The following is a 144179-nucleotide window of genomic DNA, read 5'->3' as shown; positions in this document are numbered from 1 at the left end:
CTCAGAGCTCTCCTGTCCCTCACACATCAGGCCCCACATGGTCATACAGCTCCGGGCCCTTCTGTCCTCCCAGCTTAGGGCCCAAATTATCACACAGCTCAAAGCCCCCCCCCCATTGCTTCTCTCTCCCTCACCCGTGGCCCTCCATCCTAGTTGAGCTGCTGCTTGTCCTGCTCTGCCTGTTCCCAGGCCTGAGCCTCCCAAAGCCAACTGATAGAGACCTGCACCCCATTCTGGCCTGCATCCCTGCATCATGTCCCTAGCCCCACACAGGTCCCGGGAAGCTGCGTGCCTAGTCCCTGAGGCCGGTGTCCAGGGCACACAGTGCCAGCACCCTGGCTGAGGCAGCTGGGCCACTCTGAAGAACAGTAGGTTCCTGCCAGCTCTGCCCCCTCACCCAGCTGCCCCCGACTCTGACCCAGAGCTTCCTGGGTCACCCTAGCAGCTGGCTGACCTATGCCCTGGGCTCTTCGGAGAGCACAGGGCCCCTCCCAGTGCTCAGCTGGACCTAAAGTGGATAGGCCCTGCCAATGGAGAGACCTACTGTGCCCTCAGCACAAAAAGACCTCACATGTGAGGGGGATCCTGTGTCCAAGGGCCTGAGTGGAGGCATGTGAATGAGTGAGGGAATGAGTCTATGAGTAGGGTGTGAGGGTGTGAGGGAGCATGTCCTGAGTTGGGTCTGACAGTGGGTGTGTGGGAGCATATCTGTGAGTAGGGTGTGTGTGAGTGTGAGGGAGTATGTCTGTGAGTAGGTTGTGAATGTGGGTATGTGGGAGCATGTGGGTGAGTAGGGTGAGAGTGTGAGGGAGCATGTCTGTGAGTATGTGTGAGTGTGGGTGTGTGGGAGCATGTCTGTGAGTAGATGTGAGTGTGGGTGTGGGGGAGCATGTCTGTGAGTAGGGTGTGATGGAGTTGATGGAGCATGCCTGTGAGTAGGGTGTGAGGATGTGTAGGAGCATGTTTGTAAGTAGAGCGTGTGTGAGAGGTAACATGTCTGTGAGTAGGTGTGAGTATGAGTGAGTGTGAGGGAGCATATCAATGAGTAAGGTGTGAAGGTTTGTGGAGCATGTCTGTGAGTAGGTGTGAGTGTGGCATGTGGGAGCATGTCTGTGAGTAGGGTGCGAGTATGAGGGAGGGAGCATGTCTATGAGTAAGGTGTGAGGGTGTAAGGGAGCATGTCCTTGAGTTGGGTCTGAGGGTGGGTGTGTGGGAGCATATCTGTGAGTAGGGTGTGTGTGTGTGTGAGTGTGAGGGAGCATGACTGTGAGTAGGGTGAATGTGGGTACATGGGAGCATGTCTATGAGTAGGGTGTGGAGGTGAGGGAACATGTCTGTGAGTAGGGTGTGTGAGTGTGAGAGAGCATGTCTATGAGGAGGGTGTGAGTGTGAAGGAGCATGTCTGTGAGTATGTGTGAGTGTGGGTGTGTGAGAGCCTTTCTGTGAGTAGGTATGAGTGAAGGTGTGTGGGAGCATGTCTGTGAGTAGGGCATGAGTATGAGTGTGAGAGAGCAAGTCTTTGAGTAGGGTGTGAGTGAGGGATCATGTCTGTGAGTATGTGTGAGTGTGGGTGTGTCGGAGCATGTCTGTGAGTTAGGGTGTGAGTGTGGGTGTGTAGGATCATGTTGTGAGTGTTGTGTGAGGGTGTCCCAGCACATTCTGTTAGCGAGGGTATTTTTTTTAATTCCATATTTATATTCTATTCTGTTTGGTGGGAAAGGCAATACAATAAACTCATGATTTTAAAAGGAAATTATATAATGCAATGCTTTTATTTTAAAAAACACTCAATGAAATTTTACTATTTTTCCCTTTACTCTAACTTTATAAATTCAAATCTGTGAAACACTTCTTCTGGTTTATTTTCTGTACACTTCTGAGCGACCCTAAACAACCTCTGCTAACAGCCAAAATTTCCTTCCCTGTCAAAGCAAATAGTCAATATGCAGCTGGAGACTGAATGACTGTGACCCCAGCAGCAGAATGACAAATCTAGTTTTTGGAGAATGGGCAAACTGACAGAAAGGAATCGCTCACATCTGTCCACTGAAAACAGACTACCATTACATACCATCACCAAACTGTTCAGGGTTAATAATCAAAACAGATTCTAATCTCAATGAGAAAGAAATATTGCCCAAAGTATTGTTCAAGTGTTCTGTCTGAAAAAAAAATAGAACCAAAAAAAGGCAGAGTATCTTCACTTTGGTTCACTCTTTGTTTGTGCAGTGTGTCACAGACCAGGTTTCTCAGTCTCTGACTTGTGCATTCAAGCATACATGTAATAAATAGAAAAGGGGAAAATATTGCAAGATCGTTTTACATGTACAATCATATCATTGATGGAGGTAAAAACTACTGTACATTTCACATATTTTACTTTAATTTATTTCATTGTTTTGGGGATCACCCTCAGCAGTATTCATAGCTTACCTCTCACTCAGTGCTCAGGGATCACTCCTGGCAGTGCTCAGGGCACCATATGTAGTGCCAGAGATCAAACCTGGGGTGATCATGACAAAGGCCACCACCCAATTCTCATTTCTATCTCTGATCCAATTTCCCCCACTTTTGGGTGAGGGATAGTGAGGGTATTTCTTATAGAATGTGAGAGTGTTGGTCATGGTCTGAGTGTGGGTGTGAGAGTGAGTAACGGGTGTGTGGGAGCATGTATGTGAGTGAGCAGTATGGGTACACAGTGGGTTTGTGGAGCATGATCACAAGCTCTGGGCCTCCTGTCCTTCATATCTCAGGGTCAGCCTGCCCCTCACAGCTCAGGGCCCTACTTGGTCATATAGTTCTGGGCTCTTCATTCTCTACTGCTCAGGCCGCACATGATCACAAGCCCTGGGCCCTCCTGTCCCTCACAGCTCAGGGCTCAGCCTGCCCCTCACAACTTCTGTCTGTGAGTAGGGCATGGTCACACCGCTCAGGGTCAGCCTGTCCATCACAGCTCGCGCCTCTCATGAACACACAGCTCGGGGCCCCCGCCCCACTGCTCCCCTCTCCCTCACCCGTGGCCCTCAGTCCTAGTCGAGCTGCTGCTCATCCCGCTCTGCCTGTGTCCAGGCCTGAGCCCCCATGCGCCCACTGATGGGGACCTGCACCCCGCGCTGGCCTGCGTCCCTGCGCATGTCCCCAGCCCCACACGGTGCCCGGGAAGCTGCGTGCCAAGTCCCTGAGGTTGGTGTCAAAGGCACACAGTGCCAGCGCCCTGGCCGAGGCAGCTGGGCCACTCTGAAGACCAGTATGTTCCCTCCGGCTCTGCCCCCTCACTCAGCAGCCCCCGACTCCAACCCAGAGATTCCTGGGCCCCCCCAGCTCTGGCTGACCTCTGCCCCGGGCTCCTCAGTGAGCACAGGGACACTCCCAGCTCTCAGCTTGACGCCAAGTAGATAGGCCCTGCCAAAGGGCAGTGGGCACGGACCTAGGCAGAGGCCTACTATGCCCTCAGCCCAAACATAGCCCACATGTGAGGGGGATCCTGAGTCCAAGGGCCTGAGTGGAGGATGTGAGTGAGTGTTAGGGAGCATGTCTGTGAGTAGGATGTGAGTATGGGTGCGAGTGAGCATGTCTCTGAGTAGGATATGAGTGTGAGTGTGAGGGAGCATGTCTGTGAGTAGTGTGTGAGGGTGTATGGGAGCATGTCTGTGAGTAGGTATGAATGTGGGTATGAGGGAGCATGTCCTTGAGTTGGGTGTGAGGGTGGATGTGTGGGAGCATATCTGTGAGTAGGGTGTTGTGTGAGTGTGAGGGAACATGTCTGTGAGTAGGGTGAATGTGGGTACATGGGAGCATGTCTATGAGTAGGGTGTTGTGTGAGTGTGAGGGAACATGTCTGTGAGTAGGGTGTGTGTGTGTGTGTGTGTGAGAGCATGTCTGTGAGTAGGGTGTGAGTGTGGGTATGAGGGAGCATGTCTGTGAGTAGGGTGTAAGAGCGTGTGGGAGCATGTCAGTGAGTAGGGTGTGAATGTGGGTATATGGGAGCCTTTCTGTGAGTAGGTGTGAGTGAAGGTGTGTGGGAGCATGTCTGTGAGTTAGGGTGTGAGTATGTGTGAGTGTGGGTGTGTGGGAGCCTGTCTGTGAGTAGGGTGTGAGCGTGAGTGTGTGGGAGCCTGTCTGTGAGTAGGGCATGAGTATGAGTGTGAGAGAGCAATTCTTTGAGTAGGGTGTGAGTAAGGGATCATGTCCGTGAGTATGTGTGAGTGTGGGTGTGTCGGAGCATGTCTGTGTTAGGGTGTGAGTGTGGGTGTGTGGGATCATGTTGTGAGTGTTGTGTGAGGGTGTCCCAGCACATTCTGTTAGCGAGGGTATTTTTTTTAATTTCATATTTATATTCTATTCTGTTTGGTGGGAAAGGCAATACAATAAACTCATGATTTTAAAAGGAAATTATATAATGCAATACTTTTATTTTAAAAAACACTCAATGAAATTTTACTGTTTTTCTGTTTACTCTAAGTTTATAAATTCACATCTGTGAAAACATTTCTCTGGTTTATTTTCTGTACACTTCTGAGTGACCCTAAACAACCTCTACTAACAGCCAAAATTTCCTTCCCTGTCAAAGCACAGTGTCAATCTGCAGCTAATAACTGAATGACTGTGACCCCAGCAGCAGAATGACAAATCTAGTTTTTGGAGAATGGGCAAACTGACAGAAAGGAATCGCTCACATCTGTCCACTGAAAACAAACTATCATTACATATCATCACCAAGTCGATGATATGTAATGATACATATCATCAGAATTAATAATTAAAACAGATTCTAATCTCAATGAGAAAGAAATATTGCCCAAAGTATTGTTCAAATGTTCTGTCTGAGAAAAATAGATCCAAAAAAGGCAGAGCGTCTACATTTTGGTTCACTCTTTGTGCAGTGTGTCACAGACCAGGTTTCTCAGTCTCCAACTTGAGCATTCAAGCAAACATGTATAAATAGAAAAGGGGAAAATACTGCTAGATCGTTTTACATGTATAATCATATCATTGATGGAGGTAAAAACTACTGTACATTTCACATATTTTACTTTAATTTATTTCATTGTTTTGGGGATCACCCTCAGCAGTATTCATAGCTTACCTCTCACTCAGTGCTCAGGGATCACTCCTGGCAGTGCTCAGGGCACCATATGTAGTGCCAGAGATCAAACCTGGGGTGATCATGACAAAGGCCACCACCCAACTCTCATTTCTATCTCTGATCCAATTCCCCCCACTTTTGGGGGGGTAGCGAGGGTATTTTTTATACCATGTGAGAGTGGTTGTCATGGTCTGAGTGTGGGTGTGAGAGTGAGTAGTGGGTGTGTGGGAGCTTGTCTGTGAGTGAGCAGTATGGGTACACAGTGGGTTGTTGGAGCATGTTGTGAGTGTGTGAATAAGATTTGAGTGTGATTGAGGTTATATGGGAACATGTTTATGTGAGTGTGAGGGTATTGAGTATGGGTGTGAGTGTGGGCTTGAGTGTGAATGGAGGTGTGAGTGTGTGTCTGTTGTCAGTGAGCTGTTAGTGTGGATGGTAGTGTGGGTGGGCGCACTCTGTGAGGGGTTGAGTAAGCGTTTGTGTGACTGTGGGTGTGAGTGTGGGTTAGAGGAGAATGTCTCTGAGTCTGAGAGTGAGGGTACATAAGAACATGTCTCTGAGAGTGGGCATTGTGAGTGTGGGCACTAGTCTGGGAGTGTGAGACTTGTGGTGTGCGAGCTTCTCTGTGAGTAGGAGTGGGTGGTGTGAGTGTAAATGTGTGTGTGTGGGAGCCTGTCTGTGGGCATTGTGCTGTGCACATGGGGTGAGTGTGAGAATGTTTGAGTTTGGGGCCAGAAGGAGAGTCATGAGAGTAGAGTGAGTAGGGCACTGGCCTTGCACACGGCGACTTGGGTTTGATTTCCCACACCCTATCTGGTCCCCCAAGCACCGCCAGAAGTGAGCCCAGAGTACAAAGCTAGGAGTAAGCCTTGAGCAGAGCCGGACTGGCCCCAAAACAAAAACAGGAAGGAAAGACAGCACGGAGACAGGTCAAGCTGGACAATGAGCACACGTGAGTGAATGTGTAGCCATGACAACAAGTGTGATAATGAGTTTGTGAGTGGGAGTACGTGTGTGAGAGCATACATGAGTGTGGGTCTTTGAGTGTCACAGATATGAAGGTGTGTCACTGGTGAGAATGAGTGTGAGTATATGAGTGGTTGAACATAAGCTTTGTGGGTGAAACAAGTGAAGGTGTATGAGTGTGGTGGGAGAGTGAGCGGGTTCGAGGATGGGTGTAGGGGAAGGGGGAGCTGTGTGCACTGCAGACACTGAGTGAGTTGGAATGTGGGAGTGTTCGGGTGCTTGGGCAGTGTGGAAGGAGACAAACTTGGGTGTCAGTGTGTGTGTGTGTGTGTGTGTGTGTGTGTGTGTGTGTGTGACCACGAGCACATTCAGGACGATAAGAACTGTTGAGCACAGGGGTGAGGCAAGCTGCCTATGACCTTGTGAGAGTCAGTGAGAAGCATACGGACACATGTGGGCGAGTGTAAGCGTCAACATGTGCTGGGGGCTTTCAGTGTGTGAGCAGAGGAGGACCACATCGAGCTCCTCTGTGAGTGTGAGTGAGTGTGTGTGTGTGTGTGTGTGTGTCTGAGCAGAGGAGGAGTGCACCGAGCTCCTCTGTGAGTGTGTGTGTGTCTGAGCAGAGGAGGAGTGCACCGAGCTCCTCTGTGAGTGTGTGTGTGTGCGTCTGAGCAGAGAGGAGTGCACCGAGCTCCTCTGTGAGTGTGTGCGTGCGTGTGTGTGTGTATCTGCACAGGCTTCTCTGCCTGCGGGTGCCTGCAGACCTATACAGATGCATCAGGAAGTAGGTTCAAGAGTCCTGGGACCACAAATGAGTGCAGTCAATTCTCTCTGTCGCTCTCCCAACTCCTTTCTCTCAGCAGGACACTCTCCATGTCCATCCACTTATAAGTGAATGTCATGACTCCGTTGCTCCTAGCAGCTGAGTAGCATTCCACTGTGCAGATGTGCCATCGTTTCTTTACCCACTCTTCTGTTCTTGGCACTCAGGTTGTTCCCAGATTCTGGCTACTGTGAATAGTGCTGCAATGAATGTAAGAATGCAGATGGTGTTTCTGCTGTGCATTTGGGCCAGGTGGAGGGATGGGTGTTGGGACACTGTATGACTGAAACCTAATCATCAACAGCTTTGTAAGGGTCTATCTCACAGCAATTCAGTTTAAAAATATATCATTGGATCATTGTCATCCCGTTGCTCATCGATTTGCTCGAGCGGGCACCAGTAATGTCTCCATGGTGAGACTTGTTGTTGTTGTTTTTGGCATATCAAATACGCCACGGGTAGCTTGTCAGGCCCTGCAGTGCGGGCAAGATACTCTTGGTAGCTTGCCGGGCTCTCCGAGAGGGATGGAGGAATCCGGAAAAAAAAAAAGTCTGGGGCTATCCACGAACACACAACACACACTGAGTCCACAGCACACATGAGCACACAACACATACTGAGTCCACAGCACACATGAGAACACAACACACACTGAGTCCTCAACACACTGAACCCATAGCACACATTGAGTTCCCAACACACTCTGTCCTCCACGCCTTCCGACCCCACGCCCTCTGACCCCCACACTCTCTGCGACCCCCATGCTCTCTGCAACCCCCATGCTTTCCGACTCTCTCACACTTTCCCACACTCTCCAACCCCCACACTCTCTGACTCCCACACCCTCCGACCCCCACACTCTCTGAGCCAGCAGCACCCCCACCCCACGCTGTGTGCCCCTCACTCGCTGCACCCCTTCTCCTTGCCCTGTCTTCCCACCTTCCAGCACACCCACTCACACTTGCCCCCTCACAGGACGCAGTGGGATCTGCTCGGGGCATCAGGGTGGGCTGGCTAGGGGGAGTCCAAGGCACTGTGGAGTCTGGGTGCCCAGGCAGGGGTGAGAGGCCAGAGAGAAGGAGGCCAGGCTATCGCCTGCCCAGGTCCCCTACAAGGGGCAGTGAGAAGCCACCTGTGTGAGCCGCGCACATGCTGTGTCCGCACTGTCTGTGCGTGCCCTGGGCCATGTGTGTGAGTGTGTGAGACTGCTTCCAAGTGTGCGAGTGTGCTCTGTGAGTCCTTTGTTGGGTTTATTGTCACCATGTATGTGCCTGTGAACGCATGTGACGGTGTCCATGTGTGCTGGGGTATTCTAGGCTGTGTAACCGGTCCATGGATATGTGTATGTGAGTGCATGTATGCTGCATGTTTGTGGCCTGCCCCATGTGTGTCCGTGCTGTGAACGTCCATGTTTGTCATTTACGCCTTATGCATGTGTGTGACTGAGTGCCCATGTGTGCTGAGTTGTCCTGTGTAGCATGTGTCCATGTGTAAGCAGCTGCCCCATGAGTGCCTGTCCATGTGTGCAAGGTGTGCCCATGTGTGTCCGTGTGTATATGGTTGTGTGTGTGTTTGTGTGTGCTGGCTGTGTCCATGTGTTTGTGTATGTGTGCTAGCTGTGTCCTATGCAGTGTGTGTCCATGGGTGCTGGCTGTGTCCACATGTGTGTGTCTATGTGTGCTGGCTATGTCCACATGTGTGTGCGTCCATGTGTGCTGGCTGTGTCCAAATGTGTGTGTGTCCATGTGTGCTGGCTGTGTCCTATGCAGTGTGTGTCCGTGTGTGTTAGCTGTGTCCACATGTGTGTCTGTGTGTACTGGCTGTGCCCGCATGTGTGTCCATGTGTGCTTGCTATGTCCACATGTGTCTGTGTCCATGTGTACTGGCTGTGTCCACGTGTGTGTCCGTGTGTACTGGCTGTGTCCTATGCAGTGTGTGTCCGTGTGTGCTGGCTGTGTCCTATGCAGTGTGTGTCCGTGTGTGCTGGCTGTGTCCACATGTTTGTGTGTGTCTACTGGCTGTGCCCACATGTGTGTGTGTCTGTGTGTGTGCACATAGGGCCCTGAGAGCCCCCCCAGCCAGGGCCCGTCTGGGCTCACTCTCAGCCAGGGTCTGGCAGGGTCTCTCTGTGACCAGCTCCCACACACTCAGCAGTGTTCTGACTGCCCATGACTGGCCACAAGGACACACACATTGTGGTCCACTGGGCCCCCACTGGCCTTCCCCAGCTCCCCTCCCCCACCCAGCACCAAAACAGCCTCCCCAGGCACAAGCACTTGAAAATAGTCTGAAAACAACAAGGACAGGAACCCGGGCCAGGTGTGGGCCTGCGGGAAGTCCCACTGACGCATGAGACTGAAACAAGCCAGCCGGAACCTCAGGATTTGCATTGGGGTGCGGGGCACTGCGCCAGCTGCCAGGGTGATTCCTGACCATCCCCCAGCCACCATCATGGCCAAGCTGGGCTTTGGCTAGGCCCAGAGTGACCAGGACAGAGGGGACATCTGGAGAACTGCCCAGTGGAGGGCCCCAAAAGAGACGGTCAGGCTCATCTGTGTGGCAAGGCTGGACCCTGCAGAATGGGCTTTGCAGGCCGCTGGCACCCACCATGGATCCCACTCAGCCTTGGCTCCAACTTCTGTCCCTCAGGGCCCAGACAGCTGAGACTAGCTGGAGGCCACACACCTGCCTAAGGCACTCTGGCCTGCCCCACACAGCCCTCAGGGAGCCCTGTCTGATGTCTTGAGTGGGTCATTGAGACCCCCCACACCCACCCCACACTTGACTTATGTCTGGGTCTCTCGCCCTGAGACCGAGCCCTAGACATCCACCCTGGACAGGGCACAGCCTAGCCTGGAGGTCTCTTCTTGGCCAGGCCCCCTCCTCCAGGGAAGGCTTCAATTGGTGAGAGATGTCCCCAGTGAGACTCCAGGATGAGCGAAGGTGATAAGGTTAAGAGAGTCCCCTGATACAGACTCCCACAAATATGGCCATGCATATCCTGACACATAGAAACACAGTCAGCTACATCAACAGACACATTCAGCTACACCAACAGACTACAGTCAGTTACACCAACAGACACATACAGTCAGTTATACCAACAGATACAGACATATATAGCCAGCTACACCATCAGATATACTCAGATACACCAACAGACACAGATGCACACAGTGAGCTACACCAACAGACACATACAGTTACACCAACAGACTACAGTCAGTTACACCAACAGACGCATACAGTCAGTTATACCAACAGATACAGACATATATAGCCAGCTACACCATCAGATATACTCAGATACACCAACAGACACAGATGCACACAGTGAGCTACACCAACAGACACATACAGTTACACCAACAGACTACAGTCAGTTACACCAACAGATACATACAGTCAGTTATACCAACAGACACACACAGTCAGTTACACCAACAGACAAATACAGTCAGTTATTCCAACAGACACATACAGTCAGTTATACCAACAGATACAGACATATATAGCCAGCTACGTCATCAGATATACTCAGACACAGATGCACACAATGAGCTACACCAACAGACACAGTTACATACAGTCAGCTACACAAACAGATATAGACATACATAGTCATCTATACCAACAAACACAAACAGCTACACTGACAGATATAGATATGTAATCAACTATACCAACAGACACACAGTCAGCTAGAACAACAAACACAGATACACACAGTCAGATATACCAACAGACACACAATCAGCTATACCAAAAGACACAAACACACAGCTATATCAGCAGAGAGACAGTCAGCTAAAAGAGCCATAGACATGTAGTCAACTATACCAGTAGACATGCAACTCCACCAATGGATTCACACAATCAGCTATTCCGATAGACAGATACAAATTAGAGTCAGTTACACCAAGATACAGATAGAGAAAAACATGATCAATTACACCAACGGAGAGTCACACACACAGTCAGCTACATCAATATACATAGTAACACACAGACATATATGGTCAGCTACAACAACAAACACAGTCAAACACAGACACACACAGTTAACTATACCAACAGAGATAGTCACACACAAATATACATGGTAAAAAATACCAACAGACACAGTTATACACAGACATACACAACTAACTATACCAACAGACACACAGTTACACCAACAGAGGCAGTCATACATGGACACATATGGTCAACTACACCAACAGACATGGAAAGTTATACACAGACCTACATGATCAGCTATACCAACAGACACAGTCACACACAGACATGCACGGTCAGTTACACCAACAGACACAGTCATATACAGACACACATGGTCAGCTATACCAAAAGACACAGTGACACACAGACACACTATCAGCTGTATAGCTATACCAACATACACAGTCTATACCAACAGAGACAGACACAAAGTCAGCTACACCAATCGAAAGAGATAGGCACAAATCACAGTCAGCTATACCAAGAGATAAACAGACTAATACAATCAACAATACAAACTTAGAGTCACAACAGACACACACACAGTCAGCTAGGTCAACAGTGAGTCACAGTCAGCTACCAATAGACTCACAGAGTCATACACAGATACACATGGTCAGCTATACCTACAGACAGAGTCACAGACACACACAGTCAACTATACCTACAAACACACAGTCAGCTACACCAGCAGACACAGTCAGTTAGACCATTAGATACAGACACACATAGTCAGCTAGACCAACTGAGAGACAGGCACAGATCACAGTCAGTTATACCAAGAGACAGACACAGACTAACAGAATCATCTAAACAGTCACACACAACACACACTGTAAGCTACACTAATAGACACAAAAAAACAGACACCCAGTCATCTACATCAACAAATACAGAGTCAGAGACATAGATACACAAATAGACACACAGACACACAAATATACATACGCAGACATTCCAAAAGATATACACAAAGACACACAGTGAGATGCACCATCAGACACAGACACACAAATATACATACTGGATATCTGAGTCACACACACATAGAAATAAGACATACACTGTCAGATTCACAAACAAACACAAAGAAACATTAGGAGAGACAAGTATACATATACATGAACAATATGAGAGACACACACATGTCTTCCCAGCAAGGGGCCATGAGACCCCCAGCACATACCCCACTGCACAAAACAAACATGGACAAATAGACCCAAAGCCACTGGAGCAATGCAGGGCTCAAGTACAGACACAGCAGGCATGCGCACATGCATGCACACACTAGCATTCACAATGACCCACACCCAGGCACACTCACATTGAAGCCCTGAGGCTCTGTGACAGGCTGCAGGGTGGAGCAGCCCTGATGGGCTATGTTGATCACCCTGCAGCCCCTGTCTATCCCTGGGCTGTAAAGGTCTGGGATGGATGGTGGCCCCCACCACAGGCTGCTTCCCAGCCCCGTGCCCTGGCTCCCCTCAGGCCGGGGCGCAGCACACATCCCAGTGACCCAGGTGGAGAACAATCTGCCTGAGCCTGCAGCCTGACCATACTGAGATGCCAGGGCAGAGCTGAGCCATGGCTCCTGGCGCTGCCACCCAGCTGGCCTCGGGGCAGTGGCCCAGGGCAGAAAATCCCCTTCTGTGGCCCTGCAACATTGGCCCTCGATGCATCCACATGGAGGAAGGTGCACTGGCGCCAGGCTGCTCCTGGCCCAGCTGGACACGTCCCTGCCAGCCTCTGACACAGCACAGGGCAAAAGGAGGTGTTCCCAGAGGGAGAGAAAGAGAAAAGTCATGTCAAGGGGAAGGGTGATCTCCTCTGAGAAAGAGAAAGAAAGCAGGAGTGTCCAGGGGGAAAGGGTGTTTATTTTTCCTCAGAGAATAAGACAAGTGAGGCCAGAGGGAAATGGTGGTTTTCTCTGAGAGAAAGAAGACAGGCACATCCAGAATAGAGGGTGGTCTTATCCCACAGAGAGAAGGAAGATACGAGGGTACAGGAGGAAAGGGTGGCTTTCTCTCAGAGAGTGAAGAGAGACTGGCATAACCAGGGAGGAAAGGTGGTTTTCTCTCAGACAGGAAAGGAAGACAGGCACGTATGTCAAAGGGAAAAAGGTGATTTGCTCTAGATAGAGAAGAGATATATGCCTGTCAAGGGAGAATGAGTGGTTTACTCTCAGACAGGGAAGGGAGACAGGCATGTCCAGAGGTGAAGCATGGTTGTCTCTTATACAGGAAAGGGAGACAGGCATGGCAAGGGAAAATGGGTGCTTTTCTCCCAGACAGGGAAGGGAAACTGGCATGTCAAAGGGGAAAGGGTGGTTTTTCCTCTTAGAGAGAAGGATACAGGTATGTCAAGAGGGGAAGAGTGTTTTTCTCTCGTGCATGGAAGGGAGAAACACATGTCAAGGGAGAATGGGTGATTTTTTTTATCAGACATGGAAGAGAGATAGGCACATAAGGAGGAAAGAGTTGTTTTCTCTTAGAAAGAGTAAGGAAGACAGGCCTGTCAAGGGGAAGGGTGGTTTTCTCTCAGAGAGAAGGGAAACAGGCATATCCAGAGGGGAAGTGTGTTTTTCTCTCAGGCATGGAAAGGAGAAAGATAGATTAAGGTAGAATGGTTGGTTTTTCTCTCACACATGGAAGGGAGACAGGCACATCAAGAGGGAAAGGGTTGTTTTCTCTCAGACTTAGAAGGGTGAGAGGCATGTCATGGGAGAATGGGTGGTTTTCTCTGTGTGTTTTTTATTTGGCGTGGAAGAAAGAGACAGAAGAAACAGAAGTGTCCAAGGATAAAAACTTTGCTTTTCTCTGAGAGACAGTGAGAGATGGGAGACAGGAGTATCCAAGGAAAAAGGGTGACTTTTTCTCAGAGAGGGAGAAGAGAAACAGGCATGTCCACAGGGGAAGGGTGCTTTTCTCTCAGGCATGGAAGGGAGAAAGACATGTCCAGAGGGGAAGAGTGGTTTTCTCTCAGGCATGGAAGGAAGAAAGACATGTCAAGGGAGAATGGGTGATTTTTTCTTCAGACAGGGAAGGGAGACAGGCACATTAAAGAATAAAGGGTGGTTTTCTCTCAGAGAGTAAGGGAGACAGGCCTTTCAAGGGGAATGGGTGGTTTTCTCTCAAATAAGGGAAACTGAGGGGAAGAGTGTTTTTTCTGAGAGAAAAAGACAAGCACATCCAGAATAGATGGTGGTTTTCTCCCACAGAGAAAAGGAAGACACGAGGGTACAGGAGGAAAGGGTGACTTTCTCTCAGAGACTGAAGAGAAACTGGCATGACCAAGGAGGAAGGGTGGTTTTTCCTCAGACAGGGAAGGGAGACAGGCATGCATGTCAAAGGGAAAAAGGTGGTTTGCTCTAGACAGAGAAGAGAGATATGCCTGTCAAGGGAGAATGGGTGGTTTACTCTCAGACAGGGGAGGGAGACAGGCATGTCAAGGGAAAATGGGTGCTTTTCTCCCAGACAGGGAAGGGAAATGGGCATGTCAAGTGGAAAGGGTGGTTTTTCTCTCAGAGAAAAGGGAGACAGCTATGTCAAGAGGAGAAGGGTGTTTTTCTCTCAGGGATGGAAGGGAGAGAGACAAGTCAAGGGAGAATGGGTCATTTTTTTTCTCAGACATGAAAGAGAGACAGGCACATCAAGTAGTTTACTCTCAGAGAGAGTAAAGGAAGGCCTATCAAGGGGAAGGGTGGTTTTTTCTCAGACAGAGAAAGAAAACAGGCATGACCAGAGGGGGAGGGTGGTTTTCTCTCAGGCATGGGAGGGAGAGAGGCATGTCCTGAGAGAATGGGTGGTTTTCCCTGTGTGTTTTTTGCTAGGCATGGAATAAAGAGACAGAAGGAAACAGAAGTGTCCAAGGGTAAAAACTTTGCTTTTCTCTAAGAGACAGAAAGAAATGGGAGACAGGAGTGTCCAGGAGGAAGGGTGATTTTTCTCTGAGGGAGGGAGAAAAGAAACAGGCATATTCAGAGGGGAAGGGTGTTTTCTCTCAGGCATGGAAGGGAGAAAGACATGTCAAGGGAAAATGGGTGATTTTTTTTTTCTCAGACAGGTAAGAGAGACAGACCTGTCAAGGGGAATGGGTGGTTTTCTCTCAGTCAGAGAAGGGAGACAGGCATGTCCAGAGGTGAAGGGTGATTTTCTCTCAGCATGGAAGGGAGAAAGACATGTAAGGGAGAATGGGTGGTTTTCTCTTAGACAGGGAAGAGAGACAGACACATCAAGGGGGAAAGGTGGTTTTCTCTCAGACAGAGAAGAGAGAGGCATTTCATGGGAGAATGGGTGGGTTTCTCTGTATGTTTTTCTCTCAGGCATGGAAGAAAGAGACAGAGAAAAACAGGAGTGTCTAAGGGAAAAATCTTTGGTTTTCTCTGAGAGACAAAGAGAGAGATGGGAAACAGTAGTGTCCAAGGGAAAGGGTGATTTTATCTCATAGAGAGAAGGGAAACAGGTATGTCAAGATAGAATGGGTGGTTTTCTCTCAGACAGAGATTGGAGACAGGCACAGCAAGGGAGAATGGGTGGTTTTCTCTCAGGAGAAGGGAGGCATGTCCAGAGGGGAAGGGTGGTTTTCTCTCAGACATAGAAGGGAGACAGGAATGAATAGAGTAGAAGGGTGTTTTTCTCTCAGGTAGGGAAGGGAGAAGGATATGATAAGGGGGAATGAGAGGTTTTCTCTCAGACAGGAAAGAAGACAGGTACGCCAAGAAGGAAAGGGTGGTTTTCTCTGAGAGAGAAAAAAGACAGGGAAATCCAGAAGAGAGGGTGATTTTCTCCCACAGAAAGAAGGAAGATAGTATGGTCCAGGAAGAAATGGTGGTTTTCTCTCAGACAGGAAAGGGAGATAGATAAGTCAAGGGATAAAAGGGTGGTTTTCTCTCAGAGAGAGTGAAGTAAGACAGGCATGTCAAGGGGAATGGGTGGTTTTCTCTGACAGAAAAGGGAGACAGGCATGTCTACAGTGGAAGGTGTTTTTCTCTCAGGCTCAGAAGGAAGAAAGACATGTCAAAGGTGTAAGGGTGGTTTTCTCTCAGTCAGGGAAGGGAGACAGGCATGTCAATGGGGAAAAGGTGGTTTTCCCTCAGCAATTATGAAGTGAGACAGGCATGTCAAGGGGAATGGGTGGTTCTCTCTCAGAGAGAGAAGGGAGACCGGCTTATCCAGAATGGAAGGGTGGTTTTCTCTCAGGCATGTCCAGAGGGGAAGAGTGGTTTTCTCTCAGACATGGAAGAAAGAGACAGAAGGAAAACAGGAGTGTCCAAGGGAAAAAATTGGTTTTCTCTGAAAGACAGAGATAGAGAGATTGGAAACAGGAGTGTCTAGGGGGAAAGGGTAATTTTCTCTAAGAGAGAGAAGGGAAACAAGTACGTCAAGAGAGAATGGATGGTTTTCTCTCAGACAGAGAATGGAGATAGGTACGGCTTGAGAGAATGGGCAGTTTTCTTTCAGGAGAAGGGAGACAGGCATGTCCAGAGGGGAAGAGTGGTTTTCTCTCAAAGAAGGGATACAGACATATCTAGAGGACAAGGGTGTTTTTCTCTCAGGTAGGGAAAAGAGACAGGCACATCAAGAGGGACAGGGTGGTTTTCTCAGTAGAGAGAAAGAAGACAGTCATGTCCAGAAGAGTGGGTGGTTTTCTCTCACAGAAAGAAGGAAGACAGTAAGGTCCAGAAGGAAATGGTGGTTTTCTCTCAAAGACAGTGAAGGGAGACAGGGATGATCAGAGGGGAAGGGTAGTTTTCTCTCAGACAAGGAGGGAGACAGACACATCAGGGGGAAAAGTATGGTTTTCTCTCAGAGAGAGTGAAGGAAGACAGGCATGATCATAAGATAAGGGCAGTTTTTTCTCACACAGGGAAAGGAGACAGACGCATCAAGGGAGAATAGGTGGTTTTATCTCAGACAGAGAAGGGAGACAGGCATGTCCAGTGTGGAAGGATGGGTTTCTCTCAGACAGAGAAGGCAGACAGGAATACCAAGGGAGAATTATTGTTTTTTTTCCATAGAGGGTAGGAGACAGGCATGTCAAGGGAGAAGGTTTGGTTTCCTCAGAGAGAGAGAGAGAGAGAGAGAGAGAGAGAGAGAAGATAGGCACATCCAGACAAAATGGTGGTTTCTGCCACAGAGAGAAGGAAGACAAGAGGTTTGGGAGGAAAGGGTGGTTTTCTGTCAGGGAGTGAAGGGAGATAGGTATGTCAAAGGAAAATAGTTGGTTTTCTCTCATACAGAGAAGGGAGATAGTCATGTCAAGGGGAAATGAGTGGTTTTCTCTGAGAGAAGGTTGACAGGCTCATCCAGCAAGAAAGGGTGGTTTATTCCTTGTGTGAAAGAGAAAGAAGGAAAACAGGAGTGTTTTGGGAAAGAGTTGTTTTCTCTGAGAGACAGGGAGAGGCAGAGAGAGAGACAGGCATGTCCAGAGGATAGGGGTTTTTTCTCTCAGAGAGAAAAAAGAAACACAGACATGTCCACCAGAAGGAAAGGGTTATTCTCTCTCAGACAGAAAAGGGAGACAGGCATTTCAATGGGTAAAGGGTGGTTTTCTCTGAGAAAGAGAGAGAGAGAGAGAGAGAGAGAGAGAGAGAGAGAGAGAAGGCAGGTAGGCACTTCCAGAGGGAATAGGTTGTTTTCTCTCAGAGAAGAGAGACAGGTATGTTCAGGGAGGAAGGTTGGTTTTCTCAATGAGAGAAGGGAGACAGGAATGTCTAGTGGAAAAGGTGGTTTTCTTGAGGAATGTCTAGTGGAAAGGGTGGTTTTCTTGAGGATAAGCTTGTCCATGGGAAAAGGGTGGTTTTCTCTGAGAGAAAATGAGAGAGAGAGAGAGAGAGAGAGAGAGAGAGAGAGGAGACAGACACATGCAGAGACAATGGGTAATTTTCTCTGAGAGAAAGGAGACAGGAGCGTCCAGGGAAAGGGGCAGTTTTCTCTCACAGAGAGAATAGGGAGGTGGGGAAATTGGTGATTTTCTCTAGGGAGATTAGGGAGACAGGCACGTCCAGGGGATTGAGTGGCTTTCTCTTCAAAAGAGCGAGATGGATACAGGCATGTCCAGGGGTGAATTGTGGTTTTCTTTCATAGAGAGAGAAGAGAGACAGCATGTCCCGGCAGAAAACGGTGGTTTTCTCTCTGGGAGAAGGATGATAGGGGTGTCCAGGAGGAAAAGGTAGTTTTCTCTGAGAGAGAGAAGGGAGACAGACGTGTCCAAGGGAAAGCAGTGGCCCAGCCACACAGGGCATTGAAAGGAAGGGATGAGGAGCTTGGGGGCCACAGGCTCGGACAGGAACAAGACCCCCTCCCCTGCCCGGCTGCCCCAGGTGTGCTTGGAAGTGGCGGTCACAGTGCTGGCTTCGCACTAGCTCTTGAGGGTCTGACTGGAAGGGGTCACCCCTGGGTGGGGGTCCTCGGGCACAGACACCACATCTACTGCAGCTGGGTGGGGACAGGACTGAAGACAAACTGTTGGGCAGAGACACCAGAGCAGCCCCACTGGCGCCACCTCCGGCCTTCCTGGGGCTCCTTCAGGGTGGGGGGTAGACAGGTATAGGGCAGAGGGGAGATGGAGTGTGCTGGAGGCAGCTACCTGTGGGCACTGATGTTTTTTTGTTTTGTTTTGTTCATTGAATTACTGTGAGACACAGTTACAAAGCTTTCATGATTGAGTTTCAGTCATTCAATGATCGAACGTTCATCCCTCCACCAGTGCACATTCTCCACCACCAGTGTCCCCAGTATCCCCCCCTTTCCCATCCTCCCCCTGCCTCCATGGCAGACAGTCTCTGCCATACTCTCTCTTTTTAGGCATTATGGTTTGCAATACAGATCCTGAGAGGCTGTCACCTTTGGTCCTTTATCTATATCTACTTTCGAGCGCTGCACCCACAGGCCCGGTCCCCCCTGCAGAGACCCAGGTCCAGTGTGCCCCAGTATCCCCTCGGCTGAGTGGTCCCTCAGCACAGCCAAACCACCAGGGCCCAGGCCGACTGCGTGACCCGAAACAGCCCTGGGCTAGTGACCCGCGGTGACAGTCTAGGTGGCCTCTCCACAGATTCACCCAGCCAGTTCCACCAATCCACACTCCCCGCACTGCACATCATGTTCGCACGCTCTCACAAAGAAACAAAACACACACAGAGAAACACACACAGTCATTCTCACACACTTACACAAAGAAGCACACTCACACACTCAGCCTTACACACATATGACGAAGAAACACTCAGAAACACACTCACACTCTCACTCACACAAAAGCACGCCCGGCCTCTACTGCCCCCGTTTGGAGGAGGTGAAATTGCAGCCCTCGGGTACGGGAGCCTCTTCCGGGAACGGAGCTCCTGGAGGGCAGGCGAGGAGGCAGCAGGACAGTGGGTCTAGTGACCAGGCTGGTGACAGGGACGGTGACTGAGAACTACAAAATGAGAGTTGGATGACCTGGGAAGATGACTTAGCCTGGGAGACCAGGACCTCAGGTGAATGACACATGGTGACAGCCTGTGGTGACCATCTGGGCGACTCCTATTCAGGCTCACACTGGCTCACCTCCAGCAAGCCCAGCATCCCTGAGTCAGACCAGAGGATTCTCACAACACACAAAGAAAAACGCTCACTGCACACGCAGAACACACACAAGCGTACTCACTGTCGCTGACACAGAAACACACTCCCTGTCCCTCGCACACAAAAACACACTCCCCCTCACACACACAGAAACACACTCCTCTTCACACACACACAGAGAAAAACACAGTCACTCACACACAGAAAATTGCTCACAGTCACTCACACAAAAACATACTCCCGGGGCTGGAGCAATAGCACAGCGGGTAGGGCATTTGCCTTGTATGCGGCCAACCCAGGTTCGATTCCCAGCATCCCATATGGTCCTCTGAGCACTGCCGGGGTAATTCCTGAGTGAAGATCCAGGAGTAACCCTTGTGTATTGCCAGGTGTTACCCACCCCCAAAAAAGACACTCCCCATCACTCACACACAGAAACACACTCACAGTTACTGTATCACTGTATCACTGTCACAAACAGAAAAAAACCCACTGTCATTCACATAGAAATACACACACAGAAACAAACTCACTGACAGAATTAGAGAAATACTCGCTGTCACTCGCAGGCAAATGCACCCTGTGGAGTCTGCTGCCCCGTGTGGCCCAAGGCGGTATCGCAGGGGCTGCAGGGGCTGATTCCCAGCCCACAGAGGCAGAGGGATGGTGGGGCAGAGGGACAGTCACTGGCACAGGTGAAAGACATAGGGGAGAGTGGTAGGAATGAGGGGCCAGAGGAGGGTCAGGGCCAGGTACAGGCCGGCCATGCAGCCCCTGCAATAGGATCAGGGGACCTGGTGGGTGACTCGGGCTGACAGTCTGGGTGGCCCCATCAGACTCCCACTGTCCAGTTCCATAGCCCAGACACTGCGCTGACCCTCAGCAATCGCTACACTACACCCACGGAGAATGATGCAACACTCACATACACTCACAATAACACGCAAAATCATACACACATGGAGGTTCATGCCCTCCCTCTCCCTCTCCCTCTCCCTCTCCCTCTCCCTCTCCCTCTCCCTCTCCCTCTCCCTCTCTGAGCAAGAACCTTAGCATTCACACTCACTGTGACACTCTCTCTCTCTCTCTCTCTCTCTCTCTCTCTCTCTCTCTCTCTCTCTCTCTCTCACACACACACACACACACACACACACACACACACACACACACAAACCATGGACACTGCTACCCCCGTGTGGTCCTAGGCGGCACTGCACTTCCTGGGCTGCAGGAGCCTCTTCCCAAATTGGGCTAAGAGGGGGCTGGATGCAGGGAAAAAGGGGGCGCAGCTGGGCATCGGGCAGTTGAGTGACGTGGAGGGGGAAGGGGTATGAGGAGCAAACAGTAGAACGGAGACTAGCATGAGGCAGGCACCGCTACTCCCAGAAACGGGACCTGCTTAGTGGTCTGTGCTGATGGCCTGAGGTGAGAGTCTGGCGGTCCCCAGGTGACTCATTCTGGACCAGTTCCGCATCCCAGACTCTGAGCAAGAACCTCAGCATCCACACTGATGTTCACACAAGACACACACCCCAAAAAACTTTCTGTGAGCTCTGACGCCCCCGTGTGGCCAGGGTTGGCATTACAGACTGCAGGAGCCTCTTCTGAGCCTGGGGTGGGGCTGGGTAGGGCCCAGGCAGGGCAGGCAGGGGCGGGGCCAGCGGACAAGGCACACCAGCCACCTATGACAGGCTTCACCTGCTTCAGGCTGGACATTCACACGCAGGTCTGCTCTCAACCCACACCCCGGACTCAGGGAACCTGACCCCACTCCACAGAAGTGGGGGTCCCCAGGTGGTCCCCAGGTGGGGGCACGTCTCGTTCGCCGGGCCCGTAGGAGCCCAGTTGTGTCATGGACAGTGGAGGGGGGACAGACCCAGGGTGGGGGTGCTGTGCACATCATGGAATTGGGGAAACTCTGCCAGACCCAGGGACCCACCTGACCTCACCCTGGCACCGCAGCTCAATGCACACACCCCACTGGGGGACCCCGGGCCAGAGCTGAGCGCCCCTGCTCTGTGCTGTGGATGCTCCCCCGTCAGACCCCCTGCTATGGACCTCCCAGGCCTGTCTCGGGAACAGTCCCCAGGGCGTGCACACACAGCAATGTCCCGGGCCCATCCCCTCTACCCAGGGCCAAATCAGCCAGCACTTCAGGTGAGCTGTGGAACCCACCGCAGAGAGAAGTTCCCAGAAGCCTCCAGACAAGGTGGGACAGGGCAGCCAGAGGCCCGCCCGCGGGAAGGTCTCCTGTGCCACCTCCAGGGACCCGCCGGGCACAGCTAGGTCTGTCTCTCATGAGGTTGAGGCGCCCCTGGTGGACACCGTCCTCATTACAGGCTCAGCCTGGTGGGGCTGTGGGACAGGTGAGATGGCGGGGGTCCCCCCTGCCAGGTATAAACGCCCTGTCCTCTCAGCACAGTCACCTACCTGGGCAAAACCCTAAAGGCTACTTGGTTAGACTCGACTGATGGCCCCGCGGTGGGACTCACCCCAGCCATGCTGCCACCCACCTGGGGACACAGTGTTACCCTCCACATGCCTCCAGAGGACAGTCCAGCCAGGAACAAGCTGGAATGAGGCCCGGGTGCACCCATGCAGACAGGGAGCCACCACATGCCGGTCACCTGTGGTGGCTGACCCGCTGCAGGGCTGAGAGGACACAACAGGGCACCTCCCACCAGCCTCCATGCAGCTCTGGCTACACAGAGGCCAGGGGCACCGCCCTGCTACCCGAAGCCCCGGATGAGATGGGGTCCTCCCCCTTGGCCCCCCCGCAGAGGGCACATCCGGGTCACGGGCACAGCCTGGAGCCACTGTCCAGGCCCCCGCCTGCGGTCACGCGCAGCTGCACTGGGGCGGGAATGTCCCCAATGCCGAGCAGGCGCCGGCCTCCCTCTGCCCTGCTGTGGGTCGAAGCCTTCCTGAGGGTCACCTAGGTCACCTCGTGAGACCAAAGCCACTCACCTCCCGCCTCACATAGGGAAACTGAGGCACAAAGGTGTAGCCGGCCTGCGATGTCACAGCTCGGGAAGGGTTCGAACCCCCAGCACAGACGCCCGCACCAGGCGGGACACGCCAAGGTTTGTGAGGGACCTGGAGTCACAGGGGCGGGCCAGGTGAGGCCCTGCGGGTGACACACCCAGTCCCCGCAGAGCAGCTCCAGACAGCAGCTCCTGGATTCAGCACAGTGCAGGCAGGGGCACCCGGCTGAGACAGGCCAGGACACCAGGGAAGTGGCCAGAGCTGACAGCCTGGTGGCCCCCGAAACCCAAATTCTGGTACAGCTCCAAACCGCAGCCTCCCTGAAGAGAAAACACAGCATTCACGCACGCACACGTGCACACACACTAATATACAGACTCACACGCATCTTTCATATTCTCACACACAGACTCACAGACTCACACTCACACAAAAAAACTCACACACCCTCACCTACATAAAGACTCACACACTCTCACACATGTACAGACTCACACACATACAACTCACACATTCACACTCACACAGACTCGCGCATACAAACACACAGACTTCCACGTACAGATTCACATTCTCCTACAGACTCACACACATGTAGACACTCTCATACTCACACAGAGACTCAACACGAAGAATCTCCAAAAAACACTCATTTACACACATTCACTCACACTCATTCACAAAATCTCACAGACACACTCAATCATAACGTTTGATCACTCACTTATGTACACTCTTTCACACATACATACACACAAAGAAAAGCATAAACACTCCCTGTCACTCAGGCAAATGCACCCTGTGGAGTCTGCTGCCCCCATGTGGCCCATGGCGGTAAGGCAAGGTGAAGAACAGGGAAGAGTGGGAGGAATGAGCAGCCAGAGCGGGCTCAGAGCCAGACACAGGTCAGCCATATAGCCCCGGCAATGGGACCAGGGGACCTGGTGGGTGACTTGGGCTGGCAGTCTGGGTGGCCCCATCAGACTCCCACTATGCAGTTCCATAGCCCAGGCACTGCACTAACCCTCAGCAGTCACTACACTACACTACACACAGAGAATGATGTAAAACTCAGAGACACTCACAATAACACACCCCAAAACATGCACACACAAACATGCAGATGCACATACAAGCAGAACACACACAACACACGGACACACACACACATACACACAAACACACACACAGAGATGGTCTCTGCTGCCCCCATGTGGCTAAGGCGGCATTGCAGTTCCTGGACTGCAGGAGCCTGTTTCCAGCCTGGGGTCGGGCTAAGATGGACCAGACAGAGGGAGAAAGGGGGGCCAGCTGGGCAGCGGGCATATGGGTTGCTCAGAGGGGAGAGGGGCTGGGTGTGAGGGGCAAATAGTGGGACAAGGACAAGCATGAGGCAGGCACAGTTGCTCCTGTGTAGATAGTGACCTGTGCTGATGGAATGAAGTGACAGTCTGGTGATCCCAGGGTGACTCATCCTGAGCCAGTTCCACATCCCAGACTCTGAGAAAAGACCTCAGCTTTCACACTCACTGTGACACTCACTCATTGTCTCACTCACACACACACACACACACACACACACACACACACACACACATATTTCCATGGTTTCTGCTGCCCCCGTGTGGCCCAAGCCAGCATTACAGGATACAGGCTGCAGGAGCCAATCTCAGCCCTCAGGGTACAGGCCAAGCCAGGGGTGGGCCAGGGGGGTAGGTCACGCCAGCCTCCTGCAATGGGCTTCACCTGCCTCCGATGGACAGTCACGTGCATGTCTGCTCTCAGTCTCCAGCATGTTCCTGACTCAGACTCCAGAGTCTTAGCTGTGTCATGGACACGGTGGGGATCTTGTGGTCTGTCCCCCAGGGCCAACCTGGGGGTGGGTGGTGGATCATGGGTCTGGGAAATGCGCCAAGCCTGGGCCACACCTGCCTGGCTTTCTCCCCCACAACGCAGATGCAGTTCCCAGGTGGGGTCTCGAGGAATCCTGAGGGGACGCTTCTGACACAGAGACACAGATTTGCAGGTCTTGGCCTCGATGGGCGGCTGCAGATGCCAGCCTGTTACCACAGTTCCTCCACCTGGGCACTGTGAGGAATGCGGGCCAGGCCAGGATAAGTACCCTGGGGACATTCGCAGGGCACCCACTGTTAGGGTGGAGCAGATCTCTGCCCACGGGAGGCACGGAGGAACAGGCCGAGACAACTCTTTCTGCAACAGCAAGGGGATTTATTCAGACCATCATGCTGGGGCTCTCACTCAGCTCTCACTCCTACGCAGAGGAGGGTTAGAGAGAGAGAAAGAGAGCCCCGTAAACAGAGTTCAGGCTCTTTTTATACACCTTAATAAATAAGATTACTTTGATCATTATTCTCATTTTTCTCATTTTTCCAAGGTTACTTTGATCAACATCCTTATTTTTCAGGATCAAGGGGGGTCATCAGTGACATTCTGCTTTGCTAGAGTAAATTTCGCCATATGTCCGTGCCTTTCCTGGACATTACCAGGCGTCTGGACAGTTTCATTTCCTGAAACAGGTCCTTGTTTTGTGTATCTTAGATCATACTGCAAGGTATTGTTTTACAGAGAGTGATCAAGCAAGTTAGCAAGTTACAGAAGGCAATCAAGCAAGTTAGCAAAACACTAACCCTATTCTTTGCTGCTACATGGCCCAAACCATTCACAACAAGTCCCAGGATGGCTCAGGGAATGCTATGAGTGCAGGACAAGCCCAGGGGACACTAGCAGGGCCCTATACAGCCCCAGCACAGGCCAGGGAACACTCACAAGGCACTCAAAAGCTCCAGGATAGGACAGGGATACTCACAGGGCACTCCACAACTCCAGAACAGGCCAGGGGACACTCACATGGCAATGATCTGCTCCAGGACAGGACAGGGGTCACACGCAGGGCACTGATCAGCTAAAGGACAAGCCCCGAGGACACTCGCAGGGCACTGACCAGCTCCAGCAAAGGCCCGGGTGTTCCATGAATATTCATGTGGTCATAGACGCTGAGTTAAGGCACGCGGAAGAAATGCCTAGATTGGAGGACTAAGGCTCTCTCTGGCTCTTAGCCAAGGCAGAGAGCCTCCTGGATCTCCTTTTATTGATCATGGCACTTCGAAAGGGCGCAATACATTGACTTCACCAAAGGCACCAAAAGATGTTACAGGAAGAACATTGAGGCAACATTATTTTCTTCTATCTGCAGGCTAGTAATCTAGGCCTCCTAAAAAGAAGATGCAAAACCAGAACTGAAACCTTCCTTGGGCTGAAAGCACTTGGATTTACATCCCAAAGACCAGGCTGGGCTGCCACAGAAAATCTACATGTCAATTACAAACTAGACAGCACCTGAAATCTACATCCCAAAGACTAGGCTGCGCCAGAGCCTGGAATCTACAATGTCAAGTCAGACCTGGCTAACACCTGAGATCTGCATGTCAAAGACCAGCCAGGCTTCTGCGAGAAAAGGAAAACTGCCTCTGAAATTATATCCTGAAGGCAGCTGAAAAGGGGGAAAATATTCCTGTCTGCAGTACAGTGTCCCCAACACCCCGGGGAGTCTTCCAGGTTGATCTGCCAGCCTTGGCTCCAGCAGGGCGAGCTCAGCTCAGGCCGACGACTCTCACTGAGCTGTCCACCAGCCCTCGGACGGACAAAGCTTCGGAGACCTTCAGAGCGTGGACGGGACCCCAGCCTGTCAGCCACTGCCCATGTCTGCTTGGTGCCATCTCGGCCTGCCCGAGTGTCTGCACGGCCGGAACCCTCAGCTCCCTAAGACCGAGCCCTCCTGCCTCTCATGAAGCCCCAGGGCAGCAGTGGCCTGTCGGCCTCAGGACTGGGGTTAGCTGAGAGCCCGGGAAGGAGGGGTGAGGCTGGAAGGAGCACAGGGGTGAGCCCTGGCCTCACACGTCGTCAATCCCAAGTCCACCCCTAGCACCATGTCGGGTTCCCGCGCCCTGAGCACCACTGGGTGGGAGAGAGAAGGATGGGGAGGGGCACAACGGAAGAGGAGGAGGAAGAGGAGAAGGAAGGTGTAAGAGGAAGGAGGAAAGAGGAAGAAGAGGAGGTGGAGGGAATGTTAGGGCGCGGATCAAGATCTCCCTATAACGACAAAGAGACTCCAGAGACTGCAAACAGCAAGCAGGGTTTATTGTAAGACTGGCTAGCCAGGGTCCAGCCGCCTACACAGACACACAGGTCCAGCAGGTTGGGCAAAAGACCCCGAGCTTCTCCAAAGGAGATCTTATATAGGCCTTCCCCGGCCGTTACAGCAGAGCCCGCGCATTTCATAGCCAATAGATTTGTAATATTGCAAACTTTCTTAACCAATCCATTTAAAAGGACATCACTCCTTAGCCTATGGTTTTAGAGATCAGTATTCGAGCCAATATTCAGGAATGTCCCGGTTCTGGGGGCAGTTCTGGGTCTTGCGATACGGGTCATGTGATATGGGTCTGGTTATCTGGTCTGACCACCACCCTTCTTGCGAACCGGGGTGCCTGTATCTGAATTCCTTGCTCAGGGACAGAAAATCAAGTTATTCTAGAATGCGGGCTCCTGTAAAAAGAGTCTTAAGAAAGCTAAATAGATTCCTGTGGTCTGTCCTGGGCCAGATCCTCACAGAGGGGAAAAAGAGGGAGAATGGAAGAAGAGGAAGACAAGGAGGAGTGGGGAGGAGGAAGATGAAGAGGAGGGACAGAGAGGCCAGCCCTGTGGTCTGCATGTGACAGGGACAGGCCACATGCAGGACAGCCCTGGGCAACGGTCGAGACCTGTCCATCCCTGGACCCCGAGTGTTGTACTCTCATCACTGTCTCCAACCCTTTACCCAGAACGTTCTATAGGGTCGTGTGGGTTGGGAGCGGTTTGAGTCAGCTTCAGAAGGTCCAGACCCTGAGGGCACCTCCACACAGAAGCCCAGAGAGTCCCTCACACGGGGCGGCCAGGGCGCGTCACCCACAAAGCCCACAGCAGCGAGGGCGATGGCGAGCGCAGAGCCTGAGGCAGTCGCCAGGTCTCTCCGGGGCAGGCAAGTGTCCCCTCTCAGTGTCCGAGGGGCTCTGGAGATCCGCAAGGCTCGTCCAGGACACAGTGAGTGGCCCCACCAGACCCAGGTGGAGGAAGCGAAGGCACAACAGGGGCCAAAGCTCACAGCCCCCGCAGCCCCCTCAGGAGTCCAGCAGGAGTGAGGGGAGCACAAGCGCCGGCCAGGACAGAGCTGGATGTTGCATGCAGCCAGGGCCACAACTCGGGTTCAAACCCCAGCACCACACATGGGCCCTGAGCCCTGCCAGGTGTGGTCCAGATCCCAAACAACTCAGTGAGCCGGGCTGTGAACTGCGGGAGTCAGTGCAGTGAAATCCTCCCATGGAACAGAGCTCAGTCCCCGTCAAAGATCAAGCAGCAGTCACCATTTCCGGCAGGCAGAGGGCTGTTCCCTACCCCAGGCGCCCAGCTCCTGCTGGCATCACAAGAGGAGCCAAAGCCCCGCCCGCCCCCACCTCCTCCACCAGCACCCACTGCTTGCACTTCTGTCTCTTGCCAACGCCTCCCAGGCGGCTCCTCAGGGGCCTGCCCCCCTCCCGCCTCTACTCCTGGTGCCAAGACTGCCAGGATGCATGTCTAGTCCCCAATGGGCCAGTGCCCAGTCCTAAAGTGTCAGTACCCGATGTCCAAAGGGTCAGTGCCCAGTCCCCAAAAGGGTCAGGGGCCAGTCCTCAAAGGCTCAGTACACAACTCTAAAGGGTCAATACCCAGTCTCCAAAGGTCACGGCTCAGACCCCAAGGGTCAGGACCCAGTCCCCAAAGGATCAATACTCTGTCTCCAAAAGGCCACTGCCCATTCCCCAAAGGTCAGTACCCAATCTAAAAACGTCAGTGCCCAGTCCCCAAAGGGTCAGTGCCCAGACCCCAAAGGGCCAGAAAGGGCTAGTGCCAGTCCTCAAATGGCACCAGCCCACAGTGGCCACTCCACTGCCTCGGTCACTCCTCCGAGAGAGGAGTGGACGCCTAGCCCACAGGCCATCGCATCTCTGACGCTCCTTCCTTGGCCTCGGGGACACCGAGACATCATCAGCCCCAACACAACTCAGTGACTCACTGTGACCAGAGAGAAAAGACACGGCAGGTCCTCTATGGCACCCGCAGGGGAGCACTAAAAGAGTCACCCCAGTCCCGAGGGGACCGTGCCTGAGGGGGACACTCAGGACCCCGCAAGCTCGGCAGTGACAATGACAGCGCGAAGGCTCTGCTCCTAGAGCAGCCCTGCCCACGCTCAGGGACTCCAGTGACACCACACAGGATGCTCAGGGGCGCCGGGAAGTGACAGGGGGAGTCAGAGAGCAGGAGAAGGTGTGAGAGCAGAGGGGATGGGACAGAGGGCAGCCTCAGCACAGCCCCCTGAGCACTCACACACAGACTAACACACACAAACATACAGACTTCCACGGACAGATTCACATTGTCCTACACACAGACTCACACACATGTAGACACTCTCATACTCACTCAGAGACTCAAACTCGAAGGATCTCCAAAGAACACTCATTTCCACACATTCACTCACACTCATTCACAAAATCTCACAGACACACACAATCATAACGTTTGATCACTCACACCCTTTTTTTAAATTTATTCTTTTATTGAATCACCATGTGGAAAGTTATAAAGCTTTCAGGTTTAAGTCCCAGTTATACAATGTTCGAACACCCATCCCTTCACACATACATACACACAAAGAGACAAAAGCACAAACACTCCCTGTCACTCAGGCTAATGCACCCTGTGGAGTCTGCTGCCCCCATGTGACCCACGGCTTTATCACAGGTGCGGACTGCAGGGGCTGATTCCCAGTCCAGGGTCCCAGCAGGAGTGGACAGAGGCCAGAGGGTTGGTAGGGCAGAGGGATGGTCCCTGGCACAGGTGAAGGACATAGGGGAGAGTGGTAGGCCGGCCCTGCAGCCCCTGCAATTGGACCAGGGGACCTGGTGGGTGACCAGGGCTGACAGTCTGTGTGGCGCCATCAGACACCCACTGTGCAGTTCCATAGCCCAGGCACTGCACTGACCCTCAGCAGTCGCTACACTACACACACACACGGAGAATGACGCAACACTCACATACACTCACAATAACACGCAAAAACATACACACACACACACACACACACAGATTCACATACAAGCACAACACACACACAAGCGCGGGCGCACACACACAAACACAAAGCGTGGTCTCTGCTGCCCCCATGTGGCTGAGGCGGCATTGCAGTTCCTGGGCTGCAGGAGCCTGTTTCCAGCCTGGGGTTGGGCTAAGATGGGCTGGACACAGGGAGAAAGGGGGCACAGCTGGGCAGCGGGCATGTGGGTGGATCAGAGGGGAGAGGGGCTGGGTGTGACAGGCAAATAGTGGGACAGGGACAAGCATGAGGCAGGCACAGTTGCTCCTGTGTAGATAGTGACCTGTGCTGATGGCCTGAAGTGACAGTCTGGTGGTCCCAGGGTTAGTCATCCTGGGCCAGGTCCACATCCCAGACACTGAGCGAGAACCTCGGCATTCACACTCACTGTGACACTCACTCACTGTGAGTCACACACACATACACACACACACACACACACACACACTTTCCATGGTCTCTGCTGACACCGTGTGGCCACAGCCGGCATTACAGGCTACAGGCTGCAGGAGCCAATCTCAGCCCTGAGGGTATAGGACAAGGCAGGGTTGGGCCAGGGGGACAGGTCACGCCAGCCTCCTGCAATGGGCTTCACCTGCCTCCGATGGACAGTCACGTGCATGTATGCTCTCAGCCCCAGCCCTGACTCAGACACAGCGTCCTAGCTGTGTCATGGACAGTGTGGGGGTCTTGTGGCCAGTCCGCCAGGGCCAACCTGGGTGTGGGTGGTGGATCATGGGTCTGGGAAATGCGCCAAGGCTGGTCCACACCTGCCTGGCTTTCTCCCCCACAACGGAGGTGCAGTTTCCAGGTGGGGTCTCGAGGAATCCTGAGGGGACGCTGCTGACACAGAGAGGCACAGTTTTGCGGGTCTTGGCCTCGATGGGAGGCTGCCGATGCCAGCCAGTGGCCTGTCACCACAGTTTCTCCACCTGGGCACTGTGAGGTCCTGTGGGCCAGGCCAGGATAAGTACCCTGGGGACACTCGCAGGGCACCAACAAGTCCCAGGTGGCTCAGAGAATGCTCTGAGTGCAGAACAAGCCGAGGGGACACTAGCAGGGTCCTATACAGCCCCAGCACAGGCCAGGGGACGCTCACAAGGCACTCATAAGCTCCAAGACAGAACAGGGATACTCAGAGGGCACTCGACGGCTCCAGAACAAGGCAGGGGACACTCACATGGCACTGATCTGCTCCAGGACAGGCCAAGGGCACTGATCAGCTAAAGGACAGGCCCTGAGGACACTCACAGGACACTGACCAGCTCCAGCACAGGCCCCGGGGAGTCTTCCAGGTTGATCCGCCAGCCGTGGATCCAGCAGGGCGAGCTCAGCTCAGGCCGACGACTCTCACTGAGCTGTCCGCCAGCCCTCAGACAGACAAAGCTTCGGAGACCTTCAGAGCTTGGACAGGACCCCAGCCTGTCAGCCACTGCCCATGTCTGCTTGGTGCCATCTCGGCCTGCCCGAGTGTCTGCACGGCCAGAACCCTCAGCTCCCTAAGGCAGAGCCCTCCTGCCGCTCCTGAAGCCCCAGGGCAGCAGTGGCCTGTCGGCCTCAGGACTAGGGTTAGCTGAGAGCCCGGCAAGGAGGGGTGAGGCTGGAGGGAGCACAGGGGTGAGGCCTGGCCTCACACATCGTCAATCCCAAGTCTACCCCTAGCACCGTGTCAGGTTCCCACGCCCTGAGCACCACTGGGTCGGAGAGAGGAAGGGAAGGGGCACAAGGGAAGAGGAGGAGGAGGAAGGTGTAAGAGGAAGGAGGAAAGAGGAAGAAGAGGAGGTGGAGGGGAAGAAGAGGGAGAATGGATGAAGAGGAAGACAAGGAGTGTAGAGCAGGAAGATGAAGAGGAGGGACCAAAAGGCGAGGTATGCGGGCCTACATGTGACAGGGACAGGGCAAATGCAGGACAGCCTGTGGCAGTGGCCGCGACCTGCCCATCGAGGACCATGAGGGTTGTGCTCTGAGCACCCTCTCAAACCCTTTACCCAGAACGTCCTACGGGGCCGAGTGGTTTGGGAACGGTTTGCTCTCAGCTAAAGAAGGTCCAGACCCTGAGGGCACCTCCACACAGAAGCCCAGACTCCCCCACATGGGTGAGGCCTGAACGCGTCACCCACAAAGCCCGCAGCAGCGAGGGCAATGACCAGCACAAACCCCGAGATAGTCACCAGGTCTCTCCAGGGCAGGCAAGTGTCCCCTCTCAGTGTCCGAGGGGCCTCTGGAGATCGGCAGGGCTCGTCCAGGACACAGTGAGTGGCGAGACGCCCCACCGGACCCAGGTGGAGGGAGCGAAGGCACAACAGTGCGGGGAGGCAGTAGAGGGGCCCCGCAGGTCACGCCAGGCAAACCCCGACTGCCGGAGTCCAGCTCCGGCATGAAGACCACCGACTCAGAGATGATGTGTTGACCAGCAGCTATCGAGGCTGAAGGCCCCGTTTATTCTCCAGCAAGCAGTTTTATATTATTTGCATACCTTGGCCCAGGCACGTAGCCAAGTCCAAAGATGTTCTCATGGGTTAGACATATTTTGTGTTTGTCTCAAGATGTTCCCACTAAAAATACCAAGTCAGATTATTCCCAAGGTTACTTGGAGCACGAGAAGTATGTACGGGCAGGATGTGTCCTGCTTATCTTGCTGGTAGGTTTCACCTTCAAGGCCCCTCTTTCAAGAGGCCCTCTGCACAGGACTCTCCCAAGCCCCCAGTGCAGGTCATACAAAGTTCATTGTCCCACGCTGGTCTCTAGTCTCTAGTCTATGTGCTCCAAGCAATCCCACTACAGTCCCCCCTTTTTTATTTCATAAGGAACGAGCCTCATTTTCTAATTGCAGTTTCCGAATTCTTTTTGCTGAAGTTTTGGCCATAGTTAAAAGCACCCGGAGACAAACACAACTAACAGCGATTAATACAATCAAGATCAAAACAGCAGAAGCAATACCGATAAGAGAATACAGCCAATGAGAAAATGGGGGAAATCGTTGTTTAAGCGCTTGTACAAACGCCTGAGCTTCTTGGATAAATGTTTCATGTAAGGATGGGGCATCTTGAATACTTTTTATCATTTGATGCAAGGAAAGTAGATCTAAGGAAGTATTAGTATCATGCCAAATACCATATAGATGATTTTTTATCTTGTGCCATGGAAAAAGAGTATCATTATAAATTGTAGAAGTAATACAAATTGAAGGAAACTGATAATGGCACCTTAATTTTGTATGAGTCTCTAGTTGCAAAAGTTCATCACCTAGTATATTGACAGTGTCATAAAGAGCATTCAGACGTTGCTCCACTTTAGAATCCCAATCTTCTTGGGTGGTAAAAGCAAGTGAAACATTTCTAGCTAAATTATTCACATATTCAGCAATTTGCCCGCCTGACACTAAAGCCACGGAAGCCACTGTGGTGCTAGCTATCATAGTAACCAAAGCCACTACTCCTGTAATCACCATACCTAAAAAACGCTTAGATCGAGTTAATTCTTGTAAAGTAGATGCAAAAAGCATAGCTCCTTTCTCAGAATACCAGGGAATAGACAGATTAACAGGTAATAACACAAAGGAGGGTTATTTAACAATTAACATAGTAGAGTGAGGAGAAATTCCTCTAATACAGTTAGTCAAGGTACAGTTAAAACAGGATACATTGTATACTGAATCTAAAATACTAACAGTAAGATTTCCTATAATCAAGGCATACGGCTCGGGCACACAAGCTTGAACAGTTACATTGGTACTGTCATACTGTCCATCAACATCAGAGATGATGTTAGCACGTCCCACAGTCACGGGGTTCATGCATGCAACAAGTTTCCATAGGGATGATTGAAAAGTCTTATTATTTCCAGTCCATATTCCTCCAACCAGGTTTACAGGTTCACACCTGTCATTGAATGGTGCCCAGTCACAAACTTCCCAAGCGGTGTTGCAAACGGAGAAGTTCCCTCGGCATGTTGAATGAGTCGTTCTGGGATCCAGATAGGAGAGTCAGCATCTGTCGGAAAAACACAGGCATACCCTATTCCTATTCCCCCCTTTTTTATTTTATAAAGATACTGTTTAATAGTACGGTTAGCACGTTCTACTATGCCTTATCCTTGAGGATTATATGGAATTCCAAAACTATGTTGGATAGAAAAAGTAGCACAGAATTTTTTCATGGCTGTAGATGTATAAGCAGGAGCATTATCAGTTTTTAAATGCTTTGGGTAGCCCATAACAGAAAAACATTGAAATAAAAATTTTTGTACTTGTGTTACATTTTCCCCAGGCAGGGGGTGCTGCCCAGACATAGCCTGAAAAGGTGTCAACTGCAACATGAACACATTTTAAACGGCCAAAGGAAGGCTCATGTGTGACATCCATTACATCCTGTAATTTTTCCATTTCAAAAACAATTACACTTTGCTTTTCTACTTTTCACTGATGATATCTCCATACATTATATTACTGACTTAAAACATACATCTATAGTCATCCCACAAATTTAAACTCACTGAAATTGGTACAACATGATTTCACAAGTTTGGACACAAGTTGACAATCATCTATTTTAACATGGCAAAACTACTCTGCAGTCACAAACATTATATCAGTTCTTATAGATTTTCAAAAAGTTTTAAAGATACTCACAACTAAAGTTCTTACAACATATATTAACCTGGAGACATCTTTAGAATTCTGATTTCTAGGAACAATTTTTAAGATTAAAACACTCACAGATTACCATGAAACAGTAAGGATTCTACACTGGTGTACAAAATTCTCTGAAGTTCAGGATTAGGTTGGTACCGTAAATCCCAGACTAAGTCCTCAGGCCAATTCAGCCTGTGCTTCCCCATTTGGGTTCTGTTTTTCAGAGTCTTCTTTAGATTTTCTTGTGACTTCCAGCTGAGATCTGCTCTAGGCTGAAGTTTGGAGTGTTGGAGTCTCAGGTGGTCTGGAGACTGAGCCAGGAGGATGGATTTTACTCCAGATGAGGCCGTAGCAGGATCCAGAATGGATTAGTAGGTCTGTCATCTGTTAAAATATAAGCAGAGACCTTTCCTCCTACAAGGAGGTTTCCCACCATTTCTTTTTTTGTGTGTGTGTTCATCAGATTTTAATGCAAATATAAGGATCAGTTGTTTCCCAAGCCCTTTCTCATTTACAAGGTTGCAATAGCCAAATACCTAGAAGAGTTAACAAACTAAATTAGCAAGTCTTATCTGCTGAGCAAAAGTGTGATTAGAATTCACTGTTGAGGTTAGGGAGGGTCTGCAATATCCAGTCTGACTGAGGCAGAGCTTGCTGAGCTGGGAATGCAGGGGGGGGGAGGGTGGATCCAGGGAAAATCTTTAGAAACTCCCAAAGTGACAACTGAGATTAACCCCTTATAATCCTGAGCTAAGTAGCTTTAAAATTTTAGTTACCAGAAGTCTCAGAGATCAAATAAAACACAGGTACAATTAGTTTTTCAACCAATTTTGCAACTCTAGAAAATAATATTTTAACTGAAGCATTATTCTTTGAACCTGTTTTCATAGATCACAATTATTTCAACTCACAAGATTCTCTAGGTCAAATAATTCTAACCCAATGCAGATATAAATATATACATTGGTATAATAGCATAAGACTTTTGGATCATCAATTTTTGTGAAACACGGTAAAAACTTCTTTGACTTAATTTTGATAGTTTTTGTACTTTAGTTCAAATTATGAGCTTTCTAATTTTAACAATTCTACAATACAAACATGCTTTCAAACACAGAAAGAGTCCTATGGGTATATATATATATATATATATATATATATATATATATATATACACACACACACATATATATATACATATATTTTTTTTAACCAAACTTTGATAATAGCATGGAAAAAAAAAACATTTGGACTGTCAAATGTTTATGGAAACAGAAGTAAACTTTGTTTATTTTGAGGGTTTCTGTACCTCTGTTGCTTGAAAAACAGCTAAATTCCTCATTAAAATTGACTGAGGCTTGTAAGATAAAGCCTTGCACTCTCTGAATTCTTATTTCACTTTTTAGTTTTCTGGCTCTAGTTCTGTAGCTTTTTCTAGATAGTACAGATACTGGAATTCAAAAGAATTTCAACTGTTAACAACTATTAATGTTCTTCCAATAAGAAATTTAGACTAAAAATTTCAACTTTGTTGTAGGCGCCACATTCTAATTAGAAATCTTTGTTTAACCTGATCTAACAAGTTCCAAAAATACCTAGATCTTTTAAATTGCTGGGCTTCATATCACTCTGATCTCTCTTGATTTTTGTCTGCCCAGGCCTAAGAATTACTGACTTCAAACTAGCTCTAACACTCGAGTGTTCCACAGACAGATAGACAGACTGACAGACAATTAGTTCACTAAAAACACCACGCATACATGTGCACACGTCTGCAGTTGATCTTTCGATCTGACCTTTCAGAAATGGCAGGGAGAAAACGGACAGACGGAGAAAGGAAGGAGCAGTCCCCAGGGCAAAGTTAAGCCCTGTCGGCCGATTGGGAACATTGCTCCCCGTTTCCCCGCCTGACCAGCCAGTTCCCTGTCTGTTAAAAATGGGTCTAGAAAGTGCTTTTGTTTATATAAGCCGGCAAAACTTTTCCAAAATTGTTGAAACTTAAGGTGGTCAGATGCTAGCATTTTTCTTTCTTGGTCAAGACTAGTTTTGAGGCAGGGAACTAGTATCTTATCAGATTTGGGGATAGGCTACCTTAGTGATATATATTTTTTTTTTCATTCCTGATATTATTAAACACTTAACCACATGGTCTTGCATTTTCCTGCCTTCTCTGCTGATAATAAGCAGAACTAAGAGAAAGATAATGAGACAAATACACACACACTAAAGGCACACGTACAAAGCACACTCCTGCACTCGCTCGGACCGGTCCTTCTTTCACACGGGTGCGCACCTACTCACCACATTCACACTGAAATTCCTGAACCTGCCGTACAGATGTCCACACTATCTTTGGTCTTATCCCCCTGACAATGGGGTTGCTGGTAATCTAGAGAGCAAAAAAGCTCTCTCAAAATCAGAATTCCCTTGCAGGGGCTCTTGCATTTTTCTTACTGCATCAGCAATGTTCTGAATTTCACTTCTAAGCTGCGTCAGCAGTGGAATAGTCTGAGCTGCCCCTATAATTTGTTTCGGGGCCCGGGGAGGGCCCCAAAAAAAGTTTCCCAATTGCAGAGCCCTTCCATTAATATCAATTTTTGAACGGCACACACTAGCCCAATGATTCCCTTTCTTGCACCGAGGGCATAACCCAGGAGTACCGTTCCCCGGAGGATTTCCGGGGGACGTCTGTCTTTGCCGTTGCTGTCTCTGAGGGCAATTTTTTATTTGGTGTCCTGCTCTACCACAACCGAAGCAATTTCCTGGAGCCCCAATAGCTCTCCGTCCTAAGCCGCGACCCAATTGTTTTTGCACGATATTAACCAGAGGCACTCCTTTCATAGCAGCAGCAAAACTCATGCCTTGTATGTAGCTACTGCCTATATCTGCACACAATCTGATCATGTCACTGAGATTTGACTGGTTTTTCCATGGCCTAATAGCAGCCTGGCATGCTGTGTTAGCATTTTCAAAAGCTAACTGCTTTACTATAATTTGTGCCGCAGTTTCATCCTCTATCATTCTAGAAGCGGCTTGGACTAAATGAGAGCAAAAATCTGCGAATGGCTCATCTGGCCCCTGTCTGATTTTTGACAACTCTGCTGTACGTTGAGAGCCCTTTCCTTTAGGGAGTTTTCTCCACGCCCCCATTGCAATATCTCGTACCTGTTCATAGTACTGGACGGGAAAATTTAGTTGGGTGTCGGGAGTCAGGTAGGCTCCCGTTCCCGTAAGCATATCAAAGTCAATTCCAATCTGATTTCTCTGATTTATAGTTGCTTGCCGGGTAGCCAAGTCAGCATATTCTGACTTCCATGCTAAAAAATCCCCTCCATTTAAAACAGATTTTGCAATAGTTTTCCAATCATAAGGTGGGAGAGCCTCTTGGGCAATCATGAAAAGAATTGTCTCAGTAAAAGGAGCGTTTGGTCCGTACTGAGCACAGGCACTTTTTAATTCCTTCAATTGTTTAAAAGGTAAAACATGATATTGTCTGTGGCCATTCACTTCAGTTACAGGGAAAGCCAGTCTGGCTTCTTCAAAACCGTCTAAAGTTTCTCCGGCTTGCCTGGCCTCATGTAATGTCAATTGTAACGGAGACATTATCTCATCCATGCCCGTTCTTTTAGGCACAGACATAGGTAAGGAGACGGATTGCTGAATGGCGCCTGCAAATTTCTGTAACTTTGGGGCACCGCATGAGACAATGGGTCCCATCTCCTTTTTAGGAGCCTGAATTTTTATTGGGTCTGAAAATGGAGGGGCAGAAGGAAGAACCTTCAAGAGAGGTTCTACAATGGTTTTATTGTTTTTTGTTTCAGGGGGTCCCCCTTTTTGCTCAGAATTGTATGGCTCAGGAAAAGTTCCTGGGGGAGTAGGAGGAAACTCCTCCTCATCATTAAGAGGTGGAAAAGTTCTTTGGAAAGCTCTCTCAAAATCAGGATTCCCTTGCAAGGGTTCCTGCAATCTTCGTACAGCTTCAGCAATATTCTGAATTTCGTTCCTGAGCTGAGTCAGTAACGAAATAGTTTGAGCTGCTCCAATAATTTCCCCATTACAACCTTCTACTTGGTCATTGAATTGTTGCCATTCTTCCTCACTCACTTCCTCAGGTAAAGCAGGGTAAAGTTTCTGGATTACAGGTTTATTGTTTTCCTCACATCCTTGCTCAGAGGTGTCATAAATATGAAGTTCTGCAGTAGCATTCTGCTCTAAGTTTTTATCAATCTGAGTGTCAGATTTTATTCTCCGAAGGCTATCACGAGATCCGTCACGGCATAATAGCCTCCACTTCCCGTCTTCTGGGAACCAAGGGCATATTTCTCTTACAAATTTTATAAATCTGGTTAACTGTCCCTGCCCGACAGCAGCTCCCCGCGCCTCCATGGACGCTCTCAATACTTGAATAAAAGGACTGCTGCTTGAAGCTTGCCCCATTCTTTCCTTTTTTTTTTTTTCCCGCGCCCACTTTACCGAGCGCTTACCCCCTTTTTTTTCTTTGTCGCGCCCGCTTTACCGAGCGCCGCGCCCGCTTTACCGAGCGCTTACTTCCCCTTTTTTTTGTCGCGCCCACTTTACCGAGCGCTTACCCCCTTTTTTTTCTTTGTCGCGCCCGCTTTACCGAGCGCCGCGCCCGCTTTACCGAGCGCTTACTTCCCCTTTTTTTTGTCGCGCCCACTTTACCGAGCGCTTACCCCCTTTTTTTTCTTTGTCGCGCCCGCTTTACCGAGCGCCGCGCCCGCTTTACCGAGCGCTTACTTCCCCTTTTTTTTGTCGCGCCCACTTTACCGAGCGCCGCGCCCACTTTACCGAGCGCTTATTTCCCCTTTTTTTGTCGCGCCCGCTTTACCGAGCGCCGCGCCCACTTTACCGAGCGCTTACTTCCCCCTTTTTTTTTTTTCTCTGTCGCGCCCGCTTTACCGAGCGCCGCGCCCACTTTACCGAGCGCTTACTTCTTTTTTTTTTGCCGCGCCCACTTACCGAGCGCTTACTTCTTTTTTCTTCTCTTCTTCCCCGGGGGTCTCGGGGGTCCCTGTTCGGGGCGCCAGCTGCCGGAGTCCAGCTCCGGCATGAAGACCACCGACTCAGAGATGATGTGTTGACCAGCAGCTATCGAGGCTGAAGGCCCCGTTTATTCTCCAGCAAGCAGTTTTATATTATTTGCATACCTTGGCCCAGGCACGTAGCCAAGTCCAAAGATGTTCTCATGGGTTAGACATATTTTGTGTTTGTCTCAAGATGTTCCCACTAAAAATACCAAGTCAGATTATTCCCAAGGTTACTTGGAGCACGAGAAGTATGTACGGGCAGGATGTGTCCTGCTTATCTTGCTGGTAGGTTTCACCTTCAAGGCCCCTCTTTCAAGAGGCCCTCTGCACAGGACTCTCCCAAGCCCCCAGTGCAGGTCATACAAAGTTCATTGTCCCACGCTGGTCTCTAGTCTCTAGTCTATGTGCTCCAAGCAATCCCACTACACCCGACTTCCGCGGGCCAAGGGCAGTGGATTCCCGAGGGCCGAAGCTCATAGTCCCCCCAGCCCCCTGAGGAGTCCAGCGGGAGTGAGGGGAGCACAAGCGCCAACCAGGACAGAGCTGGATGTTGCATGCAGCCAGGGCCACAACTCGGGTTCAAACCCCAGCACCACACATGGGCCCTGAGCCCTGCCGGGTGTGGTACAGTTCCCAAACAGCTCAGTGAGCCGGGCTGTGAACTGCGGGAGTCAGTGCAGTGAAATCCTCCCATGGAACAGAGCTCAGTCCCTGTCAAAGATCAGCAGCAGTCACCATTTCCGGCAGGCAGAGGGCTGTCCCCTACCCCAGGCGCCCAGCTCCTGCTGGCATCACAAGTGGAGCCAAAGCCCCACCCGCCGCCCCCCCCCCCCCGCCTCGCCCCCAGCACCCACAGCTTGCACTCCTGTCTCCCTCGGACTGCTCCCAGGCGTCTCCACACGGGCCTGCCCCTCTCCTGTCCTGGTGCCAAGCCTGCCAGGACACATGTCTAGTCCCGAAAGAGCCAGTGCCCAGTCCTAATGCATTAATACCCAGTCTCCAAAAGGGTCAGTGCCCAGTCCCCACAGGGTCAGTGGCCAGTCCCCAAAGGCTCAATACCCAACTCCAAAGGGTCAGTACCCAGTCTCCAAAGGTCAGGGCTCAGTCCCCAAGGGTCAGGACCCAGTCTCCAAAGAGCAGTACCCAGTCCCCAAAGGATCAGTACTCAGTCTCCAAAGGGCCAGTGCCTAGTCCCCAAAGGTCAGTACCCAGTCCACAAGGGTCAGTGCCCAGACCCCAAAGGGTCAGTACCCAGTTTCCAAAGTGTCAGTGCCCAGTCCCCAAAGGGCCAGAAAGGGCTAGTCCTAGTCCCCAAAGGGCACCAGCCCACAGTGGCCACTCCCCTGCCTCGGTCACTCCTCCGAGAGAGGAGTGGACTCCTAGCCAACAGGCCATCGCATCTCCTGACGCTCCTTCCTCGGGCCTCAGGGACACCGGGGCGTCATCAGCCCGCATGCAGCGCAGTCACTCCCTGTGACCACCGAGAAAGGACAGGACAGATCCTCAACAGCACCCGCAGGGGAGCACTAGAAAGAGTCACCCCAGTCCCACGGGACAGTGCCTGAGGAGGACACTCAGGGCCCCGCAAGCTCGGCAGTGACAATGACAGCGCGAAGGCTCTGCTCCTAGAGCAGCCCTGCCCACGCTCAGGGACTCCAGTGACACCACACAGGATGCTCAGGGGCGCCGGGAAGTGACAGGGGGAGTCAGAGAGCAGGAGAAGGTGTGAGAGCAGAGGGGATGGGACAGAGGGCAGCCTCAGCACAGCCCCCTGAGCACTCACACACAGACTCACACACACAAACATACAGACTTCCACGGACAGATTCACGTTGTCCTACACACAGACTCACACACATCTAGACACTCTCATACTCAGAGACTCAAACTCGAAGGATCTCCAAAGTACACTCATTTCCACACATTCACTCACACTCATTCACAAAATCTCACAGACACACATAATCACAACATGTGATCACTTATGTACACTCACACTCTTTCACACATACATACACACACACAGAGAGAAAAAGAGAAACACTCCCTGTCACTCAGCAAATGCACCCTGTGGAGTCTGCTGCCCCCATGTGACCCACAGCGGTATCTCAGGTGCGGGCTGCAGGGGCTGATTCCCAGCCCAGGGCCCCAGCAGAATTGGACAGAGGCCAGAGGGATGGCGGAGCAGAGGGAAGGTCACTGGCACAGGTGAAGGACATAGGGGAGGGTGGAAGGAATGAGGGGCCAAAGCGGGGTCCAGGCAAGGCACAGGCCGGCCATGAAGCCCCTGCAATGGGACCAGGGTACCTGGTGGGTGACCAGGGCTGACAGTCTTGGTGGCCCCATCAGACTCCCACTGTGCAGTCCAATAACTCAGGCACTGCACTGATCCTCAGCAGTCGCTACACTACACACACGGAGAATGATGCCACACTCACATACACTCACTAGGAAACGCAAAAACATACACACATGCAGATTCACATACAAGCACAACAGAGAGAGAGAGAGAGAGAGAGAGAGAGAGAGAGAGAGAGAGAGAGAGAGAGAGAGAGAGAGAGAGAGAGAGAGAGAGAGAGAGAGAGAGAGAGAGAGCGCGAGCGAGCGAGCATGGTCTCTGCTGCCCCCATGTGGCTGAGGCGGCATTGCAGCTCCTGGACTGAAGTAGCCTGTTCCCAGTCTGGGGTTGGGCTAAGAGGGGCCCGACACAGGGAAAAAGGGGGCATGACTGGACAGCTGGCACGTGCGTGGCTCAGAGGGGAGAGGGGCTGGGTGTGACGGGCAAATAGTGGGACAGGGACAAGCATGAGGCAGGCACAGTTGCTCCTGTTTAATTAGTGACCTTTGCTGATGACCTGAAGTGACAGTCTGGTGGTCCCAGGGTTAGTCATCCTGGGCCAGGTCCACGTCTCAGACTCTGAGCAAGAACCTCAGTATTCACACTCACTGTGACACTCACTCAAATTTTCTCTCTCTCTCTCTCTCTCTCTCTCTCTCTCTCTCTCTCTCTCTCTCTCTCTCTCTCTCTCTCTCTCTCTCTCTCTCTCTCTCTCACACACACACACACACACACACACACACACACACACACACACACACACACGCGCGCGCGCGCGCGCACAAATACACACTTTCCATGGTCTCTGCTGCCCCCATGTGGCCCAAGCCGGCATTACAGGCTACGGGCTGCAGGAGCCAATCTGACCTCTGAGGGTACAGGCCAAGCCAGGGGTGGGCCAGGGGGACAGGTCACGCCAGCCTCCTGCAATAGCCTTCACCTGCCTCCGATGGACAGTCACGTGCATGTCTGCTCTCAGTCCTGCCCTGAATCAGACTCCAGAGGTCCCAGATGTGTCATGGACAGTGTGGGGGTCTTGTGGCCTGTCTCCCAGGGCCAACCTGGGGGTGGGTGGTGGATCATAGCTCAGGGAATGCTCTGAGGGCAGAACAAGCCCAGGGGTCACTCACAGGGGCACTCGACAGCTCCAGGAAGGCCAGTGACACTCACAGGCCACATGACAGCTCCTGAATAGGCTACGGGACACTCACAGGACACTGACCAGCTCCAGCACAGGCCCCGGTGAGTCTTCCAGATTGATGCACCAGCCGTGGCTCCAGTGTGGCGAGCTCAGCTTAGGCCAGCGACTCTGCACTGCACTGAGCTGACCGCCAGCCCCTGGGACGGACAGAGCTTCGAAGACCTTCAGAGCTTGGATTGGGATACCAGCATGTCAGTCACTGCCCCGTGTCTGTGTGGTTCCATCTCGGCCTGCCCGAGTGTCTGCACGGCCAGAACCCTCAGCTCCCTAAGGCAGAGCCCTTCTGCCGCTCCTGAAGTCCCAGGGCAGCAGTGGCCTGTCGGCCTCAGGACTGGGGTTAGCTGAGAGCCCGGGAAGGAGGGGCGAGGCTGGAGGGAGCACAGGGGAGAGGCCTGGCCTCACATCGTCAATCCCAAGTCCATCCCTGGCACCATGTCGGGTTCCCGCGCCCTGAGCACCACTGGGTGGGAGAGAGGAGGGGGAGGGGCACAAGGGAAGAGGAGGAGGAGAAGGAAGGTGTAAGAGGAAGAGGCGAGCCCTGCGGCCTGCATGTGACAGGGACAGGCCACATGCAGGACAGCCCTCGGCAGTGGCCAAGACTGCCCATCCCTGGACCCCGAGTGTTGTACTCTGAGCACTGTCTCCAACCCTTTACCCAGAACGTTCTATGGGGCCGAGTGGGTAGGTAGCGGTCTGCTGTCAGCTTCAGAAGGTCCTGACCCTGAGGGCACCTCCATACAGAAGCCCAAAGAGTCCCCCACACGGGGCGGCCAGGGTGCGTCACCCCCAAAGCCCGAAGCAGCGAGGGCGATGGCCAGCGCAGACCCTGAGGCAGTCGCCAGGTCTCTCCAGGCAGGCAAGTGTCCCCTCTCAGTGTCCGAGGGGCCTCTGGAGATCCGCAGGGCTCGTCCAGGACACAGTGAGTGGCCCCACCGGACCCAGGTGGAAGGAGCGAAGGCACAACAGTGCCTGGAGGCAGGAAAGGGGCCCCGCAGGTGGCCGGGCCAGGCAGACCCCGACTTCCGCGGGCCAAGGGCAGTGGATTCCCGAGGGCCGAAGCTCACAGTCCCCCCAGCCCCCTCAGGAGTCCAGCGGGAGTGTCGAAGGCGAGACAGAGCTGGATGCTGCATGCAGCCAGGGCCACGACTCGGGTTCAAACCCCAGCACCACGCAAGGGCCCTGAGCCCTGCCAGGTGTGAGCTCAAACAGCTCAGTGAGCCGGGCTGTGAACTGCGGGAGTCAGTGCAGTGAAATCCTCCCATGGAACAGAACTCTGTCCCCGTCAAAGATCAAGCAGCAGTCACCATTTCCGGCAGGCCGAGGGCTGTCCCCTACCCCAGGTGCCCAGCTCCTGTCGGCATCACAAGAGGAGCCAAAGCCCTGGCCGCCCCCCCTCCCTGCCCCCAGCACCCACTGCTTGCACTCCTGTCTCCCTCGGACTGCTCCCAGGCAGCTCCACATGGGCCTGCCCCCCTCCCCCTCTACACCTGTTGCAGAGCCTGCTGGGACAAATGCCCAGTCCCCAAGGGTTCAGTGCCCTGTCCCCAAAGGGCTTGTTACCAGTCCCCAAAGGGTCAGTACCTAGTCTCCAAAGGTCAGTGCCCGGTCCCCACAGGGTCAGTGCCCAGTCCCCAAAGGGTCACTACCCAGTCCCCAGAAGGTCAGTGCCCAGTCCCAAAGGGTCAGTACCCAGTGTCCAAAGGTCAGCGCCCAGTCTCCAAAGGGTCAGTACCCAGTCTCTAAAGGTGAGTGCCCAGTCCCCAGAGGGCTAGTGCCCAGTTCCCAAAGAGTCAGTCCCCAGTCCCCAAAGGGCCAGTGCCCAGTCCCCAAAGGGCCAGAAAGGGCCCCATGCCCAGGTCCCCAAAGGTCAGTGCCCAGTCTCCAAAGGGTCAGTACCTAGTCTCCAAAGGTCAATGCCCAGTCCCCAAAGGGTCAGTTCCCAGTCCTAAAAAACCAGTGCACAGTCCCCAAAGGGTCAGTATCCAGTCCCAAAAAGCCAGGTACCAATCCCCAAAGGACCAGATAGGGCCAGTGCCCAGTTCCCAAAGGGCACCAGCCCACAGTGGCCACCCCCTGCCCTCGGTCACATCCTCCGAGAGAGGAGTGGAAACCACTCTCTCCACTGCTCGTAGAGTGGCCCTGCACACGCTGAGGAACTCCAGTGACACCACACAGGATTCTCAGGGGCGCCAGGAAGTGACATGGGGAGTCAGAGAGCAGGAGAAGGTGAGAGAGCAAAGGGGATGGGACAGAAGGGATGAGACAGAGGGCAGCCTTAGCGCAGTCTCCAAGCATCACCAGCAGTGATTCCTGAGCACAGAGCCAAGAGGAACCCTGAGCATTGCCAGGTGTGGCCCAAAAGCAAAAGAAAAGGAAGGAAGGAAGGAAGGAAGGAAGGAAGGAAGGAAGGAAGGAAGGAAGGAAGGAAGGAAGGAAGGAAGGAAGGAAGGAAGGAAGGAAGGAAGGAAGGAAGGAAGGAAAGATAGAGCAAGGAAGGATGGGAGGAAGGAGGAAAGGAGGGAAGGAGGAAGGAGGAGGGACGAAATGACGGAAGAAAGAAAGAAAGAAAGAAAGAAAGAAAGAAGAAAGAAAGAAAGAAAGAATGAAGAAAGAAAGAAAGAAAGAAAAGAAAGAGAGAGGAGAGAGGAAGGAAGGAAGGAAGAAGGAAGAAGGAAGGAAGGAAGAAAGAAAGAAAGAAAGAAAGGAAAGAAAGAAAGAAAGAAAGAAAGAAAGAAAAGAAGAAAGAAAGAAAGAAAAGAAAGAAAGAAAGAAAGAGAGAGAGAGAGAGAGAGGAAGGAAGGAAGGAAGGAAGGAAGGAAGGAAGAAAGAAAGAAAGAAAGAGAGAGAGAGAGAGAGAGAGGAAGGAAGGAAGGAAGGAAGAAAGAAAGAAAGAAAGAAAGAAAGAAAGAAAGAAAGAAAGAAAGAAAGAAAGAAAGAAAGAAAGAAAGAAAGAAAGAAAGAAAGAAAGAAAGAAAGAAAGAAATGAGAAAAATACATTCCGAAATATCAGAAATAAAGAATGTGGGGCTGGAGAGATAGTACAGGGGGTAGGGTGTTTGCCTTGCATGCGTAAAAACTGGGTTTGATTTCCAGCATCCCATATAGTCCCCTGAGCACTGCAGGGAGTAATTCCTGAGTGCATGAGCCAGGAGTAATCCCTGTGCATCACTGGGTGTGACCCAAAAAGAAAAAAAAAAGAAAGAAAGAAAGAAAGAAAGAAAGAAAGAAAGAAAGAAAGAAAGAAAGAAAGAAAGAAAGAAAGAAAGAAAGAAAGAAAGAAAGAAAGAAAGAAAGAAAGAAAAAAGAAAGAAAGAATGTGGTTTGTGATATTAAAAATGCAATAGAGGAGGTTAGAGAGATAGTACAGTGGGTAGGGCACTTTGCCTTGTACGCAGCCGAACCAGGTTCAATTCCTGGTGCTTCATATGGTCCCCAGAGCACCACCAAAGGTGATTCCTGAGTGAAGGGCCAGGAATGACCCCTGGGTGTGGATCATAACAAACAAAACAAACAGAAGAAACTTGTATACAAAGAAAAGCCCATCAGATTCATAATTAAGGGCCGGAGCAACAGCGGGTAGAGCATTTGCTTTGCAGGTGGCCGAACCAGGTTCGATCCCTGGCATCCCATATGGTCCCTGTGCCCACCAGGGCTGATCCCTGAGTGCAGAGCCAGGAGTAAGCCCTGAGCACCACCAGGTGTGGCCCAAAGACAAAAAAAAAAAAAGATTCATAATAAATCTAACAAATGAGACTCTAAGAACCAGAAAAAGATGGTGGAATGAAGAAGAAGAAAAAAAAAACCTAAATAAACACCTCCCCCAGAACACTCTGTTCCATCCAGCTAGATCATCATTCAGACCCGGAAGAGTGGCCTGATCTCCATGGCCAGGAGCTGCTTAGGAAATGTGTGGCCTCGGATAGTTTTGTGAGAAGCAGCTTTAAAGCAGCTATGTAAAGCGGCTCCCTTACAGGCAAGACAACTTCTCAGCATCTGCTGGGTACTGAGCTCGGCACGCACTCGATGCATTACACCTGCCTTGCAGAGACGGAGAAGGGTCTATATATTCCCAGCTTGCTCAAAGTGTGTACTTTCTCAATACCTGTGTTCCAGGCTAGGCCCTACCAGGAGGAAGCCTGGAGCACCCCCAGTTACCCCCCAAAAATATTCCTCTCATACGTGGGCTCTAAACGAACCTAGTAGAGAACAAGCAGCCAAAGTCATGGAAACTGGCGGTCTGCCTGGTAACAGCCTCCGTGGCAGGGGGCCCTCGGGCAAGTCTGCAGGGAAATAGGCCCAGCGATGCGGGTGTGGGAATGCATGATGCTTGAGAAGGGAATCTGCAGTCCCGGACGTCCCAGGGCTGCGATGACAAGATGAGAAACCTCTCAAAGTCCCTAGAACTGGGTAGTTTTGCCTTTGCTGCGTTATTTCAGGGGGAGGGGCTGCACGCAGCAGTGCTCAGGCCCCCTCCTGGCGCTGCGAGCTGGCCCCACGTGGGCAGCACGCTGGCACACACCTGAACTCCTCAGCAGCTTCATAGCCGCTCCTGAGCCTGGCTCTCTTTCTTCAGCACGTGCTCTGGTACGTGACTGGACCCGCTCTCAGGCTCCGGGGCCGTCGAGCAGCGGCCACCCCGCCAAAGTTCCTCCAGGTCCCACACTCGAGGGAGGCTGTTGCTCCACCTTCGGAGCATCCTGATGGGAACTGGCACGTCCCATCGCTCAAGCCTCCCCCCCACCCCCCTGCTGCTACCCCTTTGCTTTCCTGTGAAGACCTGAACCCGCCTGGGCTTTTCGCCTGCTTCTGTGCTCTCCTGCCCTTCTCCCACCTGTCCCGCCCATCTCCCACTTGCCCCACAGCTCCCCCCTCAGCAGCCTTCTTCCTCAGGGTCCCCTGTCCCTCATCTGGGCACGAGATGGCCGGGCAGGGGTTCCTGTGTGCGCCCACATGCACACCCCCACTTCCCACCCACCCCAGATCAAAGCCCAGAGCAGCCCTGCCCCTCCCCCCTCCCCACTCACGTCACTGCAGGATGCACACAAGGGCCACTGGGCAAGACAGGGTCCTGGCACTGCAGACAGCACAGCTGGGGCTCCTGCTGCGGTCAGCTGGCCCGGCTGCACCCCAACACCCTAGATGCCCCCCAAGCCCCTCCAGAGTCACCCCTGAGTGCAGAGCCAGGAACCCGCCCGAGCACCACCAGGAATGGTAAATAAAAAACCTTTATAAAACAGTCAGGGGATGTCATGGCAGCGTGACAAGTAAGAGGTTATTTGAGAGAGTCGGAAGCAGTTGGGGGGGCAAAGTCCACCGCAGCGATCCTGCAGGTGACTCCCGAAGCCGACTCCTCGAGAAGACAATGAGGGGCACAGCAGAGGGATTTGGGATTCTGGGGAGTTTGCCTGAGTTCCCAAGAAATGAGAAGTCCGGAGGCAGTGACTGGAGCACAGCACAGCGACGGGGTGTGAGACGCTGCAGAGAGAAGCGGACAGAAGGGATGGGCGTGGGGGAGCAGCTGCAGTGGGAGGGTGTTCGCCTTGCATGCGGCCGACCCAGGTTCAGTCACGGGCACCCCGTGCGGTCCTCCAAACCCGCCAGGACTGAGCCCCGAGTGCAGGTCTGGCCAGGGGCTGCGTGCTGAGAACTGCTAGTTTGGTTCCCAAACAAACCAAAACCCTGGGAGGCTGCCAGGATCATGGGCACTGGTGGAGGGATGGGTGCTCGATCATTGTTTGACTGAAACGTAAGCATGAAGACTTGTAGGTCTGTAACTTTGTCTCATGGTGATTCACTAATAAAAAAATTTTTTTAAATAAAGATGATGATGAAGAATCTAAAAAGTAAAATCCCTTGCGGTGGGTAAACACCTTTTCGTGTTGCTGTGTTTGGGGGGCCATCAGGGGCTTGGGGGGCCATGGGGAGTTTCCGAGATCCAACCCCAGTGGCCTCATACAAGACAAGGACCGTACTGTTGTGTTCTCCTCCAGCTCAGTCCCCGAAGGTCCTGAGGACAGTTTTCCCTGTGCCCCGGCGAGGCTGCTTTCAAAGGTGGCCAGCACAGCCACGGCTCATCGTGTGGGGAACGAGCTCTCAGCAGCCACATAATGCGGCCCGGACGCGCGGGCTCTGAGCTCATTCAGTCTGTCCCGGACCTACTGCCAGCCACAGCCTTCGCGGTCCTGTCCCCTCAGGCACTTCCCAAAGTGCCTCGACAGGAGCCGGCCCTGTCCGCCCTCTCCACCCCATCCCAGCACTTCTGCTCCACATTCCAGGACAGGAGCAGCCTGGGGGAAGCTCGAGAGCTTGGGCCCCGCCAAGCACACGCACCTGGCTACTGGTGGAGGCCTGGATGAATAGACGGGGAGAAGCGAGATAAGTGACTGTGCCCACAACTTCTGCCCAAGCTGGAGCGCCGCGCTGGCACCTTCCTCTCCAAAGGCCCAGCTTTCCCCGCCGATGAGCACTCTTCATTTGGGGGAAATCTTAGATTTTTAACTCTATATACACCTTCCACCAGCATGAGATGAGCAAGCCACCCACCTCAGCCCTTTGATTTAAGACTTGGCTGACCAAGCCCACGGAGGTATGTCTCTGCCAGGGGGAAGGGGCCCCCTGCCCTGTTGTCTTTTGCGCTACCATGTTGGCCCCTCTCCACCAACCCCCCTCTCCACCACACCCCCTCTCCAGACAGTGGCGGGCTTACCGACATCTATGCCTGCTGTCGGTTATTCTTGCTCTCTGCGAGGCTCCAACCGATGAGGTTTTGTTTTATTTGTTTTTTAATTTTTCTTAGTAAGTCACTGTGAGGTACAGCTACAAACTTATGAACTTTCATGTTTGTATTTGGTTTACATCCCTCCACCAGTGCCCATTCTCCTCCACCAATGTTCCCAGTATCCCTTCCACCACCCCCACCCAGCCCCCACCACCCCACCCTGCCTCTGTGCCAGGGCATTACCTTCTGTTCTCTTTCCTGTTGGATGTGGTAGTTTGCAATAGAGGTATTGAGTGGCCATCGTGTTCAGTCTATAGTTCATTTTTGGTACGTGGCTTTCAACCCGAGTGGGTTCTCCCAACATTCTCTACTAGGTGTTCTATTCTCTGTCTCTGATGCCTTTTCCCCCAGCATGTGAAGCCAGTTTCCAAGCTGTGGGGCAGACCTCCTGGTTCTAATCTCTACTACTCTTGGGTGTTAGTGTCTTATTCTGCTACTTTATGTCCCACATATGAGTGTGATCTTTCTATGTCTGTCTCTTTCTTTCTGACTCATTTCACTCAACATGACACTCTCCATGTTGATCCACTTACAGGAAAATTTCATGATTTCATCTTTTCTAACAGCTGCATAGTATTCCATTGTGTAGATGTACTCCAACCAATGAGGTTTTTCCAATATAAAGATTACATAATGGGGACTGGAGCATAACCCAGTGGGGAGGGCATTTACCTTGCACACAGCTGACCTGAGTTCGATCCCCAGAAACCCACAGTGTCCCTGAGCATCACCAGGAGAAATTCCTGAGGGCAGAGCCAGGAGTAACCCCTGAACATCGCCATGTGTGACCCAAGAAGCAAAAAAGAAAAAAAAAAGAAAAGAAAAAGGAAAGAAGAGAAGAGAAGAGAAAAGAAAAGAAAAGAAAAGAAAAGAAAAGAAAAGAAAAGAAAAGAAAAGAAAAGAAAAGAAAAGAAAAGAAAAGCTCATTGAAGCGAAGGCCTTCATGAATCCAGGTCAGACAAAAAATGGACAAATCTTAAACTATAGTTATAAATGTAGTTAAAAGTGAAGTGAGACTGCTACAGAACTGTAATCCTTAATTACAAACCTTAAACTCTAGCTATATCCATAGTTAAAAGTTAACTGTGATTGCTACAGAACTGTAAAATTTTAGTTCCAATAAATGAAACACACTTACATAAACGTTAGCCTAACTTCAGCCCTCTCAAAAACATCCAAACAAAAGGGACCACACACAAACAAAAAACTCATCGAACCAAAGGTTTAATAAAATCCGGTTCAAACGAACAAGGTACAATCCCTAAACTATAGCTATAACCGTATTTAAAAGTGAAATGCGACTGCTACACAATAATTCATAGTTCTAAGAAATAAAAAGCACACACCTAAACGTTACACAAACTTCAAGGACCTAAAACTCACTAACACCCTTAGCGAAAACTCATCGAATCAAAGGTCTTCATAAAACCCGTTTCAGATATATAAAAAAAAAGGTAAAACACTTAAATTATAGCTATAACCGAGGTTCAGTGAACTGAGACTGCTACACTGTTAATTCTTAGCTCCAGTGAACAAAACGTAATCACCTATACATTAGCTTAACTTCAAGGCCTTAATGAAACCAAGGTCAAGAAAAAATGGAGAAACCGTAATTCTTAGTTCCAATGAACGAAACACACTCACCTAAATGTTAACCGAACTTCAAGACCCTATCACAAGCACCCTTACCGAAAACTCCTCGAAGCAAAGGCCTTCATGAAACTCGGGTTGGGCAAAAAATTGATAAACCTTAATTCTTAGTTCCAGTGAACGAAACGCACTCACCTAAACGTTAGCCTAACATTAAAGCCCTCTTACTAACACCCTTACCGAGAACTCATCGAAGCAAATCCTTCATTAAACTCTGGTCGACAAAAAATGGAAAAACCTTTAACTATAGTTATGACCATACTTCAAAGTGAACTGCGACGGCTACACTGTAATTCTTAGTTCATATGAATGAAAAACACTCACATAAATGTTAGCCTAACTTAAAATCCCTCTCATTAACAACCATACCGAAAACTCATCAAAGCAAAGCCTTCATGAAACCTGCATCAAATGAAAAATGGAAAAAATTTACACTGTAGCTATAACAGTTCAAAGTGAACTGTGACTGCTACACTGAAATTCTTAGTTCCAATGAATGAAACAAACTCACCTAAACATTAGCCTAACTTCAAGGCTCTCTTACTAATACCCTTACCAAAAACTTATCCATGCAAATGCCTTCCTGGAAGCTGGTCGAACAAAAAATGAACAAACCTTATTTCTTATTTACAATGGATGGAACACACTCACCTAAATGTTAGCTGAACTTCAAAGCCCTCTCAGTAACAACGTTACTGAAAAGTCATCATAGTAAAGGCCTTCATGAAACCCATTAGGACAAAAAATGGGCAAATCATTATTCTTAGATCCAGTGAACGAAATGCACTCATCTAAACGTAAGCATAAGTTCAAAGCCCTCTCACTAACACCCTACTGAAAACTCATTGAAGCAAAGCCTTCATGAAACCCAGGTCAGACAAACAATGGAGAAAACATAAATTATAGTTATAAATGTAGTTCAAAGTGAACTGCGACTGCTACACTATAATTTTTGTTTCCAAAGTATGAAACACACTCACCAAACATTAGCCAAAATTCACTAACACCCTTACCAAAAGCTCATCAAAGCAAAGGCCTTTCAGACACCTGGGTCAGACAAAAAATGGACAAATCTTAATTCTTAGTTCCAATGAATGAAACACACTCACTTAAACGTTAGCCTAACTTCAAGGCCCTCTCTCTCACTAACACCCGTAATGAAAACTCATCGAAATAAAGGCCTTCGTGAAACCCGGATCGGTTAAAAATGGCCAAAACTTAATTCTTAGTTCAAACGCGCTGTGCTCTCAGTAGCCAGCCTGAAACTTTGACTAAATACCCTGCCCCTGAGAGAAAGAGCTGGTCCTGTTTACAGGGGCCCAGGGGCTTGTTTCAGCACTCCACACACGTAGGCACTCTGCTTGAGGAAGAAGGATGTAATAGTATCTGCCTGCGCTAAGACACCTGGCCCTGAGAGTGGGAGATGTAAATCATTACATCTGTACTGAGCTGAACGAGGTAAATATAACATCTGTACTGAACGAGGTAAATATAACATCTGTACTGAGCTGAACGAGGTAAATATGATACATGTGGATTGATCTCTGAAATGTTTGTATGAAAACCTCTGTGTGAGAACCTGTAAGCGGATTGCAGATTGACCACCAGCTTTCCCCCTTCGGCATGGTTCTTTCTCGATGGCGGTGGGCGTCCATGGGTGCGTGGATGGTCAGGGCAGAGGTTTCTCCCCTTCCCACTCCGTCTCCTATAGGGAGTCCAGTGACCAGGGGATCTTTCTCCAGTGTGCCGGGGTTCCCTGGCTAGGACCACGACATCTGGTGCCTGAAAAGGCACAGCCTGGATTTGGACAGCATGGACATTGCAGGAGCAAGGTATGACCCCCTGATTCTCCCCGAATCCATGCAGTAAAATAGGCGACTGTATCGGAGAATCCTGGCTGGTAATTCAGGTAGGGAATGAATGGGAGCTCAAGCTCTGCCCCCTGATAATTAAGTAGATTATCAGAAGAGTCCTCCTTCAGACAGGACTGTTTCATTCAGTTCCCACTTTTCTTTTTGCTTCCCCCTCCGCCTATGGGGTGCCTAGCATCTATCCATTCTTTGGCCTCTTGCCTCATTCTTGCTGTGCTTTTGACCTCTGTGTTCTTTCCTTGTCTCGGTGATCCTGACCTTCTCAACCCCACTAAATATCATAGGCAACTCCATTCAGAAGGTGCTTCACCCAGGTCTAAAAGCTTTACATTATCTGCTAAAAAGCCGGGGCCTAGAATTTTCTGAGAATAGGGCATTTAAAATTTGGAGCACTATCCTTGACGTGGCCCCATGGGTTATTACTGAGGACCTCTTCTTGTGGGATGCCTGGGATCAGGTAGAAAGGCTTGTTATAGAACAGGCCAAAAAGATAGGCAAGGGGTCCCTGCCAGGTTTTTATGCGACAGTGGCAGCCTTTAAAGACATGCCTCCAGGAGGAGAGTGTTTCTCTCTTGGTACGAGGCAGGCAGCCATTTCAGGGGTCACCATTTATCAACTGGGATATGGTGGATGGGATAACTGAGGAAATTTTGGGGAAAGCTAGACCTGAATCCTCTTGCTTCACTGCCATTCCAGAAGCTTCTGTTCCCTTTTATGACCGAGACTGGAGAAGGATAGCTGGTGGCCCTTTTGGGCCTTTCCAGCCAATGTCAATCCACGGGGGGCTTGACCTGCAGTTTGGTATCCTGGGAATCTGGGAACTTGAAAGAGTTAAAAAAGGCAGTGGTTGAGGATGGGCCCAATGCCCCATGAGCTGATACCATTCTCCGGGGCTAGCCCATCAGCCTTGCACCACTATAGTCTGGAGAGCCCTTTGTCAAGCAGTGTTCCCCAGCACCTAGTTTGTAAAATGGGGTGCTTCCTTTTAGGAAGAATGCCACCCGCAGATAGGCCATAATGCTGCTGCCCCACCCCCATCCCCATAACATAAGGGCAGCTGTTAGGGAGAGCAGATATCAATGCTTGCTTCGCAGTGCTTACAGAAATTTACTGGGTGCCAGGATATGGGCCTGGTGAGTTAAACTAATTTTGTAGGTACTTATTAAAATAACAGGTGGGGGATGGGGTGATAGTACAGCGAGTAGGGTGTTTGCCTTGCACGCGGCCGACCCGGGTTCGATTCCCAGCATCCCATAGGGTCCCCCGAGCACGGCCAGGAGTGATTCCTGAGTGCAGAGCCAGGAGTCCGCCCTGAACATTGCTGGGTGTGACCCAAAAAGCCAAAAAAATAAAAATAAGAATAAAATAACAGGTGGGCCAGGATGAGGTTTTACCTAAACAAAAGCCTGTGCTTCTGCTGGGAGGCTGCTGCTCTTGCCTAGCAGGACAGCCCACCAGCAGGTGTGAATACACTCCTTTTGATTTTATCAAATTTTACTTGATATCTCCACGTCTCCTTTGATCATGACCCCTGAAATTTTGGGGCTCATGTGGGATTCGATGGTGGACCCCAGCACAACAGGTCCCTGGGGACAGCCACAGAGATTCTTCAAAGGATCACCTTGCCTGTGCTTTGTTCAAACCTTTGCCCAGTTTCCCAGGCTGTCAGCTGAACTGATGCCCCCCCCCCAAATCTCTTAGATTTGGCTCTTAGGAGTCCTCTGTTCCTCATTGGGGAGTCACTGACGATCTCTCTGGGCCTGTAAGTCACTGACCAGGACTGTGTGGAAGACAGGATGCAGCCCTACTGCCCCAAACAGGCCTGGACGTGACATGTCAAGATGGACCACGGGGGACATTTCAAACATCTCAGCAAAGCGCATTAGTCTCGGGTTCAGTGAGTTTTTTGTTCTTTTTGTTTTCTTATTTGTATTTATTTTGGGAAGGGGCACACCAAGCAGTGCTCAGGGATGAGTCCTAGTGGGGCACTGGGGATCATACGGAGTGTTGGGCACTTCATACTAAGCAAGTGCCCTTCCCACTGCAGTATCACTGGGGCCCAGAAACCAGTTCTTTGAAACAATGAACACTTGTACTAAATTTCTATAGAAGGCAAACACAGTATTCCATTAGTATGAAAAATAAGAGAATTTTTTTAGGTTTCAATTGACTAATTTCAGTGCCCAGGGAGACTAAGGCCCTCCACTCCCAGCATTAGGCTCTGGATTTCCTCCTGAGCTGTTGAGAGACCATTTGTCAGGGATGGAGCCTGGACCCCCACTATTCAAGTCACATGCTTGTCCCACTGAGCTATCCCGGCAGCATCAAAATGTCTAGTCAACATGTAAACCTTGCCAGCTAACTTGTATTTGGTGACCTCATTCTCAAATCAAATTTCAGCAATGCCAAATCCTAAGCTGTGGTTTGAGTTCTGAAATTGATCAAGCAAGCAAAGTAAAAATTGATCGAATGGACCCTGGGTGAATAGGCCAAGCAGGTGGATCTCTATGGTTCTCACAGTCCCAACAAGCCTACAGCAAAGGGAAGATCCACTGGGAGAATTGCTGTTACAATCCTCAAACTACTTCTTGGGTTTTTGTATTTGACTAGAACCGGTGATATTTGGGGGAGCTTATATGGTGCTGGGGATCAAATCTCTGATAGTCATGGGTAAGACCAACACCCTCCCCGCTGTACTGTCGCTCCCCCAAACGAGCTTTGTTATGCGCTGTGTCATTCACTTTTAAACATAAAGGTGGAAGAAAATCTTTTTGTGGGTCAGAGAGAGAACAGCAGGTAGGCATACAAGGGTGACAGGGGCCGATCCCTGAGTACTATCCAAAGGAACCCCTGAGAACCGCCAGAAATAATTCCTCAGTAACACCAGGCCCCACAACAAAATAAAAGTATTTTTTTCAGGATGCTCAAAAACCATCCTAATGATTCGAGGGCAAACACAAGCGCAGTGACAGAGAGGGCAGGATGGGAGGTGGTTCTGTTGCTCCTGAAAAGGGTACCCTAATGTTGCAGTCTGTGCAGCCAGGCTGGTAAGGGACAGAGGGAGAGGGGGCACATACGGTTCCAAGTCTCATGGACACATGACAGATGAAAAAATGGAGCAAAGTGAAGAAAGCAAAGTGCAGTTTTCATGACGGAGAGTTTGGGTGAAGGAACGGCAGCATGAGTGTGGCACAGATACCTGGATCCAGGAGCCCGAGGGGCCCCAAGTCAGCAGCGCAAATCACATGAGCTCAGGTCACGTAAAACACAGTGCAGGGTCCATGCCAGGGAGGGACCCCAGACACTCATCCGCACACACGTCACACTTCTCTCCTTCCCAGTCTCAGAGCTCCTCCTTCCAGCCAGGAGATCACTGCAGGTTTCACTCCAGAATGCCCTAAGCATCACACATACACACACAAACACACACAGGGAAGCATGGATTAGTGACAGGAAAAGGCAAGCTGTGAGCTACTCTGGCATTGAAATGGGACAGGACAAGTGCCATAATACTTAACTATAAATTAAGACAAATTCTGTCATAATCCAAAGAGTAACAACTGGATTAGGGTCCTATTAGGGTTAGGAAAGACTAATCTGGCCTGAGCACTATAGTCTGGTATCTATAGCAAGATGTCCCCAGGAGAGCCACCCTATAAGCTTGATGTATCTCTGTGTCTATAAAAATAGATGGGAAAGATTATGTAAGTAAATCTAAGATGGTTGTTGGACTAAGGAAAGGAGAAACACACCCCTAGGTGGTATTCTGCCTTGAGCCCATCTCCTGGCTGTAGGAGGTCTTTGTTTCATTTTAAAAGAGCTTCCCTGGGAAGGACGGGCTTTCATAAGTTGATTGTGCTAGTTCACCTGGGTGTAGTTGCTACCAGGAATGCTTGCAGGGTGGGCCAAAGGGCGGTAGGAGACAGGAATGAGGGCAGGGTGAGACTGGAGCAGTCCTGTGTGGAGAATGGAATAAATAGCAACTAATCACCAACCAGCCTGGCGGCCCTGTTTCCTCCTTCATGCGTCCACTCCAACTCACTTATTTTGTGAACTTACACAAGTCACCTGCACATACACCTTTCTTCGCTGGCCTCAGGGCTCCTTCTTCCAGCCAGATCACCACAGGTTTCACCCCAGAATGCCCTAAACCCCAAAGACACATCTGCATGAGCCTGCATCCAGCACTCACTCCTGTTTTGCAGGAATATATTTGTAAACAGTGCAAAAAGTTTGCTGTATATGAAAATTATCCTAATATTCAGGGTGTTTACTATACACCAGGATATGAACTGTGTCTCACACCTGTAGTATCTGGAGTGATTCTACTTTTATTAAATTTATTATTTTTTTATTAGTATACCTTGGGGCCAAGGTGGTGATATAGTAGAAAAGATGCTTGCCTTGCACTTGGCTGACCCAGGTTTGATACCTGAGCATCCCAGATGGCTCCTAACCCTTGGGAGAAATGATCCCTGAGCTCAGAGCCAGGAATCAGCCATCAACACTGCAGGATGTGGCCCCCAAAATACTGCAACAAGGAAAGGTAACTAACAAATAAATCAAAACCAAAAATAAGTTCATGTACAAAGACCCAGGGCTGGAGCGATAGTCCAGCGGGTAGGGCGTTTGCCTTGCACGTGGAAGACCCGGGTTCAATTCCTCTACCCTTCTCGGAGAGCCGGCAAGCTACCGAAAGTATCTAGCCCACACAGCAGAGCCTGGCAAGCTACCCAGGGCGTATCCAGTATGCCAAAAACAGTAACAAGTCTCACAATGGAGACATTACTGGTGCCCGCTTGAGCAATGGGATGACAGTGATAAGACAATGATAAGACAGTGCAAAAACAAATTCTACAGTGAAACACTTAAAATATTGAACCTCCCAGGGTGGGGGAAGCAGCGGAGACTGCCAAACACAGGCGGTGGGGAGATAGACAGCTGCCCCGTGGCCCCTTCAGACTCTTAGTTTTAGTAAATGCACAGGATGGAATAGAGTAACCAGCTCAATGAAATGTATGATGAAATGCAGTTTCATTCTGTGCTGCACCGCCCTTTGCAAAATCAACCTGGTAGCAAGAAACTAGAACAAATCAGAATACGTGACCCCAAGCAGAGGTTGTGAGGTCCCACATTCCAAATCCAAACCCAGCCGGCTAAGCTGTGAAAGGGAAAGACTGGTGGGAAAAGGTTTTCCTCTGATTAATTTCCTTCACTGGGAGGGAGAAGGGGGAAGGTCCACCCAGACGCTCTTTGCACTTCCTTGGCCTTCCTGTCCAGACTCAACAGATCCCTCACTGACCTTCTAGGCTTCTCCCAAAGCAGCTGCCACACAGAGCCCGTGGGAAGGGCTTTGCTGATGCACTAACATCCATCAAACAAGTTTCCTTCCTTCTTCCTTCCTTCCTTCCTTCCTTCCTTCCTTCCTTCCTTCCTTCCTTCCTTCCTTCCTTCCTTCCTTCCTTCCTTCCTTCCTTCCTTCCTTCCTTCCTTCCTTCCTCCCTCCCTCCCTCCTTCCTCCCTCCTTCCCTCCTTCTTCCCTTCTTCCTTCCTTCCTTCCTTCCTTCCTTCCTTCCTTCCTTCCTTCCTTCCTTCCTTCCTTCCTTCCTTCTTCCCTCCCTCCCTCCTTCCTACCTTCCTTCCTTCCTCCTTCCTTCCTACCTTCCTTCCTTCCTTCCTTCCTTCCTTCCTTCCTTCCTTCCTTCCTTCCTTCCTTCCTTCCTTCCTTCCTTCCTTCCTATTTTTGGGCCACACCTGACAGTGCTCAGGGTTTACTCCTGCTCTGTGCTCAGAGGTCACTCCTGGTTACTGGGGGGACCATATGGGATGCTGATGATCAAACCCAGATCAGCTGTGTACGAGGCAAGTGCCTTCACTGTGTACTATCTCTCTGGTCCTAAACAAGTTCACTTTCAAAGAACAATGCTGCCTGATAAATCCTACCTGTGAAGCTTAATCCAGCTGTTTGGTAGTCAGACTCTGAAGGTTTAAATGGAATCAGAAGCCTTATTTGAAATCAACTGAAAACCTTCTTGAAGTATTCATGATTCTCCTGAATAAGGACTCTCCTGAACCCGTGTCACCCTTTTATAAAACCACACTCACAGGATCACAAAAACTAGAGAAACTCCCCAAGTTTTTGGACACAAGCCCACTCGAAAATACCAAGACACTAATGTGTTCCTGGCAGGCCACGGGCACTGGCACCAGGTCGCAGGTCCATGATGCTTTGCGGGTTGCAGGTGAAAGTTGCTGCCTGGCACACACCAATGATGGTCAGAGTCATAGTTCTGTTTGAGGTCCTTCAGGCTCAGGAACCTGATGCAGAGCAGCACAGAGAAGCAGATGACGTTGCTGAGGCTGAAGAGGAGATTCAGGGGGATGGCTCCCACGAGCTGAGCCAGAAACAGGGGCCTGGAGGTGATCAGGAGCCACTCCTTCCTCAGATTCTTGTCCAGAGTGATGGCTTCCATCTGCAGGTGTGTGGCCACGACCACGCACACGTGGAACAGCTGGTGACTATGCCCTACAGCACACACACCCAACAGCACCCACGTGAGCACCAGATGCCTGCAGTGGCGGGACTGCTACACACGAGAGCAGCCGCACACAGGAACCGCACTGAGTTCACTGGGGGAAAGGGCCAGAAAAGGTAAATCCAGAGGTGGGGGGAGGGAGAGAGAGAGAAGAGAGGGGAGAGGGAGAGGGAGGGAGGGAGAGAGGGAGGGGGAGAGAGTTGGAGGAATCTTTGGGGCCAGGAGTAGAAACGGGGACCAACAGTTTCTGGCCGGGCAGCTCTGACTAGGCTGATGACTGTTCTGACTAAGCACCTTTCTTACAAGAGGCTTCTTTTTCTGCTGGGGGCAGGGGGTGTCACACCTGGTGGCACTCAGGGCTTACTCCTGGCTCTGTGCTCAGGAGTCACAACTGGCAGGACTCAGGGGATCCTATGAGGTGCCGGGGATCGAACCCAGGTTGGGCCCAGGCAAGATAAGTGACCTCCCGGCTGCACTATGGCTGTGGCCCCAAGCGGCCTTCTTTCCTTACTTCACTTTCTTAATGCCTTTACTCCTCCATCATTAGTTAGTTGTCCATGCAGCTGAGTGTGTCCCTGCTCTATTCTATTATTCCATCCCATTCCATTCTGTTCTATAAGCTTGCTTTTATTTGGATACCATACTGGTGTTGACTATGGATTTATAGTATAGTTTGATTCTAGGGCCACACGTGGCAGTATCCAGGGCTCTGCATTTAGAAGTGAGCCCTGGAAGTGCTCAGAAAACCGTATGTGGCGGGGGTCAGAGTGATGGTACAGCAGATAGTGTACCTGCCTTGAGCATGGCTGACCTGGGTTCTCTCCCCAGCACCACATATGCTTAGATCCTTAAGCACTGCAGGCTGCACCTCCCCTCACCTCTTCCTTCCTGAGGGAAGGGAGGGAGGGATGGAGCAAGGGAGGAAGCCATAAGTGTGGCTAGGGTTTAAACCAGCTTTGAGCCACTGTGCCCTCACCTTCTCTACTATCTCTCAGGCCCCTTTGAAAGTCAAGGAACACAGACTCATTTTCTTGGGAAAAAGGGAGTTTTATGGTTCCACCAGATTTTACCAGTGTTTGTTCTTTAAAGGAAGGAGAACTCTCTAAACCCATTTTTAATAATCTCTAATTGACCGCTCTTGGGCAAAGCCTCCCTCGCTGCAGGGGTGTTTCCTATTCTGGGTCTTGGGTTCAAGAGGATGGAATAGAGTTGAGCAAATAAAAATGCTCCCAGGAATCCAGAGAGCTGACAGAACCACCCCGATGCCCTGTCTTTCTCATCTGCCTCCTTTTGAGAATCTGCCCCCTCAGCATTTTGCTCTTCGTAATCCCCTCATTGAAGGGGGAGAGAATAGAAGATAACTTTCTAACATTCAAAAAAAAAATAACCCACAAAAATCCCAAACCCAAAATAGGCTCCAGGAAGACAAGATTCCTCTCCCTATATCTCCCGACCCTCTCCCGTCTCTGCCCCGCGCCCCGCCCCCACTCCCGTCTGAGAGCTCCCACCTCAGGCACTGTGTGGTCTGAGGCTTCCTCCCGCCAGCCCCCTGGGGTGGGGGGTGGAGGGCAAGTCCCTGGCCTCCCCTCCCGGCCCTGCAGCTTCCCTACCTCTAACCAGAGCTCAGGCTTGGCTCTGGAGAGCCACACACAGCTCAGCGGGGCCGGGCTGCAGAGCCCCCAAACCACCTGGGGCGTGTTCACCTCCTCCCTGGGACCCCGTGCCTCGCAGTGTCTGCCCGGGCCCGGGAGCCACAGGCCGTCCCTGGGACAGCCGTTGCCGGGCTGCCCCGAGACCAGCGCACCCCGACTTCCCTCTTCCTCTCAGGGGCTGTCCTCAGTGTTTTTTCGTCACAGGATTTGGCGGGTGAGGGAGCACAGACAGTCCCAGGAGTACCGTCAAACCCACCGACTTGCTCTCCATCCTCTCCCGTCCAACCTGGGCTTCCAATTTTATGCCCATTGGCCTGTATCTAGAGAACTTCCGGTCAAGGTGCTTCATGCCCGGCCCCTGCCAGCCTTTTGCACCTGCGTGTGTCACAGCCCACGTGTGACCTGAACCCCGGGAAGCAGGGACAGCGAGCGGCAGGGAGTACCACCCACTCACCGATGTAGTCAAAGCATCCGGGAGCCAGGCGCTCGGGCAGGTGTGCGGAGTAGAAGAAAGAGGCCAAGTCACTTAATACCTCTACTGAAAACCACAACACCCAAAAGGAGAGAGAGAGAGCAAAAGGGAATGCCCTGGGGCTGGAGCGATAGCACAGCGGGTAGGGCGTTTGCCTTGCTTGCGGCCGACCCGGGTTCGATTCCCAGCATCCCATATGGTCCCCTGAACACCGCCAGGAGTAATTCCTGAGTGCAGAGCCAGGAGTAACCCCTGTGCATCGCCAGGTGTGACCCAAAAAGCAAAAAAAAAAGAATGCCCTGCCACAGAGGTGGGGTGGACGGGATGGGGTGGGGGTGGGGGAAGGATGCTGGGACCATTGGTGGTGGAGAATGGGCACTGGTGGAGGGATGGGTACTCGACCATTGTATAACTGAAATGCAAGCACAAAAGTTTGTAAGTCTGTAACTGTACGTGACAGTGATTAACTAATAAAATATAAAAAATTAAAAAAGAAAAAAAGAAAGAGGCCAGGAGTGTCATGGTTGTGTGCTTCTGATGGTACAAGGTGGCTTCGCTCAGGGCACTGTCCCCTGGGAGCAGGAAGAGCTGCACTCATGGAGGAGAGATGACTGGTTAAAGAAACTTTGGTACATCTACACAATGGAATACTACACAGCTGTTAGGAGAGATGAAGTCATGAAATTTGCTTATAGATGGATAGACATGGAGAGTATCATGCTAAGTGAAATGAGTCAGAAAGAGAGGGACAGATATAGAAGGACTGCACTTTTGTGGAGTATAAAATAACATCACATGAGGCTGACACCCAAGGACGGTAGATACAAGGGCCAGGAGTATTACCCCATAGCTGGAAGACTGCTTCATGAGCGGAGGGGAGAAGGCAGATGGAATAGAGAAGGGATCACTAAGAAAATGATGGCTGGAGGAACCAGTTGGGATGGGAGATGCATGCCGAAAGCAGAAAATGGGCTAAACATGATGACCCCTCAGTGTCTGTGTTGCAAGCTATAATGCCCAAAATTAGAGAGAGTATGGGGAACATTGTCTGCCATGGAGGCAGGGGGAGGGTGGGAAAGGGGGGGTATACCCAGGATATTGGTGGTGGGGATTGTGCACTTGTGGAGGGATGGGTGTTTGATCATTGTGACCAGGGAGCCCCCAGGGGGTTGGGCCCGCACGCGGCCATGCTCAGGGCTGAATCCTGGCTCTGCTCTAGTATCACTCCTGGGGGGCTCAAGGAACCATCCTGGGTGCACAAGGAGCAGAGCTGAGGCGCTGGGACCCCCCCCCCAGGTTCTCTTTGGCCCTGCTGGCATCCAGATGGCCACGCAGGCCAGGGACTGAACCTGGGTCTCCTCACAGACCCCGGTACTTCAAGCCATATTCCCAATTCACAGCAATTTTCTGTTCTCTTTTTCTTTGTTTTTGTTTTTTTTAGGCCACACATACCTGGCGATGCTCGGGGGTTACTCCTGGCTCTGCACTCAGGAATTTCTCCTGGCAGTGTTTGGTGGGGCATATGGGATGCCGGGGATCGAACCCGGTCAGACACATGCACTGTAAGTGCCCACCCTGCTGTACTATTCCTCCAGCCTCATCCCACAACAATTTTCTTCCACCTTCTGTGTGTGGAGCATACCTGGCGGTGCTCAGGGACTAGTCCTGGCTCAGAGTGACCCCTGGCGGTACTCAGGGAACCGTACAGGGAGAGCAAGATTAAAACCAGGGTTGGAAGTTTGTGGGGCTGAGGGGAATTACGATAGAGACCGGTATGACAGTGATAGCTGGGAATGATCACGCTGGACAAGAACTGAGTGTAACCAGGTCCCAGGGACTCCTCCAAATCTGCCCCATGATCCTCTCCTGCAGAGACATGTTTCTATGTTCTGCCACACGCACTGCCTCAGTTCCCCAGACCCTCTGCCCCTGTCATGGCCCCCTGCACCTATGGCCCAACCTGCCTGTGTCCTGTGAGCCATCGCAATGACCTGACTACAGATCCCATCTGCTCTCTGCCCCGGGGCTCTGGGAGCATGGCCAGAGCAGGCACGGGGGCTGCTCGGGTCTGGACCCCAGGTCCCCTATGCTGAAGCCTGCCTGAGCCTGCCTGAGCACACGCTGTGCGTCTCCCAGGGCAGCTGGGCTTGGGGTGCCTGATCCAGGTAGGAGGCAGCCCCCAGGGATCCTGAGAAGCCCCAGTGCCCCCACAGACAAGCTCCCACCTGCTCCAGCCCACCCTTCTTCCTCAGCCCTGCCGCAACCACAGAAGGCACTATGGGCTCCGTGGAAAGAAGGAACAGGCATGGCAGGAGGAAGAGGAGAGGAGGAGAAGCAGTGACCCTCATTCCTCTTCTCCGGCCCCCAACAGAAGCTCCAGCTGGGTGGGATTAAACAGCACTGTGATTCCATGCCAGATCCCGGCCGCCCCAGGTTCAGATTCCACCTCTGCCCTTCATGACTGTCACCCCAGCTTTGTGCACACCAGAACCCTGCGCAGCAAGCCCAACCCCTCCCTGATTTGACCCTGAGGCTTGCACGAGTGCACGGCAAAGTACGTGCTGGCATTTGTTCTCTCCCTGGAAGGGGAAGGAGAGGAAGAAGAGAGGCTCTGAGCAATGTGCCCTTTCTGGCTGGGGGAAGGGAGATGCTTTTTGGCTCATACCTGGCGATGCTCAGGGTTACTCTTGGCTCAGCACTCATGAACTACTCCTGGCTGTGCTCAGGGGACCACATGGGATGCTGAGGATCTAACCCAGGTTGGCCAAGTGTAAGGCAAACGCCCTCCCTGTTGTCCTATCGCTCTGGCCCTTTTTAGTGCCTTGCAGTGAGATGGGCCAACAAGAGGCAGGGACTGTGGTTTTCTATTTGGCTCCCAAACTTCACACCTTGAACCTCAGCTGTGTCCTCACCTGCAGCCCGTCTGCCCCAGGGCAGCATCGGCCATCTGCTCAGACCCCTGGGAATCTGTCCTGGCCCTTGCGCTGCTGCTGCGGATCATCTGATCATTCCTGGCTCAGGCACTCGCTTCCTGTGGCCCCTGACACGGGAAAGTGGGCTCTGGTTGCCGAGGGACACCCCGAAAGCATGGTTTCCTGCCGCTTAAGACAACATTTCACTCGGCCTGATAAAATGCTTCCCCAGGGTTGCCAATGAACCGGACTGTCCAGCTGCAAAGCTGAATCTACATGGGGAAAAGGAGAAAAAGCAGAACAGAACAGAGGGTGGGGGCTAAGGCAAAGGGCCCCAGTCCACAGAGCTGCAGTTGCGCTTCATACCACAGGGTGGCGCTAAAGATTCAGGGCGGGAGGGACCAGAGGCACCAGAATCCTCCCAAAGGGCCACAGCCCTGGGGATGCTGGGGGTGTGTGGGGAGAGACTAGTCTCTAGGGAGGCAGACTCCCCCTGTCCCGAACCAGGTTAGCAGGAAACACTGGCTCCCGAGAGAAACGTGTGTCAAGGGACGGTGGTTGATCTGAACCTGGTAACTCCTGTTGCTGCAGAGCTAGAGTGCGGCAAGCTGGCCGCGGAGAGCTGTGGGGCTTTGGGGGAAGGTTCTATGCAGCGGGTGCCAAGTGTACCCTGCCCCTCCTCCCCGGTCAAAGAGACATTTGTTCCTTGTATATGGTCACGCGTGCTAGAGGAAACAATCCCCCTGCTAGCTCGGAGGACACTCAGGAAGCTTCTTCCCATTTCCACAAAGCTGCCCTGGGTCACGGACACAGGGGACGGTCCCCCTCACCCAGGAAGCCTTCCTTGCCCTCTGCATACAGGGCTCCCTCATGCTGCTCCATATTCCCAACACTGCCCCAAGTCCGTGGGCATTGCTTTCACCATAGATCTATAGTGCTGGACCCTGAATGACGCTCTGGGTTTTGGCTTTATGGGCAGCAACAGCTGAGGCCTGGGGCAGCTCTTCCTGATTTCTCTTGTGTTCAATGAGGACATCAACTCCACTTGAATATCACATAGGTTTACTATTAGGATCAAAGGGAACAATGTGTGTGTCCCAATAAATTGAAAATTTCAAGGAGACTGTGTCATTTTGACCGTATTATGTGGACACATAACAGATTGCAGTGTATGGTGCTTCCTTAAACAGAATTCTCTAATGTGCTATGGATGAACAAGCTGTATAGAGAATGTCTTTTTTTGATTTTAGAAATCTTTTCCTTTCATAAATATCTCCATTCTTTCTGTAACTACGATATCAGGAAATATTACAGTATTCTTAGGAATTACCCTCCCTCCCTCCCACCCTTCCTTCCTTCCTGCCTTCCCTCCTTCCTTCCTTCATTCTTTCCTTCCCTCCTTCCTTCCCTCCCTCCCTCCTTCCTTCCTTCCCTCCTTTCTTTCTTTCTTTCTTTCTTTCTTTCTTTCTTTCTTTCTTTCTTTCTTTCTTTCTTTCTTCCTTTCTTCCTTTTGCTAATTAGAAATTACCAAATATTTTCTATTTAAAAAACAACACATAGCCTTGGTTGATCCTTCACCAGCAAACTTCCTGATTTTATCTTTGAACTGGCTTTCTACTGGCTCTTGTTTTCTTCACTTCTAAAAAATATTTCTTCTCCAGTGACTGAGCAATAATATAGGGGCAAATATATTAATATTCCAAGTGAATGAACCTGGTTCTATCTCCAGCACCACATATGGTCCCATGAGAACCACCATGACTCACTCCTGAGCACAGAGGCAGGAGTATTTGAGTACCACTGAGACTGCCCAAAGCCTCTCCTGCACAAACACACACACAAAGACTTCCCAAAACCTCTCCTACACACACAGACATTTCTGGAGTTGGAGAGAGAGAACAGTGAGTAGGTATTTGCCATGTATGAGGACAATCCTCAAGGGTTCAAGGGAATCTATGGATTGGGATGCCAGGGACTGAGCCCAGATTCACCATGTGTAAGGCAAATGTCTCACTAATTGGACTATTACATTGATCCATGATGACACTATTTTAAATTACAACTGCCTTCAGAGTTCCGTTGGTTCATTCTGACTCCCTTTATGAATCCCCAACTATCCCATACCTCTTGGGATTTTCTAACCGTGTAACTTGTTTATCACGATTGCTTGTTACCTGCCTAAATTGTTTCTCATATGCCAAATCCAAATGTCACTTTCAGCCTCCCTCCAACAGGGGTCAGTCACAGAGAATGAGATAAACACATAAGTAGACAAAAACACCTGGTTTGTCCAGGCTTAAGGGTCACCTGGGCATCCATCTGTGGTCTCACAGGCAGGTCAGTACAATGCAATATTGCTCCCCCAACCCCCCCAGAGCCCAACAGGTGAGCCATTGTTGAAGTTGGCAGACATCAAGGACAGTTAGTAAGTACATCAACAAGCCCTAGGCACATGGAGATCAGAGGCTAGTGTAGTTCACAGAAAACCACCAGCAGGCATCCTTAAAATATAAAGCACTTTGGGCAAGAGAGATTAGTGGGCAGGGCGCCTGTCCTGCACCCAGTCGACCGAGCTCCTGCAGGATGATTCCTGAGTGCAGAGCCGGGAGGAAGCCCTGAGCATGGCCAGGTCTGGCCTATAAACTGAAATAAACAAATAAATAAATCAGGTTGAAACCATTTCCTATTCTGTATTGTACCCAGAACTAAAGGACCCTGAAGAGTATTAGTCTATGTTTGCCTGACACAAGTTTGCAGTTGGCAGATACTTTGTCATCTACTCTATACTTGCCTACTGTTCTTTCCTAGGTGCCTGTTTGCCTAGGAGAATAATCCTAACCTGGGGGCTTCTGTTAGGGGATAATTTCTCTAATAACCCATCACTTCTTAACCTTAAGGAAGTAATAATGTATATTATAAAGTATGGACATAGAATTTAATTTTTAAATATTATTTAAAATATATTAGTAATAAGTTAGTGTTGTTGGTTAACAGTGAAATCTAAATAATTATTTAGTAACTTTCTTGACTTATTATTAAAATATGTAAGCTCTTGAGTATAAGAGGAGTACTTCCCTAACATGAGAGTCTGAGGAAGGTGAAACTGTTGTAACTGTCTTGTAGGATTCCATCTCCCTAACCTGCTTAATTCTACCTCTCTGTCCAATCTGGTCTTCTTCTTGGGAATCTGACCTCCTTATTGGCTAGCCTCTACCTTTCAACTGCCTGCTTTATGACATCATTCTTCCACCAAACCTACCACCACATAGTAGAATCTTGGGGTTCCCGTGCAGTTGCTTGTAAACACATTTGTACCATCGCAAGTGACCATGACCAGTGACTAAAGATCAGTGACCAGTCATCTGTACTGGACGCTTGTGGTCTTCTGATTCAGTGTTCAGACATACTCTTGTATCGTCTCCTCTACCTTTTGTCGATTTTTCCTTTTCTCTGACCAGTCAGGTAAGGAATAATACTTTTCAGAGATTTCCATTAGATTTCTCACCCCTAAGCTGAAAAGTAAAAACAGCATGTAGTAATGGAAGAAAGTATTCAGCTTGAATTTTATAAGCTAATTTTTAGCTTAACTTTGACATTTGCTGTGTGATTTTAGATATTGACTTTCTTTCTCTCACATACAAAGTGCTTTTTCTCATTTATTACATTATATTTTAGACATATTTACAAGTTTAAATACCTGTATATATATGAGTGTTCATTGTCTGAGTTTCCTTTTCTTTTCAATAGTGATTTTTACATGACATCCATAAAAAAAGTAAATCAGAAACAGTTTTTTGACAGAAACAGAAAGTAAATCAGGGACAGTATTTTGACAGAAACAGAAAATGTAGGTGCTGTAGAAAACTGTTAATATATACCAGGATATTTTCTCTGAACCAGTCTCTCCACTTGTATTTATAGTTAGTATTTTAAATTTAGTTCTATTCCAAAGTAATGATCATGTGTCTTTGAGTTTTCTATCTAAACTAGGTGATAAGAAAAAATGAGTTGTGGGGAAGTTGTGGAATGCTGCGCGGTAGGGAGGCAAGTCTCAAAGGTAAAGAAGTTTAGGATCATTTTCATCAAGCATTGACCAACAAGAAACCAAGAAGTAGAAGAGGATATGAGGAAAAATAAAATAGGAAATAAAGAAAGAGAATATTGAGGGGGATTATCAAGGAAGGGGAAACTGTTTGGGATAGAATGTTGGAGAGAACCAAAGATTTAAAATCAAAACATTTTTGTTTGTATGTAATCAAAGTAAAGAGAAAGTAAAGTGAAATTTATCAGCTACACAGGTGGGGTGGGGGGCTGGGGGGGAAGGTTTAACATGGTTCTGGGTAGTGGAATATATGTACTGGTGAAGGGATAGGTGTTTGAGCATTATGTAACTGAGACTTAAGCCTGAAAGCTTTGTAACTTTCCACATGGTGATTCAATAAAAAAAGAGGGAAAAATAAATAAATAAATAAATAAATAAATAAATAAATAAATGCGAGGACTAGAAAATATACTATGCCTCAAGTAGGGTACCGGTAGGAAAAGTAGTTTACCAGAAAGACATCGTTGGTAGCTTTTTTTCCCTTATTGTCTCTTAGAACACAGTATTTGGCACTTGGCAGTTTTGAATATAAACACACTTCAGAAATGATGCTTCCTATAAATAACAAATAGCGGGTATCGAGAGGGGTGGAAAAAACAGAATCTTCAATGTTTTTATTACATTCTAGTTTTTAAATACACATACACTCTACCTGTTAAATAAATGATATCTTCTAACTTGAATCAGGAGACTTGATTCTTTTGTGCAGTGAGTAGGTTCCAAGTTAAGGTTGCTTGTCATCTTCACAAATAGTTTCTTCCTAACATGAGAGCATTTTGATAAAAGTCGACATCTGTTTTTAGATTCTAAGAGGAAATAGAAAAGTCAAGTCTCACATGTCTATTTACACATTTATCTCGGCTTTATTGAGTCTGAGTTTTCCTACATTTAAAATATTGAAATTGGATTTTCTTTCTTTCTTTCTTTCTTTCTTTCTTTCTTTCTTTCTTTCTTTCTTTCTTTCTTTCTTTCTTTCTTTCTTTCTTTCTTCCTTTCTTCTCTCTCTCTTTCTTTCTTTCTTTTTTTGTTTTTTGGGTCACATAGGGGTCACTTCTGGCTCTACAATGAGGAATTACTCTTAGCAGTGTTCAGGGGACCATATGGGATGCTAGGAATCGAACCCCGGTTGGCCGCGTGCAAGGCAAACGCCCTACCCATATGCTATCGCTCCAGCCCCTTGGCGCTTATTTCTTTCTTTGGGAAGGACATTTTCCTGGTTTATAAAGATAACTATAATCTATGTTTTGAAGATAAAGTTGAAATTTTTTGTGACCGTTTATTAAATGGTCTTTTCTGCTTCTTGTGTGATTTACTGAAATTGTATGCTATGTTTAATACCTGTTGTTTGCTGGTTAATATTAAGAGATATGAATGAGAATCATAATGTAATTTCTTGTACGTATTAAATTTCATTCTTTTTACTCATTTAAAACATTTTTGGCTACCAAATGCAATCACATTTATTATATTTTCTGCTTGTTATGTAAGTTACTGGTAAATCTTCTGTTTTATGGACTTGTAAGGTGTGCACTCAAAAATCACCTTCTATTTCCCTTTTTGGGCAACACTTTTTGCTAAAATAGAATACTGTCTTCATCTTGTGTGCATGGCACAATTTATTAATAAACTTATTATCCTGTTTTCTTTGGTTTTGTTTTGGTACCACATCCATTGTGACTCAGGGTTTACTCTTGGGTCTGCTCTCAATCACGTACTGTACTATACTGTTTGCTGCATAACCCAGATTTCATTAATATCTATATACTGCTTTTTCAGTTCTGTGATACATATTTTTCATGATTCCTTATCTATATTTCCTCCCATGTAAATCACATGAAATAGAAAAATTATATTCATGCATATATTATTATACTTAATTAGAGTTTTTAGTAACTACACTGTAGACGAACTTGAGAAACAGAATTTAAATAATAGTTTTCCTTCCAAAAGCACTTCTTAGGAAAAACTCAAGTAGTCATTCTTGAGGTAGGATCAAAAACCAGGGTAAGGTGGCTAACCTTCAATGCATCAACTAGATTGAGTCATATGTGAAGCGTAGGTAACAGATATGAACTGCACAAGCCAAATGAATACCTGAAGATTACAATGGTGATAGATGTAATGACCCCAGAGGCCTACATTAATGTAAGGTATCTTCCACCTAGTTTCTGGCATTGTAGTGATCAAGGCAGAGTCCTGGCAAGAAAGTCCACATGCTTAAGTTCCATAACCTGGAAATACACAAGGGGCAGAGAGATACTACAGGGCGGGGGGATAAGTCACAGCCAGTCCAGCTGGATCTCTGTCACTACATCCAGTCTCCTGAGCACTACAAGGAGTTACTCCAGAGTACAGAGCAAGGAATAGCCCAAGATCACTGCCAGGAATTGGTCCAAACTCCACAACACACCACGCCCCCAAAAAGTTATTGGAAAACTTGAGCAAGTCTCTATGCCATCTATGGGCCTCAGGTTTTTTCTTCTCCAATGAAATGTTAGCCATTCTCTTAAGACTTATTTCTAGGAAATAACGTATGAGTCCATAGGAGAGCAAGCTACAGATATTGCTAGGGCAAGGAGAAAGTAGCCATAAGCAAGAAAACCATGTACAAACATCACCGGAGTCTTCTATAGCTCTGTTTTCACTTTGGGAGCACCGTGCCAAATACACAAAAGTGTCAAAGTGTTCCAGCCCTTCAACCACCCTAAATTGTTGGACTTTTGGTAACTCACTTGACTGTTGGAACTAGAAGCATCTCTATGGCTAAAATTTTAAGTTAATACTGTTCCTCTCAAACTTCACAGGAGATTAGCATCAGTCTCACAGATTTTTTTTGTCACCCTCTTGTTCCTTACAGAAAATATTCGAAATGCATCAGTATTGGGAACTGCACATTTTCTGCAGCTTCCCTTTCCCGTGGTGAACAATGCAGCTTCTCTAACAGGAAGGGTCTGCAACTACTCCAGAATATTTGCTCCAGCTGGCAGTTCTGCTTGGCTCTGGCACCTCTTTCCAACCACTGATGGGTAGTGCCTATCTTGACCAACGTTCTAGCAGAACAATGCCGTCTGGGGTGTCTGGTCAGAGCCAGATGTCCACTTCAGCTGCTTCCTACCCGAGTGTTTTGGAGTGGGATACTGCAGGAAGTGCTGAAGAAAAGTCTTCCATGGGAGACTTTACTGTGACTGTCACTGACCAAGACACTGCTGTCTCTTCCATGTCGATGGCAGCTCGTTATGAGATAACCTTGGATACCAACATCATGGTGTCATCACTTTCTGCCAGCCTTGTTGAGAGGACACCATCTCAGGTTCCAAATCAGAGTCCAAATCAGAGTCATAGCCTGTCGCTTCCCGACCAGGAAGGGAGCCAGGTGTATTACTATCATCAGGGCACTCAGGGACCTCTCCTTTCTGGAGAACTAGATCCCTGCCTGCAATGCTATGGCTCCACATCATACCCAGGAGGTAGGGGCTCTGCCCTCTAAACGTATAGCAACACATCATAAGAAATGGTTATGGTTCTAAAGGAGGTCTAGGCCTCAAGTAACCGACCACCAGCCTCCACCCCTGGAATCTATTACTCTGTGCTTGCACAAACCATCACAGAATTTAGTTATCAAGGTGAGTAAAACAGGGAGAAGGGAAAGTCAGCATTCAAAACTTGGGGTCAAATATGCAAGTGGAAAACTGTCCATAGGCAGATGGCATTTAAGTTAAATACACTGAGATTTTTAAGTTTATGAAACTTGCGGTTAAATTAACTTTAATTTTAAACTCCCCTCACTCATTTTACACACATTATTTTCGATTCAATATAAGAGCTCCTAATGCAGATTGGAAGGTATGATAGTATAATGGCCATCTAGGCTTCATATAGTGAAACACCAGGAGCACACCAAGGAATGACACATTTTTCAATGTCCTGGTTCATGAGTCCCCCAGTATTAGCAAACTAATAGTAAACTACATTTCCTAACTATTGTTTTTGTGGGTTCTGAAGACATTTCAGAACTCTTATTCTGATGGTGCCACTTTAACTTTCCCTTACTTTAATGTACAACAAGGTTCTGACTACACCTGGTGTTCAGAGATCCTGTCCAGAGTCATCCAACCTACAATCTCTACTTGAGCACTGATTCCCTGATGAGTGGCGCTTAATTCCATCTCCTATTCCATGATATGAACTGTCCTTTTTTTTCCCAGGGAAGTGGAGAAATTGAGAGTACCCTACAGTGCTAAGCTCTGTATAGCATTTAATAGTTTACAAATCTCTAATTTCAACCAACCCATCTCTACCAGGCTTGCTGAACCCTACTAACCAGCCTATTCCTCAGGCTGCAACTTCTAGACCTGCTCCCTACAGGACAACAGCTAGCACTTCTCTCCAGCGGGAGCCTCTTCCTGCCTCTGTGACCAAGCGCCAGGCTCCACCCAAACGTCAGAGTCAGTTTCTACTCCAAGACTTCCGTTTCCAACCAATTCCATGGAGAAAGCCCAATGTTCCCAAGCCAGTAATGTCAAAGCCCATCACAAAAGAGCAAAGACCAGAGCGTGAGGCTATGAAAAGGAAGGCTCAGCAGGATCACCTCTTTGGGGAAAGTGCAGTTTTTTATTGAGAGAAAAAGAGACGGGCATCTCTCGATACTATGGCTACAAAATGTGAGTAGCTGGAATAGTGTGTGCCACTTTAGGTACCAGATGGTTGTCATAGACAAACACTTGAAATGCCATACACATTTCATTCTTTCTGATATATATATATATATATATATTTTTTTTTTTTTGCTTTTTGGGTCATACCCAGCGATGCTCAGGGGTTACTCCTGGCTTTGCACTCAGGAATTACTCCTGGCAGTGCTTGGGGGACCATATGGGATGCCGGGGATCGAACCCGGGTCGGCCACGTGCAAAGCAAATGCCCTCCCCGCTGTGCTATCGCTCCAGCCCCCTCTGATATATTTTTTAACAAGTTAAAGAGATGCATTAAAGTTCATAGATTGGTAAAAAAAAAGTTCTGAATTTCAAGATGCTGTCAACAGTGTTTGTTATTTGGAGGTGTTTGGGGTTGGAGGATGGCATGAGAAAGAATGGGGAGTTAGAGAGAGGATAAAAGAGAAACAGAAAGATTATAAGAAAGAAAAACTTGGTTCAGGGTTTTAAAGCTCATAAGAGGAAAAATTTTACAGGCCTGATGAAGAGTAGGGAAAGGTCAGAAGAATATTATAGCTGTAGGGCATTTGCCTTGCAGGAGGCTGATCCAAGATTCATCCCTGGAATCTTATGTGGTCCCCTGAGTCCCACCAGATGTGATCCTTGAGCACAGAGCCAGGAGTAAGCCCTGAGCACAACAAAGTATGCCCCCATTCCCGGTCTCCTCCAAAAAAGAATGGGAGAAATTGTATGGTGAGGGGGTTTGATTTAAATAATGAAATCGGAATAGACTGAAGAAGGCAGATGAGTCTAACATGACCAGAAGAATAGTATAAATTCTTTCATGGGAAATGCCTCTATGTCTCATGACCACCTTTGGAAAATTAAAAGATTTGAGACACATCTCCAAAAGATTTGGGTGGTCCTTTGCATAAATTATCACATATTACTGTGGAATGAAACTACAGTTGAATGGTCAATGGCCTTCAGAGTTATTCACGGGCTACTGTTAACAGGGAACAAGCCAAGAGAACAGCTGTAGCAGGAAGCCCGAAGATCAGTTCCTGGGAGATGTGAAGATAAAATCACCATGTACTCAGGCCCTAGGTTCAGAACCCCTAGATACACCGTTTCACTTCATCTTCTAACAAGGTCACTTTGCTAGCGAGGTTCCACAATGAGGTCCATATGTCTATGTAAGTTCTTTGGATTTGCAAACTCCCCAAGGAGGCCAAGCCGGCTTTCAGGCCACAGCATCCTGACACTACTGGAGGGGGAGTTCAAAATATATTAGCTTGAGGGGGCAGCTAGGTGGTCTTCCTCGGTTCCTGGTGCCTGCAGCCAGCTGTAAACATCACTGTTTACTGAAGGTCAGACAAGAATCAATGCCACAAATGGTTTCGGCGTCTCGGCCGTGGGGAGCTACTGGATTGGGATATGCACACTAGGTCATCACTCCCAAAGCGGTTCCTACTGTCTCCCCTTGAGTCTGTGCAGGTGGTGGTGGGAAGCGATGGTCCTAGGAGAGTTACGGGTTGATGGATGAAAGGGAAGGAAACGGGGAAGTAGAGGGACCGGGGCAGCAGATGTGCATCATCGGAACGTTGGTGGATGTTTTTTAAAATGTTTTTTGCTGAAAAATTGAATTTCATAAATAAAAGAAAAAACAAAAGTAGGAAAATAAAATAGGTTCCAAATAACAGGTTACATACTCGGCCAGAGAGAGCTCAAAGGGCTGGTGTTCCTTCTGGAGCTCCTGGCTGGAACTCGGGCAGGGAGCCTGGGCCCTCCCAGCACTACGTGGTTCGACCCCAAAGCAACCCCCAAAAGTTATCCACGCAAAGACCAAAGAAACCCAAAGCAAGCTGCACAACATTGAGTGTGGTGGCCTCATTTTTCTTTTGCGGGGCTGTGGGAGGGGGTATGAAGTGAAGTGTTTTATGTATTTCTTTAAGGGGAAAATAGTAACAACCGTTGGCCAGCATAGAACTTAAAGGCCCGCAGGGAAAGTGTACGCATGGCCTCATATTTCTACAATGAAAAAGGTAAGGAGTACTATGTTTATGTAATTTAGAGTTTGCAAAAAAAAAACCTCTGTCACAGACCAACAGTTATTCCCAATTTTCCTATTAACTTGTAAGGAATGAGTGAAGGAGAGAGAACTTGGACAGCAGATAGGACATTTGCCTTGCTTGTGGCCGACCCGGGTTCGGTTCCTCCGTCCCTCTCGGAGAGCCTGGCAAGCTACCAAGAATATCCCTGCCCTCACGGCTGAGCCTGGCAAGCTACCCGTCCCATATTCGATATGCCAAAAACAGTTACAACAAGTCTCACAATGGAGACGTTACTGGTGCCCGCTCGAGCAAATTGATGAACAAGGGGACAACAGTGCTACTTCATACACATGGATCCTAAATCATGTGTCAAACAGCCATCATTATGTTCCTTTCAAAACATGAGATGCTACCCCTTCTCCATTCAAACTCTCCCATATCTCCAAATTTTTCTCAGAGCCAAAGCCAACATTCTTACAATGGCCTATGAGGTCTTCTTTCTTTTACTTTCCCTTTCCTTTCATTCTTTCCTTTTATGTCTTCCTTCCTTCCTTCCTTCCTTCCTTCCTTCCTTCCTTCCTTCCTTCCTTCCTTCCTTCCTTCCTTCCTTCCTTCCTTCCTTCCTTCCTTCCTTCCTTCCTTCCTTCCTTCCTTCCTTCCTTCCTTCCTTCCTTCCTTCCTTCCTTCCTTCCTTCCTTCCTTCCTTCCTTCCTTCCTTCCTTCCTTCCTTCCTTCCTTCCTTCCTTCCTTCCTGCCATCCTTCCATCTTTCTTTCTCTCTCTCTGTCTTTCTTCCTTTTGCTAATTAGGGACAGCAAATATTTTCTATTTAAATAACCACTTATAGTGAATACATTAGTCTCTGAAGACCTGTCTCTGTCTCTGCTCAACTCTGCAGTTGTAGTATGAATCAGCCCCTGGAGCCTTCGCTGATCCTTCACCAGCAGAGTTCCAGATTGTGGTATTGCTCTGCCTCCTACTGGCCATTTTCCACTTCTAAAAGTTATTTGTTATTTGTATATAGGGGTTAATATATTACTATCCCTTGTGACTTACCTTGGTTCTATCTCCAGCAGCACCACCTGGTTCTATCTCCATGAGCACCACCAGGAGTCACTCCTGAACACAGAGGCAGGACTACTTGAATACCACTGGGGCTGGCCCAAAGCAAACCTCTCCCTACACACATACAAACAACACCAGATTTCTGGGGCTGGAACGATAGTATAGTTTGTAGGGTGCTAGCCATGCATGAAGACAATCTGCAAGGGACCATATAGGATGGGATGCCAGGGATTGAACCCAGGTCCACCGTGTGCAAGGCAAATGCCTTACCCACTGGTCATCACTTTGATCCAGATGATTACATTATTTTAAGTTACAACTACCTTCAAGAAGTACTTTTGTTCATTCTGATTCCCTTCATAAATCCCCAATTATCCCATACTACTTGGGATTTTCTAATGAATGACGTAACTTGTTTATCACAATAATTGGTTGTATCTGTCTAAATTGTTTCTCCTCTGCCAAATCCAAATGTCACTTTCAACCTCCATCCAGCAGGGTTCAGTCACAGAGAATGAGACACATAAGTAGACAAACACCTGGATTGTCCAAGCTTAAGGGTCACCTGGGCAGCCATCTGTGGTCTCACAAGCAGGCCAGTACAATGCAATATTGCTCCCCCAACCCCCCCCCCCCCCAGAGCCCAACAGGTGAGCCATTGTTGAAGTTGGCAGACATCAAGGACAGTTAGTAAGTACATCAACATGCCCTAGGCACATGGAGAGCAGAGGCTAGTGTGGTTTACAGAGAATCACTAGGCATCCTAAAAATATAAAGTTGTTTGGGCAGGAGACATAGCTGAGTGGGCAGGGCACCCAGTTGACTGGGCTCTTCCAGGAGTGATTGCTGCCTGCAGAGCCAGGTGCAAGCCCTGAGAGTGGCCAGGGGAGGCCCCAAAACCAAAATAAATAGATAAATCAGACTGTAAAAGTTTTCTATTCTATTTTTGGCCATATTGTCCCCTAAATCTAAAAGAGCCTAAACAGTATTAGTCTATGTTTTCCTGGCACAAGTTTGCAGCTGGCAGATACTTTGTCACCTATTCTATCCTTGCCTACTATTCTTTTCTGGGTACGTGTTTGCTATCAGAATACCCTACCCTTAGGGTTTTTGTTAGGACATGATTTGATTTCTCATAATAACCCATCACTTCCTAACCCTAAAGAAGTAATAATGTATATTATAAAGTATGAATACAAATTTAATCTTATTAAACATTACATAAAATATATTAGGAATAACTTAATGTTATTGCTTACTAGGCAATATAAATGATTACCTAGAAACTTTGTTGATTTATTAATGAAATATCTAAGCTCTTTAGTATAGTAGGAGTATTTCCCTAACATGAGAGTCTGAGGAAGGTGAAACTGTTATAACTGTCTTGTAGGATTCCATCTCGCTAACCTGCTTAATTCTACCTTTCTCTCTATCCAATCCAGACTTCTTCTTGGGAATCTGACCTCCTTATTGGCTAGGCTCTACCTTTCAACTGCCTGCTTTATGACATCATTCTCCCACCAAACCTACCACATAGTAGAATCTTGGGGTTCTCATGCAGTTGTTTGTAAATACATTTGGATCATCACAAGTGACCAGTGACCAATGACCAATCATCAGTGACCAGTCATCTGTACTGGATGCTTGTGGTCTTCCGATTCAGTGTTCAGACATACTCTCGTATCATCTCCTCTTCTCATCTACCTTTTTTTTTTTTGATACTTCCTCTTCACTGACCATGTCAGGTAAGAAATAATACTTTTCAAAGCTTTTCATTAGATTTCTTATCCCCAAACTTAGTAGTCAAGTAAAAACAGCATGTAATAATGGAAGAAAGTATTCAACTAGAATTGTATAAGCCTCATTTTAGCTTGACTTTGACATTTGCTGTGTGATTTTAGACACTGACTTTCTTTCTCTCAGGTACAAAGTGTTTTTACTCATTTATTACATTATGTTGTATTTTATAAGACTTTATAAGCTCAAATACATGTTTATATACAAGTGTTCATTCCCTGTGTTTCCTTTTCTTTTTAAAAGTTATTTTTACATGATACCCATGGAAAAAGTAAATCAGAGATACTATTTTGACAGAAACAGAAAACATAGTTGCTATAGAAAAATGTTAATGTATACCAGGATGCTTTATCTGTAACAGTCTCTCCACTTGTATTTGTACTTTATTATTTTACATTTAGTGCTATTAAAAGTGTCTTTGAGTTTTCTTTCTAAACTAGGTGATAAGAAAAAATGGGGCGTGGGGAAGGTGTGGGGTGCTGAAACAGACATGAAACATGAAACAGACAAACCTTACGTATACATATTATTCTCTTGCCCTCAAGCCTGCTGTCTTCCCAAGGGCCCCTCAGAGGGGGTGGGTTTCAGTTTTTCTCCCGCCCCGAGCAGAGCTCCCAAGGCTGAAGACCTCCAGAGGCTAGCCACAGCCATGCTCAAGGCCCCTCTCCACATATTCGAACAAGCCTCACCCATGAAGGAACTGGCAAAGGAACCCAGGTGTGTGGGACCTGGGGCTGGGACCTCCAAGCCTGCTTGGATCTGGACTGGGCCTCTTCCACCCAGATTCCCCATTTTCCAGCAGCTAGGTGGTCACACCCAGGAACTGCCCCCTGCACTGTGTAATTCCACCAATGGCCAACATCCAGAGACTATAAAAACAAGTTCCCAGAAGCATGTGTCCATGAAAGTTCTCCCTCTAGGAAAACCTGGCAAGCTATCGAGAGTTTCCTGCCCACATGGGAGAGCCTGGCAAGCTTCCCGTGGTGTATTCCTATGCCAAAACCAGTAACACTGATGATGGGTTTCATTTACCTGATACTGAAAGAACCCCCAATGTGGCACTGTTGGGAAGGGCGAGTAAAGAGAGGCTTCTAAATTCTCAGGGCTAGGACGAATGGAGACGTTACTGAGACTTCTTGAGAAATTCAAAGATCAACGGAATGATGATGATGATGGTGATGATGATGATTTTTTGGGGGGGTCTATCCATTTAGTTCTTCATTATTATTATTATTATTATTATTATTATTTTATTAGTGAATCACCGTGAGGGTGATAATTATTTTAATTAGAGTTGTTAGTAACTATTTTTCAGGACAGCAATTTGACACTGAGAATTTATTTATTTTACTTTATTTTATTTATTTATTTATTTTTGCTTTTTGGGTCACACCTGACGATGCACAGGGGTTACTCCTGGCTCATGCATTCAGGAATTACTCCTTGTGGTGCTCAGGGGACCATATGGGATGCTGGGAATCGAACCCGGATTGGCCGAGTGCAAGGCAAACACCCTACCCACTGTGCTATCGATTTAAATAATGAAATTGGAATAGACTGAAGAAGGAGAATGAGTCTAAGATGATATGAAGAATAGTAAAATTTCTTTCATGCAGGCTATGTTTATGACTCACGGCCACCTTTGGAAAATAAAGAGATTTAAGACACATCTCCAAAAGGTTTGGGTGGTCTATCCATAAATGATCATGGCCAGGGGATGCGAACAAATATACTGGGGGAGAAACCTACCAGATAGAAGCCAATACCTTGGGGGAAAATAGTAACAACACCTCAGCCAGCACAAGGGATTATGGCCCAAAGGGGGACTGTCCTGACACCTTATATTGTTACAATGAAAAAGATAATGTGTACTATGTTTAGCTATTTAGAGTTTGCAAAGAACAAAATTTGTTACAGCCCAACAGATATTCCCAATTTTCCTAGGTGCTTCTAGGGAATGAGTGAAGGAGAGAGAACTTGGACCCTTTTAAAATACACATCTGCATAAATATATTTTTTGTTGGATCCATCATTTGAGACTAACTTCCATGGCATTTGGTATACTTGCTAGCTTTGCAAGTATTACCAGTATTTTATCTATCCCATTTTCATCATTGCCAAAAACAGCCTCTTCACTATCCACTAACCTCTCCATTGTCTCTCCTCTGGTTCCTGGCAACACTCTCCCTTTGTCTTCATGAATTCGCATCCTCTGAGAACTTCATATACATGGATCCTAAGATATGTGCCATTGTGACTGCCTTTGTCTAAACCTGGTGCTTTCCAAGTTCATCTGTGTACACAAAGCTACAGTGTGTCAGTACTTCATCTGACTAATATTCTGTTGTATGGATCTACCATATTGGAGCGGTTTCCACACTTTATAAATGGACAGAGCCCTGGACGTCTCATACGTAGGCTAAATGAAATATTGACAGTGAGAGGAGACATAGTACAGAGGGTAGGATGCTTGCCTTGCATGCAGTAGGCCTGGATTGGCTCCCTGACCGTCCATATGTTCCCCTGAACCCTGTCAGGAGTGATCCCTGAGCGCGGAGCCAAGAGGAAACTCTGAGCACCATCAGGTGTGGCTCAAACACAAAAAATAAAAGCATTCACACGCATACAAAATACAGTCCCGTCCATGTTTGTTTTTTTTTTCCCCCCATGTATTTTTAGATGGTAACAATCTCATGGTGTAGACTGGATAATGGCCACTCAAATCAATCATCAACCCTGTAAATGTTCCTTTGTTTAGTAAAAACTTGATTGAATGAATGCTATGGCTGGCGATGGAGAGATCTGGTGCATTATCAGGTGAGTCAATGGCATGACATTTGTTCTGACAAAATGGAGGCGAGAAGAAGATGATGCAGATAGAAGAGAAGATCATGTGACCACAGAGGCCAAGACCCGTGTGTATTAGAAGCCATGTGGCAGTTATCGGAAGTTAAAAGAAAATGCAGGCTAAAGACCTTCTAGAGAAGGCATGCATCCTGGCTGACACCATTGTCCCAGAGATGTGTCTATTAAATTTCTGGCTTCCAGGAGTGTGGATTCTTTTTTCTTCTGATGTGCTAGCTACCAGGTGATTAGTTAGAGCAGTGACAGAAAACAAACAAACAAAAAAACACAACACTTCAATAGCACAAGAGCCTGTAAAACAATACAGTGCTCCAGCAACAAATATTTGAAACCAGTACATATAAAATTTTAAAATATTTTCCTATTTCATTCTTAAACAGTACTAAACACAGTACTGTTAATGGACCATGTGTCGCTGTTCTGCAGGTAGCAGTATCTAGAGCCTGGGACTTAAATAAAACATGGTCAGACTTGCTTCCTGCTCCATACTGATATTCAAACTATTTTGGCTTTTTATTATAATGACTCCCCAAAATGCAGCTTTGCAACGATGGAGAGCACTGAAGGGAATGTAAGATGATCTTATGTCATATTCATATCTTATTCATATCTTATGAAACTAGAAATTGACTCGCTAGATGCTCATGCAGGATCTAGAAGATCTCAAGCGCTTATAGGATGCTTGCATTGGAAATGGTTGACCCAAGTTCAAAAACTGGCATATCATATGGTCCCCTGAATCTGCCAGGAGAGATTTCTGTGCAGAGGGAGTAAGCCCTGAGAACCACCAAGTGTGGGTCCCCCAAAAGTTTTGTGAATGTTCTACTAAATTGTATCAGTTGTTTAGAGGTCTTGTGGTACCCCAGTATATCTTATGTATCTCTAATTGGTTTTTTTGTGTCCCTAAAATTTGTCAAAGAGCCACCATAATGTTTCTTTCAAAACATGAGATGCTACCCCTTTTCCATTCAAACACTCCCATAGGTCTGAATTTTTGTCAGAGTTAAAGCCAACATTCTTACAATGGCCTGTAAGTCCTTTCTTCTGCTTTCCTCTTTCTTTCTTTCTTTCTTTCCTTTTCGTTTTTTCCTTCCTTCCTTGCTTGTTTCCTTCCTTCCTTCCTTCCTTCCTTCCTTCCTTCCTTCCTTCCTTCCTTCCTTCCTTCCTTCCTTTTCTTTCCTTCTTTCTATGTTCCTTTTGTTAATTAGGAATCAGCAAGTATTTTCTATTTAAAAAATCACACACAGTATTTTTTACATGAGGATCTGTCTCTGTCTCTGCTCATCTCTGCAGTTTTACTATGAAATCAGCCCCTGGAGCCTTGGCTGATCCTTCACCAGAAAATTTTCTAATTGTGTCTTTGCATGAGCTCTTACTGGGTCTTCTTTTCTTCACATCTAAAAAATATTTCTACTCCAGGGATTGAGCAATAATATAGGGTTAATATATTAATATTCCATGTGACTGACCCTAGTTCTATCTCCAGTACCACATATGGTCCCTGAGCACCACCAGGAGTCACTCCTGAGCACATAGACGGGAGTACTTGAGTACCACTGGGCTGGCCCAAAATCTCATCTCTACACACACACACACACACACACACACACACACACACACACACACACACACACACACACACACACACACACACACACACACACACACACACACACACACACACACACACACACACACACACACACACACACACACACACACACACACACACACACACACACGAGTTCTAGGGCTGGATTAATAGAAACATGAGTAGAGGGTTTGCCATGTATGAGGACAATCCTCAAGTGTTCATGGGACCATATGGGATGGGATGCCAGAGGTTGAATCCAGGTCCACCATGTGCAAGGCAAATGCCTTATTCACTGGACTACCACTTTGATCCAGATATGACAATATTTTAAACTACAACTGCCTTCAAGGACTACTTTTATTATTCTGATTCCCTTTATAAATCCCCAATTATCCTATACTACTTGGGACTTTCTAATAAATGGTATAATTTATCACAATAATTGGCTATAACCTGTCTAAATTGTTTCTCATCTGCCAAATCCAATTGTCACTTTCAACCTCCATCTAGCAGGGGTCAGTCACAGAGAATGAGACAAACACATATGTAGACAAACACGTGGATTGTCCAAGATTTAGGGTCACCCGGGCAGCCACCAGTGGCCTCACAGGTAGGTCAATACAATGGAATATTGCTCTCCAACCCCACCAGAGGCCAACAGGTGAGCCACTCTTGAAGATGCCAGAGACATCAAGGACAGTTAGTAGGTCCGTCAACATGCCATAGGTACAAGGAGAGCAGAGGCTGGGGTAGTTCACACATCAAATCAGTAGGTATCCGTAAAATACAAAGTGTTGGGGCAGGACACCTGTCTTGCACCCGGTCTACTGAGCCCCTCCTGAATCCAGAGGCAGGAGTGAGCCCTGAGCATGGCCAGGTGTGGCCCCCAAACCAAAATAAATGAATAAAGTTGTGGCAGTTTCCTGTTCTCTTTTTGGCCATATTGTTCCCCAAATCTAAAAGACCCTAAACAGTATTAGTCTGTTTGCCTGGCACAAGTTTGCAGCTGGAAGATACTTTGTCATCAATTCTATGCTTGCCTACTGTTCTTTCCTGGATGTGTGTTTGCCTAGGGAATATCCAAACCTTGGGGTTTTCTGTTAGGGGATGATTTCTCATAATAATCGTCACATCCTCACCCTAGTAAGCTCCTTGTTAAATCATAGATCTTTGAAAGCATGGATTTTTTTCTGTCTACTTGCTCAATTGTGTATACCTACTCCTTTATTAAAGTTTTTGATACTGTTAATTGAGGTTTTATTGAGTTGTCTACTCAATAAATATCACTTGAATGCCTGTATAAATGTTTCCAAGGAGTATATAATAGTAGCATTCTGGTATCTATATTAGAAAGAGGCTTTTATGTTGAGGTAGTGACTAATCGGATAAATACTGCTCTGCAATGTATCTTCACACTAACAAAAGAACATTTTAGGTAGTGCAATAAGCCATGCAAAGATTACTCTTCCTAAATGCCATGTGTTTTTCATTTCTTGGTAGAACAGTGCAGTTCCTGTTACCCTCTGCTAAATTGCCCTGGTTGTTTGTCAGATTCCCCGTACAGCCATTTCTGACCATTTAGCAAACAAAGATTTTTGAGTGTCTTACTGTACAGACAACGTTCTCACTATACTAGATGAGTCAGTGTATGTATCTAATGTGTATGTATTATATAAATATGTGTGTATAATAATTATTATAATATTATTATCATGGCATAGCGTGGCAAGCTCCCCATGGCGCATTCAACATGCCAAAAACAGTAACAATAACAGGTTTCATTCCCCTGGCCCTGAAAGAAGCCTCCAATCATTGGGAAAGACAAGTAAGGAGAGACTGCTAAAATCTCAGGGCTGGGATGAATGGAGACGTTACTGGCGCCTGCTCAAGTAAATCGATGGACAACGAGATGACAGTGATAATAATAATAATTATTATTATTAATGCATGTAATACTATGTATTAATATGTATATATCAGTGAGAGTATCCCGGCCTCACCGCAGAGCCTGGCAAGCTACCCGTGGCATACTCGATATGCCAAAAACAGTAACAATTACAGTCCTCATTCTACCCTGACCCTGAAAGAGCCCCCAATACACCATCGCTACACAAGCACGCAATAGGGACTAATGGAGACATTACTGGCGCCCGCTCGAGAAAATCGATGAACAATGGGATGACAGTGATACAGTGATATAATAGTAGCATGCAATTCTTTTTTTATCTCATTCAATATTATAATACCTAGTCACAACTGCCAATTGTAGCACTGTTGTCCCATTGTTCATCGATTTGCTCGAGTGGTCACCAGTAACGTCTCTGTTGTGAGACTTGTTACTGTTTTTGACATAACAAATACGGGACAGCTTTTTAGGTCACACCCAGCGATGCACAGGGGTCACTCCTGGCTCTACACTCAGGAATTACCCCTGGCAGTGCTCAGGGGATCATATGGGATGCTGAGAATCATATGGGATGCTTACCAGGCTCTGCCATGTGTGGGGGATACTCTCGGTAGCTTGACGGGCTCTCCAAGAGGGACCGAGGAATCGAACCTGGGCCAGACACGTGCAAGGCAAACGCCCTACCTGCTGTGCTACTGCTCAAGTCAACTGCCAATTACTTATTTATAAATGACTTTTTAAAAAATAAGATAATAATAAAATCCAGAACTCAAAATGTGTAAGTAAAATGATTAAGGGCTGGAGTGATAGGACTACAGTAGGTAGGGCATCTGCCTTACAGCTTCTGATCTGGGTTCGATCTCTGGCACCCCATAGAGTTCCCAGGCCTGTCAGGAGTAAACTCTGAGTGCAGAGTCAGGAGTCAGCCCTGACCTTGCTGGGTGTGGCCCCAAAGCAAAACAAGTCTTATTTTATTTTATTATTTATTTGTCTATATTTATTTATTTATTTATTTTTGCTTTTTAGGTCACACCCAGCGATGCACAGGGGTCACTCCTGGCTCTGCACTCAGGAATTACCCCTGGCAGTGCTCAGGGGATCATATGGGATGCTGAGAATCGAACCCAGTTTGGCCGTGTGCAAGGCAAACGCCCGACCTGCTGTGCTACCGCTCCAGCCCATACATCTTCATATCACTGGTATTACTAACTTACCCAGCAATGGGTAAAATTACCCAGCAATTTTACCCCGCCATAGTACAGAGATTAGGGTGCTTGCCTCGCACCTGCCAAGCAAAGTCTGAGCCCTGCACCTCAGGATAACTCCGACCTGCTGAGACTGATCCCTGAGTGCATAGCTTGGAATCACTCTTGAGCACTGCTGCTTCTGGCCCAACACACACACACACAGACACACACACACGAAATATGTGAAAGCAGAGAAGCAGAGACAGAAGAATGAGGATTTGGGAGAAACCATAAGCTTCTGCAGCATAGAAAAAGCCATTAAACAGGGTTTTAAGGACATGCTCTTTGACTCTTTGAATGTTTCATGAAAGAATTTGTCTTTGCATGTGAATTTTTCTTTCTTTTTTTCCCTCTACTTTGTTAGTTTCCGTTTTGTTGTTGTCTTACTTCTGGGCCACCGCCTACAGTGCTCAGGCCTTACTCCTGACTCTAAACTCAGGCATCACTGCTGTCAACTGGGGTCAGGGTTGACACAAGAGAGCTTGTAGGAATAACTTCATCAGGATTCCATCTGAAAAGGAACATAATTTGTACGCATTCATGATGTCTTCCCACTTATGTGAAGTGGGGAGGAGAAAGGGGTAGCCTAGAGAAGAAAGTCTGCCACTTTCTCTCTATTCACCTCTGCTGGGTGAATGGCTGGGGAAATCTAGGAATGAGTCGGCAGTGAGCCTTTTTTGCAGGAAAGGAAAGGTAGTCGTTACCCAGACCTTATCCAGAATGTTCAGGTCCATCATCTTTGCCTATTCAAAAAGAGTTCTAGGAGAAGAGGAGCAGTGAATTAAAACCAAATTTATTTGGAAGTTTTGATTGGTGGGGAGTGGAGTGAGAGAGAAAGAGAGTGAATACACACTCAAGAGAGAATCTTGTCTTCAAGAGGTATTACCTATTTATATTTACTTCTTGGAGCGATAGCACATCGGGTAGGGTATTTGCCTTGCACTCAACTAACCAGGGTTCAATTCTTCTATCCCTCTTGGAGAGCCCGGCAAGCTACCGAGAGTATCCTACCCACATGGCAGAGCCTGGCAAGTTACCTGTGGCGTATTTGATAAGCCAAAAATAGTAACCACGAGTCTCACAACGGAGACGTTACTCATGCAGCTCGAGCAAATCAATGAACAACGGGACGGCACTGCAGTACAGCGCAGTTTTATTTAGTCACCTTAATCCTGACTTCCAACGCCAAGACCCATTATTTACAAGTTAACATACAAGTAAAATCCAAATGCCGGGACACTGCCATGGCTGACGCCCGGGTGAGAATCAGCAAGTACCTTTCCCTTATATTAATGATGTCACTGGGAGCTTGTCACACACTACCTGGATTATTTGCTTCTCGGCTGCACTCTTCCAGCCGCCTAACACTCCTGGTCCAAACAAAATTTGTCTTCCCTGGGGAGCTATTCTTAAGGGATCGACTCACGCAGTGTGCATTTTATGATGTCTAAAAGGCTTGAGAGGTATGCAAAGTCTTGAGACAGATGTGAAGAAAACTGAGTCAGTAGGTCCCATGGTCAGAAAGATTTGGTGTTCTGTTTCTCCAGAGGAACAAAGAGACGGGGACCACAACAATTGATGACCAATGGACCAGTGCACAGTGGCCCTTTAATTCAGAACTGAATAGCATACTTATAGTACATGTGAGGGCCAGGATACCCCCACGATCACCCACTCACACCCGCGACCCCTGCAGCCCCCACTGCAGCCCCAAAACCTCTGGGTCCCTCAAAGCCTCCGCTGCGCCTCAGGAACCACCTGGTTTTCAGAAAATGGGTGAAAAAAAGTGCAGAAGGACCCCCCAAGCTGGCGCAGCCCCACTGCTCACAGTGCAGAGACAGGGAGATGCAGTGTGCTCAAAGGACTCCGCTCACGTCGGGTCCCAACATTGCTCTAAGAGAGCTGCATCTGCTGAAATGTGAGGATGCTCCACTGGAAGGTGGCGGCCTTGCTCACAGTCACCCCAGGGACATCCCTGTCACTGCTCCTATGAGCACTGTGGGGAGTAACAACTGAGCACAGAACCAATAGGACCCAAAGGAGTGACCCTGCTTTCAGCCCAAAACATTAAACTTACACCCCCTGCACCCCACAGCCCATGTTCTAGGGAGAAGGGGACACTGAATGTCCAGCCATCGACTGAAAGCTGTGTGTGCACATATGTGCCTGTAGGACTCTGAGCACAGTTTAGGCCACTCACATGCCTCGAAAAGCAGGTAAGTGTCTTGAGCCCAAAAACCCAAGATCCTTTGCTCCGTCTCCCTGGGACCGGGACATGCCCAGAACTGCAAACAACAGCAAGGAATGTGGGACTGTGTGACAGAGCAGGCGAGGCTCTCCACAGGGGGAAGGACAAAATGGGGGAAACATAACCTGGGACCCGAGTCACTCTAGCTGCCAGGGCACAAATGGGCCAGCACACCCGGAGGACCCGTGAAGCGTATCAGGTCAGAATCCAGAGCACAGAGCCAAGAAGGCCTGAGGACCTCTACTGTAGCACAAAAATAAATACAAAGCAGCAGGTTGGAGTAACAGGACAGCAGGTCGGGCTGGTGAACCCAATCGTCACACATGGTCCCGCAGGCACTGCCAGGTGCAATGCCGGGGTGCAGAGCCAAGAGTAATCCCCAGAGTCACTGGGTGTAGCCCTCCAAAGAAAACAAAATATCCAGGCGCCAGCCTTCAACCCCCAGCATCCCCTGTGGTCCCTGAGACCTGTCAGAAGCGATCCTTAAGCACTGAGGTATGAGTACCCTTTAAGCTGGGTGTGGTTCAATAGCCAAACACAACTGACTCAAATGTGGGTTCATACAGCAAAGAGCCGGGCCCTCCAACAAGGAGGCACATGGCAGGGTCCTTCCTGAAACAGTTCAGAGACATTCAGCCCAGGAAGCCTCCTGTCACTGCCTCGCATTATCTTGTCACTCTCCTCCTACCTGGGGACAGTGTGTCCAATGGCATATCATCATCTTCTCCTGCCTCTGTTTTTCCTGAGGATCAGAGACCTGGAGGAGAAGTCAGAGTTGTGAGCACTGGAGAGGAGCACAACCACCAGCTCTGACCAGCCACACCCTCGGTCACCAGCCCATAGACATGCCTGCAGGACACTGCACGATGCTTCTGTCTCCCCAGGGGAAGCAAAATGGGTTGGTATCTGTGCTGCCTTTCGCAACACAAGCTCTGGGCTTGGCTACAAGACAGAAAACTCAGCCCTGCCATGGCCTGGGGACTCCTCCCTGGGACCCACAGAAGGTTCTCAAAGGACCAGCCAGGGGCAGATTCCAAGGACAGGAGCTCAGGCACATCAGCGCTCCCTGCAGGCGTGCATCAGTGCTGCACCACCCTACAAGCAAAGCCTGAAATGTGGCTCTATCAAAGGTGCGGGGTGAGGGGAGACCCTCAGTCCCTCTCCTCTGAAAAACAACTTTCTACATGTGTGTGCATGCACACGCGCGCGCGCGCACACACACACACACACACACCCTTTATGCGCTATACTTTCTACACATACACACACACCCTTTATCTGCAGTACTCACCTCATAGCCAGGGGTCTCAGCAGAGGTTGCAACTTGATGTGAAGAAGCAGAAATTCCTGTTCTAAAAGACAGTAAAGCTGTTATGATGCTTGCCTTGCTGACACCAGACAATCCTCTGTATCCCCACAGCCCCCAGAGCACTCCAGGAATAATATCTGAGTCGGGGGCCAGAGTAAGCCATCGGGGTATCACAGGGCATAACAGCCCCCCATTCCCCACACCAAAAATAGCCCCAACAGCGCCAGCCCAAAACTCCAAGTGGTCCCAGCCGCCGGAAGTCACGCCCTCGACCCACCCTCGGCGCCATCTTGATGCCACAATCCACAGAGAAGCGGCAGGCATTCTGGTGAGCAACACGGCCCGGACAATGCTCCGGACCCGAATCGGAGCCAGCAACACCGGGGGGCCGGAAGGAGGAGGTGCCGCCAGCACACCTTCTCCAGATGGAACCCTGGCGACACTGAGCAGCAACTAACACGGCTCCAGAATTCGGGACTGGGACACATCTGAGCCGCACGGCTGCATTAGACCTTTTCTATAACCTGAAAACATACAATCTTTTAATGAAAACTAATTATCAATTGCCTCCTTATTAGGGTTATCTTGTTTGGGGATATAACTCCCACAACAATAGTGAGTTTTGTGTTGAAATATGGAACGTAATCAAGGTGAAGAGAAAATAAATTGAAATTCATCAGATATACAGTTGGGGTGGGGTGCGGGGAGTATACCCGGGATTTTGGTGGTGGAATATGGGCACTGGTGAAGGGATGGTGTTTGAATACGGTATAACTGAGACATAAACCTGAGAACTCTGTAACTTTCCACATGGTGATAAAATTTTTAAAAAAATAAAAATTAAAAAAAAATAGCCCCAAAAGGAAACTGTCATTGGCAAACCCCAGTCACATACAGATGCACTGCTCGGGATGCCCCATCCCACCAGGGCAGCCAATAAAAAAGTAGGACAGAAAGAGGATCTCTTGCATTGGGTATGATGCAACTCTACTCCTCAAAGTGAATCTGGAGATTCTACAGAGGCGAGACTGGGGCCAAGGCTCCAACACAGTCAGCTGGGGGGATTGGATGGCCAAGCCCCCGTCCTCGGCAGGTCCCTCACCCCCAAGGCCCGCAGCCCCCACCCTCAGCCCTGCGCACACCCGCCACTGCCCCATCTCAGAGCTGGAGGCAATCATGGCTGCAGGAGCCCCAGGATCATGCACTCACACCCTCGACCCCTGCACCCTGGAACAGCCCCCACTGCACCATTAAAAGCTCAGCTGTGTCTCAGGAACCATCTGGATATCAGGAAACAAGTGAAAAACAACTGCAAAAGTGCCCCCAAGCTGGTGAGAACAACGCAGCTCAGTGTGGAGATGGGGAGGCGCCGAGCACTCACGGGAGTCTGTCCCCGTCCTGCCACAAAATCGGCATTCAGAGGCCCGCGTGCTCACAGGGGACCCACTTTGTCCTTTACCCAGGTGAATAATGACTCTCACCAGTTTCCAGGAATAGAATCACCAGGAAGGCCCCACTATGATGTCACTTCCATTTCAGCAAGCAGCCTTAAAGGGCCAGACTCCAGATGTGCAGAGAACCATTTTCCCCACCCAGCTGAATCTGTGGCTCGAGGGGGTGGGCTTGCGTAAAGGGGTGGAGAGGGAGCTGCTGAAGTGGCCTGTAACACAGTGGGGGCTAGAGGGGATTAAGGAGTATCCTCTGGTCTTGTGCTGGGCAAACATTGAACCAATGCTCTCACACAGCCCATCAGGAGAAATGCAAAGGGGCTCATTCAAAGGAAAACAGGCAGATAGGGAGCATGTGGGGCAGGGGACAGTGAGTTTCTGGGGAAATCATCTATCAAGGTGGGGAGAAAGCAGTGACCCCCAAGTCAGCCCTGAAGATGCAGAGAGGAACTGGCCACGCCGGAGCTCGGAGAGCTGGAGAGACACTGGAACAGGAGCAAAGGCTGGTAAGACATCAGAAAGCACTGTCCAGTCAACACTCTACCTGTTGATAACACATGAGTAGTAGATTCTTTTCTACAAGGAAACCCCAGGAGGCTGTTCCAGAACAAAATTATAAACACAGAGAGAGAGTACAGTGCGCTGCCACCTGCTGTGAACTTGGTGGATGTGAATTCCATTCCTGGCATCCCAAATGGGATCCGAGCACCACCAGGAGTGACCCTTAAGAATTACCAGGTGTGCCACCAAACGAAAATATATAACTAAGCATATAAAATGGGGCACGTGGACCAACCCCAGAACGAACGCATACATCAGCTAACAGTCACTAAACCATACTTGTAATTTTGTGTCCTTGCTTGGCATTTTGGACAGATCTGATTGGTGTTTTCCATTCTGGTGAATATTAGATTGCTGGAAATTTACTGCTTCCAAGCAAAAGTCTGAACTTTCTTTTTGTCCCCACACCACAGCTGAATTTAGGTCAGTGGAACCTAGGTATACCCTTTATTACTAGTAATCACAGTTACGTGGAATTTCCTACTGAGATGGGGGTGGATATTGGCAAATCTCTCATGTTCCCACCATCTGTAAAACATCTGATTCAGGGGCCTCTGGATCATCCCAAAATCCAGCAAATGTCTTTCTATGCACAGTAAAGTCCATTTAAAGTGTCTCTATCCACCCAATTAAAGAAACTGGCTAAGGCCATTCTGCTTACTTAATACTTTTTGAAATTTTTTCCTTAATGGTTTTCTAAATCTAAGGAAACCTGAATATAGAGAGTGCAGAGATGCTGCAGCAGGTAAGGTGCTTCCCTGCACACAGCTGAGGTGACACCAACCCCAGGACACCATGAGTTTCCCTGAGTCTACCCCAAACGTTGACTGCTGACCTCAGAGGCAGGATGATGTCCTGAGCAGCTCAGTGAGTCTCCCCAGAGCATACTACTGGAGGGCCTAAAGAATGGAGGTTTGCTGTTTTTCTAATTTCAAAGGGTTTGCATCATGGTTAATCTCTGTCATTAATCCCCACAAACCAAACCAGGGCTTGTAAACCCAGCCAGAGTCTGAGCAAAGAATGAGACAGAGGTGAGCCTTGACAGCCTGAAGTGAGGGGAGGATTTGGTACTTGTTTATTTAATTCTAATTTAATCACCCTTTTCCTGGCTTCTATCACTAGGGCCCATTATTTACAAGCTAACAGACTCATCAAGTTCAAATGCTGGGACACTGACATTGCTGCACCTGAGTGATAACAAGGAAGTACCTTCCCCTTATGTGCTGACGTCATGGGAAGGGTGTCCCACACTACACGGATTATTTCCTTCTTACCTCCACATTGGGCCACCCCAAATCCTTATAAAAACCAACCATGTATTACTGAAGGGGCCTGTTCTTACTTGGGATTAGGGCATCAGTCATCCAGTATGAATTTAACATTGTCTCCTAAGGCCTGAGTGGAACACAAAGGCCTTCCCACATTCCTAACATTCATTAGATTTCACACTGGTATACATTTTCATGTCTAGTAAGGGATGAAGACTGAATAATTGCCTTTTCAAGTTCCTTACATATATAAGGATTCCCTCCAGTATAAATTCTCAGATGTAGAGTAAAGCCTGAGTACAGAGTGAAGGCCTTCCCACATGATTGACATTGACGAGGTTTCTATCCACAATGAATATGCCGAGTAAGTTATGAGGATAGACTGAATGTTTTCCCACCTGTCTGACAGCCTGTGGATTCTCCCCACAAAGAATTTCCCACCTGTCTGACAGCCTGAGGATTCTCCCCACAATGAATTTCCCAGTGCTTAGTAACCTTTAGAGACTGAGAAAAGGCCTTCCGACAATCCCTAAAAACAAAAGGTTTCTCTCCAGTATGCATTTTCTTGTGCCTAGTGAAGGCTGAGGAATGAATGAAGGCCTTCCCACACTCCTCACATAGATAAGGGCTCTCTCCACTACAAATCCTCTTAAGCACAGAAAGGCCTAAGGGTAGAGTGAAAGCCTTCCCACATAGCAGACACTGATCAAGTTTCTCTCCACTGTTTAGTAAGATCCCCAGATTGATAGAAGACATTTCCACATTCCGTACACGCATAAGGTTTCTCTCCAGTATGTATTTTACTATGACTCGAAAGACTTGAGGAAAGACCAAACACCTTCCCACATTCCTAATATACAAAAGGTTTCTTCTCTCCAGTATGAAATGTCCTATCCTGATGAAGGCTGGAGGTGTGAATGAAGGCCTTCCCACACTCCTGACATTTATAAGGCTTCTCTCCAGAATGAGTTTTCATATGCACAGTAAGGCTGAGGATAGAGTATTCTCACATATATAAGGTTTTTTACAGGATGAGTTTCCCTATGATTCAAAAGGTCTGAGAAACTAGAAAAGGTTTCATCCCAGAATGCCCTGACCCCACAGAAATAAATACTCAGTTTAGTTACAAGGAAAAGGCTTCAGTTCAACACCTTGTGTCCATGATAAAACCCTAGAAAATACAGAAAAGGAATGAACAGGGCTAGAGTGATAGTACAGTGGGTAGGGCTTTTGCCTTGCACACAACTGACCCGGGTTTGATTCCCAGCATCCCATATGGACCCCTGAGCATCTCCATGGGTAATTCCTGAGTTCAGAGCCAGGAGTGACCCCTGTGCATCGCCAGGTATGACCCAAAACACAAAAAAAATGGGAATATAAAAATCTCCATTTTCTATATGCCCAGATTGGCGCCTAACAGAGACACAATACCCAGAGATCTACTGAGTCATGCTGAAGACTCCCAAGAATCATTAGAAGTGAACCCGCGCAGTGAAGCAGCATGGTATCTGATTGGGTGAGAGCAATAGCAAAGAACTTCTTAGACCCAGAGCAATAGTACAGCAGGAAGGGTGTTTGCCTTGCATGTGGCTGACCTGGCTCAATCCCAGGTATTCCATATGGTCCCTTGAGCAACACCAGATGTAATTCCTAAGTACAGAGCCAGGAACAATCACTAAGCATAGCCAGGTATGACCCAAAATGCCAAAAAAGAAAAATAGAAAAGAAAATGAACCTGTCACTGGAATGACAGTAAAATGGGGCAGGCACATACTTGATAAACAAATATGGATTTCATCCCTGGCATTAATCCACTGCAGGGAGAAATTTCCAAACATACACTCAGGAGTAATCTGCGTATTGCCAAGTGTAGCCCCCAAACCAAATAGAAACAAAACGACAAAATAAAAAAATGAAGTTGCAAGCCTGGAGTAGTAGTCTGGTGGGCAAGGCACCAGCCTCGTAAGCTGTAGACCAGGTTAATCCACAGCACCCCATGGACCCCTGAGCACTGCCAGAAGTGATCCTTCAGCACAGAGCCAGAAATGTGGATGTGAGCGCTGAATCAAAACCCAAAGCAAAAACCAAAATGAACACACTCAAGTGACGGGTAGTACAAGAACTATAGAAATTCAGCAATAGTAGGGAACTACTTAGACGAACCGGAGTGACACTATGGGGCATAGGGTGCTTGCCTTGCATGTGTCCAACTCGAGTCAATCCCCTGAATCCCATTTTATTTATGTTTTCTTTTTCTTTTTGGGTCACATTCAGTGATGCCCATGGATGAATAGGAATATAAGATGCTGGGAATCAAACCCTTGTTGGCTGCATGCAAGGCAAATGCCCTATCCATTGTGCTATCACTCCAGCCCCACCTGAATCCCATTTGGACCAAAAAGTCCAGCAAAAGGGTTCCCTGAGTACAGAGCCAGGAGTGACCCCTGAGTACCTACAGGTGTGGCCCAATAAGAAAAACAGAAAGAAAAGAGAGGAACATAAGAAATAGTGGTCCATATAGATGTCAAACATCCTGTCCATCAGAATCCCGGTCCTTTCTGAACTCACAGGAGCCCCGGTGGATCTGTCCAGGCAAGTCAGCCACACATGGCTCCCAGCAACAGCCTGCAGGTGCTGGCAGGTCTATAGCATCAAGTCCCCGTAGAGCTTCCTCTGAAGGCAGTGTGCAGGCACGTTCTTCTTTGGGGGTGAAGCTTACGGCCACATCAAGGAACATTCTGTGTCTGGTACACAAGGGGGCATTAGTAAAGGCCTGTGCCACCCCGCTCTAGGTAGTGAGAATGGGACCCCCAGGGCCATAGAGGGACTCAGGGCCAACAGTCTCAGGAGAAACCATATTACATGTGCAACTCCGGTGGATGGGCCCAGAGATCACGCTAAGGCAGCTGGACTGGGTAAAATGTGAGGGCCCTATACTAGAAGGTTTCAAGTGAGTCTTGCACATAAAAACCCCAGGCTCAGTCCCAGCACCACTGTTCCAGTGAGCACTGTAGAGAGGAACATCTGAGCACAGACCAAGCAGGACCCCAAATGTGATGCTGGGTTGAAACCAAAAACACTAAGCACACACACCACGCATGCCACAGCCCCTGATCACTAGGGAGAGAACAGGACACTCAATGTCCAGTGAGTGACTCAAAGCTGTACAAGGACATGTGTGCCATAGGATTCTGAACCAAGGGTTCAGGGCCGCCCTCAATCCCTCTCAAAGCAGGGAAGCGTCTTGGTCCCGAAGCCCTCTGCAGGCCCGAGAGACCCTTTGCTCCAGCTCCCTGGAATCTGCACATGCCCAGAACTGCGCACACAGCAGCAAGGGAACGTGAGACTGTGTGACTGAGCAGGCAGAGGCTCTCCAGAGTGGGAAGGACAAAATAGGGGAAACACAGGTATTGGGAACCGAGTCACTGTAGTTTCTAGGGTGCATATGGAGTCAGCACATCTAGAAGCCACTACCACTGGTCAGGGTGAATCGGTAGCACAGAGCCATGAAGAACTTGTAAACACCTCCCCTGTGGGACAAAAAATAAGAAAAGAAGCAGAGCAGCAGGCTGGAGAAACAGGACAGCAGGCTCAAGGAGAGTGGGTAGGGCGGGTAATCCCTACTTTCCCATCTTGTCCCCCAAACACTGCAGGTGCAATGTTGAGTATTAAGCCAGAAGTGACCCCCTAGAATCATAGGGTGTGACCCTCCCATCAACTCACCGCACCTCACCTCACCTTACCTCAGAAAACAAACCTGAACAAACCAGCCTATTTTTCCGGTACATCAAAAGGTTCCCAAGACCTGGCATGGGGGATGCTTGAGCATGAGCTGCGAGTACTCCTTGAGCATCCCTGGGTATGGTCCCCAAACACTGTCACTGTCACTGTAACTGTCATCCCATTGCTCATCGATTTGTTCGAGCGGGCACTAGTAACATCTCTCATTGAGAGACTTATTGTTACTGTTTTTGGCATATCCAATACACACAGGTAGCTTGCCAGACTCTGCTGCGTGGGCTCGATTCTCTCGGTAGCTTGCCAGGCTCTCCAAGAGGGGTGGAGGAATCTAACTTGGATCGGCCTCGTGAAAGGTGAACGCCCAACCGCTGCGCTATCGCTCCAGCCCCCAAACACAAATTCAACAAAACAGGGACATAGATGTCGTCAAACACCAGAGCATGGGGCACTCTGACCAGGAGACACATCCCAGGGCTCCTTCCAGAATCAACTCAAGAGACCGACGGCTCTGGAAGCCTGCCATTGCGTTCTGTCATCTTGTCACTCTCCTACTCCTTGGGGATGGTCAGCAGGGTGACACGTTTAGACTGTCTCCAACGTCTAATTCCTGAGGATCAGCACGAAGCTCTGCCCAAAGACCTGGACGACAAATCAGAGCTGTGAGCATCAGAGAGGGAACCACCACAGGGCCCTAACCAGAAGTCCCTGCCTGGTGCCAGACTGTCCTGACTGGCATAACCCTTTGGCACATGTTCACAGACCCACCCAGGTGAGACGCTGTTAGATGCTCCTTCATATCCAGGGGATGCAGAAATGGGTTGGCATCTGGGCTACCCATGGTGAAGACAGGAGCAGCTGAGCTGCTGTCCCATCCCTCAGGTGCCTTGGGCCACTCTAACTGAAAATACTATAATATCTAACAGAAATCTTGTACTACAGATGAAAATTAGGTCTGGGAGCAGAGTGACAACATATCAGGGAAGGCATTTGTCATGCACGTGGCTGACTCTGGTTTGATCCCCTGCCACCTCATAGGGTCTGCCCAAACCCAGCAGGAGTGATTCCTGAGCTCACACTCAGGAGTGAGGCCGTAGCACTGCTGACTGGACCCCAAATAAAAACACACAACTGAAAGAGTAAGTTGCGTTCTACTGAGGAAAAACAAGATCTAATTTCACAACTTTTTAAAGTTTAACCAGAGTAAAAGCATTTTTATAATGGCCGCAGAGATAGCACAGAGCACAGGGTGCTTGCTGGCACGGTGTCAACCCAGATTCATTCCCAATCATCCAAAAATTCCCAAGCCGTGCATGAGGGGATCAATGAGCACAGAGTCAGGAGTAATTTCTGAGCAATGCCTGGCGGAGCCTCCAATCAAAAATGAATGAATTTATGGGCTGGAGCTACAGTCTGCTAGGGTGTTGGCCTTGCATGCAGATGACCTGCGTTCAGTCTTCGGAATCCAACTGAGTATCATAAGCATGAGATAGAAAAAGAATGGGGAAAAAAATGGTATTGTGTCAACAACCCCCACCAGCCAGACTCATAGAACAAAGCTTTGGGTTTTAGGACCACAAGTGGCAGAACTTTGAGATTACTCATGACAGTGCTTGGGGGACCCTGCATTGTGCCAGAGATTGCCCCATGGCAGGCTGCTTGCAAGGCCAGGAACTGCACTCCTGGCCTATCTCTGGCCCCAGGAATTCAAATTCTATGTAAATCCTATGAGCCTTGTGAGAGGAACACAGACTGGCACGATGGGGGTGGGGGTGCACAGAGATGAGGTCCAGCTGTTAGAGGCTATGGCAGGGCTGCTGGTGCCTGGGGCTCCCAGCATGATGCCAGTATGCAGCACAGACTGCAGCTTCAAAGGTGCAGCAGGTGTCAGAAAGAAAAACCAGGGGGAAGGGCACTTGCCGTGCATGTGGCAGATTTAACTTCATATGCTGAATCCCCAAGGAGTGATCCCAGAGCACTGCTGGGTCTGGCAGCAATCCCAAATCCCCTCCTCTCCCTATACACATAAATAAAAGCAAAGAGGAAGTTGTCTGCCAACAGCAAAGGTTTAAAATGCAGCCATATATTCTCAAGAGTCAGTTCTTTACTTTGTCTTTGTCTGGGGGCCACATCAGACAGGACTCAGATATTACAGGCCAGGCTTTAACAGACTTTATGAGTTTACTCCTTTGATAAATAATTTTGTGTAAGAAAATGGAGGAGAAAGAATACACTTACCCCCCAAAAAATCTTAATGGTGAAAGTCTGTAATTTTTCTGAGCCTCCAACTCCTCCTTTTCCGCCTAACAGCGTTTTGTTGTGGAAGGGCAAAACTGATGCCTGTTAATGTGGCAGAAATCAGCAAAATCAGTCTCGGTCTTCTAGCAATGAAAGTAGCCAACCTGAACCCACCTGGGAAAATTCCTAGGCCAGCAAGTGGGCTCAAACATTCATTATGCCCCTAGTCAAAATGCCCCAGAAATTGTTTTTTTGTGAACCCTAAAAGAATGAGTCGCGTATGTAACCAGAACTATTACTGGAAACTTATGTTTAACTATTGCCTGACCACTGTTACGCTAGACACTTGCCAAAACACCTTTGTTTGATAGCTAGCTGAGATTTTTTCAGAAACAATTAGACAAGTACTGCTTATGTAATCAAACCCTATATAAACTGCTTGCTGCCTAAAGTCGGGTTCGCAGTCAAGAAACCACTCTGTGGGTGAGATAGTTGACCCCAGTATACTGGAATAGAACCCTACTGCTTTCGCACTATCAAGTTAGTGTCTCAGTCCTTCTCGCTGCTTGGAAACCTATAGTTCCAGGCTTAACAGTGGAAAGATTCCAGAAAGTTCACATCCAAGAACTTACAAGGAATGTATCAACAGATCAACAGAGGTCAGGAGAGAGCACACCAGGCTGGAGCTGTTGCTGGTGAGATGGAAGCCAGCAGGGCGGGGAGGGGGGTGGGGGGGATTCCCTTGTACCCACTGTCCACTGGTACTGTGAGCAGACAGTAGGGAGCAGCCCTCAAGCACTGGCAGGTGTGGCCCCAAACCCCACCTCATCGGCTCCCAAAGTAGTGAGACAGAACCCAGAAAGAGGAGCTTAAACGGCAGAGCACGTGCTTGAAGGTGCGGGACATGGAATCTCAGAGACACCTGGACAGAGGGGCAGAGTCCCTGACCATCTCCAAGTCTGAATCAAAAAGAAAAAACAGAAAAGAATAGGCAGTGGGCTGGAGCGATAGTACAGCAGGTAGGGTGTTTGCCTTGCACGTGGCACACCCAGGTTCAATTCCGAGCATCCATATGGTCCCCAAGCATCAGCAGGATTAATTCCTGAGTGCAGAGCCAGGAGTAACCCCTGTGCATCGCCAGGTCTTATCCAAAATAAAATAAAAGCAAAGAAAAAAACAGGCAAGAGAGATATTCACAAAGCCCAAAAAAAGATGTTCAAAGAAAACTCATTCTCATGACAAATTCTAGAGTGAGACTTTTCTGGGGGAGTTTCGTTCTACACCTGGCAGTGTTCATTGGACCCTATGAAATGATGAGGATTGAATCCAGGCAAGCTGCGTGCAAGGCAAGTGCCCTACTAGCTGTACCATCGCCTAGCGCGCCTGGTCTGGGAGATGGACCGTGGGGAGGGCTGTGCTGAGACACTTGGCAGATGAAGCAAAAAATCTTTTTTTCTGTAGAAAAAAATTACATAGGGTTAGCAGAGACAGTACAGTTGATAGGTTGTTTTTCTTTCTAGCTGCGAAACCACATTCAATTCTCCAAAGCAGATAGGGTCCCAAGCAGTGCCAGGAACAATGTTGAGCTCAGACCCTAGACTAAACAATAAGCACTGAGTGCTGTGTGCCAAAATCTACAATACAAAAAGATAATAATAAATCAAATTTTTTTCTGCACGAAGGGGCTGGAGACATAGTACAGCAGGATCAGTGCTTGTCTTGTAAGCAGAAAAACCGGATTTGACTACTGGCATCTAATATGTTTCCCTGAGCACCATCAGGAGTAACCAACCACGTATCGCCAGGTGTGCCCCACACCAAAAAAATAACTACTAAAAGTGAATTAACTGAAATAAATCGAAAAAGGCGAGGGAACCAATGATGACCATATGCTGCACTATGGGAGTGCTCAGGGCACCCACTTAAGTGTGCATGTTACTCCTTCTAAGATTGCACACTAGGTTGCATGACCCCCTGAGGTCCAACACAGCCCTGATCCACCGCCCCCTCTGCCACCAGGCTCTGCATCTTCTTACAGCTTCCTGTGGGAACCCAGAACCTACCAATGACTGGGGAGCATGTGAAAGTCAAAAAGCTCCACCAAATACTACTGAGCCCCCAAAACTGAGGAATTGTACTTCCTACCCACAAAGGGCCGGAGGCTAGTACACTGAGAGGACATCTGCCTTGTGTGCTGCTGTGACTGCAGCCAACAGCCCCTAGGATCCCCTGAGCATCCCCAGGACAGATCCCTGAGTGCAGAGCCAGGAGTTAGCCCCGAGCAATTTTTTTTAAAGGAAAAGTAAAAAAAACGCCTCCACAGATACCTTTGAAAAGGGTGTCTGTGACCCTTAGGATGACTGGATTCAGTCTCAGGAGTGAAAGGCAGCCAGCAACAGGCTGTTCTGGGTACACTCCCCACATGACCCCTGCCCACACCCCCGTGACCATCCAGGGGAAGGAGCTAACACTGGCCTAATGCAGCCGCACACGCCCCGAGGAAACTGAGGCTCCTTCTGGCGCTGACACTTTCTCTTTGGATGGGGCCTGAGCGACAGGTCAGCAAGGAGGGCGCGGGCCTGGCGTCCGGACACCCCATGGTGTCCCCTGACCCCAGCAGGGATCCCTGAGCACAGAGCCAGGAGTCAACCCCCAGCACCGTTGGTGTGCCCTGAAACACACTGAACAGTAATTTAAAAAGAAATGACTCTCTCTTGTTTAGTCCGTTACTATCGTTGTTCTGGAACTTTCCGAGCAACCTCACTCCCCAAGAGCGTGTTCTTCCCCAGCCCCGCGCCGCTTCTCACCACCCAGGTTTCTGGAGATTTCGGGGTCATCACTCCCGGCCGGGCTCGGGGACCCTGTGTGGTCTCGGGGATCAGGCCTACGCTTCCCTGAGACTGACGCCCCCTCCACGTCTTTCTAGAGAGTCTCTTCAGGAAACCCCCTTTGCCCCCTGAAATCAATGAATAAACGGAATAAACTCCCGCAGGGGCGCGCGGTGCCTGGTGAGGGGCCACAGTCCCCGCCCCTGTCACGTAGCGACCCACTGCCCACTCGGCGCCACTCGGCTGACGAGAGAAAAGGCCCTTGTGGATGCCCCCTGTCCCCCGACACCCCAATGCCCACGCATTCCCCACTCCTCCGCTGGCAACAATGGTGGGGCTGGAACTTCCGGGGAGCAAAGCCACCTGGTTTCTGTGACGTCACTGCATCTCAGCTCATGGCCTTAAAGGGCCAGGCTCCAAGGACTCCTGAACACCTAGTTTCTGGTAAGGAATGTAGTTTTTTCTTGTTTCATACCTTCACTCAGGTGACCAGGATATCTAGGGGTCACCAGGTGCAGGGTAAATGGAGAGTGACGGACTGAACAGATGGCATATGCCGCAAAGTCTTTATGTTTTCATGAAAAGAACAAGGGCTGGAAGGGGGGTTGCCTTGCACAGGACCAATCTAAGTTCGATTCCTTCAACCCTCTCGAAGAGCCCGGCAATCTACCAAGAGTATCTCACCCACACAGCAGAACCTGGCAAGCTATCCATGGCATAATCGATATGCCAAAAACAGCAATAAGTCTCACAATGGAGTCATTACTGGTGCCTGCTCGAGCAAATCAATGGGCAATGGGAAGACAGTGACAGTGAAAAGAATAAAATGCACTAAGATTCCATGCAAACCACCTCCTGGACCATGCTTCAGCATGATCTTATCCTGCCTGTTATTCCCAAGGATCAGCATTAGGGTCCAAAACAGAGACCTGGAGGAGAAATCAGAGCGGTGAGCAGAGAGAGGACAGACCTCTAGCCCTGACCTGGAAAGTTCCTGCTTGGCCCCGGAGATGTCCTGATGGCAGGCACTCTGGGGTACCAGGTCAAGCCCCAGCTCAGGGAGACACTGCCAAAAGCTCCTTCCTCTCCTGGGGATGCAAAGTAGGCTGGAATTACGGCTGTCTGTCAGGAGAGGAGTGACGGGCTCGGTGGACAGGGGAGGATATTGCAGCCCTGAGATCCAGGACTCCTCCCTGGGTCCCAAGGAAGGTCCTTATGGGCCCAGCCAGGGGCTGTCTCCTAGGCCAGGACCCATTTGATTAAGCATCCCTGAGCTCCAGGGCTGCCCACAGCAACCACAGCCCCCAAAGTGGCTCTGCATGGGGGCAGCCACAGAGACTCAGCATGAACAAACCTTTATCCTCTTTCTGCTCACAGAATTCTCATGAGTGTGTATGTCTGTGTGTGAGTGTGTTTCGATGTTTGGGTCACAACAGGCAGTACTCAGGGCTTATTTGAAGTTGGCATTCAGGGATGACTCCTGTTGTGGCTTGGGGAACTGTTTCGAATTCCAGGGATTGAACCTGGGTTGGCCTCGTGCAAGGTAAGAGCCCTCCCCGCTATACTACCACTCCGTCCCTTTCAAAATAAATTTCTTTCCAACACAGCAGGAGTGATCCCTAAATAACTATCTCCTCCTCAAAGAAAACTCAACTACCTGGGATTGGTGTTTGAATATCAAATATAGTCAAATATAGTAAACTACATTATAAAATAAAAAATAACCCCTTGCTTTAAAAATAACCCCTTTACAAATAAAATTCACCCCAACAGCCAGGGTCGCCTGGTCAGGGTCAGGGAGCTGATGAAGAATTGAGAGAGGCTTCTCAACTTTAATTTCAATAAAAAAATTCTTTATTAGGAAAAAACACCAAAGTAGACTGGAGAGACATTACCGAGAATACGGTGCTTCCCTTAGTGAAAACAATCAATCCTTGGCATTCCATATGAAACCATGATCACTGATGGAAAAAATTTCTGAAGGTAGAGCCTGGAGTATCCTCTGGGGAACTACAGGTGTGCCCAACCCCCACAAAAAAAAAACTAAAATAGAAAGTAAATATTCACTTACAGCCCCCTGCCACATGCTAGTACCAGGCCCCCAGGATTCCCAATAGCGTCTGCATATGAAAAATACGAACTTCAAAAGGGTCCTTCGCCACTAGGGGCTGAGGAGCTGCCCCACAAAGAGATCTGGCAGTTTACATGTGCATGTCTACACCAAAAGCGTCAGGAGAGGGTTGGGAGGGTTGGGATGGTCAAGACCTCTGCCATCAGCCGGTCTGGCACCCCAACACATGAAGCCCCCCATACTCTGCTCTGCACCCAGGCCACACTGCCCCATCGCAGAGCTGGAGGAGGAGATGCCCCCAAAGATCACACGCTCACACCCGAGACCCCTGTGCTGCGTAAAATTCCCCCCACTGCAACCACCAAAGCTCCACATCCTCCCAAACTCTCAGGAGCACAGCGGACCCCAGGAACCAACTGGATATGGTTGAGGGGGAGTGAAAAGCAACCACAAAGCCCCCGAAGCTGGCGTGGCCCCGTGCGTCACAGTACAGGGACTGGAAGTGAGAGGGGCTCACGTCCTGCCACTAATTGGCCTTCAATGTCCCCCTTCGACAGTGAAGTATCAGTTTGTCTATTAAACACATGCCCGTAGGAAGCCTGATCCACTTGACATCCTTAGGAAATAAATGTGCACATGGAAGATTCCTGTATGTGACATCATCCATTTCATGAAGGAGCCTTAAAGTGCCAGGTTCCAAGTGGAGACAGACCATTATGCCAGCCCACATGAATCGGTGCGCCCGGGGATGGGCTCGGATAAAGGAGAGGAGAGGCGAGTGCTGGAGGGGCTGGTCACAGAGTTCAGGGCAATGCGTTAAGGCGGAGTCCCCTTATCCTGTACTGGTCAAACACAGAACCAGTGCTCCCACACATGCCTCCATCATAAAAACAGAAGCAAGCTGATTCAAGGCAAAACAGACAAAAGACTCATGGGTCAACGAGTTTCTCCAGAAGTCATCCATCAAGATGAGGTAAATGCAGTGACTCTGAAGCCAGCCCTGAAGATGCAGAGGAACTGGCCTAGCAACAACCCTTAGAGCTGGAGAGACATTGGTTACCGAAGTCTGGCAAGAACATCAGAGAGCACTGTACAGTGAGCACTCTACCCCTTGAAAACACTGTGAGGATGGGAACCCTCAGAGCATTAACGGGACTCAGGGACTTTCCCTCGGGAGGAACCAGCCTCAATTTCTCTCCATGCGCCCTCCTATCTGATGTGGAGAAATCTCTCTAGACATCACTCCAAGGCAGTCGGATCTATAAAATGTGAGGATGCTAAACTAAAAGGATTCTGGAGGTACCAGTCTTGCACACAGCCACCCCAAGGTCAAATCCACACCACTGGTCCAGTGAAAACTGGAGAGAGTAACAACTGAGCACTGAACTAGTGGGGTCAAAATGCAAAAATGGGTTTGTATGAAAATGTTAAACACAATAACAGACAGACACACACACACACACTCACACACACACACACTGGATTCCCACATCTCCTGTTCTAGGGATGAGAAGGGGACACTCTATGTCCAGTGAGCAACTCCAAGCACTGTGTACACATATGTGCCTGTAGGACTCACAACTCACAGTTCAGGGCTGCCCCAAATCCATGCCGAACCAGGTAAAAGTGTTCTTTTTTGTTGGCTCTTTTGATTGTCACCCAGTGATGCTCAAGTCCTCGTGGTTCTGCTCTCCAGACTTATGACTGGTGGTCATCGGGGACCACATGGGATGAAGGTGATTGACCCTGAACCAGACAGGTGTGAAGCAAATGCCCGGCCGCTGTACTAGCTCTCTGGCCCCATGTAAAAATGTCCTGACCTCTATCATCTCTGGAAGTCCCAGAGATCCTTTGCTCTGTCTCCCTGGAACCAGTGCATGCCAGAAACTGCACACACAGCAGCATGACACTGGGACTGAGCAAGTGATGCTCTCCAGAGCAAGAAGGACAAAATAGGGGAAACACACATCCTGGTGCCCAGAGTCATTGTAGCTGCCAGGGCAGCAGGTCCTGGGGGTGCTGATGCCCGTCAGGTGTGAATCCAGAGCACAGACCAAGAGGAAGCCCTAAGCAACTCCCCTGTGGGATACAAGAAATCCAATAGAAACAAAATAGCAGGATGGAGTAATAGGACAGTACGTCCAGGAAAAGTGGGTAGGACTGTCAATCCCCGCTGTCCCACAGGTCTCCCAAGCTCTGACAGGTGCAATGCTGAGAGCAGAGCCAGGAATAACCCCTGAGAATCACTGGGGTTAACAGTTAACAGTTAACAGGGTTAATAACCCCTGCCATATCCTCCCAAAACAAGAAAAAACTGAAAAAGTCAGCTGTGCATCCACGAAACCTCAGAGTTTCCCTGAGACCTGGCAAGAGTGATCCTTGAGCACTGACTCGGGAGAACTCATTGAGCAGCGGTGTGTGGGTAAATCCAGGTACAACAAAACAAACAAGGAGAAAGTGGCCTCAAACAGCAGAGAGTCACTCAGGCCAGGATCCACATCCCAAGGCTTCTTATTGAAACTGAAGAGACAGAAGACACCGGAAGCCTGTGTGTCCTGCCACCCCACCCTGTCAGCACATCTCTCTCCTCCCACCTGGGCACAGTGTGTCACTTGGCACGTCACCATCATATCCAGCCTCTGTAATTCCCAAGGGTCAGCAGGAGGCTACAAGTAAACACCTGAAAGAGAAGTCAGAGCCGTGAGCACTGGAAAGGAGCACAAGCCCTGGCCCTGACCGGAAGTCCCAGCATTAGAGCCAGAAAGCAGAGAGCCTCACCCTTAGGCACAGCTCACAGACCCACCCAGGGAAACACTGACAGATGCTCCTTCCTCTCCAGGGAAAAGGGAAGGAGGCGGGGGTGCAGGTTGCCCATCCATCTCAGGGAAGGCAGGGCAAGCACCTGACTTACCGTCTGATCTCTCAGGGCCCTGGGCTCACTCTAACTGAAAATGTTATACTATCGAAACAGATGTACCTGGCTGAATAGAGGGACATTAGGTCCCGGAGACAGAGTAATACAACAACTGGTCCTTGCAAACTCCGTTTCTGCAATTACTCACCCGAACAGAAGGGGGAGCCTCTGGGATAGGAGAAATCGACAATGGGAAAATAAATGCTCTGAAACTTGACAGGTGGAGAAGAAATTTTTTTTCTGGGGAAAAATAAAATCACAGAGTTAATAGAGATAGTACAGCTGATGAGGTGCTTTATGTTTAAAGAGCTAAACTCGGTTCAATATACAGGAGCGCATAGGGACCCACACCAGCACTGCCAGTAACCATGCCTGAGCTACGATCCAAGAGTGAGCCCTGAGCACTTGCCAGCTGTGGCCCATAAATAAAAGTGCAACAGGTGGGTTTCTTGTCTTGCACGTGGCTAACCCACATCTGATTGCCGGCATCCTATGTTTCCCTGAGCACCACTAGGAGTGATCACTGAGTGTAGAGGTAGGAATAACCCCTGAACATTGGCAAGTCTTCTCTCCCTGCAGAAAAAAACCTACAAATTATTTAAAATAAATCAATAATGGTGTTGTGGTCAATAGTGATTCTAGATTTCATTATGGTAGGGTATGGAGTACATCCTACTTCCAGCCTACTTCCTGCTAAGTTTGCACACTTGGTTGCACAAACCCCTCTTTTCCAACACAGCCCACATGCTACACCTGCTTCTGCCAGGGACTCTTACAGCTCAGCATCACCCAGAATCCCAAAAACCCACTGCAGGCTCATGGATCCTGGGGAAATCAAAGGATCAGCCAAATGCTTCTGAGTCCCAAGCAAGTGATGAGGGTAGTGCACTGGGAGAGCATCTGCCTTGCATGAGGCTGAACAGAACTGAGCCGGATATTCCATAGGGTCCTGATACCGCCAAGAGAGTCCCCTAATGCAGAGCCAGGAGAGACCCTGAACGCTGCTGGATATCATTCAAAATATCAACAAAAAAGAATCCCACCCCCACCCACCCCCAGACCTTTCGAGGGAAACCGTCCCTCTAGCCCTGACTCCATAACTACCCTAATGATGGAAATGGGCCCACAAAGGGACCGGCCTGGGAACATTCCTGGGTGATCCCAAGCCACAGCCTGTGACCACCCAAGGTCCTCCGAGTGTACCTGCAGGAACCAATGGTGAGGTGGCCCGCGCACAACCCACCAACCTGTGGGTAAACTGGGGGAAATGATGCTCCCTCTTGTCTCACTTTCTCTCTGGTTGGGGACCAGAGCGATAGGGCAGCAGGGAGGGTGGGCGCAACAAAGGCGCCAGCCTGGACTTCAACTGGAACCGGATTCCATGAAGTCACATACATTTCTGGTCAAAGTCTTTAAGGGCCAGGATCCAAATATTCATGAGCAGGTACTTTCTGGTCAAGAAAGTTAATTTTTTCCCATTTCTGGTCTTGGATCAGATCACCACCAGGACTCTGGAGAGTCCCAGATCTGAAAGAGATAGAAAGTGACACACTGAACAGATGGCATATCGAGCCAAAGTCTTTGTTTTCCTTAACGGAATAAAATACACAAAGATTCCTTTGCAAACACCCACCAGGACTATGCCCCAGACCTGACCCACCAAACACCACCCCCCAAAAATATTGCTCAGAAATCACTGGGCGTTAATATTCAGCTATCACGCTGCTTTGTGTTTACTGATTCATTTTGGGGAGCACGTTCTGTAGTACTGAGGACTTATTCCTGACTGCTCGGGGATCACTCCACACTGGGCTCAGGGACCCTCTGGGGTTCTAAGGATGGAAACTGGGCCAGCTACTTCCCTGATGGACTATCTGAGCCCTCATTTTTGTTTACTGAACTGAACTTCCAGTTGCTCGGAGTAACTTCAACTGTTCATGATCTCTATTACAGTAGTGAGCTAGAAACTAAGTGAATCATCTGGCCCTAATGGAGTTCTGGGATGACCCAGAAGAGGACTCAGGAATTGGTGATGAGTGGGAAAGTATTACATGTGTAAGCAATAATCCTGTGTGAATTTGTGTATGTTCATAGCCATTGGTATTCTCAAGCTATTCCTCTCTGTGCTCAGCAACTCTTCAAACAGTGCTCAAGTTTGATAATGCACTGAATTCAACCAAAATCTAAAGGGGATCAGCTGCACAAACAAAAAGGGCCTTCAGGGGCTGGAGTGATAGCACAGCGGGTAGGGCATTTGCCTTGCATGTTGGATTCCATTCCCAACATCCTACATGGTCCTCCAAGCACCGACAGGACTAATTCCCGAGTGCAGAGCAGGAGTAAACCCTGCACATCACCGAGTGTGACCCAAAAAGCAAAAAAATTCCTTCACTGTTGTGTAGCTGAGTAGTCACTTAGTAGTTTCGTAGTAGATGAATTGTGCAGCAAAATTTAAATTCTTCAAAATTTGAACCAATGGTGAAGAACAATTGTACACTGGGTGTGCAGGAGAAAGTTTCTTTTTCAGAAATGTTGGCTTATTGCTTGTCTATGATGGTTTGATATTTGTTACATTGTATTACTGTATCACTGTCATCGCATTGCTTACTGATTGAGACTTGTTACTGATTTTGGCATATCAAATATGGCATAGGTAGCTTGCCAGGCTCTGCCGTGCAGGCGGGATATTTTTGGTACCTAGCTGGGCTCTCTGAGAGGGACGGAGGAATTGAACCCAGGTTGGCCCTGTGCAAGACAAACACCCTACCCGCTGTGCTATCACTCCAGTCCCTTTGTTATATTAAAATATAAAATTTACTTAGTTTAGAAATTTATTTTGATTTATTGGATTTGTTAAATAAGTATCCTAGTATACTGAATTTCTTGTAACCCCTCCTCTGTGACTGCCAGTCACAGAGTAAAATAGGAACAATGGCTTAGTGTCCACAAAAGTGAGGTGGTTAGAGATCAAGAGATGACTGCTTTGTGTAATCACTTTTCTCACTTCTCTATCAATGCTTGCTTTGTTGTGCTTACTGAAATTTACTGTGTCCCAGGACATGGGCCTGGTAGGTTAAACTAATTTTATGGGTGCTTATTAAAATAACAGGTGGGCCACTATGTGGTTTTTCCTAATCAAACCCTGTGCTTCTGCTGAGGCTGCTGCTCTTGCCTAGCAGGACAGCCTGCCGGCTGTTGTGAATACACCCTGCAAATTGTATTTCTGTGTTTCTTTTTGCTTGTTGGGTCACACCCAGCGATGCTCAGGATCTACTCCTGGCTCTGCACTCAAGAATCACTCCTGAAGGTGTCTGTGGGACCATATGGGATGCCGGGGATTGAACCTGGTCGGCCGCGTGCAAGGCAAACGCCCTACCCACTGTGCTATCACTCCGGCCCCAGCAAATTTTATTTCTTGATGTCACCATGTTTCTTTTTATCATGACTCCACAAAATCTGGGACCCATTTTGGATTTGATGGTGGACCCCAGCACAACAGGTGCCTGGGGATAGCTCCAGAGATTCTTCAAAGGACCACTTTGCCTTTGCTTTTGTCACAATTTTGCCCAGTTTCCCAGGGTGTCGGCAGAACCGATGACCCCAACCCTTTTAGATTTGGCTCTCAGGAGTCCCCTGTTCCTCACTGGGGAGTCTGCTGATGATCTTCTCTCTGGGCCTGTAAGTCACTGTCTGGGACTGTGTGAAGGCTGGATGCAGTGCTACTGCCACGAACAGGCCTGGGCGTGACTTATCAAGATGGACCACAGGAGCCATTTAAAACATCTCAGCACAAGTGCATTACACTCAGGACCAATGGGTTTTTTGTTCTTTTCATTTTCTCGTTCTTACTGTATTTATTTGGGGAGAGGCCACCAAGCAGTGCTCAGGGCTGGCTCCTGGTGGGGCTCTAGAGACCATGTGGGGTGTTGAGGATGGAGCCCAACTGTCCACTTCATACAAATTAAGTGCCCTTCCCAGTGCCCTATCACTAGGACCCACAATCCAGCAGCTGGAGGACATCTCTGTGTTTGTCACAGTCCAAACAGGCCCACAGCAAAGGGAAGGTCCTTTGGGGGGATCTCTGTGAGGAGCCTGACAGTCCTCAGATTAACTTCTGGGGGTTTGTGTTTCACCAGAACCAGCCCTCTGTCACTATGTCACCTTCGTTCTCAGGTCATTAGGATGGTTTTTGAGCATACAAATAACATTTACATGTTTTCTCCAGTTGTTTAAATTATATTCACTATTATGTTCTTTTGACCCTCAGAGCTCAATGGAAAGCAGAAGTTATAATTCTTTCCTATCCAATAGAATGTCTGTTGCATGTAACAATCAGCTATCTTATCCCAAAACTAAAAGCCCCTTAAAATTCTCCCAATGACTCATCTTACACAGAAAAGAGTTAATATCACATCAACATAAATGTATGACTTATGAAAGCTGTAGAATTAACTCCATGTGGTAGAAAGAGTTGCAAACTGATAGAGCATTAAATAAATGCCACAAAGGCATGGGACATGGAAGTATAATGACATGGAAAAAGAAAAAGTCTTGGAGCACCCCGGGCTTCCCTCCCCTCCGGACTGCCAGCCGAGTGGCCGGCTCGCCACCCCCAGCACTTTGACCAGTGTCGGGTTGTGGGAAAGGGGCGTGGCCTAACCACCAGGGGGTGTGGCCTAAGAAAAGTGGGCGTGGCCTCATTGCCGGCCGGCCAAAGCTCACGCAGCAGCAAGTAGTTTCCTGCAGCAGCAAGCAGTTTCCTCTGACATCCTATCCAAGACTAACATCCTAGCTATTCCCAAGCAGTAGGACAATAAAACACAAGACTTCGCATAAGAATTGAAGGAAACATCTCAGTAGGAGACCAGGTTCTACAACCAGCAAGTAAAAAGCCAACCACTATTAACTGAGCCTATCCACAATCCTTTTTCGCAACAAAAGGAAACAGGGACACTCATCATCAAGGGCCCTCTTTCATATCACCACAAACAACATGAAGAAACAGCGAAAATCCCCATTGCAACCAGAGGACGATCAAAGGAATCCGGAAATCTCAATGGGCGCTTCCTACAAACTTGACCTCTCTGAGAAAGAATTCAGAGTTGAAATCCTCAACATGTTCAATGAACTCAATGCAAAGATGGACAACTTCAAGGAAGACCTGGCGGAAACAATACAACAGACAGCCGACAAAATACGGGAAGAAATGAGAGCAGAAATAAAAAACCTTCAAAAAGAAATGAAGGACTCCATACATGAAATCAAAAACTCTCTGGCTGCCCTCAACAATAGGATGACTGCAGCCGAAGACAGAATCAGTATGCTTGAAGATGAGCTGCAAGAGGCCTACAGGCAACATCAAGCCATGGCAAGAGACCTCAAAATAGCTCTAGCCAGAATCAGAGTCCTAGGGGATGAATTCAAGAGGAACAACATTAGAATCATTGGACTACCAGACCACAGGGAACCAACCCCAACGAAAAAGACACAGTCAAACAAATCATTGCAGAAAACTTCCCACAGCTGGACAATGCGGGCATCCAGATTCAAGGCGCCCGAAGAGTGCCAGCTAAAAGAGATCCTAACAGAAAAACCCCAAGACATATCATAGTTACAATGATGGACATCTTCCAGAGAGACACAATACTCCAAGCAGCAAGGTCCAAGAAGGAAATCGCATACAAAGGAGCACCCCTTAGGCTCACAGCAGATCTATCAGAGGAAACCCTCCAAGCTCGAAGGCAATGGTGGGATATAGTGAAAAAACTCAATGAAATCAACGCTTCACCAAGAATACTTTATCCGGCTAAACTCTCATTCAAACTAGAAGGAATCATACACTACTTTGGGGATAAACAACAGCTCAGGAACTTCATAGACTCAAAACTAAACCTAAAAGAAGCACTAAAGGGGCTATTGTAAGACAAGAACAACCCCTACAAGCACAACAAACCCTTGCACAAAGACGGCACAAAATCCCATAACAATAATCTCCCTTAATGTCAATGGTCTGAATTCACCAATTAAGAGACACAGACTGGCAAAATGGATTCAGAGACTCAACCCAACATTCTGTTGCCTGCAAGAAACACATCTGAATAGCCAGAACAAACACAGACTCAAAGTCAAAGGATGGAAAACAATCCTGCAAGCAAACAACTCCCTCAAGAAAGCCGGGGTGGCTTTACTAGTATCGGACAACATAGACTTCAGGTTGAAAAAGATTAGAAGGGATAGTGAAGGCCACTTTTTATTAATCAAGGGATGTGTACATCAGGAAGAAATCACACTCCTAAATGTCTACGCACCCAATGAGGGACCAGCTAAATACCTACAACAGCTGCTAAGAGACCTCGAGAAGGACATCTCGAGCAACACAATAGTAGTTGGAGACTTCAACACCGCACTGTCTCCTCTGGACAGATCTAGAAGATTAAAACTCACCAAGGAAATACTGGCTTTGAAGGAAGAAATAGAAGAGAGAGGGCTAATAGATCTATACAGGGCTTTATATCCCCCAAAAAAGGAATACACATTCTTTTCCAGTGCACATGGAACATTTTCCAGAATAGACCATGTGCTGGGCCACACAACATACCTCAACAGAATCAACAAGATAGACATTGTACCAGCTATCTTTTCAGACCATGATGCACTGAAGATAAAACTTAACTGTGGACAGATGCAGAAAACCAAATCAAACACCTGGAAATTAAATAGCTCAATATTGAACAATGAGTGGGTCAGGAAGGAAATCAAGGAAGAAATCAAAAGGTACCTAGAAATAAAGGAGAATGAAGACACGAGCTACCAGAACCTGTGGGACGCAGCTAAAGCCGTTTTAAGGGGAAAATTTATAGCTCTGCAAGCATATCTCAGGAAAGAAGAAAGGGCCCACATAAATAACTTGACTTCACAGCTCAAGACCTTAGAAAAGGACCAAGAAAAGGAGCCAAAACCAGGCAGAAGGAAAATGATAATAAAACTTAGAGCAGAAATTAATGACATGGAAACCCAAAAGACAATCCAGAAGATCAATGAAACCAAGAGCTGGTTCTTCGAGAAAATAAACAAGATTGATAAACCACTAGCAAGACTCACAAAGAAAGAGAGAGAGAGAACCCTTATAAGCCGAATCAGAAATGAAAAGGGGGACATCACGACAGAAACCAATGAAATTCAAAAGATCATCAGAGACTACTTTGAAAATCTCTATGCCACGAAACAAGAGAACCTAGAAGAAATGGATAAATTCCTCGACTCCTATAATCTCCCAAGGCTGAACCAAGAAGACCTGGAGTACCTGAATAGTCCAATTAACATCAAGGAAATTGAAATGGTAATCAAAAGTCTCCCCAAAAACAAAAGCCCAGGTCCAGACGGATTCACTAGTGAGTTCTTCCAAACATTTAAAGAGGACCTTTTGCCAGTCCTTCTCAAGCTCTTCCAGGAAATTGAAGAAACAGAAACCCTCCCTAACAATTTCTATGAGGCTCATATCTCCCTAATACCAAAAGCAAACAAAGACACCACAAAAAAAGAAAACTACAGGCCAATATCCCTGATGAACACAGATGCAAAAATTCTCAACAAAATATTAGCAAATAGAATTCAACAACTCATCAAAAAGATCATACACCACGACCAAGTGGGATTCATCCCGGGGATGCAAGGATGGTTTAACATCCGGAAATCAATCAACATAATCCACCATATCAACAAAAGAAAAGATAAAAATCATATAATCATATCAATAGATCCAGAGAAAGCATTTGACAAGATCCAGCATCCATTTATGATGAAAACACTAGCCAAAATGGGTATAGAAGGGACCTTCCTCAATATAGTCAAAGCCATTTATCACAAGCCTATGGCAAGCATTGTCCTCAATGGGGAAAAACTAAGAGCCTTCCCTCTGAGAACAGGGACGAGACAAGGATGCCCACTCTCTCCACTTCTGTTCAATATAGTACTGGAAGTACTTGCAATAGCGATTAGGCAAGAAAAAGACATTAAGGGCATTCAGGTAGGAAAGGAAGAAATCAAGCTCTCACTATTCGCAGATGATATGATACTATACTTAGAGAACCCTAAAACCTCTACCAAGAAACTCCTAGAAACAATAGACTCGTACAGTAAAGTTGCAGGCTATAGAATCAATACCCAAAAGTCCATGGCTTTCCTATATGCAAATAATGAGAGAGAAGAAAGTGACCTGAGAAAAGCAATCCCATTCACAATTGCGCCTCAAAAAATCAAATACCTCGGAATCAGCTTAACAAAGGAGGTAAAGGACTTGTATAATGAAAACTATAAAACACTACTTCAGGAAATAAAAGAGGACACGAGGAAATGGAAAGACATCCCCTGCTCATGAATTGGAAGAATTAATATTGTCAAAATGGCAATTCTCCCCAAAGCATTGTACAAATTCAATGCGATCCCTATAGGGATACCCTTGACATTCTTCAAAGAAATTGAGCAAGCGCTCCTGAAATTCATATGGAACAATAAGCCCCCACGAATAGCTAAAGCAATCCTTGGGAAAAAGAAAATGGGAGGAATCAACCTCCCCAACTTCCAACTCTACTACAAAGCGGTAGTCATTAAAACAGCATGGTACTGGAACAAAGGCAGAGCGGCAGACCAATGGAACAGGGTTGAATACTCTGACATACACCCCCAAATATATGATCATCTAATCTTTGATAAGGGAGCAAGAAATGTGAAGTGGAGCAAGGAAAGCATGTTTAACAAATTGTGCTGGCAAAACTGGACGGCTACATGCAAAAAAATGGGCTTAGACCTCCATCTATCACCATGTACAAAAATCAGATCAAAATGGATTAAAGACCTCAACATCAGACCAGAATCCCTAAGGTACATTGAAGATAAGGTCGGCAAAACCCTCCACGACATTGAAGCCAAAGGTATCTTCAAAGCTGACACGCCACTGGCTAAGCTAGTGAAAACAAAGATAAATAAATGGGACTATCTCAAACTAAGAAGCTTCTGCAACTCAAAAGAAACAGTGACCAAAATACAAAGACAGTCTACAGAATGGGAAAGGATATTTATGCAGTACCCATCCGATAAAGGGTTGATAACAAGGATATACAATGCACTGGTTGAACTCCACAAGAAGAAAACTGCCAACCCGATCAAAAAATGGGCTGATGAAATGAACAGAAACTTTTCCAAAGAAGAAATCCGAATGGCTAAGAGGCACATGAGAAAATGTTCAACATCACTAATCATCAGGGAAATGCAGATCAAAACAACAATGAGATATCATCTCACACCACAGAGACTGGCCCACATCCCCAAAAACAAAAGCAACCGGTGTTGGCGTGGATGTGGGGAGAAAGGGACTCTCCTTCACTGCTGGTGGGAATGCCGACTGGTTCAGCCCTTTTGGAAAACAATATGGACGATTCTCAAAAAGTTAGAAATTGAGCTCCCATTTGACCCAGCAATACCACTCCTGGGAATATATCCCGGAGAGGCAAAAAGGTATAGTAGAGATGACATCTGCATTTCCATGTTCATTGCCGCTCTGTTTACAATAGCCACAATATGGAAAAAACCAGAGTGCCCGAAAACAGATGATTGGCTAAAGAAACTCTGGCATATTTACACAATGGAATACTACGTAGCTGTCAGAAAACATGAAGTCATGAAATTTGCATATAAGTGGATCAACATGGAAAGTATCATCCTGAGTGAAATGAGTCAGAAAGAAACAGACATAGAAAGATCGCACTCATATGTGGAATATAAAGTAGCTGAGAGGTACAAGCTTACAATGTTGCGATTCCTGGCAGACATTTCTCTGGACTTAGTTACTAAAATACTAAAATACAGAAATCCAAAACTATGCTGCTGCTAGTGCGGCCTCCTGACCTCATATCTCTTCATTCTCAGCAATGGAAAACAAATTACCAAATGCTTTCTTTTCAGCAGATCGACTTTAGGAGGGAGAAACTCCAAATCAATAATAGTGAATTTTTTTTGTTTAAATATTGAATGTAATCAAAGTAAAGTGAAAGTAAAGTGAAATTTACCAGTTACACATGCGGGGTGGGGGGCGGGGGAGGTGGGGGAAAGGGGGGAGGTATATCGTGATTCTTGGTGGTGGAATATGTGCACTGGTGAAGGGATGGGTGTTTGAGCATTGTATAACTGAGACTTTAACCTGAACGCTTTGTAACTTTCCACATGGTGAATTAATAAAAGAATTTAAAAAAGAAAAAAAAATGACAGGTATGGCAGGATGTGTTTTTCCTAATCAAATCCTGTGCTTCTGCTGAGGCTGCTGCTCTTGCCTTCAGGACAACCCACCAGCTGGTGTGAGTGAATACACTCCTGCCATTTTTTGATATCTCCATTTCTCCTTTGATCATGACCCCAAAAAGAGATTTGACGGTGGACCCCAGCAAAGCAGGTGCCTGAGACAGCTGCAGAGATTCTTCAAAGGATCACTTTGCCTTTGCTTTGTTCAAACCTTTGCCCAGTTGTCCAGGGTATCAGCTGAACCAAGTTTCTTAGGTTTGGCTCTAAGGAGTCCTCTGTTCCTCACCGGGGGGGATCACTGACGATCTTCTCTCTGGGCCTGTAAGTCACTGTCCAGGACTGTGTGGAAGGGTGGATGCAGTGGTACTACTCTGAGCAGACCCAGACATGTCGAGATGGACCACAGGGGCCATTTAAAACATCTCAGCACAAGCGCATTACTCTCAGGATCAGTGAGTTTTTTGCTTTTTATTTTCTTATTTATATTTATTAGGGGAGGGGGCACAACAAGCAGTGCTCAGGGATTAGTCCTGGTGGGACACCAGGGATCATACCGAGTGCTAGGAATGGAGCCCAGGTTTCCACTTCATACAAAGCAAGTGCCCTTCCCAGTGCGCTGTCACTAGGATCCAAAAACCAGTTTTTTAGCCCAATTAACACTTGAACTAACTTTCTATAGAAGGCAAACTCACAATATTCCATTACTATGAAAACAATAGAATTTTTTAGGTCTCAAATTGGCCAATTTCAGAGTCCAGTGAGACTAAGGCCCTCCACTCCCAGCATTAGGCTTTGGATTTCCTCCTGAGCTGTTGAGAGACCGTTTTTCGGGAAGCCTGGATCCCCACCTTTCAAGTCACGTGTTTGTTCCACTGAGCTATCCCTGCAGCATAAGTGTCTATTCCATTGTGAATCTTACGGACTCACTCGTAATTGGTGACCTCATTCTCAAGTGAATCTGCAGCACCCCAAATCCTTAAGCTGTGGCTTGAGTTCTGAAATCAATCAAAACAATCAAGGTAAGAATTAGACGAATAATCTGTGGGTGGATAAGCCGAGCAGATGGAGGACATCTCTGTGGTTCTCACAGTCCAAACAGGCCCACAGCAAAAGGGAAGGTCCATTGGGAGGTTCACTGCGAGGATCCTGACAATCCTCAAACTGATTTTTGGGCTTTTTTCTTTGACTATAACTGGTAATATTTGGGGGAGCCTATGGCATGGTGGGGATCAAACCATGGTCAGTCATGGATAAGATCAACACCCTCCCTGCTATAGTGTCGCTCCATCTAAAGTAGCTTTGCTATAGGCTCACTCATTTGGTTTTTTACTTCTGCTTTTTCGGTCATACAAGGCTATTCACAGGGGTTATTTCTGGCTCTGCACTGAGGAATTACTTAGGGCAGTGCTCAGGGGACATATGGGATGCTGGGAATCGAACCTGCGTTGGCCGCATGCAAGGCAAATGCCGACCTGCCCTGCTATCACTACTCAATTATTCACTTTTAAACAAAAAGGCGAAATAAAATCTCTTAGTGCGTCAGAGAGAGAAGAGCAGGGTGACAGGGGCGGATCCCTACGCACTGCCCAAAGGAACCAGAGGACCGCCAGGAAAAACCCTCAGCAACACCGGCCCTACAACAGAATAAATGTATTTGTTTTGGTATGCTCATAAAACTCTAAGGACTGGGATGAATGGAGATGCTACTGGCGCCCGCCCAAGCAAGTCGAAGAACAACAGGATGAAAGTGATAAATTGATACAGTGATGCTCAAAAAACATCCTAATGATCCAAAGGCAAACACAAGCATAGTGACAGAGCGGGCAGGGTGGGAGGTGTATCTGCAGCTCCTGAAAAAGGCACCCCAACATTGCCAGCGATGTAACCAGGCGGGTAGGGGACAGAGGAGGATGGGGCAGTTATGGTCCTGAGACTCAGGGACGCATGACAGAAGAAGAGGAATGGAGCAAAGAAAAGAAAGCAAAGTGCAGGATCATTCCATGGTGGCCAGTTTGGGTGAAGGAACGGGAGCATGAAAGCGGCACAGATGCCAGGATCCAGGAACCCGTAGCCCCCAGGGTCAGCAGCACATTTGACACATGCACCGGTCATTGACACAAGCCCAGAGCCCGAGGCAGGAATGGTCCTCAGAAACTCACTGTAGGACAACACTGATTTGTCATTTCTCTCTGGCCCGAGTGAGCTTAGATTTATTGAGTAACACCTTTGACAGTGCTCCCGAGGCACTCCCATTCCTCTGTGTTTATCTTTAACCTTTTCTTGTTCTTTCTTACCCAACCAGTTAATCACCATTTTCCCCTAAGCAGTACCTGTGACTTGTAAGTTCAAATTCCTCAGAAATCTCATACTTGGAAGATGATCAAATGAAGGCTTTTCTACATGCCTTAAATTTATAAGGTTTCTGGACAGTGTGCATTCTATTATGTCTATTCAGCTCTGAGTATTTGCGAAAGGTCAACCCACACTCCTGACATACAAAAGGCTTCTCTCCCAAATGAGTTCTCCTATGTACAGTGAGCACTGAGGATGAGCTAAACGCCTTCTCATATTCCTGACACTAATAAGGCATCTCTCCAGTATGACTTCTCATAGGCGGAGTAAAGACTGACTGCTGAGTGAAGGCCCTTCCACAAACTTTACAATTATGAGGCTTCTCTCCAGTGTGAATTCTCCTATGTACTGTAAGATAGGAGGACATGCTGAAGGCCTTCCCACACTCCAGACGTACATAAGTCTGGAATTTCTACTATGTAGAGTAAGATACGTGGATCTGCTAAAGGTCTTCCCACACTCCTGACATACTAGCTTCTCTCCAATATGAGTATTCATATGTCTATTAAGGGCTCATAAATCACTGAAGGCCTTTCCAAGAGCCTTACATTTATAAGGTTTCTTGCCAGTGTGAATTCTCCTATGTACAGTAAGTACTGAGGATCTGCTAAAGTTCTTCACCCACTCCTGACATATATAAGGCTTCTCTGCAATATAAGTATCCATGTGCCTTTTAAGGGTTGCCAATCAAGTGAAAGCTTTTCCTCATGTCTTACAGTCACTATTTCTCTCCAGTGTGATTATCCTTTTGCACACAAAGGCTTGAGTGATAAGCAAAGACCTTGAGTGACAAGCAATGACCGTGAATAAGGTTTCTCTCCAGAATGACTCTTTCTGTGATGAAAAAGATGAGAGGAGCAAGTTTAGGCCTTCCCACAGTCCTAACAGGAGTAAGTTTTCATTCCTGTATGAATTACCCTGAGGACACTAAGTTGTGAGGACAAGGTAAAGGCCTCTCCACATTGCTCACATGCATGAGGTTTCTCTGCAATGTGAACTCTCTTATGTATAATACGTTTTGATGGGGAAGTGAAAGCGTTCCCACAGTCTGTATACATAAACAGTTTCTCTCCAATTTGGAATCTTTGCACTGATACACTGCAATGATACCTGACTCAAAGTTTGTTCTCCCTGGTAACAATCCTGGGGATTGTCTACTGTGGGTTTCTAAGGGAACATTATTCCTGGACGGGGTCAGCCCATGGAGACTTTCCTATGTGAATGTTGGCATGTGGGACTGACTATAAACGGTACTCCTCTCCCACAGTCCTGGGGCTGCTGCCTTTGAGGGGTTTGTGTCCAGAAACTGAGGAGAACAGACTGTGTGGAGCTTTTCCCAGGGGAAAGCTTCTACACAGTGAGTTAGCTCTCTCCACTCTGATCACCCTCAGAAGACATTAGGCCTGTCTTGGCATCCCCATGGGGCAGAGGGTGGGATTGCTGATTCCGAGACATTGTCACAGAGTGCAGGATCAGAAACATTCCACTGGGGCTGGATGCTTCCCTGTACAATGCACAGGAGGATTCTAATTACTGCTACAATCCTTCATAGTCTCCCTGTCAAAAGAAACTGAGGCCAACATTACCACCACTAGGAATGCAATTTCTGACAGGTGGATGGATGTTCTATGGGATGACCCAATGTTTCCACATAGTGGCTGCACTTAATTGAAGGCTGCACAATAATTAGTTTAAATATTTTCAACTCAATAAACATATACATAAAATGGTCATAAAACTGTCTGCAGAATGTCAAAGAATTAGTTTCAAACAAAATAAAATACACACGAGTCTGGGTTTGATTTTAGCACAGTGTGGAGCCCCTGATCCATGTGTTAAGGCAAGGCTACAACCCTTTACAGCAAGATGGACCATGGGGGCTACTGAAAACATTTCACCACAAACGAATCCTCTCCAGGTACAATGAAGTTTTCTGTTATTTTTCAGTTTGTAGTTTGTATTTATTTTGAGGTGTACGACACCAAGCCATGCCAGGGATCACAGATGGTGGGTCCCAAGGAACAATGCTGGGAATGGAGCCCAGGTTTCCATTCTGTGTAAGGCAAGTCCGCCCCAATACTCTATCACTCATGGCAACAAACCAGTTTTTTTAAACAATTAACTCTCGTACCTACGTTCAATCCAGTGAAAAAGCACGGAATTTATTTGAAATTAAAGGTAGTTGGAATTGTGGTAAGAATGCTAGAACAGTGGGCAGGGCATTCCCACTGCAGGTGGTGGACTCAGTTTTTAACTCTTGCATCCCAGATGGTGCTCTAAGCACTTCCCAGAGTTAGTCCTGAGTGCTGAGCTTCAAGTAACTAATCAGCATCACCATGAGTGAATGAAAAAGCAAGAAACAATAATAATAATAATAATAATAATAACAACAACAACAATAATATCCTTATATTTTAAAATGACTGATTTTAGCACCCAGTAAGACTACAGACCCTCTACTCACAGCAGTAGGCTACAAAGTTCCACCCTGCGGTGAGCCGACCTCCACATTCAAGTCACATTCTTTTTCCAAGGAACTATCCTGCCAACATAATATTTTTATTCAACATGCCAATCTTACCAACTCACTCGTTTTTGGTGACTCAATTCCCAAACGAAATTGTTGCAGTGAAAACCCCTGAAGCTGCGATTTCCTTTCTGAAATCAAACATAAAACACAATGGAAGAGTTAGTATTGTTGGGCTGTGTAGTGGGATTGCTTGGAGCACATAGACTAGAGACTAGAGACCAGCATGGGACAATGAACTTTGTATGACCTGCACTGGGGGCTTGGGAGAGTCCTGTGCAGAGGGCCTCTTGAAAGAGGGGCCTTGAAGGTAAAACCTACCAGCAAGATAAGCAGGACACATCCTGCACATACATACTTCTCGTGCTCTAAGTAACCTTGGGAATAATCTGACTTGGTATTTTTAATGAGAACATCTTGAGACAAACACAAAATATGTCTAACCTATGAGAACATCTTTTGACTTGGCTACGTGCCTGGGCCAAGGTATGCAAATAATATAAAACTGCTTGCTTGAGAATAAACGGGGCCTTCAGCCTCGATAGCTGCTGGTCAATGCATCATCTCTGAGTCGGTGGTCTTCATGCCGGAGCTGGACTCCGGCAGCTGGCGCCCCGAACAGGGACCCCCGAGACCCCCGGGGAAGATTTGAAGAAAAAAGGTGAGCGCGCGGTAAGTGAGCGCGGGGGGGGGGGGGGGGGGGGGGGGGCGGGGAAAGAAAAAAAAAGAAGTAAGCGCTCGGTAAAGTGGGCGCAGAGGAAAAAAAAGAAGTAAGCGCTCGGTAAAGTGGGCGCGGAGAAAAAAAAAAGTGAGCGCGGAGAAAAAAAAAAAGAAGTAAGCGCTTGGTAAAGTGGGCGCGGAGAAAAAAAAAAAGGAAAGAATGGGGCAAGCTTCAAGCAGCAGTCTTTTTATTCAAGTATTGAGAGCGTCCATGGAGGCGCGGGGAGTTACTGTCGGGCAGGGACAGTTAACCAGATTTATAAAATTTGTAAGAGAAATATGCCCTTGGTTCCCAGAAGACGGGACTATTAATATTGAAACCTGGAAAAAGGTCGGAGATCGGATTAGAGAGCATTACAGGGCTAATGGCCCAGAGAAAACGCCAGTGGATGCGTTTAGTCTTTGGATTTTAGTAAGAGATTGTTTAGTAACTGATAGTGAAGCAGAAAAGTGGAGGCTATTATGCCGTGACGGATCTCGTAATAGCCTTCGGAGAGTAAAATCTGACCCTCAGATTGATAAAAACTTAGAGCAGAATGCTGCTGCAGAACTTCATATTTATGACACCTCTGAACAAGGATGTAATAAACCTGTAATCCAGAAACTTTATCCTGCACTACCTGATGAATTAAGTGAGGAAGATTGGCAACAGATTAGTGAACAGGCTGAAAATTATAATAGAGAAATTATAGGGGCAACTCAGACTATTCCACTGCTGACGCAGCTTAGAAGTGAAATTCAGAACATTGCTGATGCAGTAAGAAAAATGCAAGAGCCCCTGCTAGGGAATCCTGATTTTGAGAGAGCTTTTTTGCTCTCTAGATTACCAGCAACCCCATTGTCAGGGGGATAAGACCAAAGATAATGTGGACATCTGTAGGGCAGGTTCAGGAATTTCAGTGTGAATGTGGTGAGTGGGTGCGCACCCTCGTGAAAGAAGGACCGGTCCGAGCGAGTGCAGGAGTGTGCTTAGTACGTGTGCCTTTAGTGTGTGTGTATTTGTCTCATTATCTTTCTCTTAGTTCTGCTTATTATCAGCAGAGAAGGCAGGAAAATGCAAGATCATGTGGTTAAGTGTTTAATAATATCAGGAAATAAAAGTATAACACTAAGGTAGCCTATCCCCAAATCTGATAAGATACTAGTTCCCTGCCTCAAAACTAGTCTTGACCAAGAAAGAAAAATGCTAGCATCTGACCACATTAGGTTTCAACAATTTTGGAAAGGTTTTGCCGGCTTATATAAACAAACAAAAGCGCTTTCTAGACCCATTTTTAACAGACAGGGAACTGGCTGGTCAGGCGGGGAAACGGGGAGCAATGTTCCCAATCGGCCGACAGGGCTTAACTTTGCCCTGGGGACTGCTCCTTCCTTTCTCCGTCTGTCCGTTTTCTCCCTGCCATTTCTGAAAGGTCAGATCGAAAGATCAACTGCAGACGTGTGCACATGTACGTGTGGTGTTTTTAGTGAACTAATTGTCTGTCTGTCTGTGGAACACTCGAGTGTTAGAGCTAGTTTGAAGTCAGTAATTCTTAGGCCTGGGCAGACAAAAATCAAGAGAGATCAGAGTGATATGAAGCCCAGCAATTTAAAAGATCTAGGTATTTTTGGAACTTGTTAGATCAGGTTAAACAAAGATTTCTAATTAGAATGTGGCGCCTACAACAAAATTGAAATGTTTAGTCTAAATTTCTTATTGGAAGAACATTAATAGTTATTAACAGTTGAAATTCTTTTGAATTCCAGTATCTGTACTATCTAGAAAAAGCTACAGAACTAGAGCCAGAAAACTAAAAAGTGAAATAAGAATTCAGAGAGTGCAAGGCTTTATCTTACAAGCCTCAGTCAATTTTAATGAGGAATTTAGCTGTTTTTCAAGCAACAGAGGTACAGAAACCCTCAAAATAAACAAAGTTTACTTCTGTTTCCATAAAAATTTGACAGTCCAAATGTTTTTTTTTCTATGCTATTATCAAAGTTTGTTTAAAAAAAAAAATATATATATATACCCATAGGGCTCTTTCTGTGTTTGAAAGCATGTTTGTATTGTAGAATTGTTAAAATTAGAAAGCTCATGATTTGAACTAAAGTACAAAAACTATCAAAATTAAGTCAAAGAAGTTTTTACCGTGTTTCACAAAAATTGATGGTCCAAAAGTCTTATGCTATTATACCAATGTATATATTTATATCTGCACTGGGTTAGAATTATTTGACCTAGAGAATCTTGTGAGTTGAAATAATTGTGATCTATGAAAACAGGTTCAAAGAATAATGCTTCAGTTTAAAATATTATTTTCTAGAGTTGCAAAATTGGTTGAAAAACTTATTGTACCTGTGTTTTATTTGATCTCTGAGACTTCTGGTAACTAAAATTTTAAAGCTACTTAGCTCAGGATTATAAGGGGTTAATCTCAGTTGTCACTTTGGGAGTTTTTAAAGATTTTCCCTGGATCCATCCATCCCCCCCCCCCCCCCCCCCCCCCCCCCCCCGCATTCCCAGCTCAGCAAGCTCTGCCTCAGTCAGACTGGATATGCAGACCCTCCCTAACCTCAACAGTGAATTCTAATCACACTTTTGCTCAGCAGATAAGACTTGCTAATTTAGTTTGTTAACTCTTCTAGGTATCTGGCTCTTGCAACTTTGTAAATGAGAAAGGGCTTGGGAAACAACTGATCCTTATATTTGCATTAAAATCTGACAAACACACAAAAAAGAAATGGTGGGAAACCTCCTTGTAGGAGGAAAGGTCTCTGCTTATATTTTAACAGATGACAGACCTACTAATCCATTCTGGATCCTGCTACGGCCTCATCTGGAGTAAAATCCATCCTCCTGGCTCAGTCTCCAGACCACCTGAGACTCCAACACTCCAAACTTCAGCCTAGAGCAGATCTCAGCTGGAAGTCACAAGAAAATCTAAAGAAGCCTCTGCAAAACAGAACCCAAATGGGGAAGCACAGGCTGAATTGGCCTGAGGACTTAGTCTGGGATTTACGGTACCAACCTAATCCTGAACTTCAGAGAATTTTGTACACCAGTGTAGAATCCTTACTGTTTCATGGTAATCTATGAGTGTTTTAATCTTAAAAATTGTTCCTAGAAATCAGAATTCTAAAGATGTCTCCAGGTTAATATATGTTGTAAGAACTTTAGTTGTGAGTATCTTTAAAACTTTTTGAAAATCTATAAGAACTGATATAATGTTTGTGACTGCAGAGTAGTTTTGCCATGTTAAATAAGATGATTGTCAACTTGTGTCCAAACTTGTGAGATCATGTTGTACCAATTTCAGTGAGTTTAAACTTGTGGGATGACTATAGATGTATGTTTTAAGTCAGAAAGATAATGTATGGAGATATCATCAGTGAAAAGTAGAAAAGCAAAGTGTAATTGTTTTTGAAATGGAAAAGTTACAGGATGTAATGGATGTCACACATGAGCCTTCCTTTGGCCGTTTAAAATATGTTCATGTTGCAGTTGACACCTTTTCAGGCTATGTCTGGGCAGCACCCCTGCCTGGGGAAAATGTAACACAAGTACAAAAATTTTTATTTCAATGTTTTTCTGTTTTCTGTTGTTTCTATGGGCTATCCAAAGCATTTAAAAACTGATAATGCTCCTGCTTATACATCTACAGCCATGAAAAAATTCTGTGCTACTTTTTCTATCCAACCTAGTTTTGGAATTCCATATAATCCTCAAGGACAAGGCATAGTAGAACGTGCTAACTGTACTATTAAACAGTATCTTTATAAAATAAAAAAGGGGGGAATAGGAATACTGAATAAATCCCCTCAAACTATTATATCTCATATACTCTTTATAATTAACTTCTTAATTTTTTCGGATGATCAATCCACTGCCGCTCAACGCCTATGGCAAGTACATAAAACAAAACAAACACATCCTTTAGTTTTATGGAAGGATGTAATCACTGGAACTTGGAAGGGCCCCGATCCCGTTCTTATGTGGGGAAGAGGGTATGCTTGTGTTTTTCCAACAGATGCTGACTCTCCTATCTGGATCCCAGAACGACTCATTCGACATGCCGAGGGAATTTCTCCGTTTGCAACACCGCTTGGGAAGTTTGTGACTGGGCACCATTTGATGACAGGTGTGAACCTGTAAACCTGGTTGGAGGAATATGGACTGGAAATAATAAGACTTTTCAAACATCCCTCTGGAAGCTTGTTGCATGTATGTCTCCTGTGACATTAGGACGTGCTGGTATCACCTCAGATGTAGAAGGACAGTATGACAGTACCAATGTAACTGTTCAAGCTTGTGTGCCCGAGCCGTATGCCTTGATTATAGGAAATCTTACTGTTAGTATTTTAGATTCAGTATACAATGTATCCTGTTTTAACTGTACCTTGACTAACTGTATTAGAGGAATTTCTCCTCACTCTACTATGTTAATTGTTAAACAACCCTCCTTTGTGTTATTACCTGTTAATCTGTCTGTTCCCTGGTATTCTGAGAAAGGAGCTATGCTTTTTGCATCTACTTTACAAGAATTAACTCGATCTAAACACTTTTTAGGTATGGTGATTACAGGAGTAGTGGCTTTGGTTACTATGATAGCTAGCACCACAGCGGCTTCCGTGGCTTTAGTGTCAGGCGTGCAAACTGCTGAATATGTGAATAATTTAGCTAGAAATGTTTCACTTGCTTTTACCACCCAAGAAGATTGGGATTCTAAAGTGGAGCAACGTCTGAATGCTCTTTATGACACTGTCAATATACTAGGTGATGAACTTTTGCAACTAGAGACTCATACAAAATTAAGGTGCCATTATCAGTTTCCTTCAATTTGTATTACTTCTACAATTTATAATGATACTCTTTTTCCATGGCACAAGATAAAAAATCATCTATATGGTATTTGGCATGATACTAATACTTCCTTAGATCTACTTTCCTTGCATCAAATGATAAAAAGTATTCAAGATGCCCCATCCTTAGATGAAACATTTATCCAAGAAGCTCAGGCGTTTGTACAAGCGCTTAAACAACAATTTCCCCCATTTTCTCATTGGCTGTATTCTCTTATCGGTATTGCTTCTGCTGTTTTGATCTTGATTGTATTAATCGCTGTTAGTTGTGTTTGTCTCCGGGTGCTTCTAACTATGGCCAAAACTTCAGCAAAAAATTCGGAAACTGCAATTAGAAAATGAGGCGCGTTCCTTATAAAATAAAAAAGGGGGGACTGTAGTGGGATTGCTTGGAGCACATAGACTAGAGACTAGAGACCAGCGTGGGACAATGAACTTTGTATGACCTGCACTGGGGGCTTGGGAGAGTCCTGTGCAGAGGGCCTCTTGAAAGAGGGGCCTTGAAGGTAAAACCTACCAGCAAGATAAGCAGGACACATCCTGCACATACATACTTCTCGTGCTCTAAGTAACCTTGGGAATAATTTGACTTGGTATTTTTAATGAGAACATCTTGAGACAAACACAAAATATGTCTAACCCATGAGAACATCTTTTGACTTGGCTACGTGCCTGGGCCAAGGTATGCAAATAATATAAAACTGCTTGCTTGAGAATAAACGGGGCCTTCAGCCTCGATAGCTGCTGGTCAATGCATCATCTCTGAATCGGTGGTCTTCATGCCGGAGCTGGACTCCGGCAGGGCTGGAGTGATACCACTGTGGTTAGGGTATTTGCCTTGCAGAAGACCGACCCTGGTTCGATTCTCAGAATCCCATATAGTTCCCCAAGCACTGCCAGCAGTAATTCCTGAGTAAATAATCCAGGAGTAACCCCTGAGCATTGCTTGGTGTAAACCAACAAGAATGAAAAAAAGAATCAGTAATGGAAAGTATTTGAATGATGTCCATTGTGGGGAATACTGGGAGAAGCTGGCGAATCCACAAAGGAGCATTTTGGGTTTTGTTTTTTAACCAGACCTGGTGATACATGGGAACATGAGACGTCAGGGTTTCAACTCGTGTTTGCCACGTGCAAGGCAACTACCCTTCCTGCTGTATCAGCTCTCTGTCTCAAATCAGCTTTTCTTCATAGGCTCATGCATTCACTATGTAAACAGAAAAGCAAAAGACACTTCTTTTTCACTTCTTATTTTTTGCTCTTTGGGTCACACCTGGCAATTCACAGGGCTTACTCCAGACTCTGCACTTTGGAATTGCTCCTGGTGGTACTCAGGGGACCATATGGGATGCTGGGAATTGAATCCGGGTTGGCCACGTGCAAGGCAAGCGCCTTATCTGCTGTATTATCATTCCAGCCCCCAAAAAGATATTTCTTAGTGGATAAGATAGAATAGCAGGGAGGGCACTTCCCTCACATGCAGCTGACAGGGTCTGATCCCTGAGTACCACCAAAAGTAACCTCTGAAAACTGCTAGGAATAAACACTGAAAATTCCAAGACCCAAAGCCAAAAATAAATTTAATATACTGACAAAACATGCTAATGATCTGAGGGCAAAAATAAGCATGACACAGAGAGAAGAGTGGTAACTAGATTCCGCTGAAAGGGCACACCATCAGTCCAGGCTGTACAACAGACTGGGGAAGCTTAGACAGGGAACCAATGGCTGTGAATCCCATGAATATTCTACATACCTGACATATAAGGAAAAATGACAACAAAGCCAAGAAAGGAAAGCGTAGAATCATTCTATGACAAGCAGTTCGTGAAATAAAGGGCATCGTGAGCATGAACAGACACCTGTATCCAGGAGCCCGAGGACTCCAGGATCAGCAGCTTTGTTCACATGAACTCAGGCATCCACACACTTCCCAGGGCCCGAGCTTCGGAGGGGCCTCAGACATTCACCTGCACATATGCCTCTTCTCCATGACCTCAGGGCTCCTCCTTCAAGCCAGGCAATCACCGCAGGCTTAACCCCAGAAACCCCTGTCCTGATAGAGAAATGATATTGGTGAAAAGCCAACCCCATGTGTCCCAAACAAAATCAAGCTAATTCCTAAAAGAGCTTGAACAGAAACTCCACTTCTGATATGCCCCAAATTGGTAGTTATCAGTCACAGAAGTCCCAAGTTTTAATATCATTCTGAAATTGAGTTATGAAGCCTCCCAAAAAGCACAGGAAGTGAGTCCAAGCACTGAAATACAACAGCACCTGATGGCGTGAGTCCCTAAAAACAAAATGAACTCATGCTCAGAGCGATAGTCCAGCAGGGCGGGCACCTGATGACACACAGAGGGAGGTTTGACCCCTAGCAACCAGATGGGCCAGGAGCACTGCCATGAGAAATTCCTGAATATACAGCCAGAGTGATCCGTGAGCAATGCTGGGTGTATGCCCCTAACATAATCAAAACTGAAAAAAAAAAAAAACAAATGAAGTTGCAGTCCAGGTAAAATAGAACACCTGCCATATAGGTGCTGAGCCGGTTTAGTCCACAGCACCCCCATGGGCCCCTGTGGTCGTACAAGAAGTAGATTCACTTAGCAATGGAACGAACTATTCACAGAAAGCTGAGTGATAGTACAGCATGTGGGGGGCTTTCCCATACTCTTGACTGACCTGGGTAGATACCCTGCATCCCAACAGTAAGCCTGACAATTGCCAAGTGTGGCCAAATAACAAAAACAGAAAAAGAGAAATGAACATGTGAAAGTTATCAGCATTGCTGTCAATAATCCTGGCCCATCAGAACCACTGTCCCTGGGGAACACAAAGCCCAGCCCTGCTCCCAGGCTGCTCTCACCGAAGGCCCACAGGTGCTGGTAGGTTTCCAGCGGCCCTAAACACATCCACTGTGGGATAACAACAAATACAACAGAAAACAAAGCGGCAGATGGAGTTACACTACAGCGGGTCCAGGGACAGTGGGCAGGACTGTCAATCCCCACTGTCCCATCCTGTCCGGCAAGCACTGCCAGCAGCAACATTGAGTGCAGAGCCAGAAACAACCCAGGAGAATCACTAGTTGTGACCCTCCCATCACCTCACAAAACAAAAGGCAATCAATGCCCTGCCACAGAGGCAGGATGGGGTAGTGGGGAATGGAGTGGGAGGGGTGGGAGGGATACTGGGATCATCGATGGTGGAGAATGGGTACTGGTGGAGAATGGGTACTGGTGGATGGATGGGTACTCGAGCATTGTATGACAGAAACACAAGCACAAAAATATGGAAATCTGTTAACTGTACCCTCACGGTGATTTAGTAATAAAACAAAATATTTTTTAAAAAGAAAAATGTTGCATAGATCAAAGTACACTTACTTTGCAAAGACAGGTTCTATAAGTGAAACAGATATAAAACACACAATCTTTGCTGTTCTAAAATACAATGATCAAATAATGTTGCTTAAAAGAAAAAAAAAATGAAACTGTAGACAGCCATGAATCAACGACACTTGTTAGGTTCTTTGAGATCTGGTAGAATAATTCAGCACTGAGTTAGAAGTACTGACTGAGCACTGCTGGTTTTGGCTAAATCCAAATAGAAGGAAACCAACAGACAAGGACAAAGTATCCTCAAATAGCAGATAGTAGGAGCACTCAGTACAGGAATTACATGCCAGGACTCCTTCTTGAAACTCAAGAGACAGAGACCCTAGAAACCGGTACGTGCCTGTTACTGCATCAGTTCACCACATAGTTCTCCTCCCACCTGGGGACACTGTATCAGATGGTGTGTCACCACTGTCTGCAACTTCTGTAATTCCCAAGGATCAGCAGGTGGCTCTGTGGAATCACCTGGAATAGAAGTCATACCCATGATCTCCAGAATGGAGCACAACTCATGGCCATGACCGGAAGTCCCCGCACTAGATCCAGAAAGGCCCTGACCAGCATCACCTTCAGGCACAGCTCACAGACCCACCCAGAAAGACATTGCCAGATGTCCCTTCCTCTCCAGGGGACACAGAAGTGCGTTGTAATCCACGATGCCCTTCGCTCTCAGGGAAGGTAAAGCAAGCAGCTGACCTGCTGTCCTGTACTTAGGGCTCTTGGGTCTACCCTAACTGAAAATTCTATAATTTCTAAACAAACATATCTAGTTGAATAGGTAAAAATCAGGTCCTGGAGTCAGATCAGTAAAACACAGGGTAAGGTGGGCACTGGCCTTGCACACAGCTACCTGGGTTTGACCTCCCTCATCCCTACCGTCCACAAAGCCCACCAGGAGTGATTCCTGAGTGCAGATTCAGAAGGAAGCCCAGACTCTGATGGATGTGATCCCAAAGCAAAAACACACACTCAAGAAATGTGAGTTGTGTACTTAGTAGGAAAAAGTACATCTACTATCACAACTTTCTGGAATTTAACTAGAGTAAAAACATTTTTATGATGGCCTCAGTGATAGCACAGAGCACAGGGTGCCTGCCTGGCATGCACTTCAATCAAGTTTCAATGTCCATCAGAAGGAAAGGGTCCCCATGTCTTGCAGGGGGTGATCAATGAGCAGAGCCAGAAGTAACCCATTAGCATCGCAGGCATGACCAATTGAAAATGAACCTATTATACTGGGGCAGTCTGCTTCCAAGGCCAGGGCCTGCACTCCTGGCCTATCTCTTAATCCAGAATCAAATTCTATATAAATCCTGTGAACCCTCTGATAAGAACAGACTGGCATGCCGGTGGAGGCTGGGACAAGAGCCAACTGGTAGAGTTCATGGCAGGCTGCGAACACCTGGCAGCTCCTGGTGTGACCCTGAGCAGAAAACAGGCTGTGATTCCTAAAGTTTGCATCCATCCGACTCAACGTTACACCCTGAATCCCTAAGTACTGCTGGATTTGAGATCGCCCCTCCCCTCCCCTCTGACAAAGGCACAGAGAAAGTCATCTGCCAACAGCGATGTGTGAAATCCAGCAATAAATCGCAGGGGTCAATTCTTTGGTTTATTTTTGGGCTACAACCTGGTATGCTCACAACTTACAGGTCAAGTTTTCACAGATTATGTCATTTTACACATTCAGTAATGTGATCCTGTATAAGAAAATTAGGCGGAACATACATCTGGCCCAAAAGAAATCTAAATGATGAAAGTCTGTAAGTTTGCTCAGAGACTCCAACCCCTTCGTTTCTTTCTGACAGCCTCTTGTTCGAAGAAGTTTTTCAGCATGTTCACATCTAAGAACTTCCAATGAAAGTATGAACAGAGGGGTAGGAGAGAGCACACCAGGCTGGAGCATATGCTTGCCACATGGAAGCTCTGGGACTTTCACTGGTACCCACTGGCACTGGTAATGTGAACAAAGCAGGTCAGAGCCCTCAAGCACTACCAGGTGTGCTGACAAATCCCAGCCCATCTGGTCCCGAAGCAGTGAGATAGATGCAGGGAAAGGAGCTCAAGGGCTTAGCACCTGCTTTACTGGTGGGGAACATGGCACGGCTCCTCTACACCCAGAGACACATGGACAGAGGGGAAGAGTCCCTGATCAACTCCAAGTTTGTAGCAAAAAGAGGGAAACTAAAAGATGAGGTAGGAGATAAAGCATTATACAGATTCAATGCGATCCCTATAAGTATACCCATGACATTCTTCAAAGAAATGGATCAAGCAATCCTAAAATTCATATGGAATAACAAACGTCCAAGGATAGCTAAAACAATTCTTGGGAAAAAGATGATGGGAGGCATCACCCTCCCCAACCTCAAACTTTACTACAAAGCAGTAACAATTAAAACAGCATGGTACTGGAACAAAGGCAGAGCCGTAGACCAATGGAACAGGGTGGAATATCCCTACACACAACCCCAAATGTATGATCATCTAATCTTTGATAAGGGAGCAAGGGATGTGAAGTGGAGCAAGGAAAGCCTCTTTAACAAATGGTGCTGGCACAACTGGACAACCACATGCAAAAAAATGGGTTTAGACCTTGACCTGACACCATGCACAAAAGTCAGATCAAAATGGATTAAAGACCTCAACATTAGACCACAAACCATAAGGTACATTGAAGACAAGGTCGGCAAAACCCTCCACGATATTGAAGATAAACGTATCTTCAAAGGTGACACGGAACTAAGCAATCTAGTAAAAACAGATCAACAAATGGGACTACATTAAACTAAAAAGCTTCTGCACCGCAAAAGATACAGTGACCAGAATACAAAGACTATCCACAGAATGGGAAAGGATATTTACACAATACCCATCAGATAAGGGGTTGATATCAATGGTATATAAAGCACTGGTTGAACTCTACAAGAAGAAAACATCCAACCCCATCAAAAAATGGGGCGAAGAAATGAACAGAAACTTTACCAAGGAAGAAATACGAATGGCCAAAAGGCACATGAAAAAGTGCTCTGCATCACTAATCATCAGAGAGATGCAGATCAAAACAACCATGAGATACCATCTCACACCACAGAGACTAGTACACATCCAAAAGAACAAAAGCAACCGCTGTTGGAGAGGATGTGGGGAGAAAGGGACCCTTCTTCACTGCTAGTGGGAATGCCGACTGGTTCAGCCCTTCTGGAAAACAATTTGGACGATTCTCAAAAAATTAGATATTGAATTCCCATTTGACCCAGCAATACCACTACGTGGAATATATCCCAGAGAGGCAAAAAAGTACAATCGAAACAACATCTGCACATGTATGTTCATCGCAGCACTGTTTACAATAGCCAGAATCTGGAAAAAACCCGAATGCCCCAGAATGGATGACTGGTTGAGGAAACTTTGGTACATCTATACAATGGAATACTATGCAGCTGTTAGAAAAAAGGAGGTCAAGAATTTTGTAGTTAAGTGGATGGGCATGAAAAGTTTCATGCTGAGTGAAATGAGTCAGAAAGAGAGAGACAGACATAGAAAGACTGCACTCATCTATGGTATATAGAATAACAGAGTGGGAGACTAACACCCAAGAACTGTAGAAATAAGTACCAGGAGGTTGACTCCATGGCTTCGAGGCTGGCCTCACGTTCCGGGGAAAGGTCAACTCAGAGAAGCGATCACCAACTACATTGTAGTCGAAGGCCATGTGGGGGAAGGGAGTTGCGGGCTGAATGAGGGCTAGAGACTGAGCACATCGGCCACTCAACACCTTTACTGCAAACCACAACAGCTAATTAGAGAGAGAGAACAGAAGGGAATGCCCTGCCACAGTGGCAGGGTGGGGTGGGGGGGAGATGGGATTGGGGAGGATGGGAGGGAGGCTGGGTTTACTGGTGGTGGAGAATGGGCACTGGTGAAGGCATGGGTTCCCAAACTTTGTATGAGGGAAGTATAAGCACAAGTGTATAAATCTGTAACTGTACCCTCACGGTGATTCTCTAATTAAATATAAATAAATTAAAAAATACATAAATAAATAAAAATAAAAAAAATAAAATATCAGATGGATAGGCTCTGGAGAGAGCAGACTATTCTGAAAAGTAATCTCACCAGTGTGCTGCTAACAGTAACTCTTTGACCATCTAAGCTTTGGTTCTCCAGCCCTGTCCATTAAGATACATTATTTCACACCGTTCCAGATGACTGATATGTTACGAGTTTCTGTCTATAAGTGGGATCAAAATATTAGATGTGCAGCTGTGTTAAAAGGGCTTTCCTTTGCCAGGCACTCTATTTAGTACTGAGGAAAACTCCAGAACCTTCCAAGCTACAGATGACAAGTAGGTGTTACTTCCTATTTGACAAATTTAATTATTGAGTCTTCTTCATTACTAAGCTCATGTTGGCAGTTTCCACCCTTTTTGGAGCCCAGGTCCATATTTATTTGATTATAAAGTGAATTAATCTGTGCAGTTTGCATGGTGATATGTAGCTTACCTGGACAAATCTTTTTCTAAGATTTCTAAGATAAGGACAAATACTATTCCACCTAAAACTCTACCCGTATTACTGAAATAACATCTGTCTTGATCACCTCAAGCTGATATAAGAAACCAGGAGGTTTCTTAAACCTGCTGAGTCATTAAAACAGCAGCCAGAGTATTTCCTCACTGTTCTAATGCTGGACGCCAGGGCTAAAGCAGCAGCAAGCTATATTCGGAGCTGCTACTCTTGCTGCCTTCTTCTCGTAAACTCAAACTGAAGAGAGAATTCTGAGATTTCACCACATTCTGAAAACCCATCATCACGGTCCAGTTTAAACTTAACCATCTTCCAAAATTCTCCTCTTAATGTCATCCTTCCAGAAATTATAAATATAAATCTGAGAGAAATATATTCCTTCCAAGCAAAAAAAAAAAAAAAGATGAGGTAGGAGAGAAGCCTACAAAATGCAAATAGAAGTTTGGGAGACACCAGGCAGTGCTCAGAGAACCTTATGGAGTAGTGAGGAACAAACCCCTCAGCCGCATGAAAGGCAAGAGCCTTGTCTGCTCTCCTATTGCTCGACCTTTCTTTTTTTGCTTTTTGGGTGACACCTGGCAATGCACAGGGGTTATTCCTGGCTCTTCACTCAGGAATTACTCCTGGCGGTACTCAGGGGAGCATATGGGATGCAGGGAATTGAGTGCAGGTCGGTTGCGTGCAAGGCAAATCCCTACCAGCTGAGCTATCGATGCAGCCCCAATGGTTTTTCTTTCTTTGTGATCTTTTGGGCCACATCTCTCGATGCTCAGACACTCCTATGGGGTATGGGAGGATTGAACCCAGGTCTGTCCTGAGAAAACCAACACCATCCGTGCTGTACTAAGGCTCCTGCCACTAGAGTGAGACATTTAAAACCTAGTGCAACAGGTCCCTGCAAAGCCCATTTCTGCAAGTACTCTCCAGAACAGAAGGGGAAGCCTCTGGTCCAGGAGAAATACCTCCGTTAATGAGGGATTGCTCTGAAACCTGACAGGTAAAGCAGAAATGATTTTTCTGGGGAAAAATAAAATCAGAGAGTTAGCAGAGATAGTAAATGGATAGGATGCTTTTCGTTCAAGCAGCTGAGCCTGGGTTAATATGCAAGAGCACACAGGTTTCCCCACCCCAGCACTTCCAGGAGTCACGCCTGAGCTAAGATAAAAGAGTGAGCCCTGAGCACTTGTTAGCTGTGGACCAAAAACTACAATTAATAATAATAGAAAAATAGTGGATGGGGTTCGTGTCTTGCACGTGTCTACCCAGGTTTGATGGCCGTAATCCCATGTTTCCCTGAACAACATCAGGAGTGAGCCCTGAGTGCAGAGGTCAGAATAACCCCTGAAAATTGCCATGGGTTCCCTCACCCTAAAAAAACTCTAAAATTTATGTAAAACAAAGAAATAAAGGTATGGTGACCAATGATCATCCTTGATTGCATTATGGTACATCTTGGGGCACATCCTGGAAGTGACCAGCCTATTACCTGCTACATTTGGTTGCACGAACCCCTCTGGTCCAACACAGCCCAGATGCTACACCCCCTTCTCCCAGGGTCTCTTACAGCTCTGCGTCTCCCAGGATCCCAAAAACCTACCGCAGGTGCAGGGACCTGGGAAAATCAAACGGTCAGCCACACACTCCTGAGTCCCCGGCCAGTGCAGAGGGCAGTGCACTGGGAAAGCACCTGCCACGCAGGTGGCTGGCAGGACTGAGCCTGACATTCACAAGACCCTGAGTCCCGCCAGGAGAGTCCCCTGGTGCAGAGCCAGGAGGGACCCTGAACGCTGCTGGATGTCGGTCCAAAATTATGAAACAAAACATTGTTTTAAATTAAACGGGAGACACGCCTCCCCCCTTTCCAGGAGAAACGATCCTTTTGCCCCGACTCCATAATCACCCCAATGACGGGAGTGGCCCGCAAAGACCGGCCCGGAAACATTCCCGGGTGACCCCCCGCCCCAATCCTTGACCCCCGGGGGCTCCGAGGGTCCCTGCAGGAACCAATGGGGAGGCGGCCTCGCACGCCCCGCTGACCTGCGGAAAAATTGGGGAAACGGAGTCTTCCTCTTTTCTGTCTTTCTCTGTGGTTGGGGCCTGAGTGACAGGGCAGCGGGGAGGGCAGGGCCTTGTCCGACACCCCGTGGGGTCCCCCGATCTATAGAGGATCCCGAGCGGAGAGCCCGGAGTCATCCCGAGCTACGCCAGGCACCGCCATGCCTCCCAGGGACTCGCGCCTGCCAGCAGCCCTGAGGTAAATTCCCTCAGAAACCCCCTCATCTCCCCGAAGGGCAGGAACGAACCGGACGAACCTCTGCAGTATCAGTTGGACACCCGGGTGTGGCCGCTGCCTCCGCAACGGCGTGGAGCAACACTGCCAGAACCCCCTGTCCGCCCCGGGAACCCCCTTCTGCTCCTACCTGTCTCCCCATGCTCTGACAATGGCGGCCAACTGGAAATGCCGCCACCCTCAGAAAGGGACTCTGTGACGTCACCCACACTTCCGGCCGGAGTTTTAAAGGGCCAGACTCCAACTATTCCTGACCGGGTATTGTCTGGTCCCCAGAGGGGACACTTGGATGTCCCTTGTAGCCCCTTCTAGCTGTGGGAGGGATAAAGGGACAAACACTGAGCCTCCCAGTTAAGGCTCAGTCATATCCTGAAACTTAGCATCCCAAAAGGTGGGTGGGCATCCTCAGGGCATTTTCTATAATGGGCCGGCCAAGTGCCTCCCATGGGTACAGGTGACCTCCCTACCCCCAGCACACGTAGGCAGCACTCCCGGCTCCCGCTCAGTGGGAGAGGGCTGGTTTGCAGGCAGAAGTCAGGCTCATCTAGGGAGAACAGGCACCATGAGACCCAAAGCAGCTCACCGGAGAGACCAGCAACATCAAGGTACAGGGGAAGCTCACATCCCATCCCCTTCCAACAGAGACAAGAACCAAGTCAGATAATGATCTGCAACCCTAGACGCTCCCGAAGCACCCCCAGACGTCCCACAGACGCTCCTTGACCCGAAGCTGTCATACACAGTAGCTCTGAGATCTGGGAGTCTCAGCTTAAGAGCCAAGTTAGGGGGGCGACCCCACGCACAGCCTTCCATGTGTTTTCCTGCGAGCCCACTTTACAGGCAGGTGAGAGTGATGAAGCAAAAGTTCTCCTGATTCTGCCCATTTCCCACACAGAGCGGGACACCCTGGGAACAGCTCCCCAGGTCTCCCCACCACGACCAGGCGCCCCGCTGGGGTCCATGTCCCAGTCTGAGCCCTGGGAGAATATTCAAGCAAGGGTCCAAGGCGAACTTTGGGGTTTTTATTTTATTTTGGGAGCAGACCTAGTGACGCTTGCAATTACTCCTGGCTTTGCCCTGCAGCATAGCACCTCAGGGTGCACTAGGGACCCCGTGGGACTGTGGAATCGCCAGCCCTACCTGCTTGCTGCTTTCTTTCATATTTTATATGTGAAAATACACTGTCACGAAAAGTATTAAGTGTGTGAAGAAGGTGAGAAGGCTTCCTATTTCTCTCAAGCCCTAGAAAAACACTAGGAAAATTAGTAACATTCACCCCTGATGAGTCCAGTCCCTAAGGTCAGAACAAACCCTTCAAAAAATTTAGTTTTGCTTGCACAAGATTGCAACCCCTGATCAAAAGTGCAGTTGGTCAAGAACAAAGCCCAGTCGAAAGTGGTTCGTTTTCCTAATCCCTTCCGAGGGGGAGTTGCTGAGGATTACACATGCCTTGGCACGGTAATGATTACTGCCGTAATCCCAAGAGGCTACTTCGAACAGGGTTCCCGAGGTGGAGGGAGAAGGGCAACAGGTTAAGGGCTGGACAAGCAATGCTCACGCAGCATCTTTATTGAACAAGCCACAGACACGTGTATGTCTCTAGAAGCGTACATTGGAAAAATATCCTGGAATGTTCAGGATACATGTGTTTAGAATGTACTGGGCTTCTAGATGTCAAGATGGTTTCTAATAAACCAGCCTTTAGACATGTCCCCAGGACAAGGACATTACTAGTAACTAGCACAGGCTCCCAACAAGGGGGCATTGGAACCCACGTGTGCCAGGGTTTGAGCAGAGGGCCTTTGTACTGGGCTCCCTCAATGGCAAAGGCAGGCAGGGCTGATGTGATTCACGGGGATGAGGCAAGGGTGACCTGAGATTCTCCGAGATGCCCTTACTGCTGGCAGCACCAAGCCTGGGGCTGAGGGGCTCCTCACATCTGTGTATGTGAGCCCCACCATTCACAGGGACCCCAAGATTAGCGCTGCCCAAGGGTAAGGCTGGAGCCATAGGGAAAGTGAGGCGTGAGGGGGTCTGAGCTGTCTGTGCCCAGGCGTTGTTGGTTGGCTATTAAGCCCCTTTGTTTTCCCATTCGAGCAAATCAGTGAATGGGATGACAGGTGACACAGGTTTTCCCCGCATGAGGCTCCCGGGTTCCAATTGAAGCCCCCCCAGCCCCTGGCTACTGCCCCAAGGAAAAGGAGAGAATGTTTGCACTTGAGGTGAATTCATGGCCGGGCTTGCAGGCACGTGGATGGGGCCACAGGAGAAGCAAATCAAGCAGTACTGAAGGGTTGACTCCCCTCCCCCCTCTGGGCTAAGGAAGGGGAAAATTCGGAGAGAGGCTGCCCTATGTACTCAGGTCAGAAGGGACGTGAGGCATTACGAGGGACCAAGCCAGAAGCTTTATTTGGGAGAGGAAAAGGAAGTCCCTCCACTGGGGTAGTCTCCGGACTGGTCACAGACATCATCCCCATACGCAGTGGACGCACTCTTCTTGGCTTCTTGCTGACAATGGTAGATGGAAAATATCATGTCTGCTCTTCATGCTGCCTGATTTCATAAAACTTCCAGAAGTTGCAACACTTGGCCCTTCACCAGGACAGGTCATTGACAGGAAATCCATACAATATACGAAAGAATTTCATGTTCGATTAGCCTGGCAAGCTAATGGATATGCCAAAAACAGTAACATTAAGTCTCACAATGAGAGCCATTACTGGTGCCCACTTGAACAAATCGATGAGCAACGGGATGACAGTGACAAGAAAGTAGAAAAAGTTTATTGGAAAGCAGAGAAGGAACTTCCCAGGTAGGGAGGCACTTAGTATAGGACTAAGTATATGACTTAGTAGACTAAGTATAGGACTCTTAGTAGAGTCCTATTTTTTTCTATTTTTAAAAATTTATTTATTTTTATTAGTGAATCACCATAAGGTACAGTTACAAACTTTCGTGTTCGCATTTCAGTCATAGAGTGATCATTTACCCATCCCCCAACCAGTGCCCATTCTCCTCCACCTGTGTTCCCAGTATCCCTCCCACCACCCCCACCCCATCCCCCACCACTCCCAACCCTGCCTCTTTAGTAGGGCATTCCCTTTTGTTCTCTCTCCTTTTGGGTATTGTGGTTTGCAAAAGAGGTATGGAGTGGCCAAGTTTTTGGTCTATAGTCTGCTTTCAGCACATATCTTTCAACCTGACCTTCCAAACACCCTTTACTTGGTGTTGCCTTCTCTATCTGAGCTGCCTTTTCCCCCAGCATGTGAGGCCAGTTTCCAAGCCTCGGAGCAGACCTCCTGGTCCTCATCTCTACTACCCTTGGGTGTTAGTCTCTTGGGTGTAATGTCTCCCATTACAGATGACTGCAATATTTCTATGTCTGTCCCTCTCTTTCTGACTCATTTCACTTAACATGATACTTTCCATGTTGATCCACTTATATGTCAATTTCATGTAGAGTCTTAGTTTTTAAACTTATTAAACAGTGATAGACACAGTTTTTCATCTGCAGGTGTTTCAATGTGAGCTTCCGTGGTGCCGAGTCACCAGCTCTACCTGGCATCTTACTAGGTTAGGAAAGTCAGCTCTTATGTCATGGACTTGGGTCAAGTTTTCTAAGTTCTTGACTGGTTGCATGTCTGCTGTTTGTGGTCATTAATATTCTTCAATAAATCCTGAGCATCGTTGCAACCCCGGTTATGAGTAGCCCATGGTATTAGTTGAATACATCTTAAACCTTAGATTTTGCCTTTTGCACAATTTATAAATAAGGTGACACAAAAAGGCACATGAAAAAGTGCTCTGCATCACTAATCATCAGAGAGATGCAGATCAAAACAACTTTGAGATACCACCTCACACCACAGAGACTAGCACACATCCAAAAGAACAAAAGCAACCGCTGTTGGAGAGGATGTGGGGAGAAAGGGACCCTTCTTCACTGCTGGTGGGAATGCCGACTGGTTCAGCCCTTCTGGAAAACAATTTGGAGGACTCTCAAAAAATTAGATATTGAACTCCCATTTGACCCAGCAATACCACTGCTGGGAATATATCCCAGAGAGGCAAAAAAGTACAATCGAAACAACATCTGCACATGTATGTTCATCGCAGCACTGTTTACAATAGCCAGAATCTGGAAAAAACCCGAATGCCCCAGAATGGATGACTGGTTGAGGAAACTTTGGTACATCTATACAATGGAATACTATGCAGCTGTTAGAAAAAAGGAGGTCAAGAATTTTGTAGTCAAGTGGATGGGCATGAAAAGTTTCATGCTGAGTGAAATGAGTCAGAAAGAGAGAGACAGACATAGAAAGATTGCACTCATCTATGGTATATAGAATAACAGAGTGGGAGACTAACACCCAAGAACTGTAGAAATAAGTACCAGGAGGTTGACTCCATGGCTTCGAGGCTGGCCTCACGTTCCGGGGAAAGGTCAACTCAGAGAAGCGATCACCAACTACATTGTAGTCGAAGGCCATGTGGGGGAAGGGAGTTGCGGGCTGAATGAGGGCTAGAGACTGAGCACAGCGGCCACTCAACACCTTTATTGCAAACCACAACAGCTAATTAGAGAGAGAAAACAGAAGGGAATGCCTTGCCACAGTGGCAGGGTGGGGTGGGGGGAGATGGGATTGGGGAGGGTGGGAGGGACACTGGGTTTACGGGTGGTGGAGAATGGGCACTGGTGAAGGGATGGGTTCCCAAACTTTGTATGAGGGAAGTATAAGCACAAAAGTGTATAAATCTGTAACTGTACCCTCACGGTGATTCTCTAATTAAAAATAAATAAATTAAAAAAAAAAGAAAATATGTTAAAATCCTTTAAAAACTAATATTCAGTATTATTATAAATGGACAATCACATAGCGGGGACAGGGTCTCCCAGTGGTTCTAGGGAGGCTGAGAACTGTGCCAGGTATGTAGTTTTTTGGCTTATCTTCCCTGGTCCCACAATTATAATTTTGAAAAAAGAGCATGACAAATGTATCTTTCCTGATAAAGGACAGGAATTCTCTGTCTAGAGGTTCCCATCCAGATGGCCAAAGACTGATGGGTGAACAATGACTCCGAGATGACAGTGTAGTAATACTTTCCATTAAAAGTTAACACATTCGGGGCTGACTGGTTGCACAGCTGATAGGGTTTTTGCCTTGCAGGCAGCCGACCCAGGTTCGATTCCCAGCATCCTATATGGTCCCCTGAGCATTGCCAGGGGTAATTCCTGAGTGCAGAGACAGGAGTAACCCCTGTGCATTGCCAGGTGTGACCCAAATAGAAAAAAAAGTTAACACATTCAGTTCTCACTGAGCAGTACAAGGAATTACTTTTTAAAAAAATCAACATTGTGTAACTGAGTAGGAAACAGAATTATTATACAGAGGTGACACAGGAGGATAAAATTATTCATGTGTCTAAACGTGGTCCTATACTAAGTGCCTCCCTACCTGGGGAGTTCCTTTTCTGCTTTCCAATAAACTTTTTCTACTTTATAAAAAAAATTCTTTCATATGTTATGTGCATTTCCTGTCAATGACCTGTCCTGGTGAAGGGCCAAGTGTTGCAACTTCTGGAAGTTTTATGAAATCAGGCAGCATGAAGAGCAGACATGATATTTTCCATCTACCATTGTCAGCAAGAAGCCAAGAAGAGTGTGTCCACTGCGTATGGGGATGATGTCTGTGACCAGTCACTGCTGGACTAGGAAGGGGGCCCAGGGGTTGTCTGGCCTCAGGTGTTCCCTTCTGTAGCCTCCATTTCTTCCTCGGTGGGCTCCAGGTTTCATAGTCGCTGCTGTAGGGCCTCTTCGTCCCATCCATCTGCATGGTCTCCTTGCAGAAGGTGTCTTCCTTGGCATGAGTGCAGAAGCGGCAGCCCGGTGTGTGTGTGTGGTGGGGGAGGGTGCAGGGCAGAGCAGAGCCACACCTACGGCAGGTAAGGAGCGAATGTGAGGCAGCTGGGAGCATCTGCGAGACCCAGAGGCATCTGCGGGGGTGCTCATTCCCGCGTGGACCATTTCTCCCAGTCCCCACTGCCACCCCGGGAGGTGGCTCTCCTGCTCACAGCGCAGGGCACGGGGGAACCAGGAAGCAGAGAGCCTCCGCCAGGCCTGGCTCTGGCGATGCCCCGAGTAGTCTGCCGGGCATGCAGCAGTCTCGGCCGGCCTAAGGATTTTCCTCGGATGCAGAACTTTTGGGGCTCAAGCCGGGCTAACCCGCAGCCAATGCAGAGGAAGCCAGAGTCTCCATCTTCGTCTGTCTTAGACCAAAGCCACACGCTCAGAACGGCCCGCCACCCTGAGCGTGCATGCGGGCATTCACACACGCCTTCCCTGGCATTGCCAAAGCCTGCCACGCTCCTGTCACGCAGCGGACACGTTTGGGTCACCGGAGCCACAGCAGGGAACAGACCCAAATCCTCCCTCCCCACGGGCGAGTGGCCCCTGTGAGAACGAGTGCCTGTCCTGCCCGCCTTGACACTGCCCCAGGGTGGGTGACACGGAATCGTTTCTACCAATCAGAGCAATGGAAGGACGCCCTTCCTGCTGACGGACACAGAGAAGGATCTGGAAGAACCCCAGGGCAAGGAGCCCCAAGCAGAAGCTCTGG

The sequence above is a fragment of the Sorex araneus genome, chromosome X, assembly GCF_027595985.1.
Source record: "Sorex araneus isolate mSorAra2 chromosome X, mSorAra2.pri, whole genome shotgun sequence".
Lineage (NCBI taxonomy): Eukaryota > Metazoa > Chordata > Mammalia > Eulipotyphla > Soricidae > Sorex > Sorex araneus.
The sequence above is the reverse complement of the archived record's forward strand: the minus strand, read 5'-3'. Positions refer to the sequence as shown.